General features: G+C 43.2%; 19 protein-coding genes across 22 annotated transcripts; 5 read left to right on the top strand and 14 right to left on the bottom strand.

Moving 5' to 3' along the window:
- The first annotated feature begins 18,807 nt into the window (after positions 1-18,807).
- Positions 18,808-21,998, top strand: LOC131259340 (reticulon-4-interacting protein 1, mitochondrial-like). 3 transcript variants are annotated; one of them, XM_058260808.1, is made up of 7 exons: positions 18,808-18,854; positions 18,948-19,239; positions 19,458-19,688; positions 19,768-19,921; positions 19,982-20,695; positions 21,053-21,447; positions 21,513-21,998. In XM_058260808.1, exons 3-7 carry the CDS (start codon positions 19,620-19,622, stop codon positions 21,597-21,599), a joined length of 1,419 nt encoding a protein of 472 aa, XP_058116791.1. In that variant the 5' UTR covers positions 18,808-18,854; positions 18,948-19,239; positions 19,458-19,619; the 3' UTR covers positions 21,600-21,998. The 3 variants fall into 3 exon arrangements, with proteins under 3 accessions (XP_058116791.1, XP_058116792.1, XP_058116790.1); XM_058260807.1 differs by lacking the exon at positions 18,808-18,854 and adding an exon at positions 20,787-20,795 and having other exon boundaries at positions 18,875-19,239; positions 19,608-19,688; XM_058260809.1 differs by lacking the exon at positions 18,948-19,239 and having other exon boundaries at positions 18,817-18,854; positions 19,608-19,688.
- On the bottom strand, positions 21,948-23,686 carry LOC131259341 (eukaryotic translation initiation factor 2 subunit 1). The gene is made up of 4 exons (XM_058260810.1): positions 23,619-23,686; positions 22,875-23,358; positions 22,580-22,812; positions 21,948-22,502 (listed from the first exon to the last, which is right to left on the bottom strand). The coding sequence occupies exons 2-4, from the start codon at positions 23,336-23,338 to the stop codon at positions 22,174-22,176; spliced, it is 1,026 nt and encodes a 341-aa protein (XP_058116793.1). The 5' UTR covers positions 23,339-23,358; positions 23,619-23,686; the 3' UTR covers positions 21,948-22,173.
- Positions 23,687-23,892: 206 nt separating this feature from the next.
- Positions 23,893-25,631, bottom strand: LOC131259339 (serine/threonine-protein kinase haspin homolog). The gene is made up of 2 exons (XM_058260806.1): positions 25,603-25,631; positions 23,893-25,508 (listed from the first exon to the last, which is right to left on the bottom strand). The coding sequence occupies exon 2, from the start codon at positions 25,494-25,496 to the stop codon at positions 23,979-23,981; it is 1,518 nt and encodes a 505-aa protein (XP_058116789.1). The 5' UTR covers positions 25,497-25,508; positions 25,603-25,631; the 3' UTR covers positions 23,893-23,978.
- A 2,677-nt stretch (positions 25,632-28,308) lies between these two features.
- LOC131268347 (histone-lysine N-methyltransferase 2D-like) lies at positions 28,309-61,747 on the top strand. Its single transcript, XM_058270810.1, has 20 exons — positions 28,309-28,454; positions 29,080-29,557; positions 30,957-31,617; positions 31,724-32,359; positions 32,450-32,693; positions 33,151-36,330; positions 37,046-37,815; positions 38,196-38,476; positions 38,605-38,807; positions 40,209-40,574; positions 44,005-44,143; positions 44,228-46,590; positions 46,673-46,770; positions 46,840-47,248; positions 49,041-49,145; positions 49,212-50,677; positions 50,759-55,479; positions 55,534-59,075; positions 59,720-60,439; positions 60,526-61,747. Exons 2-20 carry the CDS (start codon positions 29,446-29,448, stop codon positions 60,799-60,801), a joined length of 20,292 nt encoding a protein of 6,763 aa, XP_058126793.1. The 5' UTR covers positions 28,309-28,454; positions 29,080-29,445; the 3' UTR covers positions 60,802-61,747.
- A 132-nt stretch (positions 61,748-61,879) lies between these two features.
- LOC131259338 (tRNA dimethylallyltransferase) lies at positions 61,880-63,715 on the bottom strand. Of its 2 annotated transcripts, XM_058260805.1 has the most exons (2): positions 63,093-63,715; positions 61,880-63,047 (listed from the first exon to the last, which is right to left on the bottom strand). In XM_058260805.1, exons 1-2 carry the CDS (start codon positions 63,678-63,680, stop codon positions 62,157-62,159), a joined length of 1,479 nt encoding a protein of 492 aa, XP_058116788.1. In that variant the 5' UTR covers positions 63,681-63,715; the 3' UTR covers positions 61,880-62,156. The 2 variants fall into 2 exon arrangements, with proteins under 2 accessions (XP_058116788.1, XP_058116786.1); XM_058260803.1 differs by having other exon boundaries at positions 61,880-63,715.
- Positions 63,716-68,796: 5,081 nt separating this feature from the next.
- Positions 68,797-71,574, bottom strand: LOC131268331 (sex peptide receptor). Its single transcript, XM_058270808.1, has 6 exons — positions 71,220-71,574; positions 70,880-71,010; positions 69,844-69,905; positions 69,632-69,754; positions 69,375-69,409; positions 68,797-69,086 (listed from the first exon to the last, which is right to left on the bottom strand). The coding sequence occupies exons 1-6, from the start codon at positions 71,572-71,574 to the stop codon at positions 68,797-68,799; spliced, it is 996 nt and encodes a 331-aa protein (XP_058126791.1).
- A 6,627-nt stretch (positions 71,575-78,201) lies between these two features.
- LOC131260929 (DNA-directed RNA polymerase III subunit RPC7-like) lies at positions 78,202-79,046 on the top strand. Its single transcript, XM_058262791.1, has 3 exons — positions 78,202-78,410; positions 78,475-78,603; positions 78,669-79,046. The coding sequence occupies exons 1-3, from the start codon at positions 78,258-78,260 to the stop codon at positions 79,044-79,046; spliced, it is 660 nt and encodes a 219-aa protein (XP_058118774.1). The 5' UTR covers positions 78,202-78,257.
- Positions 79,047-79,069: 23 nt separating this feature from the next.
- Positions 79,070-82,021, bottom strand: LOC131260928 (exocyst complex component 1). The gene is made up of 3 exons (XM_058262790.1): positions 80,164-82,021; positions 79,578-80,088; positions 79,070-79,511 (listed from the first exon to the last, which is right to left on the bottom strand). The coding sequence occupies exons 1-3, from the start codon at positions 81,969-81,971 to the stop codon at positions 79,164-79,166; spliced, it is 2,667 nt and encodes an 888-aa protein (XP_058118773.1). The 5' UTR covers positions 81,972-82,021; the 3' UTR covers positions 79,070-79,163.
- A 709-nt stretch (positions 82,022-82,730) lies between these two features.
- On the bottom strand, positions 82,731-83,345 carry LOC131259004 (uncharacterized). The gene is made up of 3 exons (XM_058260411.1): positions 83,219-83,345; positions 82,940-83,109; positions 82,731-82,865 (listed from the first exon to the last, which is right to left on the bottom strand). The coding sequence occupies exons 1-3, from the start codon at positions 83,259-83,261 to the stop codon at positions 82,809-82,811; spliced, it is 270 nt and encodes an 89-aa protein (XP_058116394.1). The 5' UTR covers positions 83,262-83,345; the 3' UTR covers positions 82,731-82,808.
- Positions 83,346-84,614: 1,269 nt separating this feature from the next.
- LOC131272024 (major facilitator superfamily domain-containing protein 8-like) lies at positions 84,615-87,266 on the top strand. Its single transcript, XM_058273632.1, has 5 exons — positions 84,615-84,841; positions 85,049-85,268; positions 85,325-85,983; positions 86,058-86,780; positions 86,851-87,266. Exons 2-5 carry the CDS (start codon positions 85,086-85,088, stop codon positions 87,032-87,034), a joined length of 1,749 nt encoding a protein of 582 aa, XP_058129615.1. The 5' UTR covers positions 84,615-84,841; positions 85,049-85,085; the 3' UTR covers positions 87,035-87,266.
- A 467-nt stretch (positions 87,267-87,733) lies between these two features.
- Positions 87,734-89,611, top strand: LOC131268315 (major facilitator superfamily domain-containing protein 8-like). Its single transcript, XM_058270807.1, has 3 exons — positions 87,734-87,916; positions 87,989-88,638; positions 88,701-89,611. Exons 1-3 carry the CDS (start codon positions 87,734-87,736, stop codon positions 89,353-89,355), a joined length of 1,488 nt encoding a protein of 495 aa, XP_058126790.1. The 3' UTR covers positions 89,356-89,611.
- Positions 89,402-91,404, bottom strand: LOC131268299 (organic cation transporter protein-like). The gene is made up of 4 exons (XM_058270806.1): positions 91,369-91,404; positions 91,010-91,218; positions 89,817-90,946; positions 89,402-89,754 (listed from the first exon to the last, which is right to left on the bottom strand). Exons 2-4 carry the CDS (start codon positions 91,171-91,173, stop codon positions 89,402-89,404), a joined length of 1,647 nt encoding a protein of 548 aa, XP_058126789.1. The 5' UTR covers positions 91,174-91,218; positions 91,369-91,404.
- A 3,309-nt stretch (positions 91,405-94,713) lies between these two features.
- LOC131271329 (histone H1-like) lies at positions 94,714-95,605 on the bottom strand. The gene has a single exon (XM_058272723.1). It carries the CDS (start codon positions 95,516-95,518, stop codon positions 94,781-94,783), a length of 738 nt encoding a protein of 245 aa, XP_058128706.1. The 5' UTR covers positions 95,519-95,605; the 3' UTR covers positions 94,714-94,780.
- A 2,438-nt stretch (positions 95,606-98,043) lies between these two features.
- Positions 98,044-98,937, bottom strand: LOC131268679 (histone H1-like). The gene has a single exon (XM_058270934.1). It carries the CDS (start codon positions 98,846-98,848, stop codon positions 98,111-98,113), a length of 738 nt encoding a protein of 245 aa, XP_058126917.1. The 5' UTR covers positions 98,849-98,937; the 3' UTR covers positions 98,044-98,110.
- A 7,970-nt stretch (positions 98,938-106,907) lies between these two features.
- LOC131271374 (histone H1-like) lies at positions 106,908-107,783 on the bottom strand. The gene has a single exon (XM_058272784.1). It carries the CDS (start codon positions 107,702-107,704, stop codon positions 106,967-106,969), a length of 738 nt encoding a protein of 245 aa, XP_058128767.1. The 5' UTR covers positions 107,705-107,783; the 3' UTR covers positions 106,908-106,966.
- A 2,483-nt stretch (positions 107,784-110,266) lies between these two features.
- On the bottom strand, positions 110,267-111,117 carry LOC131271644 (histone H1-like). Its single transcript, XM_058273139.1, has one exon. It carries the CDS (start codon positions 111,032-111,034, stop codon positions 110,297-110,299), a length of 738 nt encoding a protein of 245 aa, XP_058129122.1. The 5' UTR covers positions 111,035-111,117; the 3' UTR covers positions 110,267-110,296.
- A 2,450-nt stretch (positions 111,118-113,567) lies between these two features.
- LOC131271334 (histone H1-like) lies at positions 113,568-114,476 on the bottom strand. Its single transcript, XM_058272728.1, has one exon. It carries the CDS (start codon positions 114,362-114,364, stop codon positions 113,627-113,629), a length of 738 nt encoding a protein of 245 aa, XP_058128711.1. The 5' UTR covers positions 114,365-114,476; the 3' UTR covers positions 113,568-113,626.
- Positions 114,477-116,967: 2,491 nt separating this feature from the next.
- Positions 116,968-117,886, bottom strand: LOC131271422 (histone H1-like). Its single transcript, XM_058272841.1, has one exon. The coding sequence runs from the start codon at positions 117,770-117,772 to the stop codon at positions 117,035-117,037; it is 738 nt and encodes a 245-aa protein (XP_058128824.1). The 5' UTR covers positions 117,773-117,886; the 3' UTR covers positions 116,968-117,034.
- A 2,457-nt stretch (positions 117,887-120,343) lies between these two features.
- On the bottom strand, positions 120,344-121,202 carry LOC131261160 (histone H1-like). Its single transcript, XM_058263138.1, has one exon. It carries the CDS (start codon positions 121,110-121,112, stop codon positions 120,375-120,377), a length of 738 nt encoding a protein of 245 aa, XP_058119121.1. The 5' UTR covers positions 121,113-121,202; the 3' UTR covers positions 120,344-120,374.
- Between the last annotated feature and the right edge of the window lie 13,802 nt (positions 121,203-135,004).

The following is a 135,004-nucleotide window of genomic DNA, read 5'->3' as shown; positions in this document are numbered from 1 at the left end:
TACCATCGTTGTCTGCGCGTCTTCGTTTCTTTCTGCTAACCGTCCGAACAACTCCCATGTCCCATTCATGTTTATCCTTCGCGCGAGCAAATCTTTATTATCATCACCGTCATCGCCGGTTCGCGTTTCAATCGAATCGTTTTTCTTCTTCCTGCTGTCGTCCATGATGCTTCGCTGCGCCATCACATTTGGCCAAAAAGAGGCTTTTGGATGTCTGCCTGTCTGTGTGCGTGCCGCGGCTTCGCGAGGGCTTATGAATGAATTTGTAAAGCAAATTATAGAATCAATAAAAATATTACCTCAATATGTTCTTCAACACTGGTAGCCGGCTGTTGACTGCTTCGCAGTGCGGTCATTTTTCATCGTCGTCCGCTTGCGCTCCGGCCCTGCTCCTGCCATCGAATAAACGGAGTCGTCGAAAGACAATCGACGAGCTACAACCTTTTAGAGTTCGCTCAATATCTAAGACGATTTTACAATCCTTCGCTGCGTTGTGTCCACCCTAAACAAAAAAAGCCTCACCGAAAGCCACCGTTAGCGTTGAAACGGCGTGAGGAGGATGGATTCCGTCCGCACATCGTCCGGACGGATGGTTCATTTCATAGAATCGGTTGAGCTTAACACAGTGTGTGACAAAATTATCCTCATAGTTCTTCACAGACATTTGTTAATTAGCTTATGTTTATTTATAATTTTAAAAATGGGTTTATAAGTTGTACAACTTGTACCTTTTTTTTGGTAGACTGCCTAACCGATATAATCCTTCTTCAGCATTAATGTTTGTCTTGCTCGGTTACTCAGTAACTTCCAATAACTCCGGTAACCGGTCCGTCGAGTAACATTCACTTTTACGAAAAGGAATGGTTATAGTGAAATAGGAATGGAATAGGAGGGGACACAAGGAGTGGAAAGAGGAGAGGATCAAATGGATCGATTATGAATTGCCTTGTAAAGGCAAAGATAATACAAGCAAACTTACGTATAGTACCTCCATTCCAAGTTGTCAAGGGCCCTCTTCTCTATGATTCATCTTTAGCATCTTTTTATGGTATTCGGACTTTGGTTTTCTGAACGGTATTCTGGTTAAACTTATTAAAAACATTGCACAGTTGTTGGTTTGATATGAATTTTTAGGCCGATATATTGAAAACGGCACAAAAAAACAGTATCTTGCGGTTGTTAAGAATTATAACTGTTCAACATATGATGTTTTTCATTCTACATTATTTTTGTCAATAATTGCATTCTAAAATATTCCTCAAAAAAGATCTGCTAAAATTCTCGAATTGAACCTGTCAAGATACTAAAAACCGAAAGTATCAGCTTGTTTGTTGAAATAGCCCAATTTAGATTTTTTTTTTAATTGAATAATGTTTACCAAAACTGTAAACAAAATGTATTTTGATTTCTTATGTGTCTATTAAAACTTTGAAAGGCCTTTTCTTTGTGTCTGCTTTTATGCATTTGTTCTGATTGATCTACAAACTAACTTAACATAGCAAAACTTTTTTCTTAAAAAAGGAATTTGCTATACAAATTAAAACACGATCTACTGTTCTGTCCAGCATTGTATGGACAAACGTCCCAGCAGGAATCCATTTCACACGCGTCTCTAAACCGAACACGATCGACGAAGACGAAAGAGCAACAACAACGACGACAAAAAATACACACACTAGCTGTCGTGCTCTGTCCCTTCGACTGTTTGTTTTATTGCACCCGAAGGGGGCACTTTGAACATCTTAATCCATTTCACATCTCAAATATTTGCCTCTTGTCTGAAGGTTTGCTACCGCGCACTCTGTGATCTCCCGCCGCGGACAGAACTCGAATGTCAATGCTAGCGGCCCCTGACCAGTTTTTCACCTCCCGTACTTCCACATTGTGCATGTTTCACCTTTCCACCGGTTTGAGAGAAAAAGACAGCAATAGAGAGAGAGACATCCCGCCGACATCCCGTTCGTTCCTTGTGCGCGGTGTCGATAAAATAAATCCATCAAGAACTATTAACTAAAAAGCTCATAAAAAGGTGTTAATTTTTTAATGAATTCTATTCAGTATCGGATGTCCATTCCGGGTCGTCCGAATGGAGCGGTCGGAAGAAAGGAAATGCAGACCAGTGCCCTTTTTCTTGCCCACTCCTGCGGTGATGGATTTCTCCTACGCGGTGATGGATTGGGAGTTTTAAAAAACGAGCGAAACGAGGAAGCTAGTCAACATTGTCCCTTTCTGTAAAGGTTCGCTCCGAGCGAGATTGGACCTCGTCGGAACCGAAAGGTGGGATGGGGTTTTCTTTACATTTCCGCCCGGCAAACAAAACATGGCCACAGACAGGAAAAGCCGGCGCACGTTGGGATGGTGTCGTGTTGTGCAAATGGTACCAGTTCCGGTACCCATTAGCCGGTTCTAATTACTCTCTGCCTCCGCGAGCGTTCCAAATAGCGAAAAATGTGTTTCGTTCGGCCAACTATTAGCATATCTCTTCATCCGTCTAACTTCCCCAAAGTGCGTTGAAGTACTGGTTTTCTGGTTACAAATTAGACTCCCGAGAGTAAGAATGGTTGTGTGATTTATGCGGTACACTTAATTATTCCATCACTCAAGCGTTGCCGCACTTGTCGTCGGTGGAGTGTTCCCAACCACTACTCGTAATTTAACTAATTGATTCAATTTCAACCTCCACTCCAGGTTTGCTGACGATTTGGGTTAGTTTTGTAGCACATTGATTGTTTGCCTTGTGACATTTCTCTCTCTGTCTCTTACAACATACCGAATTTAATTTTCTTGCCATTCGAAGCAGGGACTCCCCCAAAGTGCTGCAGCACCAAGGTGTCATGTCGCGAAAGACTCTCAATAGCGATCAACATTCGTTCGACATCTAAATCGCGTCAACGACCATGTATCGTCGACACTCGAAACGGGTTCAAAGGGGATTTTCCGGCATACGGATGGGTACACTTTTTCGAGCCACACGAAGGAAAAAGGGGGAAATTTATTTACATTACAATTTTCCACTCCCTTTTCCGATAACATTCCACCACGCTCTTCTGGTTCAAGATGATTTGGCGGCGTTTCGGGACATCTTCTTCTCCGTGGTACACCTTTTCATTTCCCGAATCAACGACCGCCCAGCATGAAACATCCATTCACGATCGGGTTTCGAAATTTTCCCGCCGCAGAAGGGTCCAATAAAAGCCGTCCAAAGTCGAAAGAGCACTCACGCACAGCCCTTTTTCCGGCCACTTCCGAAATGTTTACATGCCTCGGTTTTGGGCAACCAAGGAGGCCAAACGAAAAGGAAACCGAAATTGGCCGCACTATCGGAACGGAAGGGCGGAAAGGATGTGCCTCGGCTTTTCGTTTCCCTTATAGTCAGGAAATGGATCGTTCTTGTCTTTTGCTAAAAAGAATAATAAATATCACCGCACAATCGAAATAGACACGATGAGATGGCAAGGGGAAGGAACTGGCATGGAAATTGGGCTCCAGCGGATGTTGTTCCGGAGGAAAATATTGTATGTATGTGTGTGTGTGTGTGTGTGTGTGAGAGAGAGAGAGAGCTACGCTATTCGTTTCTATATCGTTTCGGCATCGGCTTCGAACGGCTTTTGTAGTTTTTCTCCGAGTCCGATTGTTGAAAGTTTCCGCAACCATGTCCATCACCAAACTCGTCGGACGGATTTTTATTGGAAGCATGATTGTTCCGTTATTTTATTACCTCTTAATGTATCGACCTATCGCGTCATAAACGTTTCTCAATCTCAATCGCATCGTGCCGGTGAAAGATCAAATTGAACGATTGTTTCGAATTCGGAAAAGAATCGGTTTTGGAACGATTGCATTCTTGGGCACAAAAAAAAGTTGCTAAACACAGCAATCTATGTTCCCGTTGGTAGGGAGATACGTTAGACATTCTTTCCGCCGCCGAAGCGATCCGCCACGCCGCACCATAAATCACCCGACACCCAGAAACCGTCGGTTCCACCGAACGATGTCGAGTAAAAATCTATTAAAATATCTTCGCTCCAATTACGACGCCTTCGATTGCCGATAATTGTGCATAATGGAGCAAATGAAGTGATTTATAAGTGTGTATTTTTCGCGCGATCGTACCGGCAAATCGTAGTCTTCCCGACTAGAAGTCCTGCTACTTCTGGCTTCCTACCATGGTATGTGCGTCCATCGTACAAGCCTAGGAGCTTGCAACTCCTTCCACTCCCATGGACGCAGTCATTTCTTGTAGTAAATAAATTCTTCCCGAACCAAGTGGCCGTTTACCGGGTGGAAATCCATTCACACGGGAAACCATCGTAGCAACCATCCCACCTTCGGCACTGTCTGGCATGACGGAGAACACGAAAAGCCCTGCTTGGTCCATGCTGCTGCACGCCGAGGCCAATTGCCAACCGGGTGGATATTGAGTAGCAATAAATAACCGTACGCTAAAATATTCATCGGCTCTAATTTAAGAGTAATTTATTGATTATTCAAAATGATTCTCATTGATTCCCCCTCAGCTACACTGCACTCTCGGGATTCCGGGTGCCGGTAGCGCGACGAATTATCTCCTGTCCCGGAACGGGAAAGCGGTGCAACGATGCAGTGGCCCCGGTAGGCGAGTTCTTGTAATAGGACAATTGTATTTTCCTTGTCGTGACGGCGTGCGGCGGGGAAAAATACACAATCTCATCTCAATACCAGATATAGTTCTTTTATCTCCAGCATAATAATCATTTTATCATCGTCTATTGCCAAATCGAAATTAAAATTAAAAACTAACATTTAATTGCTTAATCATGCTTAACGGTATGTATAGTATGCTTGGAATGTTTGAGAACGCATTTATCAATTATATGTAAGACACGGCGGAAAGAAATCTACTTCAATAATAGCCAATATGAACCCTTAAAATATTTGTTTTATTCGTTTTAACATTAAATAGAAACTGTGGCCTTTGATAGAACGAAAAACTTATATTCAGTTCCTAGAATAGTTTGATTTATTGGTTTTCCGCGGTTTTGTTTTTGTCATACTAAAAATATATTTGAAAAACAGTTGATTTCATTCAACAGTTCGACGGTGAATCGTTTTTTTTAACAAAAATAATAGAGACCTTATAGTGACGGCAGATAAATAAACAAAATTTATTTATGCGAAAAACTAAAACAAGAATAATGAACGTGTACAATGCAACTAAAATAATATTATATTTTTTATTTATATTAAAAAACTGTCACTAATTGTTTATAAGAGTGTTACACACTTGTTTGTGCCACGGTTATTTTTGATTAGTACTACGATAATGAAAATTTCCAAAGTATTCATAATTTTTTACCAATAAATAAACTGCCAAAAAGGGATAGACGAGAAAAAAAACCTCAGTGACGGCAATTCTAAACTGCTTTCTTCCTCAAAACATGATGAATCAATCCCCGGTATTTGCTTCTCGTTACACTACATAAACCAAATGACCTTGTTTTCGATGTTGCGAAATTCAATCACCCACTTCACAATTGGGATCACTAAAGCAAACCATCCACATGACACTTTTTATTCCTTTCCCGGCGGACGTCAGGTGAGCTCCGGGACGCCGGTTCATCATCATCCACGTTTTCCGCTTGTCATTCCAAACGGGGAAGCCAGCTCGAAAGCAACCCGTCAACTACGAGACAATGGTGGTAATTTGGCTAAAAGCATTTCATTAACCCTCCAGGCTCCAAAGCGGCTCCCTTTAGGGGGGAAACGTTTGACAAGATTTTCGAAGAGTTTTCAGAGTTGAGCCGAGCTGCGTTCAAAATGAACTACCGAAGCCGTGGGGGTTCATCCTTAGGGAATCGAATGGTGGTGGTGGTTGTTTTTTTTTGTTTCATTGTCTTCCTTTTTACACTTCCTTCTAACGGAAGTTCAAATCGAATGCGCGCACCGATCGTAATTGCCCGATTAATCACCATTACACCTTCAATAAGTAGTGAAATTTAATAAGTCAAGTATGCTGCTATTGTTTTTACGCATCTCTACTCTCCCTACAAACATGCCCAAATTCAGCCGGGGGTAGCGTTATTGGCTGCCGTCTGTAAAGTGAATTTGACCGGAGGAAATTATCTTTTAAGGCATCATTGTCCCGATGCAAGCAGTTTAATGCACCGTTGGATGCACAGCGGAAGCAGCGATGGACAAAATCAAAGGATATCTAATGAACTTTTTTTGCTTTAATTATTTCAAGTGGTTCACCAAACAAAAAAAAAATGAAATATATTGAAAAATATATTTATAACGCAAAATTTTACAGCCATTATGTTAAGTACAACTATTCCGTCCACACACAAATGAAAACATTTTGAAGAAATCAATTGATTTAAAGCTCACTGAATTTACACAACACAAACTCTAAATCCTCCCACTATCGGAAAAGGATTTTGTGTTCTTCGTTTGCAAAGAAACACTCAACCGTTTCTTGAAATCGCAATTTCAACCCCTTTTAAGGTGCGCCGCGGTTCCTGTCGCGATTCCTGTCGCGAAGATAAAAAAAAATGAACAAAATGTCCTGCCGTCCACTGCCCTTCTCCAGGAAGGTATCAACTTCAACACTCTTGGAAGATGGTGGTACTGGCACCCAACTGGCATTGGCTGCCCTCGACTCTCGGTGGGGCAGGTATTCAAAAACAATAAAAGTGGAGGAAAATTTTAATATTCAATTTATTCATTGCTTTTATTGTGCCAAATCGCGTACCCCGTCCGCACGTTCGGCGTGAACTGGCAACGCAACCACGGCAGGGATCCTTCCGCGTGCATTGGGTAAAGACGGAGCCGGAATCCTTCCCTGGAGCGACCAGAATTGGCCCTCGTGGTTTGGGTTGCTTTTCCACGCAACTGCAAATGGCAGGCACGCTTTCAGCCGGCACTTCACTGGATCGCTGGAGTTTGCCGGCTGTAAAAACGTCAGGACGAATCGTCCAACCGAAGGTGCAGCGATCCCCTTTGGCGAATTCCCGGTCCATTATTTCACTGTGAAGGAGTGCGAAAGATTTGCCACCGTGGCCGGAACGATTCTGAGCTATTTATTCGTGCGTTTTTTAACCATCCAAAGAATAAGTATTGAACAAGGATTGTTTGTTTGTGTTTGTTTTTTAATACTTTTATTTTATTTGATTTGTACTATTCATTCTTTTATTGAGTATTTAAATGTTTTCAATGTATTAGCAAGCAAAAAAGCCATGCCGAATTTCATGTTCCAAACTAAAATCCTAAAGGCATACAACTATAGAACTAGTTAATAAATCAATACACACACGGTACAAAAACGAAATTTTTAAACGTTTTGAATCGGAATCATGGATTAGATTAGAACAATTTCAATATTAAAAGTGCACTTGTTTCTCAATATATAAAAGTGTACAAGATACCTGCTTTACAAAAATAACTAAAAAATATAGAAAAGTCTAAAGCTAATTTGGTTACATAATTGGCAGTCACAAATTTTACTACACGTAAGAAAGTTTATTCTGTTTATTCTCTGAATTGAATTTGGTCAATGGATTTTATGTTGTTTCCTTACTTCGATAATACAATCAAACTGTTAATACTTGGGAAATTATGTTCTCGATTATGTATTGTTTTCGCTGGCGTCGTATTAGGAAAAGATCCAGTAAAAACTTCGGGTGGATTAAACAAGATAGACTTAGTGGAACACACGCGACATTATGTCTACCGGAACAGTAGCAACCCGTTTCGCTGTTGGCCAAAAGAATGACCAAACGGGGGGAAGAGTGTACGTCTTTCACACAAACCAACAACAAACTCTTGACCCCTTCCACCCCATCGATATCTGCGCGCCAGGGGTCAGTTGGAAGAAACAGAAAAAAACCCTGGTACATATGTTTTCCAACACTTTACGCGCTGTCTTGCGCAATGGCAGCATCAGATCGGGTCGGATTCGGTTCCCGGTTTAGGTTGGCCACACTCCGCCATGCCTCCTTCAGTTTCCTCAGCATCTACAGGCATCTGCAATACCCGGAAACGTTTAAAAGTTTCTTTCCTTTCGGTGCCTTTTTGCCGTTTGTTTTGCATCTGGCCGGGAATGACTCCTGTGCGCGCGGCAACTTCTCCATTCTCCGAGCGATCGGAAAAAAACATTCCACAGCCAACTCCGGTGCGGCGCGAGAGAAGTATTTCGCCAATGCAATATTTATACACGTTTCTATATTGTCGAATGAATGAATCCATTCAATGCAAATTATATTGTTACTGCAGCGATGTGCAACTGTGCATTTCTCTCCTGCACCGGCCTTCCAAGCACCCGTTCCCGGTGTTGCTGCTCCATACCGTAAGCCAAAGGTTCCCTTCTTACTTCCTGCAGCTTCCGCTTGAAGATCGCAGCCGTCTTTGCCGACATTGCTAAGGAGACAGCACAGTATAGGGTGAAGTTCCGGCACGAGACGATTGTGTGACGTTGAATGCTCGCTTTGAGTAAACATCAGTCAGTCGACAGAGGTTAATCACAACGGCACACAACATACATCTCGCACCTCCCGTGAGGTGGCACTTCATGACTTTTCCCCTTTCCCAAAACAATCTCGTCTCGCCTAGATGGTGCCACTCATTGGAAGTTCCTGGACAGAAGGTTTAAAATTCTTTGCTTAAATATATTGCTTAATTTTGCCACTCCGTGACAGTCGTCTTCAGTTTTGTTTACTTCGGAATCTTTTTTTTTTCATACCGGAGACACGCTTGACGCAGTGAGACAAGCGCTTAATTAATTTCTACCATCTTTCGGGCAGCGAGCAAACATTCCTCCTTCCAACCGGAAATGCGTGTCAATCGAATACCAACCACCTTTCCCTGCACGCGGAAAAAAACGAATACGAATTAGCGACAACAGTAAAAAAAACGAGAAGAACCAAAATCGAAAATCTGCTCCTTTTAAAATAAAAGAAAGCGCTAAATTCTTCATTTTCAACCCCCAGAATGCGGAAAATGGTTTGATCCGGTGTGCTCGGGTGCTTATTAAATTTTTTTTCCCGCCTTCTCCCGTCTGAAATCTCAAGTTTTCCTTCGTTTGTTTTTAGTACGTTTCCCTGTTGGGTTTTTTTCTGTTTCTTGTTTAGTTCGGTTGGACACTCTTCTGCTTTTTTTTAAACTAAGGATGGCATGCCTGGATTTAAACTTGTCACATAATTTAATTAAGGAACGGTTAAAACAACTTGAAATTCTTTTTCGGTGATCTTTTATTTTCACCCTCGCGTTTGTCCACTTGGAAGAAAAGGTAGCAAATTTCTTGGCGTTTTTCGTTTTTTTTTTGTTCCGTCACGGATCGTTGAAAATAAAATATTTTCTCGCCGATGAAAACATGACAAGAAATGAAGAGAAAGTAATTAAATGATAAGATTCACCTACTCATTCCTTGACACGAGGTATTTCACTTCCATTTAGAGCAACCTTTAAATTTAATCCTGTGATGTTGAATACTTTTCACAATTTTTTAAATATTATATTAATAATTGATTAGTTTATCGTTAACGGCATGGTACGTTGATTGAAAGTGTCATAGTAAAAAAATGAAATTTTAAATATTTATATCAGTGGCGTTTATTGAAAGTGTCATAATATGAATTAATTTTAATTTGATAAACGACACCGATCCACGACCTTTTTTTCCTCATTGATCAGTTTTTTGAGATCAAATAATTATTTTAAATTTACAAAGATCAAAGTATCATTTGAAACAAAAATTTAAAAAAATACAAACAAAACATAATCAAATGAAACAGTGGCTCGCAAAGAATAAGGTGTAATTTCAGTTAATTAAATCTTTCTCGCACGGTACTTTGCACCAACCAGTGTGAACCGAACAGGATAAAAGTAACACCAAGAACTCATAAAAAAAGAACGCGCAAACATTTCTGGACCAAAAAAAAAAGTTAAAATGTCGGCACCAACAGTTTGTCCTGTCCAAGTGCTAAGAGATGCTGGCCAGCGAAGAGTTGAGTAGATAGAGAGAGAGAAGAAAAAACGCCACAAAATCAGATAAAAAGAATTCATGCATCACAGATTAGCAGCCACGCTTCGTTTGACTGATCCCTGGACCGGAGCATCGGAACCGGAGACTCTTCACGTCCGGGGCCAGGACAGCCGATCTCGAAGCCCCCGGGGTGTGTCAGCTTTACCGACCTTGCCAGCACACCGGCGCGCCGTTTGTGTTCATCATTGCAAATCGTTGTCAGATGGTGACCCTTATAATTGGATTACGAGTCAACGTGGCGCGAACGAAGGCTTCGACCGAGCAAAACGGTACGAGAAATGTGAAATGAGTAATTGTCTGCCGGTTTACGTGCGATACTAAAGTAGAGCAATTGGTTAGAAGTAGCGACCATAAGTGCTCCAGAACACTCGTGAGTAGTGAAATGCGAATGTGAAGCCTACATACGTCGAGATCATCTGCCGTGGAAAGCGTAAAGCCGGATATTTTCTCAAGCAATCCATTGATATATTCAATTTTTTTAAATAAAATGGTTTCCGGGTTCGAAAATTGTCAATAAATGTTCCATTTCCGTACTCTATTAAACTAATACTTATTTGATATAATCTTTACCCGATGAGGCTAAAAAGGTTAAAATTGGTTCCATTTAATTAACTTACGATACGAAAAATGTATGAAATAAAATAGATTCATTAAACATACATAATTATGCTTTAGTATTTTAAAATAAATAAATAATTGCAATCCTGCTTTTGGATTGACGTTGCATCATGGGCTCATGACAATCTGTTTTTTTGTAAGATTTGTTTAAATGTAACCAAAGAAACAAACCACATTCAACAAATTTAGAAGTCGATCCTTTTCCTATCAAAGATCAGTTGAAGGGAAACTTAAATTGAAGCATTTGAGCACGCAATCCAAAATATTTTCATTTCCGTTACGTCAAACTCGGTCTCTTTTTCCATCGTCGATAAACTAATCGGCCATAAAATGATAATCAAATAGCACAAAATCACTCCCGTTCCGGAGGCAGTGCTTGTGACCAGTGCGTGTGCCGGTGCAATTTCCCTATTTTGTCCTTTTTTTTTGCAACATTACAACTTTCATTATGCAAATCCACTCACTCGTTCCCCCTAGGACTAAACGAGAAAAAGTAATATAAAAAGGAAAGCAGTATTCTGAGACACTGACAAGGATATTCAATATTGCGAAAAGTTTGATCCCCGTTCGGTGGCGAACGACCAACTCCGCCCCGTGCGTGTGCGCCTAGCACCCCAGGAACTGGCTAATATTAATTTTAATGTTTTAATATTCCCGCACATTTGCGAAAACCGGACAACACCGGGAACGGGGGTCGCCATTTCGTAGGGGCTGCCCCGAAGCTGAATGAAGAACAGTGGGTCAGGGAAAACGAAGGAAACCCGAGCAGCATATCAACGCAAACCCAGGCTAGCCGATGGGAAAGTCATTTCGGAGGTGATGATAAGCATCTTTCCGCCAGGCCGCAAAACGCCACAACCGGACGCGTTGGGAGGAATTTTTATTGCTGTTGCTGTGGTGCCTCCTCATACGACCCTCCCGTGTTGCATATTGACTTGGAATTGCGAATGACTTTGATGGAAACGAGGAAACATTGTTTAACCCACACCAAACACCGCACTAGGAACTTGTTGTTCCGGGCAACCGGAAACGATGAGTCGGCTCTCGACGCGGTCCTCAAGAACTTTGCAGTCGAATGTACAAACGGCTCAGAGCAGTGGCCAACGGTATCCGGATCTTACCGTGAGCTTATCCACAGCCTGAGCGTTTCCGAGGCCAAAGATGAAACGTGACGGTATGCTACAAACTCTGTTGGCTCTAATTGGCTTCTCTAGCGTCAGCTCAGGTGGATCGGAATTGGCCTAATTTCATCCACGGGTGGCGCCGTTTCTATCTTCAAGCACGTTTACAGCGCTTTGTTTTTATTTTCTAACAGCTTAAAAGAGTGTCGTCGTTGGAATCGGTAATGTGCAGCAGCAGAAAACTCCGGGAAAGCAATTGCTTATGAGAACTAAACAAAATTATTATAACTCAGTACAATGTAAGATTCAGTTTTGATACTTGAAACAGTATCACTTGTGTAGAATATTTTTCCAAAGGTTTCCCAGAATATACTCTTATAATTTCATTTTATCTTGAACTACTGAAAGCCAAATTCATCTTCTTTAAATGAAATAGAAACAACTACAAAACAAACGACGAAACTCTATTCTTGCTAAGCTTTTGATTTACTATTGTTTTATTTCAACCCGTACGCAGGGACGGATCTATTTCTAATTGCAAATGGGTTAAATTTTATTTTCCTTTTTGCAAATGGGTTAAAGGATGTAATGATTGGCGAGCGGTTTCAAACATATTGTACGACCATAAAAAAATTAAAGATCAATTTGAGTTATTTACACTTTACATAAAAACTTATCTATTTACAATGGAATAGATCTGAATTTACTAAAAGAAGAAGAAATTTATGAAATAAGAATGATGAAGGTATTAATAAGAGTAATTTTGAATCGAAAACTTTTAAGCCGTCTCGGTTTAGGATTTGGAGGCCATAATGAACAGCTAGGTTTAAATTGTAGGGAACTTGTTAAGATTGCTTAGGTGAGTATGATGAGTTGCATATACAACAACCACCAAATAGTGAAAAAAGACGTGAGAATTACCCATCACAGCGAATATAAAATAAATTGGAAATCTAATTTGAATCGAAATCCGATCAGCATCTATAAAACAAACCAAAGTGGACGTACTACAGCAATACTTTAAATTCTTCTCCTGATTTTTTCCATGTAGATCAATTAACATTCGTTATAAAACAGTGTCCAAGTTAGAAAAAATAACAGAATATTTTTTTTTATGTTGTTGCAATTGAAAAACATAACAACTATATGATAATACTGCAAAACATGTTCAATCAATTATAAAACAAACAAGTCCAACATTGATTTTTACCACAATCTTTATCACAAACCCTATAACTGTCGCTGTTTTGCTGGCTTCAGCTATTTACGCTACTTATTTTTTAATAAATGAAAATAAACTAGCATTTTTTTCATCCAATGTTTGTTGAACTGGTGTGACACTAATGAGTGGAACATTATCCTGCATGCGTGTAGCACTAAATGCCCGTTTTGAGGGACTTCGAATTGAATGAACCACGCTTCAGCTCTATGCCGTGGTTACAATTGTATCCTGATTGAAAAATAACGCACCAAACGTTGGTAGAAGAAAAATGTGACCAAAACCACACAAAAATTAACAAGCGGGCACACAAAAACTCACATCACCATAAATAAAAAAAACCTGCCTCAACCCTAGCAGCGCCGTGTAGTGGGCGCTAAAAACTTATGCCAATATTTGCCCGCCTTTCAATCGACCGACAGCGAGCAACCGGAGCCCGGTTGCGGTCTGTTCCGGTGGTGTAACTTCATTTTTACGATATTAAACTGGCGGCGTATCAGTGCATAAAAAAATATTACACATTAATTAACAATTTTTGGTAGACTGGCACCAGCCCTGGCGCGTATCCATCACGGCACAGTTCGGTCAATTTTGGTCCTGCTGCGATATTGGACCCCCGGTTCCGGTTGCGTTTATCCCGAAGTCCCGAACCACCCGAGCCACACCCATGCACACACACATGCCACCCCGTCACGGCGTGGTTCTCCTCCAGTGTCCTTTCATTCCGCTGCATGTATCCCAGACTAGCCGATAAACCTCGCACAAAACAGTATTGATTTAATGTAAATAAAGATGTCAAGCTGCGGTAATAAGATTGATGTCGAAATGATAGCCTCCCGTTTTTCGTCACTCAGACGATGACTGTCTGCATCTGTGTATGCTATGGTGTGCTATTTTGTATGTGTTCTACCCGGTCCAGTTCTCCCTTTGCCTGGACACGCTGGACACCAGACCGTAGCCAACACGGTCAACAAACGACTCTGCAACTCTGCTCACAAATCTCTTTGGCCAGCGACGAGCAGACCAATATTCCCGAAAACGAACCATCGACCGATGACACGGTGTTCGGGAAATTTGTCAGGATTCTAGCAGGAATACAGTGACGGTCGAAAAGGTTCGGTTTCGTTTCGTACCTTAAGTTTGTGCAAAAGGCTTATCAACCATTGATATTGTCCTTGTACCTGTACCGTATCTCTGATGTGGAAAATGATAAATATTTTCCAAAAATTCGGCGAAAACTAAATATATATTATTAAATTATTCTCCAAGACAAAACCAGTCCAGTTTATTTTCAATTACCGTACATTTTAATGTAATATGTATCCCAGATGAAAAACTAAACAAAACATATGAGCTTCATTGAAACACAATTTATGCTCCCTCTCCTTATATTGTTTCCAACTTCCTTTTTTCTTCTAAACTGTTTATCCTCTCAACCCTGTTTAACGCCTCCAAACATTCTCCAACACTTAAATCCTTACAGTCCCAAATTTCGCATCAAACTGATCCTGATTGACTTCCTTAATCAATTTACTTATATAAACAAAACTACCTTTGCAAGAACCTAAAATCTACATTCAACTTATATAAGATGGTATAAACTTACCTTGGTGGTCCAACTCGGATATGTACAAAACATTTGTGGATCAATCTTCGTTTCTGTAAACCTTTGAGGTACAATTAAAATTACTACGAACAAAAGAAGACGGATAATTTCCTAGATTCTCACATGTGTGTTCGTACTGCGTCTCATTTGGTTTTATTTTTGAAGCATGCTACCCTATCTAAGATAAACGAATTGACTCAAATTCATTTCAAATAATAATATAATCTTATCGTTCAAAAACATTGCTAAGAATTATGTTTTGTTTTTCCTTAACACCGAATGTTTGGAAGTACTGTCGATTGACCCTAATTACCACATTTAAAACTTTTATAATCAAACTTTTTGAATGGTACTGAAATGTTAGAGAATTTATGTGGACAAATTTAATACTTTTTGAAGGGAAGTAACTATTTAGTGAACAAACTACATTTTTTTCATTTCAATTTCTTTTTTCTTCTCAACTTTCTTAAGATAAGTGTTAAATCCAAAGGTTTTTTTAATTGTTATACTCGCATCTCACAGCTTTCAAGATGGAGCCAAAACGCGACCCTCACTGTGTGGCTGTGAGGACCGAATTTGGTGTTCTACCGAAATCGGCATTGGCTGAGCTAGTTTGGAGATGGCCGAAGTTGGCACTGAAGCTTACCCGTGCACTGTTTCATGTTGACCGTGCTGTGGAAATTATTCATTCATTCCTCAACGCCATCCCATCCATGAAAGGGCCATCCAACCCTAAGCGCTACAACCACAGTCGTCTCTATTGGGCTCGGCCGGAAGCACGGAAAGATTAACGTGCCGGTCAAGTGCACCGCTTCTTCGTTGGAGTACCGGGACGTCTATAATGTATGCATACTTGATTAGGATAAATATATTTACAAATTTTCACTTGCCAACCCGGGGTGAACTGACCAGTTTTGCTTCCTTCGCAGAGAGTTGTGCCAGCTCCTCCCGGAAGGACCCCAATGGGCGCGTGGGGGGGGGGGAGAGAGAACTGTTTGTGTGCGTGTGCGCGTGAGTAAAGCTAAAGTGTCACAGCTGGCTGGCGGCTAAAACTTGCGGCCGAGAAAAACCAACCGAAACCGAGTCTGGGCTGCCAAAAAAACACGGCCGAACGCCCAATCCTCCGTTGTGGATATTTGTCATACTTAACAATGCATTATGCCTGCACATGCTGGCAAACCTGGTGGACATGTTCTCTATATATTTAGGTCGACGCATAGACACCGTATCAAACGTGTTCGGGTTGAAAAATTAGCTAACGCCGCCTAGTGGTTGTTTGCAGGATGAAGCGGACCGTAAAGGCTGTCCATTTCTTACACCCCGTCCCGTACCCGGAAACTGACGATTTCTTGCCTCATCGGAAGGCTTAAATCCTTTCCATCGAACATTTGGCGTGACTCAGCAACAGCAACATTTCGAGCTACTCAGATCACTTCCGCGTGCCAGCGTCAACATCCAGTTGGCGAAATATGTGCTGCTCCATGGTGGATGGAAACGGTGACGGCGAGCGGAGGTCATAAACAATCGAACGCCACTAATATTCTCCGGCGACAGTTCTCCGGTTCCCCGGGAGGCCGAACCTAATGACTTTCGACGAAGATGTACTAATTAATGATGCAAAATGGGGAGCGCTTGCGTTTCTATTCCACCAGATCCGGGCATTGTGGGAGCACGATGAACAGTTTAGTAGTTTTTCTATTGTGTTCTGTTGGTTGGAGAAAAAGATGACACTTCATTAGATGTGTCACCATTGGAAGGATTTAAATCGATGCAGGAAAGTGATTCAAACCATTCAAAACGAGTATGGCTCATTTCCTCGGAGAGTTGTTTTGAAAACAGGAATCGTTACCATTTTATTAGGTAACGTTTATTTCTCCCTATTTCGGCTGATGAAACTGTTCGATGACTCTTTTACAGTTTCTCACAATGTGAGAAACAATTGTGGAATTGTGTTATTCGAACTTTCAAGCCGGTTAAGTTGTACTTTCAACAATCGCCTTCGGGTACAAATATCGAGAGCCGTATTATTTTAGCATCAATTTAAAATACTTTAGCTTACATTTTTACAGAACATTTAATGCAGACCAAACAAATGGTCATAAACCACTTTAACTAGGTGTTTGAACATGACACACATGCATTTTTTTTTATTCATCTTAAACCATATACCACCACGTACCATCCACCGATCCCTACGGATACATGGGAAATAACAGTCGGACGCTAACGTCATTGCAACGGAAAAGTAAGCATTGAAAAAATACGACAGAAAAAAATAAAGACAACCAAAAACAAAACAATACCTCCCTTCCCGACCAGCACGAATTTAACTTTAAAAAGGCGTGGCTTTTAGAAGTGGGTTTGGGAAGTACTGGCGCACGGTTTTCCTCTGTCCTTTTGCGCACCACTATACCTTCTCATTCTCGCACGAAGGGATTTCGTTTGTTTCCTCCTCCGTCCCTTTCTGTTTTGGTATATTGCTTCCTCGCGTATTCGCTGAATATTCTTTCGTTTGGGGGTCGCTCCAAACGTTCCATTTTCTTCGTGGTTCTTTTGACTGGTGGAAAGCAAGCTAAACTTTAGATTCCTATTTACCTTCCAACCAAACCGAAACGTCTCATAATGAAGATACGGTTCCGTTTCAAGCGATGCCTCTCGACTGCTCCCGTCGCGTATCTGTTATCTTCGGCTCAAACTGCTCTACAGCATCTTTGCAATAGTAATTTACCACAGCTTCTTTCTTTGCTGGGCAGTAAATCCACAGGAGGCAGTAGTTTTTTATACGCGCGCTATCGATATCTGTTCCTCGTGTCGTACATGTTAAAGCCTTGGATGACGGCATATAATTTACGAGTACGTATTTTCATACTGCTCCTTTTTACATGCCCTCACTGCCCAATCACACATACTGATTTATTTTTAAAAATATTTTAGATATTAACGACTCAAGGCCTAATTTTTGGAACAAGTTATATTTAATGGTAGTAATAATAAAGTTTTAGGCTAACAACAATAATGGATAAGATACAAGACAATATCCAATGAACGCAGAGAGCTCGAAATATGGCAGGCCTTCGCAGCCACCAGAAATAATATGTAAAATATAATGCTGCAAATGAAATAAGTTCAACATAAAAGCAAAAAAAATCGGACTCTTTTTTTGTAAAGGACAAGCGGCCAATGTCGGCCACACGGGTAACATGACTGTTAATGCATGTTTCGAGTACAATATCGCACATTTTTTTATGAACCCTTACAAACACCAACGAGCTACTCAACGAGCCTGGACACGATCGATTTCGTCTGGAAAAATAATTTATTCACACTCTGCAAACTGGTGGTCTGAATACACCGCTCTCGGTGGTTTGCTGGGTGTCAATAAATTTATAATTAATAACGCTTACAGCACCCACAAGTGTAGTGCTCGATGCAAAACTTGCAGTTGTCATCCTACATTTGTCGCGAAGCAAGGAATAAAAATTATTATGTTCTGCGTAACCATCCATCATGTTACCAGTCGGTTTGAGAAAGAGCCAAATTTTGTTGTTATTTTCACTTATTTGCTTGTATACTAGTCATGATTTCAATTATGAAGCGTGTTCCAACACATGTACATGTTATGTAATAATATAGAAGATGATTAAAATTTATTTTGAATATACATATTTATATGAATCAACCCGTGTTTTATGATTTTTTTACTATACTCCATAATGAATGTAAAAAATGTTCGAATCCTTGCAATTCATGAACTTAAGCCGAGCGACCGAGTTCAGTTTCGCCGAATGGACCGAGTAATTGGATCAGTTTCGCCATGAACCATATATTGATGTAGCATCATCAATGCTTTAAATTGCTTTTCGTTATTTTTAAGTCTCTTGCTAAGTCTATATAGTATTATGAACTTAATTCAAAAATATTTCTAGCAATACGGTTCATTAAAGAGAATGGAAGTCCCTCGTCATCGATCAATTTCATTAATGTTTACCTTCTCGCTTTAATGTCAGAACCAAATGATAAAATCATTAATTAGTTGGATAATAACTATCTTCTAACGCTTAATTTGAATTTGTATACATACTAATTTTTCTCAGCATCCGAGATATATAGACATTATATATACCTTAGTATGCATTTGAGAAACGTCAGTTTGTTCTACAGAAATCCACCTGCACTTGCCGTCATATCATGTTGTGAACTAGACTGTTTGTTTTGGTTCGTTCTCGCTTTGTAGGTTCATAATCGTTCATCAGCAGAAAGCGAAAAGTGAAAGTACGTTCTTGAATTAAAATGTCTCAGTCGTAGGTTTTCCATCCATAATATGTACGGCTGAACTTCTTGTGTGCCTTCTTCTATACCTTTTAGAGATATACAATGGATCTTTTCGAATGATGTGTGATATTAACAAAATCCCTTCCCGAGTTCTCTGGATAACAGGCAAGACTCCTTTCGATACCACCATCCCCGCAGCCGTAAAATGAATGTATTCAGTGAAGCTTCCTAAACCTGCGCATAACTAACCGAAAGGACCACCTTAGCTAGGAACCAATTCAAAAGACTGGCGGTAGGGTATATTTTCCTGCGATAATTGAAAACGAGACTTCCGCAAATGGATGCAGCCAAACAGCGAATGGGAGAAGTTGTTGGTGCCATGCAGGTAACAAAGGGACTCCACATTGTGAATCCCCCAAATCCACTGTTTGGTGTGTTTGGTTACGGGCTTTTAATGGCTTTCATTGTATCATATGACCTCACCGGCATGCTCATCACAACAGTTTTTAGATACGTATCTCTCTTATGTAATCATCGTTTCCTAATTCTTCGATCATATTCGATGTCTATATATACTGCTTTCACTGGATGGTACCCTACTAGAACGATATAGGAGTGTAAATATACGCTAATCATTCAAGTGTTATTCATAATCAACAATTACTGGACAAAATCATCACCTAATTACACCCTACAAGAACTGCTCGCAGAATCTAAAAATCCCGTTTCACTGCTATTTTCTAAAAACCAAAGAATAACCTAAGCATGGCAACCGAAAGCGGATTGCGCGTGGTCCGCCAATACTCCGACGAGGGACGCAATTTGGCAATGCGAGTAAGCATTCTTATTTTTTCCGTAAAAAAGATGTTTAATTCATTCATTTCAAATTGATGCCATTTTCCAATCTTTTCAGGCCTTGAATGAAGCAAACAGTGAAGCAGGGACCGCATTGCGTAGTGCGTGGACAAATTTCATACAGCTCGTTCAACGACTTAAGACCACCGCTCGAGAAGTACTTGATCCAACCGTGCTCTACGAAGAATTGCGGATATTTTTCCGTGATGAAAGTGAGTACCACTTCTCATCGTCTAGAAAATCCCCAATGACCGAAATATTTATCCCAACAGTTGCTCGGAACAATGCGTTTGCGATACTCATCGGACTGGGGTTTGGAACGACCGGTGGTTTTATGCTGGGCATGTGGCTTGCACGGCCACATTTACCCACGCCGATTATGAAGTCGATTGCGTCCACCTCGTTCCGCGATCCGGACAATGTAGTCGTCTGTCAAACCGCGGTACCCCAGTTTCAGTCGTCGTCTGATATACTGGTACGCGTTCGGGCCGCTTCGCTAAACCGTATCGACCGCCGAATTGCCTTCGGCTACGGACGGACATTGCGACGCATGATACGGTCGTACAACAGTACGTACGATCCTGAACTTCCACTCGTGCTAGGGAGATCTTGCGCCGGCATTGTGGAAGCGGTCGGAAACGGTTCGAAAAGTGGACTCGAAATAGGCGACGAAGTGTGGCTGGCGACGCAATGGTACGAGCCCGGTGTAGCATCGGAGTTTGTCGTCGTACCGGAGACACGCGTATCGCGGAAACCGTTTCTTATCGGGTTCGAAGGTGCGGCGAGTTTACCGTACAGTGGTTCGATTGCGCTCAATCTGCTGGACACCCACCGGTTGAACGAGCACACGAGCAAGGGTAAACGAATCTTGGTGCAGGATGCTTGCTCACCTGTCGGATGCGTCATCACACAGCTGGCCCACAAATGGGGTGCAAACGTTGCTGCCACTTGCCATACGCGATCGGTACCTGTGATCAATAACCTTGGTAAGTATAAGAGAGTGGAATGAACCGCTTGTACCATTGATATATTTGTATATTCTAATATTTTTGTCTTTAAACTTTATCGTATCGCTAGAGGAAAGAGGTAAATAATGTTTTAATCTGATTACTTGCATCGATGTTCTGATGTCGTCCAAAATAAAAAAAAAAGTTCTACAACAAAATTAAAAAAAATAGAAATTTCAACACATGGCATGTGCATGCGATTCATTAGTGTTGAATTATCACCTTGTTTTCGGATGCCATTAAAACTTTCTAAGCGTTGTACCTCCACTGTTCTATCGACGAACATTTAGTATGACCATGGTTTTCGATGTTTTCTGTTTTAAATCCCCTCCACAGGTGCTGCGGACATTATTACCTTCGCCAACGAACACTTTCGATCAAACTTCATCGATGTCAACGTCGACAAGTCGAACTTCATCAACGAGCTCACATCGCGAGAAAAGTTCAACTTCATTTTTCTCACAACCCGGCTCGGGTACGACTACAAGTTTCTAGAAAAGTTCCTCACCAAAGACGGCGTGATCGTTGACGCAGTGGAGCCCGAACTGTCGACCGACGAGTACGGAGTAGTCGGTCGCTTTTTCCTCGGCACGTACGTTCGGTGTCGCAAGGCGGTGGCGTTTCTGTTCCGCACCAACGTGGACTGGGGTGGTCCGCACCTTTGTCATCTTGTGTTGGAGCGGTTGGCCGGTTTCGTCAACGACGAATCACTTAAAACGCTAGTCGACCGGGTAAGAATGCAAAATTTTAACGGAAACGAACGTCCGGTGCAAATACGATCTTCTATTTATTGCAGGTTTACACGCCGAACGAAGTGGAACGGGCTCTGGAGCATATCTGTAGCGAAAAAAGTATCGGCAGCACCATCATCACTTTCCGATAGTGTATCAGACGACAAATGGAATCGAAGGTATATCTGAGAATAGTTTGCAAAGGAATTTTGCCCAGATATCGCTGCAACTGTGCAGTTCTCCTGTCCACACGCAACGTTTTGAACTGCGCAAGTATAACGTTGTGCAAAACGGAGCATGTGGACCGGACTTTAAACTTGCAGTGTTGCTTTGGTTGCTCATTCAGATCAGTTTATCATTAGCGAACAATTTTGTTATTTGTTTTACCTTGTGCAATGTGTTAGTCGATTTCATTACATCATGCGCATTGCATAGCTTTATACGAACATTTGGCCTACTGCTGAAAAATCTTTGATAATAATATTAAATTTTGTTTTATAACTTGAAAAGAAAAGTGGATGGATAAAAAATAAATGATCGATCTTAGAATGTTTCAATTTCCGCCATTTAATACGAATTTTTATAGTAAGGTAGGAAACTAAGCACAACTGGAGTAAGACGTGCCGTGCTTTCCGACGTGCACTTTTCCACACCAGGCGGGTTTTGAAAATCCTCCGTCTCCCGCCAATATTATCCAGCGCAACGCTCATATCGAATCTTAGGTTATTATTCCTCCTGTTTGTCATCCTCCTCGTCACCGCTGCCCTCGAACTCGATGTCCTTATCTTCTTTGTCATTGCCTTCATCCTCGTCCATCTTATACTTGATGCCAACCTCGTCGTCATCCTCCTCGTCGCCCGATACCTCGGCGTTCTCCGCCTCGGCTCGCTCCATCTTCCGCGCCAGATCGGCTTCGTCCGTCGCAGTCACGACCTTCGGGGCCATCTGCACCTTGAATACACCGCCGAGTCCTTCGATCGTCTCCTTGATCTTTTCGATGGCCGTCTCGAGAGCTTTCAGACCGTCAGCTTTTTCTGGCGTGGACGTGGTCATAACTACAAGAAAAATTATTCATTGAATTGTGAGATATTGAGGACAAATTGTGCGAATCTTGTCCATCCATTCAACATACCATACAATGGTGGGGCAATGAGGTTGATCTTGATGGGCAGCTCTTCCGTAGACAATTCGAGACCGGCGCGGAGAGCCGTTTTAACTGCATCGATACCTTCATAGCCGTAGCAGGCGCACTCAATATCCGCACGGATTTTCACCGCCTGCGACACCAGTTTCCGCTGGATATTACTGAGCAGCAACTCTTTCAGCTCCGGCGCCAAGCCACATTCATCCAATAGCGAAGGATCACTGTAAGTAAAATGGTATATACAACACTGTCCCGTCGGCGAAACGCATTCTACTTCACTTACACGGCACACTGCTTGAATACATCGTAGGCGGTCACTTTGTGATTGTGCTTTTCCTCGAAATGCCATGCTGTCTTCTCGTACAGATCTTCCAGCTGCTGGTTGTCGAACTCCATCAGTTCGGCTACGTGGCGCAAGATCGAGTTGACCGCCTTCGCCTTCGCGAACCGTTCCGTGCACTTCTCTACATCCTCAGGCGACACACGGCGCTTGGACAAATCAATGTAGCCTTTGTTTTTGTCCACACGGATGACAATTACCGGTTCCGTTTTACCGACGCGAATCAGTTTGTTGATGGAACGGATGCGCCGGCGAGACAGCTCGGAGAGCAGGATCATGCCCTCAATATTGTTATACTCCAGCAGGTATACGTACGCTCCCATCTCGGCTATCGACCGGACATTCACCATCACCACATCCTCCACCTCAGGGAACTTTTGTTTATAAAATCGGCACGATAACGTCATCTTGGCGCTCCTTTCAAGTCCTAAAATGTAAATTTATTCAATAGGTGAACACCAAAAAATGTATCATATCATTCCCATGTTTCAAAGAATGCCGGTCATAGGCTGCTTGTATTGGTTTGATGTGCAGTTTGGCTTCGGCTTTGGCCAACCCACATTGGCATGGAAAGGTAGATGGTCAAATTAGCCTTTTTTAGTCCATTGATTGCAACACTCAACTTCACAAATCATCAAACAGGAACCACTGACCATTTTGTACATTCTTTGAACTAGAAATACTCACTTTTTACCACGAAAAAATGATTTTAACGCGCTGATGCAATTTCACATGTGGCAAACTCGAAATGACAAAGACCATTGTACGTAAGTTGCGAGGTCTCGTAATGTGGAACGTTTTGACATTGCTTTTTAAAAAGAGTATAACAGTTTGACTGCTCATTTCGAAATGTTCGAATTGTCGGTTATTCTAGTGTGATCGAAAAGGAAAATTGATTTTGAAAAATAGTAGTCCATAGAATAGATGAAACCATAGCCAATAAATGTATAATAATCCAGCCAATAAGTTTATTAGTAATAATTTCCTTTTAAAATAAATGCGAAGATTGTTACGTTACCAAGAATTTGTATATTATTATGAAGTTTCTTAGTTCTCTTTGTCTGATTCATTCAAAGACGGTTTAAAGTAATGCTGCACGATTTCGCAGATACTATTGAAATCCATTAGAACCTTACTTAACTCCTTCATCGTTTCCATTGACGCCCGGTGTGCTTTGCTCTTTTTATCGCGATAGTTCTGCGACGTTGTTAGCTTATCTATCAAATAGTGCAACCAAAATATGTTCGTTTTTGGAGAATGCACGTTCCACTGATTTTGCAACGCGATTTTCATTTTGCGATAAATTTCAAATTGATAATCACCTTCCGCAGTGAAAAGTTCCTCATCCGTCGACAGATCGTTGAACAGACACAGGCCGTTTAAAATTATTCGCGATAGTGTGTAGTCAATAATGGTGGCTTTTAGGCCTTGCGTTTGGATAACGATTTCTTCACCAAGTAGATGATACTTTCGAACAGTCTCCTTAGTTGGCTTGATTAAGATATTCCCCGTATGAAGGTCTCGGTGCTCAAAATCAAATCGTTTTTCGGCAACTGCCAAAGATAACATTATTTGTGATAGTACTGCAAAAGATTGAAGGGCATTTCTGAACCGAAACCCATCCAATTCTTTGCCTCCATATGCGGTTTCAAAAGCTATATAATGTTGATCGTCTGGAAAGCTATCCGGGTTATCATTCTCCGAGCCTTGCTGGTTGTTGTATATAGCCCACAGGTCCTTCAGTACCTGAGGGTAATGGCCTCTTATGCAGCTCACGCTTTGAAGCTCGACGAAGCCGTCCGTACAGAACTGAATGCTGCGCTGACGAAGATTACTCAGTTCTGATGATATTATTATTTCCGATAAAATTTCGTCAAAAGTCTTCTGTTTTTCCCCGTTGATCAGTAGTTCTCCTTCGATCGGAACAAGTTTCAAAACTGAACAGCTTCCGTTGGGTTTAGTACACTGAAAGACTTCCCCGTACACACCTTCTCCTATTTTTCGTGCGACATCCACTTTGAGATTTGCAAACATAACATCGAAAGTTATTGGTTCTTTCTGTCGGCAGCGCTGCAAAATTTCATCTTTTGAACTTTTCAATTGTAGATAACACTGCCCCGCGACTGTTCTCATCGGCATCAGCGGAGTTGCAAACTGGTGTATTGTAATATCATGCAATACGGATTGCCTTTCTTGTAAACTATGAAGGTTATCTATAGTCGATTTTCCGGATTCGTTCAACGTTTGTGATGCCCGATAATCTTCCACACACATGGTTATGCGCCGACTTCCTCCGATCGAACATGGTCCATCACGTCGGCTAATAGATGCTCTCAGTAGAGATATCGATTTACGCCATTTACCAGGTTTAAACGCAACTTTTTCCATATTGAAGTCACTTTCGATGTTTAATACTAGCGACGATATGGACTTTCCTTTTGGTGGTTTGCTTTTTCTAGCCGATTTTGTGCCATCTCCCAGAACCTCGATAGATTTTTCTTGGAAACTATCCTCGACAACTACTGAATTCGGCCGTTTCGTTCTTGTTTTCCTTGTCGTATACATTTTTTTGTGTTTCTGAAAAGAAAATAACACACGGGTACTGTTAATGAAGTGAATAAGTGTCAATTGAATGTAAAACGAACTTAATTTCACCAGTATAATCCACTACTTGCAGAGAACCAACCTCAGCGCACTGCGTTATTTTTCGATTCGCGACGTTGTTTAGAACCGTTGAAATTTATAAATGTCAAATTGTTCTATGATACTTTGATTTATAACAAGCACTTTAAAACTCTACAATTCTTGGCGAACCGAAAAAAGTTTTTAATCTTTTCCAAACTATGTACGTGCTCATACAAAGTTTTTTTTCACATTGTTTAATAGTTGCAGAAAAAATACTCTGAACAAAATTGCGTATTTTAGAGCTTCACAATTCATTTTATTTATCACAGTAAGCTTGAAGTATTTAATGTGAAGGTATAAACTAGTAACAATTCAACAGCACTTCTATCTTGAAATGAAATCTAAGTAAAAAATTAGCATTCATGAAACCAAACATTGAGTAGTCATGGGGAAACTGAATCCCTGCAGGGATTCGAATCTTTCGATTCAAATCCATTCTGAGATCCGGATCTTCGAATCCGAATCCCAATCCGTCATATCATGCATGCTCATCTAATGCCGATTTTTCATATGATGTGTTTAATTCAATGAATGATTTACATAAGATAACAGTATAGTTGACATTATTCTACCAATTGTATTCAAACAACACGAACAATTTTGTTCTTTTTGGGAATGTGCAGACTAACTGATTTACTCGAGTTTATTCCAAGAAGATTAGCATTTATTATGTTTCAAAAACAATTATGACAGCGTTATCATTCAAATTGAATCCATCGTGAGTCACTGAAACAGTGAAGCAAGTCCTTTGTGATGTTTTTCCGCACTTTCCCGGCGGGGACGTTATCGCGGAACGAACATATTTAAGTTAAGAAACTACGCTAAAATCTACCTTCAACGCAGTTGCGCGTCTTGAAAAGACCTTTCATAAAAGGGGTCAATCGGGAAAATTGGTTGAAAGAATCAATAGTTATTAACCAATAGGCAGATTTTGCCTTTTTAGTAATCGAGGTTTATCAACCTTGTTCCCGGTAGAGTGCTGTCTCTTTTCCACACAATTAGTTTTCTCAAAAACTAGAAAATATGAATAGATGTATTGTAAAACAAAGTTATGTGTCTTGAGCAGACCTTTCATTTAAGGGGTGAAATGTACAAATCGGTTAAACGATCATAAAGTTATTAACAAATTAGTTATTTCAGCAGAAAATACCTACCAAGGTTTCTGCACCTACGCCTCAGAATTTCATAAACTAATTTGCGAATTGCGAATAATTTGCATAAACTAAGAATTGCGGAAGAGTCTTTGTTGCACAGAGTTATCAGTCTTTAAAAGACCTTTCATTTGAAGGGTCTGGCGCTAAAATTGGCCAAGCCACTAAAAAGTTATTGAGAAATTAGTTAATTTAGCCATTATTTACAGTTGTGACCAAGGTTTTTGAAGCTTGTTACATCAACAACCGTGGCGCGCAGCTTCGTTTGTAGTGGTGGGTAAACTAAATCCCCAAATCTGAATCCCAATCCAAGAAACAGTCGGAACAGTCTAAGTAGCGTATACTATAGTGCTCCAAACTGTTTTCCAATTCCTCACACACTCGTAATGCCGGTGAGCCAAGACTTCCTGGCTATCTGTCTGGGAACGCTCAAAATGCGTTGTTTTTCAAAGAAGTACAATGGTACAACAGGATGCCGAGAGAGATTAAACAAGCGTGAAATCTAAGGTAGTTCGGGCTTACCACCTCATGTAAAACAATCCCGGAGCTTTTGGCAAGAGAGAACGCAACCTGTTTTCGGCGCGCCAATGTTGCTACCAATAACGGCAAAGTTAAACTTAACAAGCCCAAAGTGCTTCCTAACGATGCCAAACAAAAGTCTTGCGCGTGCAATTGACTGCCTACTATCGGCAAAGAGCAGCTTGATACGGACGAATTGGCCCTGAAAACAGTGTATCAACCAATTGGTAATTGGCGGTGGGAACTACAAACAGAGCAGAAATACCCTCTTACACTCCAGAAAGTGGTGCCTCGTTAACCTTGGGGGATTCGGCGATTTACCTTTCGAGGTGATTGCTCGGGACCGTTGTATGGAAGTAACAAGTATTTATCCCCAATGCCCCCTCTCGTTTGATGATTTATATTTAATATCGCAAGATATTTTCGTCCCTCTCAAACCTATGTAGGGGTAAGCGGTGAGACTCATCATCATCATCATCATCATCATCATCATCATCGTGTAAACAAATCAATGTCGGTCTGGAAATTGTGTATCCTAATCTGAATCCCCAGAATCCGATTCAGAATTCGGTAAAAATGGTACGGTCCTGATGAAATGGGTTTGGTTGGGTAGAACAACTCGGGTAATGGACATTCTACTGTAATTCTTTGAAAAAATAGGTTCCATTAATTTTTCTAGAGCCTAACTTGCAAATCGCGCAAAAAACTCAATCTATGTCCATTGGACATTCTACCCAGCGTTCGATTTGAGTAAACTTAAATCAATTACATTGTCTCTAGATCGTCTAGTTATGTGACTGATTCGACTCAAATCATTGCGAGTCGATTCAAACAGTTTAGGATCAATCAAATCGAGTCCCAAACCAATCAAATCGGATTCGAATCCTAATCGAATCAAATCTTTAGAATCCGTAAAATGGGATTCGAATCTTTAGAATCCGTCTAGGGATCGAATCTTCGAATCTTCCGCATCCCGATTCTGCCAACACTAGTATCGAGAAGAGCTGCAGTCCGAAAAGTGTAATCAGCCAGCGTTGTCATCAGACATTTTCCAGCCGATTTTCGCATGGAAAAAGACTGGCAAAAGGCTGGAAATATGTAGCAACGACAACACGTCTGAAGTGCACCCACGGAATAGTGCGAGTGTAAACGATCAGCGGCAGTGCAGGTAAAGGGGATGGCAGAAAAATGCTCTCCAAAAATCGACCCGTTGGCTTTCCCAACAATGGCGACCGCAAGCGATGATGAGCTTCACAAGCACTCCCAGCAGCGACTGCTGACTCCGACGAGCGCACGCATGTTGTAAAAACAGGAATTGATAAGTCGCCGAGTGAAGTGAATCAATGAAAAAATGGTTTAGTGTTGTTTGCAATAGCGCACCTTAGATCATTTCCGTACTGAATCAACCAGCTACACCCATACCCCGGATAGCAGTAGCGTTGGCTGGATGGTCATTCGTGTGGCAAGTGGTGTGTTTGCAAATAGTTAACCCTACCCAGCATCGTGAATAGTTGGGCTTGTTTTCTATGACTTCTACAATGCTCTTGTGTTATCAGTTGTTGCAAATGCTCTGAGAAAATGCGTTTTTGTTGCCTCTAATCATCGGTACACGGGGATACAGGAACATCATTCAATTGTTATCTTACTCATAAATCAATCGTTTTTGGGCATGGCGTGCGTTCCTTTGGTGCGGCTCGCTTGCGGACCTGTCAACTGTTTATAGCGCAGTGGTACAGAGCGGTAGCGCAGCGATCAGATATTAAGCAAGTGCAAACTATTTCTCTTCTCTACAGGGTCGACATGGTCATGGAAAATGTGGTAGTTTGAAGCAACCACACCGTTGAGATATAGCGCATGTTGTTGCCGCTGCCCTCATGGAAGAGAAGCCGGAAAAAGTGACAAAAATGTTAGTCGACAGAATCGACGGTGGAAAAGTAGATCGTGTACAGTTGTGAAAAAGTTCCCATAGAAGGATTTACGTTGATGTTTTATGTGGTTTAAGTTTTTTTTTCTGATAAAGTGAGATTTATGTAAAGTGAGTTCGATGATTCATAGTTATTAGTGTGCATCGCCGACTGTACCTATGTTTCGGTGCTTACGATAGGCCGTACGAATATCGAGGTTATTTTAGAAAAGTATTGACTCAAGACGAGAGTATAATGGATCCCGAGCAAATTATTCTCGATAATAACGATTTTGACGACGGTTCGGATTATGGCGAATACGAGTTTATGCAAGATCAAGATGCTCTCTCGTTGAATGCTCCTCTAGGTAAGTCAACTATCAGTGGTTAAAATTTCATCATCCATTCTACAACGTCCCTAACCCTATTGCCGAAATAAAAATAAGTAACAATTACAGTGAGATATGTGTAGTTTCTGGCCAATCCATCATTGGAACTCACACTCTGGGCTGGGTTAGAAATTCAATGATGTATAAAAAATAATTATACGATCCAATATCTTTCTCTCGCTTATACCCTCTTTCAATCGGTTTGCTAGAATTAGAAAAATGTACCGTAATGTATGATCCTTGTTATTTGGCTATATAGACTACTAATACAATTAATTACATGGTTTTGCCTATGGAATTAGATGAATTATTTACTTATCACTGTATGTATGTGTGCTCTTTACCCTTGTCAATGTTTTCCATTTCAAAAATTGTTAATTGATTTTCCTTTAGTTTGTCCGTCTTATGTTGTAACAAAATTGTTATCGCAAGATCGATTCGCATATATAATTTGTAAATTTTAAACGATAAAATCCCAAGAGTCTGCTAAGATTGTCAGTAACAATCTAGCTGTTAACACATTTTCAAATCATCAAATAAATGAAGGTAATACCCCTACAACACTAGTCTTGCCTTGTCAATTTATCCGTATTCGACTCCTAATCACCAACCAGTCAAAACTTTTGCATTATTGCATATTAATCCCTTTTATCTGTATTCATTACTATTTCCATTAGAGTAATTTATCTTAGATATTATTTTTAAGTTCTTTATGTTTTAAAAATAATTTATTTTGCAGCCATATCTATCCGCCTGTCACTTTATAATTTCTAAAATACACGCTTTTTTGCCAAATTTTTACAGACCACCAGTAGAACACAGAGCTAGAGGTGCTACCCGCTACTGCAAACGTACTGTTTTTAGTGTTAGAGAAAAAAAAGTAATACCAACCCCTTAAGATAAACACGCACGCACACAAACTTAAAATGTCTTTTTTAAAAGTTGACGCTCGCCAGATTCTCCCGTATGCCTTGTGTAATAGCTGCTATCGCATAATTCTACAGCCAATACAGTAGATCTCGAGTTTCAGTTAACCTTATAAAACATTAAAAAAATCCATTCACAAACACCCGCCACCATCAACCAACCACGCCTTCTACCAGACGAGAATTTTGTAGACATTGATTTGACCGTTTTGTCTATTGACTGATATCGGATCGAGTAAGCATTTGTTGATCCCGTGTGAAACCCCACCTACCGCACGCTCGCTCTCTCCCTGTCGCTCTCCGCCCCCCTGTCGTACTGGTTGAAGATATCTGCAATCAAATATCATCATCACTTTTACTTCCGGCTTCCTCCACATCATTCACAATTTGCGCGCGATAACATAAACAACAACAACACCACGCCCGATCGACACTATCGCCACCGGTTGCAGATGCCATCCTTGATCCGACGACAACGCCGATCTCGTGCCAATCCTCGCCGATAGAGGACTCCCTCACGCTATCGGCCAATCTAGAGGAGCAGCCGGCAGCGTCGTCGGTCGCGATCAGAGCAGCGACAGTAGAAGCGTCGACCATCCGTACGGTAGCTTCGAGTTCGGCCAGTCAGCAGCAGCAGCAGCAGCAGCAGCAGCAGCAAAGGCCTACACAGAAGCTTACCATCAAAACGATCATCCTAGGCAGCCCGGCGGTTGCCACCACAGTGAGCGGCGGTGGCGGACACGGTTCGTCCTCGTCTTCCTCTACATCGTCATCTCCGTCCTCTTCGTCCCCATCGTCATCCGTGCCTTCGCCAGCGTCGTCGATCGGTGTACGCTACGGACTGGGCGGTGGCAAACCATCGGCAGCGGCCCTACGGCGCGGTCCGGGACGTCCGAAGAAAGATTTCATTCCATTGCTAAAGATGTCGACCGGTAGCGCGAGTTCGTCCTCGAGTTTCGCTAGCGGCGCCACGATGTCGACGACGACGACGACGGCGACGGCGATGGTGAAAGTGAGTGGAAGCTCCGCCATGACTGCTGCTCCTGGAACCACATCCACGACCGTTGGCGTCGGTGGTTCCTCACCATCGTCAGAGAGCAAGATCGTTAAAAGGTAAAGTAGATGTGGCTTATTCAACCGTTTCTCTCTCACCAAACCGTGTAGCATAGAAGGGTAAATCGGCCCGCGTACCATATTGATGACCGTACCTCCTAACTAGCCCAAGATCCCCGTTTCCACTGCTTTTTAGATATAAAAATACTAATGTTGTTCGTGGTGGTATTCCTAAAAGGAAAGCGGAGCTAGCTGCCATTTCACTAAACGATTCCACCTCCAATCCTTCGGCAACAATGGCCAACGCGCGCAGTCCTCCTTCAAGCAGCCTTGCCGCTCCGCTCTCCTCACCGCCCGGTGCGACCGGGTTCGGATCGTTACTGTCATCGCCAAACGACGACGGTGGTACCCTCGTTGGTGGTGCTCCCAGCACCGCGAACAGTTCCGTCGCGTCTACGCCCACCGCCGAGATAGACGCTGACCCGGCACTTCTCATGCCGGCACCGGACGAGATGCCGTACTTTCCGGAAAAGTACCCCGGCAAGGTGTGCATCCTGTGCAATCTAGGAGAGCGCAGCCAGCTCGGTCAGGGTGAGATGTTGCGCATCGAGATGACGCTGGCCGCCGACCAGATAGCTTCCGCGCTGTCGCAGGACGAGAAGGCAATCGCGTCCGGGTTGGGAATAACGGACCCCTCGGGAGCCCTGGGGGATATCTTTGGCGATAAGAGTCCCAAAGCATCCGGTCTAGGGCCGCCACAGTTTGGGGGCAGCAAGCGCCAGAAAGGATCGAACAAGTGCAAGTAAGTAGTACGAGGGGACACCAAAAAAGGCTCACAGCCAATCGATGCAAATTGCTCAACAAAAACGCTCGCCCTTTCGCTTTTTCCTAGGAATCCCATTGCGAACGCCGAATATACGGACGAACTAGAAAAGATCGGCCATCTGGAGGTGATCGACAGTTCCATCAGCGATGGCGGGTACTTCTACATTCATCGTTCTTGTGCGCTCTGGTCGTACGGGGTCGGCCGTGACCCGGTCAGTGGGACGCTCAGCAATCTGGAGGTGGTGGTGGTGCAGAGCCTTAGCAGAAGATGCCACTTCTGTGCACATTATGGTGCAAGTTTATCGTGCAAGGTATGTTTCACCCATGATATGGCAAATTAGCATTGCTGTCTTGGTTTGTTATGTACTCTACGTACATAATTATGTATTTGATGTCTACCGAATGCCTGAAGAGCCTATATCGTTGCTAGTGAAATTCTGCTATTCGAATTTTTATAATATCGAAAAAGTGATCATGAATGAGTTGATTCCGAGAGAACGATCATAAAGGTTCATGGGGTAATATACATCACTTAAGGAGAACTGAAGCTGGAATGAACTTTACTAGTAATTTTGGAGTGTATCTATTTTGGTTCGTTGAGGTTCAATCTAGTAAACTGTTGGGGAAATTGTACGGTTTTAGGTAAAAAATCTTGATTGAAACCACTCATAGGCCTCACGGAAAGAATTCATTTGATTCAGAAAAATATAAGGCAGTAAGTTGGAAAAAAATATTAACTAAGATTATCCATTCTCGTTGATGTTTTAGATGTCCTGCCCGAAGTGGTATCACTTTCCGTGTGTGGCCGCCTCCGGTGGGTTCCAGGTCATCCAGACGTACAACATCTTCTGCAAGGAGCATCTCGGACAAGTGCCTTTAGTGTGTGCGGAGGACATCAACTGCCGGCAGTGCTCAGCGCTCGGTGATGTCGGAAACCTGGTGATGTGTTCGATCTGCGGCGACCATTACCATGGCACGTGCGTTGGGTTGGCACAGTTGCCGGGTGTGCGCACTGGCTGGCAGTGCAATTCGTGCAAGAAGTGTCAAATCTGTCGTGTACCTGACTCGTCCGAGGGCCGCTCGGTAGCGTGTGAACTGTGTGATAAGATATACCATGCAAGCTGCCTGCGACCGATCATGACCTCGATACCGAAGCTCGGCTGGAAGTGCCGCTGCTGTCGGGTGTGCTCGGACTGTGGTGCGCGTACGCCGGGTGCCGGTGCGTCGTCCCGATGGCATTCGCACTACACGGTCTGCGATTCGTGCTATCAGCAGCGCAACAAGGGATTCTCCTGCCCGATCTGCCATCGGGCGTACCGGGCCGCCGCTCATCGGGAGATGGTTAAGTGTAGCGTGTGCTACAAGTTTGTCCATAGTACCTGCGATCCGGATGCCGACCTGTCGACGTACCACAGCCGAAAGGAAGCCAATTCGGAGTACGAGTATTTGTGCAGTCCGTGCAAAACGGTCCTGCACAACGGACGGCTGGCGGCAGCACTACGTCGCAGCAGTGGCAGTGTTGATGACGACAGCATGTCCTTGTCACAGGACAGTCTAAATGACGACGCGATGGAGGTGGACAGCTGCGGAATTGGTAGCGAAGGCGGTCGGGATAGCATTCGGGAGCGTCTCGAACGGTCCGGCACGTCCGACGTAGGTCTCGGTAAGGGAAAGCCGTATGTAGCGAGCAAGATCGCAAAAAAGCGGCTTAGCCTAACGCTCAGCGGGGTCTTGGGCAATAATCGACCTAAGGGCATCGGAAAAGGGTTTCAAAAAAAGACCCGTCTGGCGGATATCACACGCAAGCGCGGATCAAAAGCGAAGATGCGCGGGATTTTCGGTGTACCCGGGCTCGGGCTGCAACGCCCGACTGCCGACCTTGTGGCGACGACAAAATCAAACGAGGAAGAACCGGGTGGTGAGAACAGACTCGTTCTGTGTTCGGCAAAGGATAAATTTGTCCTCACACAGGACATCTGTGTGATGTGCGGTGCCATTGGAACGGACCAGGAGGGTTGCCTAATCGCATGCACTCAGTGTGGCCAGTGCTACCATCCGTACTGTACGAATGTTAAGGTAACGAAAGTGATACTACAAAAGGGCTGGCGCTGCCTTGACTGTACGATATGCGAGGGTTGCGGCCAACGGAACGACGAAGCCCGGCTGATTTTGTGCGATGACTGCGATATTTCGTACCACATCTACTGCATGGATCCACCGTTGGAGCACGTTCCGCAAGGCACGTGGAAGTGCAAATGGTGCGCCATGTGTCTGAAGTGCGGCACAAACAGTCCCGGGTACAACTGCAACTGGATGAACAGCTACACCGAGTGTGGCCCCTGCGCTAGTCAGTCCAACTGCCCATCATGCAACGAGGGTTACGCGGACGGAGAACTTATTATCCAGTGTCACCAGTGTGAACGGTGGCTGCACAGTGCCTGCGATCAGATCAAGAACGAAACCGAAGCGGAACGTTGCGCGGAGGACGGTTATAACTGTCTCCTTTGTCGGCCGGGCGATCAGCCACCACCCCATCTGGTGCCAAAGCGCAGGTTACCGTCGGTGACAATCGCAGCGATTCCAACGGTAACGACTCCTAAGTCGGCGTCGAAACTGGAGGAAAGGATTGTTCCACTCGCTCTCGAGGGTAACCACTATCTCGATGGTGTGTGCTTGAGCGAGCACGGACTGCACCAGATAAAGGCGCTCCAGGCCGAGTTTGGAAAGCGAGGGAAACGGAAGCCGAAGCTTCCGGCGGAACCGCCACCGGCACCAGGCAAAGACGCTGCCATACTGGCAGCCATCGAGTCGGTGGTAGCCGGCAGCAGCCACGATAATTCCCTAGAAGGTCTTGAACCTCTCGATCCAAAGGAGGAGGCTGAAATCTACAAGGACGGTATGGTGTGGAACGATCCTACGCCACCCGAAGGGTTCGCCTTGTTTACCACCGAAAGTGGCACGGTGGTGCTGCGCAAGAAACGGCAGCGTAACCTGCAAAAACTAGGCATCGGAGGTTTCTTCGTGCGGAACAGGGGCGTGCGGACCAAAGATGGCAAGGATGACGAAGATCTGGGCGATGGCACCTTGGACGAGGACGGCGCTGCCGGTGGGGCGACAAAACCAAAGAAGAAGCCCATTCGGCGCAAGCCGAAAAGTAAGTTGATCGAAATCTACCCCAACATCCTGCAGGATGCATTCTTCGGTCGGTCACTTTTGAGTGCCAGCATGCCAACATTCGACATCGTGGCCAGCGACGACGACGTGAAGAGTGATGTGTCGGATGACAAAACGGTTAAGCTGTCGGCGGAAGAGTTGAAACTATTCGAGGCTGTCAAGACGAAGGAGGAAGAGATCAACAACCAACTGTCTAATGAACAAAGCGCCGGTGTTCTGGCTGTTCCGAGCACCACAAGCCAGCTGGTGAGAAATCAACCAATTACAGGTCAGCCAACTAAACAGCATGCCGGCGGTAGGCGCACGCCTTCCGCTGCCGCACATCTACCGGTCACGGAAGGCGGAAACGTAACTTCATCGGCTGTGGCCACCAATATGTCTTCCAATGGGGCTGCAAATGTTGTGACCGGTTGTGCTAGTAGTGGCTCTGCTCCTCTCGGTAGCGCTACGGGTGTTCCGTCCGTCGGAGTTTCAACTAAAATGGAGGAAGACGACAACAGCGACACGGAGGCGCTGAAGGATGTGCTAGGCCTCCCGACAGACTTTAACGAGGAAGAGTTCGTAAGCCAAATAATGAACGACGACGAGCTCACGAAAAACTCCAGCGCATTCGATGATCTCACCACCGCGACGGAGCTTGGCGAAACGCTTGCGAAGGCTTCAAAGGACGAGCTGGATATATTGAGCCCGCACTTTGATCTGGCCAATTTCGGTCAGATGGACAGCAAAGTGGTGGAGGAAATCTTCAAAACGGTTCTTACCGACGAATCGCAGGTAGGTTAAACTAAATAAAATGGAAGAAAAGCAAAAAAACATATTTTAAAAATATTAAAGGTAAATTTTTTAAAAATATTTATAATAAATATTTTAAGTTTGTTGAATTTAGATTTAGTCGAACTTGACTCTTTGAAACTTGTTCAATATGCCAGAAACATTTGTTTTCAACGCAATCGATCATTCTTTTTTTTATCACGGTATAAACTGCATAATTTCAAAGCTTTTTACCAACATCATTACAAAGATAGGTCGCATCATATCATGTTTACCTTTCATAAACGGCTTAAAAAGTTTGTGTAATACCTTTGTACACGTGAAATTTTACGTGAAAGTAAAATTATCAGAAAAGAAGACAATAAAATTTCACGTCTAATAAGGGTATAAACAACAAAATGTGGTATAGTTCATCTACTGAACAAGCAATTAAGAAGTTTGGTAAATTTTCTGGGGGAATGCTGCATGTGTGGAACACCATAACACTTGATTTCGGCCTTATCATAGCGACCAACAGGAATCATTTCCCATGACTTCGAGCCGACGAGCACTTTCGACTACTCGGGATGTTATTTTATTACAATATCCGCGAGATCCTATGTCACAACTGGAACATTGTGATCCAGAAATAAAACATTGCATCGACCTATCTTTTTACGATTTTGCTTTTAATCTAAACTGCTTGTTGGTTGTTTAACGGAATCGTTTAAATTTACAGGAATCTCAGGAGTCTATGCTTGCGGGTACCATGACACCTTATACGTCCAACACATCAACGCCATCGCATAGTGCCGACGTAACAAAAAAAGCCGTGAACACACGGTACATCGCAGCAGGCGGTGTGCAACCAATGATGCAGCAACCGGCACAGCAACAGCCGATGCAAGAGCATCCTACCCACTTACATAATCCATCACAACAACCACAGCTTCAAGTGCAACAACAACCGCAGCAGCAGCGTCAGTTGCCGGCCGGTATGGTTTTGGCGCAGCCCGTTCAATCTGCCGGCATGGCTGGTCAACAGGTGATGCTGAACGAACAAGCACATGCCGCTGCAACAGGTAGCAGCATGGGAATGCAGCCAAATCCATCGCAGCAGATGACGAACGCCATGGGTGGTATGGCTCCGACACACATTCCACAATCCGTCCATGGACAGTCTAACATAATGGGCGGTCAAATGATGTTGAACCAACAACAGCAGCAACAGCAACCAGGGACAATCGGTGTCATGCCACCAGGCATGATGCAGGGTCCGAATCTTGGTCCTAATGGACCTCAGCAACAAACTCCACTGCAGCAACAGCAGCAGCAGCCGCAACAGCAACAACAGCAGCAAGGCATGCCGAATTCATACACAATGATGCCTTCCCAAGCACAACAGCAGCAAATACCTTTAACAGTCAGTGGTTCTATACCGCAGGACGTAAACCAACAGCAGCAACATATGAACCGAGGGTATTATTCTAATGACTTCCTTTCCCAGAGGTAGGAATGGAGAAGGATGGAAAGTTGTAATTTCGATTTTTGCACACCTATCACACTTGTTGCTAGTGTATGCACACAGCAGTCCTTCGAATGAAATTTAGATAATGCTAGTATCGTTGTGTGTGCCTTTAACAGGCAACAAAAATCAAGTCCACCTGCATCAGTTGCACGTTCCGAGACATACCCCCCCCCCCCCCCCCCTCCCCCTCCCTAACACTTCATCCCTCTCTTTCTCTTTCCATTCGCGACAAATCGAACTTAGCACCATCCATCGTCACTTCCATTCCTTCCAAATTATGTTCACATTGTAGTTCCAACGACAATGATTGACGTCTAACACATTTTCTTCTCTTTCATGATTTACGCATTCCGTGCTGTAGAGCCATGATGAGTGCATACCAGGATCCTTCCCAGTGTCAGTCATCGGTTACAGTTCCATCGCAGCCACCGATGCAGCAATCGGGCCAGTGGCAGAACCAAAATATTCCGCTGGTGGCGGGTGCCGGCCCGATCGATACTTCGCCGGGGACTTTAGCCAGGGCCACAACCCTCCCGCAGGGTCCCGCAGCAGCGTCTGGTGCCGGTGAAATGGTCGGTACGCTGGACGAAAGCAATATGAAGAGTGCGCAAAAGCTGTCCGAGAAGATGCGGAAGGACGAAAGTGAGTTTACAGCCCATCTGACTAGCATAGGACTACTGCTTGATGGCTGACCCCCATTTTCGTTGTATGTGTGTGTGATTGCGCATTGCTAATGCATTGGACCTGGTTTGCTTCTCTACCAATTTTAGTGCTCGGCGATATGGCCACCATTTCCTCGGTTCTGTACTGCAACATGCGCCACCCCGAGCTGAAGACGGAGTACCCGAACTGGAACGAACGCTGGAAGCAGATCAGCAAACGATGGCGGCTGCTGTCGAACGAGGACAAGCAACCCTTCCTGCAGCACGCGCGAGACAATCGTTCGGCCAGCAAGATGAAGAAAACACAACAGGTATTTACCGATCGTGCTGATCATATTCATCGGCCACACTGTTTATTTAATTTTATATTTTACAACTTACATTTTCTGTTCTTTAAATACGTTTTGTTCTAACGGAGAAAAAAAATCATATTCCATCAAATATCAACCAAACAACAATGTCCTATTACTATACATCGTTTGCAAACGTAGTTGGTCAGAGAGTTTACAGTTGAATATCAACTCCAAAAAGATCATTTGAACCACTGCAACCATGTCGTGGCGTGGCTGCTTTTCCGTCATGACCAAAGCAATGCCAACCAGATGTGTTTTAGCGCGTAGTAAAAACGAATCAACCAACCAAACAACCTTTCCAGTCGCACACTCGGGCACTATTTGTTTTTGTGTCATTTCGATACTTCGGTTTTCATACACTCACCTTTTGTCTGTTACTAAACGGTTGCACGAAAATAGCTTTAAATACATACGACTCACACTTTTTCAAATTTGATTGCATTTTCGCCAGTTTTTTCGGTTACTTTGGACTATTTCAAGCTATTTTACCGTGTGACTTTCAGTTGAAAATCATTCATTTGTTATTAAATTCAAATCCACATTCTTCATACACTGACTCATTTATAGCTAGCAACTCCATACGTGTTGTGTGACTAACATGCGATTGAACTTAGTTTTATCCCTTCGGCAACGATAGAAACTACTTTTTTAGACAATTGTACATGCTCTCTCGTCCATTTAGTATCGCGCTATCAATCACCATAGAGGGTAGAGTTACCGTTACCGTTTACTGTCACCGTTTTATTTTATGTTGTGCAATCACTCACTCCATTCGTATGATGCTACCCTCAATTAACATCCGGTTTCATGCAGGTGCAAATTCATATGGCTCCCTTCACTTTCCTTTGCATTATCCGGCGGTACAATGCATCCACCCGAATGCAATAGTTCGTCGTAGGAAAACGACGTCCAGCTCGTCTTATTTTCCGAGCAAAGATCACGTTCGTCGATACTGAAATAAGACGCTTTTGCTTGAATTTTGCCTATAAGATATGTTTATCCAGGTTCACCTAGTATATAGAGCCAAAATCGAATGTTTCGTGACCATTGTCAAGGTATCAAAGTATTGTCCGTGCCCCCGCTGGCCTAGTAAATGGGGGCTTTCATGTGAGCCACGATCCGTCAATCTCTCTGTCTTCTCGAAAGCACCATGTATTTTTATGTTTCTTTTGTTGTTTGTTTGTTTGTTTGTTTGTTCGTACGTTATTCGTGCGTTCGTGCGTCCGTTCATACGTCCATCCGTTCGTATGTATGTTTGTTCGTAACGCTCGTATACAGAAGAGAACGAAGAAGAAAAACAGTTGGTTATGGTTCATATATATTTGCAACACTTCCCCATATCCCCCCAAATCGATTCAGGTACCACAGTTATCACCCAAAGATGGCAATAGCAATAGTTCTGGTATGATGAACATTGTCGGTCCCTCGTCTGCATCTTCTCCCTCTTGCTCCTCATCATCAAACATATCGGGATCGCTAACCACGGAAACGGGTTCCATGTTAATGGGGTCGGACCAAACGGTGGCTGGCGGTTTGGTACAACATCATCTCGGAACTCATCAGCAGCAGCAGCCGCAGCAACAGTCACAGCAGCTTCAGCAGCAGCTCCAACAACCGATGGTGAGACAGCAGCAGCCATCGGTTCCACATGGACAGCAAATGCAGCACCAGCAGCCGCAACAGCACCTGCTGCACAGCACACTACAGCCGCAGCCGCTACTTGAGGTGCAAGGAAATTCTATGGACGATGGCAACAACAGCTTAGACGAGCTCGGTGCCGCCGCTTCCAATACTAATCATGTTTTTAGTGCCATTCGCGATAGTAATACCACGCCTTCTTCCTCTAACGATACTAACACGAATGCATCAATAGATTCAGTTAATGGTGACGGTAGTAAGCCACACATATCCAACACTCACACCACACCTCGTAACGAAACACTCAAAAACACTACAATCACCACGACGGCGGCAGCCCCAACCACTAGTAGTACTACTGACCGAAACACTAGCAACTCGTCCATCAGCGAGGCTAGTCAACGGCGGTCACTCCTAAATCCCCTGCTATCGATAAGCGACAATGCTACTTCGAATCTGATCGTGAGGCCCCCTAGTGCCAGCACTGTGGAGCAGCAGCCTTCGCAGGTAGAACCGCAAACATCGATTGCTGCGGGGGGTGGGACGGGGGGTACGAAAGCGAACTTGGTCGTTGCCGCCAACATTGCCAACACGTTTATCAATCTCTCCAGCTTGACCGCTATGGGACAGACGGCAAGTCCTGCTGCCACAGTGCCCCAAACCATACCAGTCACCCAAAGGCAACCGCCTTACCAGCAGCCGGGAACCGAACATCATCACCATGCGCCGGGTAGTGTAAACGTTCTCGTCAACCAATCGATTCCACCGACCCACGTTATGAAGACACTAGCGTTAGGCAATGGCAGGGCGAATATTTTCGTGCCCAACGTTATCGCATCGAACGTTACCTCGCCGCACTTTACCGTACACCATCATCATCATCATCAGTTTGGCCCACGGAACGGCCCGGCACCGAATGTGACCGTAAACCCGAACGGGAACTTCAATACCAATTCCAGTGCCGTGCTGCGGCCAGGCTTCGCACACATCAGACCGGCGTTTCTGCCACAGGGGTTCAATATCCTCGGCAATACTGTCACAGCCGCGACTGCTGCTGGTGGCGGAAGCGGGGGTGCGATTCAATCCCCTATTTTGGCCGCTTCGCTGCAAACGATCAATAAAATTGCTGCCCAACAACAAACTTTACAGACTCAACAGCAGCAGCAGCAGCAGCAACAGCAACAGCATTCACGTTCAGCGAATGTCAATAAGATCATCAACGTCGGTCCGGATGGGTCCCAAAAAATACTTATAACTACAGCGGGGCACCAGTTGCTAGGCCACCAAAGCCCGCAACAGCACGGCAGCCCGCAAAGGCCACGGACACCATCGGTGCTCAACACTGGCGTCACTTCTTCCGTAACGATGATGAACGTAAATGATCAGCAAATCCGCGTACTGACCCCCTGCGAAATCATGCGTACGCTTCCATCCCTCGATGGCGTCGGGACGTACGAGATGACCCCTACCAGCGCAAAAAGTGTCAGCGCACCACAGTCTCCGCACTTTGCGGTTCTCTCCTCAACAATGCCTGGTGGAATGGAAACAAAACACGACCCCAGTAATCCGACGACGGCTACTAAAAACACTTTTTCCCTTACGAAACCCGATGGTGGTAGCAATGACACGATGGCGATAGATGGTTCCAGCGTGGGCAGCCCAAATCCAAGCGACGATGGAAGCACTACCAATGGCTGTCTTCCCAATGTTATCCCTAGTGATCATGTTACTAGTGCCGCCGTTACATCCTCATTCTCAGATAGTGCTAACACCATCGCCACAACCACTACCTACCCTACCACCACCATAACAACCACTACTACCATCAACACCAACACCACCACCACCACTACCAACACCAATACTCCCTGTTTGCTAAGTGCTACTAGTACTGTGACCAGTATTGTTTCTACCTCCACCACCATCACTTCTACTACTACTGCTACCAACACAAGTACTACCACAACTAGTAATGCTAGTATCCATTCTGCTCCTACTACTACCACTACTACTACTACCGCACCCGAAACGGTGAGAATCTTAATCGATAGAAAACGTAAAGCGAATGTTTTGTTTTACTTCTACTACCATTCCATTTCGGTTTTGTTTGAATTTGCCAACTTGCTGCTAGAAAATGAATCGTATCGATTTTGTCTTTTGGTTTAAATATTTTTATATAACATTGTTTTTATAACACAGCTTGTTGTTGTAGTTTTCCAGTGTTTTTTTTTCTAATTTTTCTTGCAGATAGTATTTTTATTCTGCTAGATTTGATTGTATTTTGCAGTGCTCTAACAAAGCTGTTGGCCGATTGGAATTGTCTTAGATTGACATTGTTTTCTTTATTCAAAATCAGCAGTATTTTTGAAATTTTTCAACCTTATTTTCATATTTCTTTTTAATAATAGTTTGCTTTTTGCTCTAAATTTTATCGAAACCTTACTCGAATATTGATATTTTGGTGGAAAGCTGTTTTGAGTTTTGTTTCCCAAAGTTTACGAAATATCGTGGACACGCCCTTTCCTTGTTTCCATTTTTATGTTTTCGCCCATTTCGTATTACATGTTATATATTTGTGCATCAAAGGATAGGTAGAATGTTTATTCGAGGGTTTGTGGCACATCAACTATTTACGAAATTTAGCGTTTCGCTCTCTTCACGCAGATAGTATATGTCCATCTAACGCATGTTATGTGTTTTTATTGTAAACGCTTTATTTTGTGCTCTTATAATAATGTTTCATTTAAATTTAATTAGTAATGTATAAAAATTGTGGTTTTGAAGTAATTTTATGGTTCTGGCTTTTTTTTTATAAATGTAAATGACAAAAATCATTATTTCATAGTTCACTCATGTTTAACTTTTACTTTATGTGTCTTATTTAATAATTATCTGTTTCAATGTGAAACCGTTTGTTTCACATTTTAATACATTTTAAAAGTTACAGACCTGTACATATCATCAACATTGATTTCACGTCATTCTTTTTCAATTGTTTGTTTTCTACTATAGTTATCATGTAATGGATATATTTTGATTTTTGCACCTTTTGCACGTCCCCTGGATATTAATAACTACTTGGCTAGTTACTGTTAAAAGTTTTGTTAATATTTCGATATATTAATTTCTATGTGTAGCTCGTTTGAGTGCCAATTAAGTTTAATGGTGCAAACAATCAAATCAATAAGGTGTATGCAAGCTGCAAGCAAAGCTCACCATTAATGTGAACTTTCGGATAACAAACGTAAATGCTTATAACAGCAGTAGGTTCTAGCTTGAATATTATGGTCTGAGAATATACTCTATTGATGGCATTGTTTTATCATTTGTCTACTTCAGATATATCCTTTCGATGGTTACGATAGCTAGTTGTTTTCTTTATTTGCTTCCTTTCGACTGCATATATGGCACTAAAAAGCACACCGCAAAAGTAGAATGATTCAAGTAAATCCATCTTTTTTTTCTTTCTTTTGCTTTATTTTCCTATTGCGCGAATACTTTATTTTCCGTCAACCAGGATCAGGATAAAATAAATGCACAACAGAAAAGCATGCGCGAGGCGGAGCAGGAACGTCAATGGAAGCAGTTGCAGCAGCAACGAGCTCGGGAGCAGCAATCGCAGCAGCATTTGCTGTTGCCAGAGCAACGAATGCAAGGTATATCGCAAAACCTACAACTCAAGTTTAAAGATAAGCTTGTTAACATTCCTCTATTTTTATTTCTCACATTCTTGTTCACAGATCCAACAATGCAACTGCAAGTTGCGACAGATGTGGGACCGGGAATGAGTCCAATGGCAAGCCCCTCGCCCAATTCAAGAGGTCCTTTCGTTTCTCCCGTAAACAAAACCCGCATGCCTCCATCGGTCGGCGGTAGTATGGGAATGAATGCCCCCTCCAGTCCCGTATCCGGTAGCTTTCAGCATCCAATGGGTATGCCAGCTAGAGGGCTTCCCGTACCGATGCAACAACAACGCCAGCTGCCCGGTCCGGTTGGTCAGGGGAATCGAATGCCATTGAGTCCGTTTTCACCTCAGTCGCAACAGCCACAATCTCCACATGATGTTATGCCGGAATCCCCCGTGAGTCAGCACTCCGGCATGGATCCGTTCGTGCGCCCTCCTTCCGAAGGCCTTGGATCGGATGGATACGCCGTCCATCATTCACCGCAAACTCCCCGGTCCATGGGACACCAAAGCCCAGTGGCAGCTGCCAACAGAAGTCCCGCCTACACGGGGCCACAGATTGGACCCAACGTTGTCCCAGGCAGTATGCGCATGAACACGATGGATGCTAGCGGGTACGCGGGTGCACCAGGCACACCGAGGCCTCAGTTTTCGTCAGGCACTTCTAGACCGACGGTTTACGCACGTCCTGGTGACTTGTTTGGCCCGATGCAAGGCTCGCCTTTCACCTCGCCCCGCTCCGATGGATTCGCCCAGTCACCGCAGGAAGGGAATCGACAGTTGCGCGATCTTTTGCAACGGCAACAACTCCCTGCACCGAATCCACCATCCGGTGGTCAGATGAACAATGTTGCTAGCGGACCGGCGAGTGGTGTTGGTTTGATGCAACAATCGGTTGCCCAACAGTCACCTCAAGCCCAAGTGCAGTCGCCGGGAGGGTTTATGGACGAACAGCAGCAACAGCAACAACAACAGCAGCAGCAGCAACAACAATTGCACCAGCAGCAATCCCAAATGCAACAACAACAGCAGGCTGCCCAAGTACAACAACAGCAGCAGCAGCAATCTCAAATGGCGCAACAACAACAACATCAACTCGTGCAACTTCAGCAGCAGCAGCAGCAACAGGCCGGAATAATGCAAGGAGTACAGAGTCAAGGCCCAATGCCTTCCAGCCCCACCGATTTGGGAACGTTCCGACAGCCGTTGCCACCAAACATGATGGCTAGACCGCGTATGCCGGGTACGATGATAAGACCGACCGGTAATATCGTCGTAGGAGCCAACAATCAGATCCTCGTTCGACAGCAAATTGTCCGCTCTGCAGGCCCAAATCAGTTGCTTATATCTCAACAGCAGGGAATGATGCAACCGCAGCAGCAACAATCAGGGCAGGTACTGCGGCAACGAATGCAAATTATTGGTTCCACTGTCCCCGAGGGAACACAGTTTGTCTCTCCAATGGGACATTTGATGCATGTCCAGCAACAACAAATGATCACGCAACCACATCAGCAACAACAAGTACTTACCCCTTCACAAACCGACCAACACAACATTGCGCTTCTAGCCCAACGGTTGGCGGGTGAGGGTGACGCACATGTTGTTCCCTCCTCGCCGAGAACGTCACAACAAATCCAGCAGCAGCAGCAACAGCAACAACAGCATTCACAGCAACTGCAGCAGCAAGCATCGGCATCTGGTTCTGGACAATCGGATGGATCGTCAGAAATTCCGGATAGCGTTAGTGCTGAGTTGGAGAAACTGGAACAAGAGGATAACACGGGTATGGGTGAGGTAGAAGGGGTTGGCGACTTGCTTGGTGAGCTGGGCGATGATGATGCCGATCTACTCAATTCGCTGACGGCGGAAATGGGAGAGGATTTCAACATTCTCGAGTACGCAGATCCTGAGCTCGACACGACGGACGGCGAAAAGTCGAACCTCCTCGACAGTCTGGAACTCGACGACGAAAACAAAGAATCCGATGCCAAAAGCAAGCAAAAGCTGCAGTCGGACACTGCAGGTGATGGCATGGCGGAGCAACAGAACAAACAAACATCCGCTGCGAATGCTGGTAGACCGTCGTCTGGGAACGAGACTTTGATGCCGAATATGGGAAATACCGTAGTGACGGCTCAAAACACGATGCAACCTGGACAATTTATGCCAATGCAAGGACAGATGATGCAACAACCGCAGCTGCAGACGACAATGCAACCACAACAGCAACATCAGACGACAATGCAACCACAACAGCAACATCAGTTCGCCCAGCAACAGCTTATCGGTTCGAGTCCTGTTCCACAGCAGCAAATGCAGCAACTTCCGGGCGGTGCTCAAATGAAAGCAATCCGCCCGAACATGTTGGGGCAATCCCAGATACATCAAATGCATTCACAAATACCACAACAACAGGTAGGGATTGACAAAATTTGTAGAAAAAAGGTCATACTTTGAATGAAACATTTACCTCTCTTGCCTTACCCTGCATCCCTAGATGCAACAGGGTGTCTTGATTGGCGCAAATCCCATGGGACTTGGGCCTAGGATGATAAATAAGGATGGAACTGTTGGTATTGTGAATATGAAGGCTGGGTAAGTCACTATTATTCGTGTAACGAGTGTGTCAATGGTCGTTGCTGAATATTCCCTTCTTTGTTTCAGTCTCATGAACCAACAGCAACAGCGAATGCAACAATTGAAGCAAATGGGTGCAGGATTCGTGCAGAACATTATACCAGGTCAACCGCAACAGACGCGCATTGTACAGCAGATGCAAGGCAACCGTATGATACAGACGGTCACCAATATGCCTGGACAAGGGCAACCATCCCAGCAGCAGCCGCAGCAGCTTGGGGGCGGTGGAGGTGGTATACAGAACCAAACGCAAATGGCCATGCAACACCAGCAGCTGCAGAATGTCCAGCCGCAAGCTCAGGGTCAGACAACTCAGCAGCAACAGCAGGGTGGCGTACCTGTTGCAGTTGGTCAGCCACCACCGCCGCCGTATCCCGAACCTCCGCCACCGTATCCGGGCAACCAATCAAATCCAATGGGGACCGCTCCCGTTCAGGTGAGTCAGGCGTTGTTTTTTAAATTAAAAATTCATTTTACCAAATTCATACTGTGGTTATTTTTAATTTCGCAATTTTGTTTTATCATCATCGTTAAATGTGGGAAATGGTTCAATTTTAAAACTCAATCATATTTTGTATAGCTCATATTAACTTACTGTGGGCAATCGATTGCCAAATATGTTTACCTATGTGATATTGTTGACTGTTAATGAGTATCTTACAGATTACAATCCACACACAGTCCTACCGGGTCAGTTTATTAGAAAACAAAAATTATAAAAATGTTGTTTTTTTTTTAGATGCAGTCTAAGTTTGTCGATCATTATAATACAGTACAATTAAATGCGAGTTAAAAAAAAGATGTATTCCCTTGAACTTCTAGATTGTTGTGTGTTTCAGTTTAATTTCCGGGCAATAAGAGAAACATTTACTCGCATTACTTGTGGAATGAATTTGACATCATAAAATAAATCATGAGTAATATTGTAGACTTTACGCTCATCTACGCGTAATTTACACAAACCGAAAAAGACTGAACTGAAAATCTGAGCAAACAATCATTTTATTACTCATTATGAGCACCACTTTTCGACATTTTCAAACAAAACAAATCAGTATCCATATCCACTCTGGCACTCCAGACAGAGGCATGTCCCTGCTATACTCTTAATTAAACTCAAGCACTGGATTTATTATAAAACAAAACCAACCTCTACACATGAGTTAAATGTCTTCCTGCTGCCTTTTTGATCAGTCCTTACTTGCCTTCCCATTGCTCGGTTTACCCCTGTCACAAACACCCACGTTTGTTTTGAATTGTGCTGTGTTACGCCATCACGTTTTACTTATTCTTCTTTTCATCTTCGAACACTGGTCAGCATCAGATGTATGCGAAATATTATAATAACTGCTGTGTACCGAACACAACACTATCAACACCTTCTACGCGACGTTCGCTATTGCTAAAGGTGAGAGAATCGCCGGCGCACCGGTACCGCACCGGCACCTTTAAGTACACCGAAACAATAACTTACTTATAACTATTACCTGCACCTTCACCGTGCCGCATCGTGTACGGAGGCTGTCACTATTTACACACCGGTCCTATTTCTTCAAGCTCACCAATGACACATGCTCGTTCGCTAGTTTTCTTTTATTTATATACATATATAGTGTAATCAATACGAGCAGATTGATTTCTATCGTATTCATTTTCGTAGGAAGACAAGCATTTTAGCGTAGCGTAGACTATGCACGCTGCAAATCACAAAAGAAAACACTTGGCTTTTTTCTTTCCGTTCGTCATTTCGTCGTCGCATTTAACAAAACTCAAATAGAACTGTATTCTGCGCCCTTTCAATGCTAGTTCCTCTACCTGACCTGACTAGCTAGCTAACTGCTGTAAGTGCTTTTGTCTGTGCTAGCAAAACGATTGTTTTTCCAATATTGGATAAGTAAAAAGCATATATTTTCTAAACTGTAAAACACACCGTCTAAAGTACAAATGCGATGGAATGTGACTGTGTGCCAAACAGTTGCCTCGTATTTCGTGTAGTTCTTCCGTAGCTGAGTTGCAAAGATTCAGACTTTTCAGAACTACCTGGGTAAACCATCCTCTAGATTCTATTTAGTTGTTTCTCACCGGAAACACATGGAGCATCATGTGTGTGCGTGTTGGAACCGTAAAGTAGTAGAACGTGTGTCCGTAGTAGCAACGCGTTACTGGAGGGCATCCGGTTTATATTTACTAATGTCGAGTTCTGTTTTTTCTTCTTATTTTTACCCCAGGAACAACGACTATTGCTGGAGGACATGGTTGAGCAGGAAAAACGGGAGCAAGCTAATCAACTGCAGCAAGTTAGCGATATGCCAGCTAACTTGTTGGCCGATCAGGTAAGCGCCGTTGTTTGATCTTAATGTATAAAAAATAAAATGTTACTAATGCTTATTTCTTTGCAGCAGTACGATGGCATTATGAACAATCCACAAGGCATTGTACGTGGGTCACAGCAGTCCGCCGGCATGGTGGTTAATCAGCTACATCAAAACCAACAGCAGCAGCTTCAATCACCACCAGGGATGCACGGTCAGATTCAGATGCAATCACCGAATGGGACACAATTCATGCTTCAGCAACAACAGCAGCAACAGCAACAACGAATGAACACCCACTGGCGCCCACCGACACCAGTACAGACAACAGCAGCAGCAGGAGCCGGTACGGTATTGGGAGGACAAATATCTTCACAGCCCATCGCAACCAATAGTCAAATGGCGAAAACAACTACCACTTTACAAACCGGTGCTGCAACAACAACGGCGCCCTCAACTGCAACGACCACCGATCCTTCGGCCAACAAATCAATCCCACTGTTTCAGGCTAATTTGCAACCCCAACCTCCACAACCACCGGAAACTATCGCAACCGACCAGGACCGCGTGCTGCAGATCAACTACGAAAATTGGTTGAACCAACAGAATACGGTGCTGTCGAACCAACTGAAGTACTATGAAACGGAAATAGTGAAACTGCGCAAGGTGAAAAAACAGCTCAACACCAAGCAGCGCCACTTGCGCAAGCAGGGTAACGAACTGACGGACAACGACGCCAAAGAGTTGCAGAAAATAACTGCCGATCATGGTATCATCCAAAAGCAACTAGAAAATGCGCGCCGTCAGCAACGGCAGCATTCCGTTATACTGCAGGACTACAAAACGAAGCATCCGACGTCTAAACCAGCGGCGACAACTCCGACTCCGGTCGGGGCACCACCTGGCAGCTCTCCCGCTCAATCACTTATTGCCCCACCGTCTCCTCTCATGTCGCCCTCACCCAGCTCGCAGCCAGGCTCGCTCTATCAGCCTCCGGTACAGTCCCCGTTAGGCAATCCTATCCTGCAGCCGAATCAAAGTCCACTGCATTCGCCCAGCCCGCTCCTGTCACACAGTCCCGGACCAGCAAGCGTTAATTCGGTCCTGCAAAGCCCAGGCGGTAATCACACCAACTCAAACAGTGCTATGTCTCCGTACAGCACGATGCAACCTTCGCCCCGTATCGGTACTCCACACTCCCAGATTGACGAGAATCCGTTCAGTCCTGGGCCGGCAGGTGGCCCATCGCCGTCGCCATCGATACCCGGTAGACTGACATCGCCAGCGCCAAGAATGACCTCCCCGCAGCACCGTGTAGGCGGCCAGCAGCTTGTCGGTGCAACGGGCCGCATGGTACCGAGCCCCGGCCACCAGTACACACAGCAAGGCATGATGCTACAGAACACCATAATGAATCAACAGCAACAGCAGCAACAACAACAGCAGCAGCAACAACAAACGCGCTTTGTGCGCCCACAAATTATACCGAACGATCCGAACGTAAGAATGCGTGTTGCAAACAGCATTCAATTGCAACAACAACAGCAGCAACAATTGCAACAACAACAACAGCAGCAACAATTGCAACAACAACAACAGCAGCAACAATTGCAACAACAACAGCAACAACAATTGCAACAACAACAGCAGTTAATCGGACAAAACCCAAATGCCGTTCGCCAACAAATGCAACCGGTTGGTTCGAGTGGCACAGCTAGCGGGTACAATTCGCCCCTAGGCAGCCCCCAGCCCATCATGTCTCCAGGTGGGGGCAATGTTGCTCAACATCAGATGCAACAACCGCAGCAAGGCATAGATCCCCGAACTATACAGTTCATGCAGCAACAGCAACGCATTCAGCAGATTCAGCAGCAACGCCAGCAACAAATCTTGCAACAGCAACAACAGCAGCAACAACAACAACAACAACAACAACAACAACAACAACAACAACAACAATCACCTCAACACGCAGCAGCGGGTAGTGCAAGTACAATGATGCAACAGCAACCAAACCAGCAACAAATGCAAATGATGCAACAGCAGCAGCAACAAATGCAGATGCATCAAATGCAACAACAACAACAACAACAACAACAACAACAACAACAACAACAACAACAACAGCAGGCGCAACAGCAGCAGCAGCAGCAACAACAACAAATGAATTATGCAAAGCAAAGTCCAATTCACCAGCAACCACCTTCCCCATTGCTAAGCATTGGAGGCGGCGGAACCACACCTACATCATCCCCAATGCCTCAAAGTCCGATGATGTATTACGGGCAACAGCAGCAACAACAGCAGCAGCAGCAGCAGGTGCAGCAAGTTCAACAGCAGCAACAGCAGCAACAGCAACAGCAAATACAGCAGCAGCAACTTATACGACAACAGTCCCTACCGACCGGCGATGGTAGCTACACAACCAATTCTACCGTCGGGAGTGGTGGTGGTAGTGGTGGAGGAATGAATCACCCATTGAATCCACTTCCTCTGCCATTCGGAACGTTTGGTTACATAAAGTTAGGTCTACGTGGCGGATCGCCAATGTGGGGTAGTGCCAGGGGGAACAAGCGCGCCAATCCAGTGGCTCAGTTTCAGCAGCAACAGCTACAAAAGCAATTACAAAAACAGCAACAACAACAACAGCAACAACAACAACAACAGCAACAGCAGCAACAACAACAAGCGGGTGCTGCTACGAGCGCGGGCACTTCTGGACAGCGACCACAAGCAGTGACCACCAAGCAGCAAACCATTAGTGCCAATGCGACCTTCATTCAGCACCGCAATCGTATCACGATCGTGCAGAAATCACTGGCAGGTACGATGGGAGCCGTCACCTTAAAGCCGGTAAACCAAGTGAACCAACTGGGAGCGACAACTACGGTGGTCAATAACAACAGCGGCGGTAGCAGTAGCAGTAGTAGCAGCGTCGAGGAGATTGTCGTAATCGACAGCAGTCCGGATGAGAAGCAACAACGATTGCTCGATTACGATGATGATAACGATAAGACACTGGTCGATGCGGAGGTTTCCCTGAACTCGGTCGCACACCATGGCACGGATGGGGATGAAGCGATCATCGAGTCGTTTAGTACGACCCCAACCGGATACGAGATTGTTGGTAGTCCGCTCGATTCGCAAATAGTATCCGGTGGTGAATACAATCTTTTCTCCGACGATGTGGTTGAGTGTGTGGACAGCGAAGACGGTGGTGGTAGTGGTACTGGTGGTTCCGGTGGCGGTATAATTTCCAGCATTACTAAGAAAGATACCCGAACCGTTACGGTGGAATTGCTAATGGACGACAGTTCAAAGGACAAACCCTTGTTGGGCAGCTCCGAAATAGAGATTGTGGAGAGCGTCGATGACAGCAACATCACGACGACGGCAGAAGACTTCGAGGCGATGATCGATAGTCGTCCAATAGAAGGGACAACAGCAGACGGCGGCGGAGGGATGAGTGAGACCACTAGTTCCGCAAAGTCGTCAGAAACTATTAGCGTCCACCAGCATCAGCAGCAGCGCAAGGAAGAGAAAACGGTTTCACCGACGAAAGAGATGACCATCGTAACGGTGCAGCACCAGCAGCAGCAAAACAGTCCCAAACCAATTGCCTATCCCGCGGGGACCATTGCCATACAGAAAACGCTGATGCAAACCCGACCCATTGTATCCGCCGCCCACCAGCGGCTGGTGAAGGATGCAACGGAAACAACGGCCAAGCTATCGATCGGAAATACCACCATCTCGGTGCCGATACTGAAAAAAAGCTTCCCGATGGCGACCGCCTCGAAGACGGGTGGGGGTGCGCAGGACCACCAGAACGCAGTCAGCCGCGCGACGACAACGGCGACGACGACGAAGAAGATTCTCAACACGTCCGGGTTGTCGATCAGCAACATTTCGAAGAATTCCGCCGGCGGAACGGTGATAGCCGTGGCCGGGCAGAAGATCAACACAACCAGTATCGTAACGCTGTCGTCGCTGAACCTAAACCAGTCGGCTCCCTTCATCACGAAGACCTTCGCTCGCCCCGGCACGGCCGCCGTTACGATCCAGCAGCAAAAACAACTCCAAGCTCAGCAACTGGCGGTGGGTTCGCAGATAAAAATACAGCAAGCTCAGGCGCTCGCCACTCAGTTGACCGTTGCCAATGTAGCAGTGGCCAGCAGCAGTAGCTTAACTTCCACAAACACCGCAACCAGTGTGCAAGCTACAACAGTTTCTTCGCAACAGCAACAACAACAGCAACATCAGCCGCAGATTGAAAATATAATATTGAAAAGCAAACCGAAGGCACCGTCACCGAGTTTGAGCTATGCGAAGCTTTCCACACTCACCGTGACACAGGATACGTCACTTCCGACCAAAATCTTCGAAGATGATTCCATCTCACCGGACAGCTCCATCAGCCAGGAGGATGCTGATCAGTTGCCACTTGAGAAATCGGAAGCGACCGCCTCCGACTCCCTGGCGGACGCATTTGTGCAGGTGACCGAAGCGCCGGCAGATGGCAATCAGCAGCAGCCAGACGCAACGGCTGGAAATAGTAAGCAAAATGCTCCCACAACAACAGCAACAACAACTACTACCGTCGCCAGTACAATTCCGGTGCACGTAATATCGAAATCGAGGGAAAACTCACGCAGTCCCATCCTACACGGTGGGGAGCGGCAAGGCACTCCAACTGGCCAGCGAATCGTATCGTCCATACCGCAACTTTCGCCCCTGTCGCAACCGAATGAGCTGACTTTGAATGCAATGAACGTGTCGCAACAAGTGCGTTCCATCATGTCGTCGATTAATGTATCCAATGCGACCACGGTCTCAGCGAGTGGGGCGTCCTCTGGGCACCAAGCCTCGACACCCTCAGCGAACGTCTCGTCCAGCAACATATCGACGATAACGTTCGATACAATCATCGGCTCGAAGGGTGATAATATGAGCAAAACGGAAACGATTGCCAGCATCTTGAAGACGGTGTCGGGCAAGACTATCTTACCGGCGGCCGCAATCGCTTCAAACTCGTCGAACTTGATTAAGGTGTCCGAGCACCAGCAGCAGCAGCAAGGTGGTGGAGTGGCAGCAGCATCCGGACTAACGACGACCACCATCACGTCCATTCCCGGCACGAAGCTTATCACACAGCAGTTGCAGTTGAGTCGCATCCCCGGACAAGCGATCGGCGGTGGCAACAACAACATCCTGGTGGTGAAACAGGTGCGCGCTCCGAGCAAGCAGGCCGGCCAGGGTGGCCACCACCAAAAGCAACTGGTTGTGCTCACCCAGGGTGGTCAGGGTGGCCAGGGTGGTGGTGGGCAACAGATAAAACTTCAGCCTCATCAGCAGCAACAGCTGGCCAGCGGAAACAGTGTTATCATTCAGAGCCAACCAGCTGGTGGAAACAGTGGAGGAGGAGGAGCAGGCGGTGGAACCAATGTCCAGGGTGGTAGCTTCGTAAAAATTACCACCGCCACGCCGACCGTAGTGTCCGCGAGTGACTCGATGGTAAAGACGGTCGACTCGAACAGTGCCAGTACTATCGCTACCATTCTCAGCAATGCAAATCAGCAGCATCAGCAGCAAACATCGCTGCAATCATTGATTCCCCAGCAGCAAAACCAACAACAGCAGCAGCAGCAGCAGCAAATTATATGCACCAATCAAGCAACCGGGCAAACACGCATCCTCAACTTGGGTACCGTTGTCGCCACTGTCAGTGATGCCGGTCAGACCAAGTCCATAGTAATGAACAGCAGCGGCGGCGGTGGTACTCGCGCCGCTACGATAACAAGTGTAAACGTAACACCCGTGGCTGTGTCTACTGCATCACCCTCTACGAGCATTCTTAGCGCAACTCTTTCCCAGCCTCTGGTGAAGGGCAGCAATGCGTCGGCCATCAGCACGCTGCTGCAAAATCAGCTCCAGAGTTCGAACTCCTTCCGACGCTCAAAGTCCACTGATGAGGCACCGGGCCATGTGCAAGGGCGCGGCGAATCGGCCTCGCAGATCCTCTCGAAGCGGCTCAGTCTAGAAGCGGCCAACGTGGTCAAAAGTGAACCGGTGGATAGTGTTTCCGACGACACGAACGTGAGCTCCTCCTCCTCGTCGACGACAGCGGCTTCATCTGGGCCAAAGCAGCCAACACCTCCACCCTCGGCCGTTGGCTCATCATCGGCTGTATCAAAATCTGAAACGTCCACTGGAAGTGGGTGTAAGTTTTCCAGCATGTCGTCTTCCACCTCCTCGGCCTCCTCGTCAGCCGGTGTGATGTCAAAGTCTGAGGATTCGCAAAATGTATTGCTGAAGCAGCTACTGCAGAACAGTGGAGGTAGCAGCAGCAGCGGGGGTGGTGGTGGTGGTGGTAATAGTGTAGGAGTTACTGGTGGTTCCAACCCCTCAGTGTCATCGCCAGCCCCGTCACCGATCGGTCGTGCTGTGCCGAGTTTGATAACCAACCAGCGAGCTCCCAGCTTGGGAGTGGTTAGTTCGCTCGAGGCACAGCTTGCCCGACCAGTGATTCCTCCCTCGGCGAACCCGCCAGCCATACAGATCATCAGCACTCAATCGATTGCGGCTGCCATTACATCCACGGCCACGTCCGCATCAATCGCTACGCCGTCCTCCTCATTGACGTCGTCGTCATCAATGGTAACAACGCCTTCGACGCCCATCGCAGCCTCATCAGCAGGATCGTCAACTGCTATGGCTACCGTGACAGCCGTGGCCTCTTCTACTTCTGCAGTTGTTACGCCAGTTGAAACAACGAAACCGAAGCTGATATCGCGGGAAACGTCGTTCGTGTCGAAACCGGCCGGTATATCGTCGAGCCATCCGACACCGAACCTAGCTGCCAACATGCTTGCCGCAAGTATCAAGAAGGAGGAAATGTTACAAGCGGCAGCAGCAGCAGCAGCCGGATTCCCAAATGCTAGCACTACCATTGCACAAGGCGCAACGGTACAGGTTGAATCCGGCTCGATTACCGTGACCCAGATCCAAACTCCTCAGCCGGTGACGTCCAGTGGCTCCCAGCTCCCGATGGTAGCCACAAAACCCCCACAACAACAGCAACAGCTCACCATCCAGCAGCTACAACAGCAGCAACAGCAGCAGCAGGCCACAAATCCGAATGCGATTGGGCCGGTAGGCGGCACCATTGGTGAGACCAACATAACCATAATCAAGCGAGAAATCATCGCAAACCAATCACCGCAAACAACAGCTCAAGCGTCGACTGCCACAACAACCCCACTGCAAACGGCGGGTGGCATCAGTGTGACGGTAACATCGAAGAACACTGTAGGAGAACCCGATTCGAAACGATTCGCCCCAAGTCCGGTGATTGCGAATGATTCTACGACCACATCGGCTCCGGGATCACGACCCACAACACCCCAGCAGCAGTCTACCTCCAGACCTGCTTCGGTTACTCCCCGCTCGGGCACTCCGGTTGAAGGCAAAGAATCCGATCAGACACCTGGCGGGCAACAGCAGTCGCCATCGGTCGCTACGACAACCACTATGTCGAGCACGATAACGACACCCTCAACAATGGGACCTCCGACACCGTTGACGATGAAATCGTCTCCAGCAGCTCCCGGTGGCGGTGATCCAATGGCTGGCACCTCCTCCACTAGCACTGCCATTGCAACTCCTCCAAACAAGGAGGGACAGACGCAGGATGCTGCTCCTGCCGGTTCGGTTCCACCGGAAGTACCTGAGAAAACGGCAGCCGAAATTGCTCTCGAGCTAAAGAAGAAAAAGCGTCGAGAGTATCAGAAAAACAGGCGCCAAATGCAAATTCAGTCGAACAAAGACAACCAGTCACACAGTCAGGCGAAGAAGAAGCCGAAAAAGTCGGTAAAAGTGGAGGAAGACTACGACACTTGCATCGACAACCTGATGGCACAGCTGCGTCAGCTGCCACCTATGCAAATCCTCGAACCCCAATTGCCCCGAAACTACGGCGTATGCCCCGTGTTTGGCACGGGCGATCTGGCCAAGTTCACCAACCTAAAGGGCTACTCGATAGCATCCGGTGACCTGACGGGAAGCTACGGCAGTGCGCAGCTACCGTCTGTAGCAGACTTTTACAACACGAAACCGTTCGGTGTGAAAGACCCGCCACCAGAGCCGGTACCGACGTCGACACAGCGTGGCTTCTACGATCAGGAGTTTGCACCGATCAAATTCGAAACGGAGGAGCGTCATCGGTATGAGTTTGTGCGCGACCGGGATCTCGATTCGCCCGACACCATTATCAGCACCTCTAGCCCCGAGTGCATACGCTGGGAATCACCCATCTGCTTTCCCGGCTTGCGCTTGATCAAGGAAGAACCGGCCGAGGACGATCAGGTAACCGTCTATAGGCAAATGTCCCCAGTCATACCGATCCTGGCGCCCATTCCGATACGGCTGCGGAAGGGTATGACGTTGTCGGCTGAAGGTGGCCGTCCGAATGGGGTGTTCGGCTCAAACGAAAGCAACAAGGAGAACGAAGGCGGTAAGGACACTGTGATCGGCGGCATCAGGTCACGGTTCGGTCCACCGACTCCTCTGAAGGACACGAGCAATGTGACGGTCACGTTGACACTTACCTCCTCCGCTGCCGAGGACATTTTCGGCGTCTTACGTGACCTGGCAAACATACTGGACATTCCTCCACCGACGACGTACCAGATAGTGGAACGAACGATGTCTCCCACCAGCCAAAAACTGGGACTGTATCGCACCAAGGGGCGCGACGGAAAGGAAGGCACCTCGATCGACATTCAAACCATCCTGAACGGATCGGCCCGCTTCTGCCGGCATTGTGATGTGGTCATCCTGAACAGTATCATCATCGCACAGGCCTCCGAGTTTCCTTTGCTATCCAATGGATCGGCTGCTGCTAGTGGTCAGGAGTTGGAATCTGAAGAGCTGTACTTCTGCGGCGAGCAGTGCTATCGACAATTCAAGTGGCGTCCCACAAACGTCCTGGACGAGGAAGGAAACACCACACGAACCACCGAACAAACCGTGGTCCCCACAGGAAGCGGGGAAGGTCCTCCCGGTGCGAGCCGAAAGTCCACGGCTGTCAGCGGTGTAGAAATCAAGCAGGAAATTCTAGAGGACGTAGAGATGGAGGAAGTCGCCTCACAAAACTCATCCACGACGGACGCATCGCTGAGCGGAGAGCGCAAAAAGAAACACCCGGACGACGGTGCTCCAGAGCGGGACGTGCTTGTTGGAGCGCCACCTGCCAAGCAGGTGCGGGGCGTCCGGTACAAGACGTACAGTCCGAACTGCTTCCCCGTGCAGCGCTTCAAGAAGCCGACCGAGAAGGAAATCACTGAGACGTTGTTCCGCATGAGCATCACCGTGACTCCGTCGCCGAAGATGCCAGACGACACCCGGCGCTGCATCTTCTGCCACACGGTTGGAGACGGCGTGGCGGACGGTCCTTCGCGGCTGCTGAACTACGATGTCGACAAGTGGGTGCACCTCAACTGTGCCCTCTGGTCCGACGGGGTGTACGAAACGGTGAACGGCGCCTTGATGAACCTGGAGAACGCGCTCCAGCAGAGCCTAACCTCGGTGTGTGCGTTTTGCAACAATCTCGGCGCGACAATCAAGTGCTTCAAGACGCGCTGCGCCAACGTGTACCATCTGAGCTGCGCGATGAAGGATAGCTGTGTGTTTTACAAGAACAAAACCACCATGTGCCAGACACACGCACCGAAAACGGAGAAGGACTCGGAGCTGACGACACTCAGCGTGCAGCGGCGAGTGTATGTCGATCGGGACGAAAGCCGCCAGGTAGCGTCCGTGATGCATCACTCGGAGTCGAGCAACTTGCTACGGGTGGGCAGTTTGATCTTCCTAAACGTGGGTCAACTGTTGCCTCATCAGTTGCAAAACTTCCATACACCCAACTACATCTACCCGATTGGATACAAGATCGTAAGTATTATCCTTACTAGATTCGTTCTACAGGGCGCGTGATGAATTTTGGCAGTAAACTTTAACAAAACTTTACGGTAAACCACCGTAATTTTATTTCGCGCAAGTGTAAAGCAGTTAGCCGGTAAAAGTGTCGAAAAAGATTACAGTGTATTTATATGGATAAAGCAGACTTATACATATCGAATTCCTCCTTTAACTTAGAAAAAACTGACTGAAGCAGCACAGTTTAGCCCATCGTGGCATTTTTGAAAAATGATACCGATAAGCTCCGATAGGGTATTTTTGAAATCATCAGCGAACTATGAGATTGGTGATCAGTTTGTTTTGGGGTTTTATGGATTCAGATACCGTATAAAAAAGACGCCTTCGATCTGACTGATTGATGTTGGTGATTGATTTTATTCAAAATTCAGCGCGAGATAGAAAAACCGTGGCTGCTCTATTGCTCTCTTAGTTCGACATGGTTACGTTCGCTAATATGTGGTCTTCTGATACCTAACATAAAACGTTTCCCACTGCTGTCGGATTTGTCTGAACATTGGTACGCAATCTTCTTCGATATAAGAAATGTACTGCAAAACTTCGTCACGCATATATAAACTATTCAGTTCTAATTTGCATCATTACTCTGTTCCCCACAGATTCGTTTCTATTGGTCTATGCGCCATCCGAACAAACGGTGCCGATACATCTGCTCGATCGCAGATGTCAGCGGACGGCCCGAGTTTCGCGTACTTGTCCAGGAAACGGCTGAGCCAGACATAGAATTACGCGACGCCACACCGAAGGCCGTCTGGCATCGAATCCTAGAGGAGATGGCGCAGCTGCGCAAAAACTGCCACATCGTTCAGCTCTTCCCGCGCTATGTCACCGGTGAGGATCTCTTCGGGCTGACCGAACCGGCCGTGGTGCGCATCCTCGAGAGCCTGCCCGGCATCGAAACACTCACAGACTATCGCTTCAAGTACGGACGCAATCCGCTGCTCGAGCTCCCGTTGGCTATCAATCCGTCCGGGGCCGCCCGAACGGAGGCAAAGCTGAAGCACACGCTGTCGTGGAAAAAACCGCACACCCAGCGAACCGGTTCGGCCAGCCAGCGACCAACGTTCGTGCCGACCAGCTCGCCAGCCGGAGAAGTTGCCTGCCCGTACAGCAAGCAGTTTGTGCACTCGAAGAGCTCCCAGTACAAGAAGATGAAGCAGGAGTGGCGCAACAACGTATTCCTAGCCCGGTCAAAAATACAGGGCCTTGGGCTGTACGCAGCACGCGACCTGGAGAAGCATACCATGGTGATCGAGTACATTGGAGAGGTGATCCGCACCGAGGTGTCCGAATTGCGTGAAAAGCAGTACGAGGCAAAGGTAAGCACGGAAGGGAAAGCGAAGCCCGAGAGCTCTTATAACTCTTGACCCACCAATGATGTGTGTGTGATTTTTTCCCCCCACAGAACCGTGGTATCTACATGTTCCGGCTAGATGAGGAGCGTGTCGTCGACGCAACGCTCAGTGGAGGGCTGGCGCGATACATCAACCATTCGTGCAATCCAAATTGTGTCACAGAAACGGTCGAAGTCGATCGTGAGCTACGTATCATCATATTCGCGAAACGGCGCATCAATCGAGGAGAGGAGCTGTCCTACGACTACAAGTTCGACATTGAGGACGATGCCCACAAGATTTCGTGTATGTGTGGCGCACCGAATTGCAAGAAGTGGATGAACTAAGCATATATATACAATGCATACTCCTCAATCTGTAAAGATGTTTACATCCGTTTTGTCCAAACGCACACACGCACATGCTTTTTGCCCACTTTTATTCTAGTAGGATTAATTTTTGTTTCCCTCTTTCTACGGAACCTTCGTGATGCACGACTTTGACGACCATGTTGATAATTATGACGAAAGATTTTGTGTATATAAGTTCTATTTGTACATGGATATTTGGTAGCTAGTATTAATTCTATGTTGCAAATTCCGGTGTCAGCGCCATTGTGTCCACCACCATCGTTGGTGGTTTAGCAGATAGGTTTTGGCCGTACAAAAAGATGAATAAAATAATCACGAAATACAGTGCTTTTAGAAAGCAGTATGAGCTATGTAGTTAAAAACAAGTGCTGCAAACACTGCAGGTGCAGTGCACTGCAAGGGATGCTGCTCTGAACATTAAATGATACGATAAGTGAGTAGAACAATAAGTGATAGTTACAAAATGAAATAATGGACACGAAAATTTTTAATGACCATGTTACACAATAACGCATGTTAACGGATACTAAAATTGACCTTCCCCTATTGCTATTAGAATTAGGAGCAAAAAAGTATATAAAAAAATATATATACATAAATATATATTTTCGGACGATTATTTTAGCAGTCTATTTTGCTATATACAAGGTAATAGTCAACAATAGAGAACAAAAATGGCAATGGTGCAGAAGGAACAAATTATTGAAGAATAAACTTTAAAAAAGACCTATAAGAAGGACAAGTCCACGCTTTATGCCGTTGATCGTCACCGGACAGGCACCCATTTTCCGAGGGTGAAAAAGAAAATAAAGACCAGGCAAGATAAGGGTAATAGCAATGAAATAGTCTCGCCAACGGACAGGTGTACTGAGGTGAAGGTGGGATAGGATATAATTTTAAATATATATTGATAAATAAGACGACACAACTTTCACTATCAACCTCTTTTTATACCCCCTTTCACATGTTATTAGCCCGGTAAGGTAAAAAAGAACATTTTTAACGGTAGCAGGAAACTCGAGGCGCAATTGTACATGAATATATGCGAGCGATATGACGATTCAACTGAAACTATCTTGGCTTACGTTTATTTTATTCATTTAAGACAAGGTTCGAATTTATCAAATCAACGTTTTGCTTTTGCTAAAGTCAAGTCTCTCTTTGTATACCGTTTTGCCTTGGGTTTCATTGCAAACCCCTGTGCGATATTTGTTCAAACTAAAATCAAAACAATCAAAATTTTCTAATCCGTTTTCTTTGGGATAACGACCGTCTTATTAATGGTTTGTACAGGAACTTACATAATTATGTAATCATTATTAACTGCTTTACTACAACTGCTGCTCGCGAACTGATTTTGCCCTTTTCTGGTGCTTCTTCGAACGCATATGGATGCGCCATTGAAATTCGCCTATGATGACTCGCTGGCAGGATTCGCAGCGGAACGTTTTCTCTTCCTGCAAGCGATCGCGTGGATTCACAATCTTTGGTACACACGGGTACGGTGGCTCGCGTCCGGCCATAACTGCGTCTACGATGGTCCTCGCTCTGTCCAGCACTTTCGGTATCCAGAGAGATACATCGCTGGTATCAAGGGCGTAGATTGGTGGCACCTCTCGATCGGAGTCACAAAGAAACCGGTTGTTGATCCACTGCAGCTGCCGGCGAGAGTAGCGCCGCGTGACAAGCTTCAAGTAGGCGAGGCAATCGTTTAGCAGGCTCAAGCCGTCCGGATTGGGCTGTACGATATCAGTTTCCTGCCCGGTGGCGAGGTACTTCATCAGCTCTCGATCTTTGTCGGCATCGTACTGCTGCAGGTATTTCACGAACTCCTTGAAACCGATACTCTGCAGAATGCCTCGGTGGTAGTCACAGTTATCGTACGGTTGGACGTAGCTTTCATAGAAAGCCCGGATCTCAGGCAGTAGTCCTTGCGCAACCATTCCGTCCACCCGCGTATCTAACCGTTCGTTGAGTGGTTGCTGGTTGCACTGAAGCCACAATATCACAACGTTGTGGTATCGTAGAGGACCACCCAAACTGCAGGCACCCGGTGCTGTTCGCTGATCTTTCAATTTCTGGCTTATGGTGCACCGTCCTCCAGATTCAACGTACACCTCCAGCGCGCGGAGTATCTTCCGCTTGTTATTTGGATGGAGCCGATTAGCCGCCTCTGGATCAACACGCTTCAGGGCTTGGTGAAGCAGAACCGAATCGTAGCTCTCCAAAGCGTCCGCCGAGCCCTGCATGGTCGGAAGCTGGCTCACAAGCGCTTCCAATTCGCTCGGTGCTGCACCACCGCTCGGCTTTATGGTGGAAGGAGCGGAGTCCGGCGAAATGCGCCGCTTTCGAGGTCGTTCCCGCTGTACCCCGTCGCTAATTAAAACCTTCCAGAGAATGCTCTCGATGTAGTAGTTTGTGCCACCGACGACAATCGGCATCCGGTTCTCCTCTAGCAGCCGATCGATTATCGGCAGTGCCTTCTCCCTAAAGTGGGTCACCGTAAACACTTGGTCCGGTGTGACGACGTCAAGCAGGTGGTGCGTGGCTTGCTGCTGTTCCGCTTTCGTTGCTTTCGCTGTGACAATGTCCAGCCCTTTGTATACCTGCATCGAGTCGGCACTTATCACCTCCCCGCCGTACTGGGCCGCTAGCTGTAGCGATAGCTTTGTTTTGCCGGTGCCGGTAGATCCGAGAATCACAACAATCGGCGGAACCGTTCCGGTTTCCATCGGTACGCGGTGGTTCTGCTGTTGGTACAGAAAGGAAGTACTTACACGGGAAAATTTGCCGCCGGCAACGAACAATTTTCCTGACCACAACAATATACGCGGACAACGAATCATGTACCGCATTCGGAGTAAAAGCTAAACTTGTATCTTCTATGTTTACTTGCTGCATCGGAAGAGAATTTGACATTTGGTGCAAAGTAAAACATCAGTACGGCAGATGGCTCGAGCACTATCAAAACACCGGATGGCAACAAGTTGTAACCGCAATCGCGAATGTCAAATTTTATTTCATTGCAGTGAAATATTGCATCCGTCTATCCCCAGCTTAAGTGAAATAAACAGTTCCAGTTCGGCGTCGCATCAGAGCGGATGGTTAGCAGTGCACCAGATTCCTGAAAGGGTTAGCGGAAAAGTAAGGTTATCTTAGGCACGACCGCGTGGTGACGCCGAGCTGGAGCTCAGGTCAGACAAATCCTAGCTGCCGCACATCTCGTGCTGTTTGAATCAATCAAGCGGACCACGAGTTTTTGTGTCCTGACAACGGAAGGAATTATCCCTCCCGTGGACGGCGGGTGGACATATGGCTATTATAGCCGGTCCTTAAGGGAACAAATTGTGCGACTTAGCGTAGGAGGATATACCCCGACTCGCATATCGAAAGAAGAAGAAGAAGAAGTGAAATAAACAAACTAAAAATTTAAATGTTTCGCTCGCCTATTTCATTTAGAAAACTCCTACTTAAGCAACAGCTAGCTGTAATTTTACTCTCTGTCCATCCTGTGTCTTGGCCACCAAGACCGGCAATTATCATCTTCATTTTTGGGAAGAAAATAAACCTGACGTCGTGAACAAATCCGATAAAAATTGGGATGGGTTTTTAGCACTTTGCCGACCCCTGGTATAGTGCATGTGTTGCTGATGGCACCAGTTAAGTTGATATCCATAGCTCGTACAATAATGATAGGCGTGCAGTTTTGAGGAACAAAGTGCGTGCGCGTATGTGCAGGAACATCGTCTTTGGACAAATCTCAGTGTTGTGATACCAAGTTTACCAAGTGCTGACACCTGCGCAGAACATGGTGAAGCATACACCTCCAGATCTGAAGGTCCCCTCGTGAGGACACCTTGTAGGAGAGTGGATGGAGCCAAAAGGCGTAAACTACTTTCTGATTCGTCATGTGCAATAAGGACCCCAACGTCCTATCAACCTGTTCCCGCTTGGCAAAAGCCTGTCAGCTCAAGCAGGAAATGGTAAAAAATAGTTATGTATATTATAAAGATAATTTGACTAACTTAAAACTAAGACTAATCACCCAACGTTCAGACGAAACACCCGATCTGAATTAATAACCACCGAACTTTTAACCGTGTGCAAACCGTTGTGCGGAATGACGGACGACAAAGTTTTGGGGAACCTAAGGATTTAAAAACCACAGCACTTTTGATCGAGTAATTAGACGACTTACATTCGAATCAGACTCTCGTACGTACTCTTCACATGTCAGCTTTAAAACATCCACTGAACATCGTTCATCCATCCGGTATTATTCTGGCACTTTCCGTTAATTTAGTTGAAGGGTCCAATATTGAAATTTGATTATGGACTTAACGAATGCAACGTAAGCAGGTACATATATATTTTCCGATTTTACCATCGAACTCGAAGCGATAGAGGAAGTAACATCAAAACAACTCTTCATTCAATCCATAGGCAACTATATCAATCTTGTACTGGGTTTATTCGAATGAAAAATCAACAAAGTTTAAGCAAAATCGGACTTTATCTAGACACCCTTCCCCGCTGGGCCCAAGACAAAATCTGAGCCGTCTAAAAACGCGAATGGAGACCTCTTAGCAATAGCATGCTGCATAGCATACATATTATGGGCTATACATCATATGTAATCAGTTTTATAATACATATGTAATCAGTTCCATGAGGTAGTCAAACTTGTGTTAGTTCTCTTAAATCGTGCCTGTACTGTCCGATTGTCATAAACCCTGCAAAAAATAAACAGTAATAGCTCTTTTAAAGCTCATTGGTAGCCCTGCAAAGGATTATTGCTGAAGTTATACAACTAAAACCATTGTGCCACAAAGAGAAGGGACTATTTACTTATTGATCGCTGCTATCCTCAAGGCCGGTGACTGCTTCGACGGACTGTTTCGGCACTTTGGGTTTGGTAGCCATCCTTTTCGATAACTTCGTGGAGTTCTGCTTCGGAGCTACCTATTCCTGGTCCGCCTTTTTGAAACATCTGTGGTCTTACTCATTGATTTAAAACGTTCACAAATTGCCATGGGGTCTTACGCTTCGTTTACGTTTGTGCTCACTGAGACATGTTGACATTTCAGTGACTGCGTCTTCGACTGGGCTCCACTGTCGTACATAAATAAATTTCAATTTCACTCGCGGCACAGTATAGAACATCTAAAGATACTGTTTCATCTTCTTCTTCTTCTTGACGTAACGATCTTGTTGGTCATGGCTGCCCCGTTAAGGACTTACACAACATTTTACCCTATTTGTACGTGGATAGTCAGTCCTCTCGTACAGGGGAGGGTCCGGTCTCGGTTGGGATTCGAACCCACGCCGTCGAGCCGGCGCTACCGCTAGGTTGTCGCGGACCCCTTACTGCGCGGACTGTTTCATATTTCTATGACTATTTCCCTAATCGTTCTCAAAATATTAAAAATAAATACTGAATCTAAGAACTCATATCTACAGCCATCAGAAATGCATCAAAGTAATGTTTTTCATGTTTCAATCTCGAAGTTTGTTGTTGAAGAACTGCTTCGTTGTGAAATCATGGCATAATTTTGAGGTGGTGATATTACGATTATATTGTAAAATACTATGTAAATCAGTCTTAGACATATTTTGTTTCATTCAACCAATATCATTACCCCACTCGATACACTTTCAGGTAGATATACAGTGAGCCCACAAAGTATTCGTCTAGACGAAAATTTCTTGAAAACCCCATATTTTGGAGCGATGTAGGCTCAAAACATGCGTTTAAACGGCCATAGTCGGTAGAGGTTTGGTCAATTCGTATATATCAATAAAATTTGCTAGTACAACTTAACAACACTGGTGGCCATGGCGCAATATTACAAAAAAAGTATTTATAATGAACGCAAAAAGTATTCGTCTACTTCGGATTGTTGTCCTATTTTTGAGGCAACCAGCTTACTGTGTAAGGATATAATATTTTTTAGGGTATCCCTTTGCTTCAATGACACTTTTAAGTCTACGTGGCATGGAATTGACCAAATTTGTCAAGACGGTAGGCGGTATGCGGTCCCATTCTGCTTGTAAGGCGCCTTTCAACTCATCCTTGTTAGAGATTGTCCGTTTTCGAAGGTAATCATTTAAAATCTTCCATAGATGTTCTATCAGGTTCATATCTGGATTCTGTGGGAAGCGAATGGAGTTGTTTTGGGACATTATAACGAAGCCCCAACTTGGTATTTACGGCTGTGTGCTTAAGCTCGTTATCTTGTTGGAATAGGAATCTTCCATGAAATCCTAACTTCTCGGCGCTTTTTATACAACTGTTTTTCAAAATTTGAACATAGGTTTTGTGATCCATTACCCCATCAATGAAGTGCAACTGCACCACTCTTGCTGCACTCATGCACCTCCAAACCATGACGGAACTCTCACCATATTTCACCGTTGGAACAAGATTATTTGTTTGCATCTCAGTATTGCATTTTTTATGTGGTTAAAGCTCGTGGCCGACCTTTTCGTTGGTTATTACCGAATGTTTTTGAGTTGGAGAATCGATAAATTACCGATTGAGCTTCAAATCAAGAACTGGCCACAAGTTTTGCTAGCTCGTTGGTAGACTTGCATGCATTATGCAATCGAACGATTAGTTTTTCTCTTCAAAGGTTACCTCTGACGCCTTTTGACCTATGATGTGAACTAACTGGACATTCCAAATTAACACATTAAGTGCTACGTCCATTTGCACTGCATTCCGTTAAGTCGATAATTCGTCATAGGCCATCGACGGTCAGTAGTGAGCAGTGCTTGCATGTTGAACCATTCCTTGGCGATAGAAAACAATGTATAAAGAGTGGTAAAACAAAGCCTTTTGCCAAATTTTTGTTCATTTCCCGATACCTCCTAAACAAAAGATTTCAATAACGCGAACTGACCATATTATTTTAAGAAACGGGATGTACTGTCGGCCATTATAACCTGGTTTCCCTACAAAAAAAGACTCTGTCAGTTCCACAGGACTAAGAGAGCGCTTAACACGTTAATTCCAGACCGTGGTATGCTAGATTTCACTCAAATTGAAATATCACGTCACTTGCGTGATGCGCCATCAATTAGATTCAGAAAAGCCCACAGGAAGCCGGTCAATTTCCAACTAGACGAACACTTTTTGCGCTAGCAAAATATCAGCTTTTTAGTTTTTAATTTATTTTACTGTTAAGTTTTTCTATTTTTTTATTTTATCAAACAATGATAGCGCCTTGGCCATTATCACACTCAATCTGACCTTCGGAATTTTTTTTTGTGCGCCTACTAGGCTTTTAAATCGGGTCTTTCCAACAAATATTCGTCTAGACGAATACTTTTTGGGCTCACTGTAATTTTCAGAATCGAGCATGATCAAACGATAACATCAAGCGGTACACAAAACCTGCCTAAATAATGCCATAAATAATGGCAATGTTTTCCTTCATCCGTTATTCCAATCCACACTACTGTCTTAACGGAGTTTCGGTGATTCGTATAAACATTTCTGGCAGGCAATGAATTGTTTTTGCAGTAAGTAATGGCTTCCGGTTCTGGTTTGCTACGACCAACAGCAATTACATTGATTCATCTCGTAAAAAAAGGCCACGAGAACCAACAGCTGAGGCGCTAGTTGTATTCTTCTTATATAAATTCTTACATGACAACGTAACATTGGACTTAAAAACCGTATATTATGAAAAAACGTTCAAATGGCTAGAGAAATTGCATGGAAAAGAGAACACCCTTTAGTAATTACTTACTTTGTTTTATCTTTATAAGAAAATTCGGAATGGTATTTTTGTAACCACTACATATTTTGGAAAAATAGGTATTTGTAAACGAAATGAGTTTTATTCATTAACCTAAAGCTGTAGTGAAACTGCTTATGGTAAAAACAGTTATTTTGACGCCACCAATGTCATAGTAGAAGGGGTCACTTAACACGTGTTTTATTCCATATAAATTGTCGATCGACGGTTATAACACAGTCTCATTTGTAAATGTTCTTGGACCGTTAACTAATGAGTACTTTGAGGACTCGTAGTCTGTCTTCGTTCCCGGTTGTTGGCGAGATTTTATGAAGATTTCTTTAAAGGTTTCTCGAAACTGGCGCGACATACCGCAGTAGATGGCAAAGTTAATGGGGTAACTAACTATAAGAAAAAAGTTCCCGAACAAAATGAATAGATTTGCGACGTAGTAATCAAGGAACTCGTAGATCAGTGATGATATGATATGCATTGCCGTTATCACACCGAGAGGTATTTCTACTAGTAGAAAAACTGAGACAACGACAATTAACATAAGCGTAGTGCAGTTGGAATCACGTAATCGTTTGCATTCCCGTTTCTTGTTTTCCTTAAACAGCCGTTCTCGTTTTTTCTGCGCCTGTTTCATCGCACGAAAAAGTAGCACATTAAGGGCTACTAAACTGGCGCATGGTGTTAGATGTACGAAAATTATTCGAAAAGAAAAGTAGAACGTATAATAGAAGTCTTCACTAATGTACTCGTGAATCCAGTCAGCTGTTTCTATGTGGCATACGTTCGTCTGGCTTCCGTTCCACTCTATCGTAACAAGTGAGTATGATCTGAAAATATATAATATATATATATAAGATATATTATAATTATTTTGCTCAATTTAAAAAATTATTCAGTTATTTTATTTAGTAGTTATGATTATTATTATTACGATTCGACACAGCTTAAAAGTTAACACAAGTGAGCAATGGTCAATTTTTGTTACATTGTATTGTTCTATCAATAAAATGCATGTATATTTTTTTAGTAATGCCTGAAAGTTTACTCACTTGTCGAAGAATCTTGTACTTTGATGCAGCAGAGCGGCTATGCATATGTAAGCAATACATTTTTTCACTCTTGGTATAGTACACCATGTTCGCGCTGTTGGAGCATGGCATACGTAGAAATATCTGTAGGATTGGAAAAACCGAGCTTTTAGTTCAAATAAGGCTAATATAAAGTTCGAAGAAAGTTTTAGTTGTTGTTAGCAAAATATCACCTCTGTACAGCTAAGGCTAATGTTAGCCAAACTGAAGCCGTATGGCACATCGCTGGCAGGATCTGAAATGAAGGATAATATAGCTTATATTGTTTCAAAATTATGGTAAATATAACCATAAAAAGCTTACTTCCAAATTGAAATATTTTGGAAATAAGGATTTTTTTTTCGATATTTCGATCAACGAGAATTGAAAACGATATTGATTTTTCTTCAAAGTTTTAGGATACTGAACGAAAAAAAAATCCGATAGTACACGATTAATACCTCCATAAGAAAATTTATCGTTTCAATAACGCCTTTACAATTATCAATTATAAGGTCAATTCTTATAAAGTTTTCTAATTTTTTTCAATATATCAAACAAATACAATATAAAAAAATCTGTACAGCTAATAAGAGCTATAACAATCAGTTTTCAAATTTTCGACCAGATAATTAGGAATAGTTCAACAACTAATAAATGCAATGCAAATCCATGAGTCATCTACTTAAACTACAAACAAAGGACACTGAAGATAAAATACAGTAAACTCTCAAATATTCGCGATTCGTTCCGGGGTGTCTTCAATGCTCGATAAGGGTCTCGGTTATGAAGCACGGACACACAAAAAAGTTGTTTATTCAAAATTACCAACTGTTAAATTTCTTCTTGGAAGGCAATACACATAATGTGCCAGTACCACCGAGAGGTCTGGATAGATCATAACAACCAAAACTTATAACCTCTCTACGGCAGATGTTTTCATTTTGCTACAACAGTTTCCCGTCTTATTTGCAAAAATAAGACAAAAAGTGAAAAATGCTTCTATGAATTAAAGAACTCGCCTAATCATATATTGGTCAAGTTTAGATTTTTTTTCATAATTTTATGTATCAAATTTTATAAAACGATATGCCAAGTATCTCGAACCGTCATGGACCATAATAAGTATTTAAACTTCAAACTTTAGTTAAATTTGATGTGTCAAAAACAGGTGGCCTAAGTATATTTAATAGTTTTGGTATATCGTACATTGCGGAATAATACACTTACTTCGTTTAGGGCATTCCAAACGTAACATGAGATAGTCAACGAGAGAGGTTTGTAGTGGTTACCAAAAGTGTACATGTACATTAAACCTGGTGCAGGAAACAGTAAGGTAAACATATCACATAGCGCCATTGCTGAAAGGGTGAACAAAAAAACGGCGCATAAATATTTAACATTCGAGTAACACTGTTTGAGAATACAATTCCGAGTAGTCAGAATTGAAAATATTGAAATTTTAATATACATTTACCAATCGTTGAAATGTTATGGGCTAATAACACTGTTTTCTTTTTTGTAACTTTCTTTAGATAACCGTTCTGATACAAATATGCTACAAACTTACCCATAAGGACGCAATTTGTTGGAGAAACCATGCTTCGTTTACTCAAAACTATAACAATCAATGAATTAGCAGTTAGAGTGACAAGTAGCAGCGCCGGAGTGCAATAGCCATATAAGGGTATGCTATAGTTCAGGATCGTCTCGCAAGAAACATTTAAATAAGACATGTTTCCGTCGGAGGCAATGCAGTTGTAATAATCGTAGGAAGAGGCGTTCTCTGCATGAACACTGTCGTAATCTGCCGTATCGTATACCGTTGAATCTAACATTGGAAAGTTATTTGGCGTTGTCGTATCGTTGTGCAGATAATAGCTTCGGTACGTAGTTGGAACGTTGGATGGAAAACTGGACTGCATTTTTGGGTTGTGATCTGCTTCTCTAGGATCATATTGTTCATTCAGTAACATAGCTATCAAATAATAAATAAAACGTATTTAATATTAAAATTTAACAGATATTGGTTGTCAGCTGACTACACTAAACGAAAACGGTCTATCAATTTTCCGGACTAACGTCCAAATTATGGACTCTACGTATCAGGAGAATAATATCTCCAGCGTTGCTGTCTTAAAATAGATAATGATGAAATATGAATCTGGGTATCCGTAATTAAAATCTGGTAAGACGTACTTTGCCAGATTGCCCAGTCTCCCGACAAATTCATGTTTTAATGAAATTAATCATATTTTATATTTGTAGAAAAAACTATCAGCCAACTAAGTTCACTTTCTATCGTATCAGCATTAATTAAATTTAAATAGCAATTAAAAACAAGATAATATACCTTAACCGAGCAATTGTATATGTTGCCAAGTGTGGTGATTCCAAATAGCAATTAGAGATAAATCATTCCCGTGGGACAAACAAGTTTAGATGATAACCAGACAAGCGGCTATCGTTTGAGTAGAGGATACCGAAAGTCGGCTGAAAAGGGACGCAGTTTACCCCCAGCCATAGTGGTGCGAAATGTCGGTTAAAGCAACAAGTAGAAAACGGTAACCAGAAAAAAACCCTCAACATGAGGGTGGCAGGTGTTTGGGGATCAACTTTTATAATCTAACTTTTTAGTTACTTTGTTCCTAATCTCGTTACACGAAATAAGATTCAACAGGATTCAATTTAGGTAAATAATATGTCCAAAAGCATGTTCAAACTGCTCAAGGTGTATGTATAGCGTTAAGCCAATCCAATTGTCAGGTCACCTGTAATATTGACGCTAAACTTTTTACTAAATACGTATATTTATATGTACTAACTGCATTTCACTCGAGAAACAAAATAAATTTGAAGCCTTAAACAGTTTTTTTCAAAGACATAATTGTTTAAAGATGGATATTGAATCTCAACGTAAGTGACGTAAAATTGCTTTCCTAACAAAATTAACTAAGAGTAAAAATCAAATTAGTTGGAAAGTGGCTTGCAGGCCACGCAGTAGTATGTTTATGTGGGAGAAAAAACCATTCTTCGAGAAAAACATATTTCACGGAGCACTCAATTTTAACCGCTTTGTTATTGTGTTTTAGCGCACAGCAATTTGCTACTGGTAATCACAATTTCTCATCTTATTTTCACTTAACGTATCACCAACACGATTCGCTAACGATGCCACTGAAATCATTGCTCAAGTGTTTTAGTTATACTACATTCACATTAGTCCTTCGCATGATAAACTTCAGAGTAATTACCCGAAATAAATAGAGCTAGATAGCGCACGTTCGATCACGTCCGCGTTCACCGGCAAACTAACGCATTTTGGCTTGGCTGGTGATGCAAGAGCTGAGGTTTACTCAGAAATGTATTCGAAATGCTGGAAAAATGCGTGTTGGTGAGTTTGCGGGAAAATTCTCTGGATATTTTTGAGCAAGATTGTAGAGCGCAGTTGCGCAGATGAGTTCCTATTTTTATTGAGACAAGAAAAGTTTGGAACTCAAAGTGAAACCAGGAATTAAACAATCTAAATTACACTCGCACCTAAATGTTCTACAGAAAGGTCGTTGAAACAGTACACGCAAAAACAAATCGTCCAAGCTTATTTTTTTTAACTAAAGAAAAACAATAACCATGGTTAATATATACATAAATGAAAAGTATAAAACGTTAATTTTCTGTTTAAATGTACATTCAAACTTGTTACTCATATACATAAGTATCAAAGTAAAATTAATCTTTTCCGATAGGAAGATTGTTGAGCTGGCGGAAGACATCTAAATATGAGATCAAATATATGGTTGAAGCCATAATAGACATTAGTTGGCGTTATTTGACCGAACTCATAAACCATCGGGATGTGAATAACTTTCTGGAATATTTGACGGACGTTTAGGAGCCGGCGATACTAAACGTGTGCTATTTATCACATAGTCATAACTTCATTCGAAACCAGGGAAAAGGGGAAACCTCCATGGCGTTATGAGCAAGCTGGCCTTAGTTTCTCAATATTGATTGCACTATTTTGCGGGTAACTTGTGTGACAACAGATTATGATAAATTGCACCATAAAAGAAGCGCGCGTTACCCATATGGCATCGATGCAAGGTGGTGTCGATACTGATCTGGAAAAATATTCAATTGCCATAGCTAGATGTCGTGGACCTGTTGTAGTTATAGGAAAAAGTAGAAAGGAAAAATATTCTCTTATAGCCAGAGATATATATCTTTATGTTGTGTAGATATTTTAATTTGTCGTGAACCCGACCCCTTTTCGATAACAATAATGTATGCGAACACGTACATGTGGTTTTCAAAGAACCTCGATTAATAAATGGAATATGCAAAACGCAAAAAAAATGATGGAAACGATAATTGAATATGAAATACACATTCCCGTTGAAAGCTATTACTTTTGATTTATAAAGCAGTTATTAATTTTGAAATATCAGGATGCGTTGGGAAATAAACAAGCACTTTTAAACATTATTTTTCAGTATATGCATAAAACCGAAAAGCACTTGATGGTAAATTCAGCTTTTATTCATTTCTTACTAGTTCACCATTGTATTTTAAATATGTTTAAACTAAATAGTTAAGTCATAGATAGTCTCATTCGACGCATCAAGACGCACATGGTATTGCAATTTGCATACGCAGTTTACATCTCGATGTTAATTTGCTTCTAGAAATCTGAAAAAAGAAAACACATAACTGAAGCTAAAAAATAGTTTAAACAGTTCTTGGATAGCAGTTTATTTTAAAAGTTAAATGCAGCATTGAGTTTGCTTCCCTTAAAGGACAACAGTTTAAAAGCATAGTTGAAAATTGATAAAACCATCACTATCAGTATTGAGCTGCCCGTCAATATAGCGATAAGAGCAGTTTCTAATGAAAAGAAAATAAAAGCACTTAAAAGCATATGCTTCCATTTGAAGTGAAAGCTCGATAGCTTCATAGAGCAGGGACTTGCATATGACTGAATCAAGCTGCATGTGGGAAGCGTAAGAACACCGAACGCTTCTATTGATGTCTAGTGTCCTTCATCGCTGAGTTCAACGTTGTGGTTAGTCTGGCGCCAAAGTGTTTGTTTCTACACACGAAAAAAAAATCCCGTGGCCATGTAGACTTCGCATGCTGGTTTGGAATTAAATGGATTGTGACAAAAGAAATAAAATGAATTCTGTTGAACTGTTACGTATGTTGAAAGAACCTCGAATAAACATGAATGAATGTAACCCACGAGTGCGAGGCAGTAAGGTTGAAACATGTACCATTTTTTTTTATCAAGCAAGGTAATTCTTACGCAGCACCCAGCTTCAGTAGAGTATTTGCTTTCGGTTGTTACGAACTTTTTTTTTAAATCAATCATTTTTGTCATTGCCACAGATAATCTTCACACGTAGAGTAGCGCTAAGTGACCCATTTTTCAAGCTGAATTATGTTTTAGCGTGTGTTATCCGAAGAGAATAAGCAACTATTACAATCCAGTTGAGAGAAGACGAATAAATGTGATTTAAATGATTTATGGCAATTTACATGATTTAGAACATTTTTCTGCAACGCTCGTTGTTCAATAACTATGCTAACATATTGAATGTTTTAATATTAACTGTAATCTATAGTAACATGTTAAATTTTATTATAATATTAAGTTTCTTTTTTACTAACTTCAGGCAAATATATTTGTTAAAATGAAACATGTTAAAATATGTATATTCCAATTCTAATAAATAGACGCACGAACCGGCATTACGACTGTTATTCAAGGGAGAAGTCTTGTAATGTACAGCGATATTGTAGATGATCTCATGAATATTTCTGGAGAATATGTTGACTTTTGGGTGGGGAGGAACAGAATTGATAATACTGAATAAATTTGTTTCATTTACAAATTACTGGCGGACTTCTTATTTTACAACATCTTAAGACAATGACATGATTCAATAAAATATTAGTATGTAATTGTTGTACCTTGTTAATACACTAAATTAACGAACTTTAAAACTTTTCAACTTTGCAATAAACGCGGAGTTATCCGTGGCGAAAACTTCAATCTGTGTCAATGCTACCGGATTCATACCGAAAACGACTTATTATATTTTTAAGTTTAATATTGGACAAAAATAACAATACTTTACTACTACCCCTTGCTCTGTTGTATGTACAATGAGCAGAAAGAAATCTTATTTCACGCTTGAACGCTGAACCCTCTGGCTTTTGTCACTGATACACAGCTTTAAAGTATATTTTCGCATACCTTTAATACAGAAACACTAGCATGCCTCTTTTTTCACGGAATCTGAACCTATACGCTACATCCATTGCTTCGTTGTGTCTAGGTCACCAGTAGAGCATAAGAACGATACTTAAGATTGCTTAAAGTCAATCGTACATGATAACAGATATCCTGGTTCCCGCGGTAACTCTTTTTGTTTTTGCTAGGGAGCTTTTGGTCTTAGTCGTAATCAACAATTTAAGACCACTTTTGCTAGCTAACGGTCTTCTCTTTCGGTTTTTCCCGTTTCGGTGCTTCCCATGCGTCCTCTTGTTGCGTATCACTGATGCAATTTTGCAAAGAAATTCCGGCTCATTGTGATGGAACGGTTTACAAACATAATTTGCTGTTCTTAACATAATTAGGAAATATAATACATTCGCATCAGCAGCAAATTTAGTAAAACATGGCCGAGGGCTATCGACCATGAGCCAAATAGAGGCACTCAAACTTCATACAATTTAGATTACTTCAATATAAAAAGTTGAATATAGAATATGGATAGAATGATTGTGTTTGTGATTACTTTTACACATTAACACATTTTAATAACGTTTGCATTTAAAAAAATAGGCAAATTTTCATTGGCGCTAAGAAAAAAGTTAATCAAGCTAATTGAATAAAGTCAATTTCTTTTTAGTACCTTAGAAAACAATTTCGACGGCCAGTAAGCCGGCTTCACTGTCCTTGGCCGGAACTTTAGCCTTAGTCGACAAAACCAGTCATGTAAGAATGTTTTCCAGTTGTTGTGAGGCATTCATGACCAAATGCTACTCCGTTCGGAATTTATAATGTTTTAATAGGTCCTACCTTTAAGTGTTGTAAATTTTTTTTCGATTGGTTGCAGTTGAGAGTCATAAGGAAGGGTTAGCAGTGCTGGGTATATTAATTATATTTGACCCATTCAACTCCTCCGATGATATTTGGGCATGATTTACTGTGGCCAGGTATGTTCAAACCACTGAATTGTGCTCTTTATAATGTTTTCTGATAAAGTTGCTTAATTCTGGAAGGCACTGTACACTATACACTTTTCCATACACCGGAAGTCTTGACAGGAAGAACAGCGACTTTGTGCAAATCCTTCTCGCTGGTTTTTAGCCACGATATGGCGTTCTATGGGAGTTAGGGGCCACAAAACATTTTCAATATACTGTAACAAGCTTCAAAAACAACAAGAATTAGGGTTTTCCACCACTTCTCGCCGTCCGGCTTTAATTAATCTTTGGTCACGTGGTCCGCGATAAAGCTGGATGTTTTAACATGTAATCAAACGTATTTGGTTTAATGTTTTGGCCACGGCGGATTCAACTTAAATGATACAGTTGTCAAAGTTGTTCTAAATTTAAAAGAAATGCTACTCTTAATTTGGTTTCAATAGGAAGTTGCTAGTTTCCGTTTTTGTATTCTTCTTCTTCTTGACGTAACGACCTCTTGGTCATGCCTGCCCGTTAAGGGCTTACGAGACTTGTTTCCCTGTTGTACGTGGATAGTCAGTCCTCTCGTACAGGGGAGGGTCCGGTCTCGGTTGGGATTCGAACCCACGCCGTCGAGGTGGTGAGCCCCGGCGCTCATGGGCCGATTTTCTAACCGGCGCTACCGCTCGGCTGTCGCGGACCCCCTACCCCCGGACAATAAGCATTAAGTATTTCAATATGGTTTGTGCAATTCAAGCCTTGTATTACTATTACTAATATTTCTTCTTTTTGACGCGGCATTCCCAATCGGATTTTTTGTGTGACTATCTGAAGTAATTTTGGGCCAGCCGGTAGTCAACCGTTTCCGTGTTATCCCAACTTTTATTTCGACATATAAAACTATTTTTAGTGATTTTTATATTTCGTATGTGTGACTTGGAGCCTAAAATGAAAAAAGTCACGATTTGGTCTTTTTCTCGGTATTTGGTAATCTTCTCCGTTTCTATTCGCTAATGGATACCAACATTTGTTTAACAATGCTATTTTTACTAGCGACAATTATTTTAGCGTGAAACAATTTACCTTTTCATGTAAAACGATGGTTATAAAACATTGAAAAGCGAGTTTTACGTACATGAACATGAACGCTATAACGGATTAAATTCGTGTTAAGTAGAATGTCTATATTACCGATCATTATGAATTTGAATTGTTCGTCAGCCAGGCGATCGATTAGTCAAATCAATATTTCTTCTGTTGCAAAGCTAATGTTCTATTTGACATATAGGGGCGCTAATTTTCACATGTTTCAAACCGGCATGTGTGTTACATTTGTTAAATGTAAACAAAAACAAAGTTGAAGGTTTGCTTTGCGTCTGATTTGCTTCTCAAATTTAAATACCAGTGATACTTTGAAATGGCTGGACGCGGCCGTGGAAAAGCTGTTGGTACTTTAACCCAGGAACAATTACAATCACTAGGAGTAACCAGCAAAGAAATTCAAGCAGTAACATCTGCCGCTCCCCCTCCTCTTTATCCACCACTGCAGTCAAAACCAGTTCCTCTAGAGGTAGGTTTAGTTTGACCCACGATTACAGAAAAGAAAGACTCACGATTTTCGTAACTAATTTTAGTGTAATGCCGATCGAAGCTACAAGATTTTATGGAAAGAAGACTTCATTTCTTACCTCCGAGAGTCGAGTTACTACACTACCAAAAAATGTTCCAAGTTATCCATACAGCGGTACTCAGATAAAGTTATAGTAAGTTATCCGATGTACATCTTATCGTTTAGACATTGTAGCCAATCTACCTTCAATGATTTCAGAACGTTATTGAGAATGATCCGAAGGTGAAACGAGACGGGGAATTTATGTGGAAAACCATGCCAGCAGAATTGAAACCTAGTTTTAAACGGGTTAAACACACAAATAACACACAAGGAAAGGTGAAAATATCGCGAACGGTGGAAGATATCGATGCTAGATTGAATGCCCTTGAGCGTAAGGAGACATCTGGAGAACGAATGGAAATGGTCAAAAAGGAAAAAAGCGATTCAGAGGATGAAAAGGATAGAGAAGACCTGGAGGAGGAAGTACCGAATGATGAAATGGATGACGATAACGATTATGGAAATAATTACTTCGATAACGGTGAAGCATATAATGACGAGGACGACAATCTGGATGATGGGCCTGTTTATTAAAATTCATCTGAATGTATGTTAGCTAAACTTTCCATTGGTAGTTTTCATTGCATTAAATACTGGAGTACATGCTTATCCGATATAAAAGATACAATAAACATAACACTTACACTTCACTTAATGTGACTGCGCAATTTCAGAAAAGAAGTCTAATATGTCCTTAATAGTGAATTCGAGAGTTATCATAGAACCAGCGTAACATCGTTGAATCCATTGCTCCAACGAATTGTACTGTGTGATGAACTCCTGTTGCATCGCACGCCAAACGACCTGAAGAAGGTTTTCTTCTTCGCAAAGGTGTTTCTCAACTTTCTTGTACAACTGTTCGAGGCCTTTCTTCACTTCTCGGGCTGGATACAGACTTATCACTTTGCGCAATTCTTGTTTGGAATAAGCCATTTGGTAGCTTATTTCCGTGTCCTTTACTCCCTGCTGCACACGTGCTTGAACGCCTTCGAAAAATTGCTACACGAAAAAACTCAATGTCAATATGCAGATAAAATAAAATATGCGTAGCAATATTTTACTTACATTCAATTTCTCAAGCGGACGTCCAAAATATTTCGTAACATATGCCTTTTGGGCATCGTTGTAACGTGTCTTAGCTTCTTTTCTCAATGGTTCAAGCACTTGAACCTTCAACTGGGACAGGGAAGAGTGCATACGATGATAGTTTTCCATTTTAACAACCTGATGCGGTGTTTTTGGATGCTCTGCGGCGTGAAGAGGGATACGCTCGAATATTGCTTCGACCAACTTGATGTACCATTTGTCCAAATCGTTTCGCCGTTCGGTCTTCTTAAATATACTCTCGGCGGTGGCTGCAAACTCTTCGAAATTTTCAACATAAGGAAGTAATCCACATTTAGAACGTTTGGGAAGCTTAGCGTCTTCAATGGATTGAAGTTGCAATTGCATGAACTTGTCGAAACTCCGCTTCACATGGACTAACGCAGAGGCAAAAGTCATACTCAAGAAAGATTGAGCGTCTTGGGCAGACATCACATGTTGAGTTAAACGCACCAATACGTATAAGGAGTAGCTGTTAAAAAAATATTTTAAAAAAGACAGTAAATTTGTTGGGTGAACCCATAATTTAGTTTCATAAATAACTTACTAGCTATCAAGCTTTTCGAAGCTCAGAATGAAACTGTTAAGTTCTGCCTCCAAGTTGGCAAACAATTCTCCCATCATTTTGCGCACTTCTTCGTTGATTTGACGATCGATTCGGCGTTGGGGTATATTGATTGTCGTATCCAGATCGTCTCTTTGTGCAACGGGTTCGCTGGTGCTGGCATCCAAAGTGGTTTGAGTGTTTTTACCAGTTGGGCTTATCACGTCCAATTGGAAAAAAGCGATACAGAAATGTTGCTCACTCAATGCCACAGGCTCAAGTTCAGCAAGCACTTTTTCCAGAATTGAATCAAACCGTTGTCGTTCGGCTGGTTCTGCGCCCGGTGCCCATTGCTCTCTGTTAATGCCGAGAATACCGTACGGTTGGGTCGGTTGTTTGTTCGATTGAGGTCCAATTTTCAACTTGTTACTCATTGCGTTACTGGGAATGTCTTCCCGCGATCCCAAACGTTTGAATGCCAATGTCTGCCTAGCGTTTTCAAAAAACAAACGTATGTCACGATCGTACACTTTGCTCAACGAAGCGTTGTATACTTTGATCAACGCATCGTATGCCTTGCGATCCATCGTTTTCATCCAGTGCATTAGTTCCAAAAAGGCTAACAGTTCCTTATGTACGTTTTGGTGCTTGGGAAGTGAAAGATCATTTGTATGCAGGGCTTGAGCATCCCCTAAGTTTCCGAGATGTATAAATAGATTATTCAAGTGCCGACTGATTGTTTGTGAAAATTTAGCCTTCCATTTTTCGAACCGTTTTCTTTGATCTTGAACAGCAGTTAGCTGCAGCAGGGTCGGATCGATGTCGCTATTCATAGCCATTTGCAAGGCTTTTCCCGCGGCAATTGCAGCGGACAATCCTTTTGGTGTCAAGTCGGTATCGGTGAGTGCTAGCTGATGAGTATGCGGCAAGTCCAACTGCATAACGACCTTTTCTAGTTCCTGGAGCAGCCGTACATTGTTGGTGTTTGCAATCTCTATCATTTGATTTTTTTCACCCATCTTTTCCATGGTATCCCGAACATGGCAGAGGATTTCATCGTAAGCATCTAGCCTCTTTTCGACTTTCTCTGCCTCGTTGATCGCTTCCTCTATGCGGACCATTAACATGTTAACCTGCTTCTCCGAGGCAAGAACACTTTGTATGTTGGCTCCATCGAGCTGCAGCAGATTGTGACTCAAGTCGTCCATAAATAGTTCCGCATTACTGATAGCGTAGTCACATTCAGATATCAATTTTATCAGATTAACCTCTTCCTTCTCGGTAAGTGCATGAAATTCTTCATTCTCGAATTCTTCCAGGTCTTCTTCGCCGTGACCATCACGGTCGCTAGTATCAAACTTCCCATCCGCCTTTTTCTCGGGAGAATTTTCCGTAAGCCACTGCTTGGGAAGATTTTTAAATTCAGCCCTTACGCCCACAGCGCAGTACCTATTGATTTGTTTCCACAGGACCGAAATAAAGTTCTGACGTTCATGCAAATTTGCTGCAAACCATCGATAGGGCTTATCCACAATCATATCAAAGTCGTGCGTGTCAGTAGCTTCGTTTCGTCCATCGATGCATTTTATCTCCTCGAGGGTCCAACTTCGCTTTTTCTTATAAACACCCTTTTCATATTGTTTTATCTGACAAACACTGACGACAACACTTGGCTTCGTGGTGGATACAATACACAAATAAGAACTCTTTTTTCTCTTCAGCAATTTGCTAACATTGCACACCGACAGGATCCGTTCATCTAGTGCATCGAAGACTTCTTTTTGGAAAATGTATTTAATTCCTGCAGCCATTATTACTGATTTTCAATTGTTTTAACTAGAAAAACGTAGAATAAGTGGAAAGAACGTTAACCAAAACAGAGTGAGGTGTCAGTGTCACAACTTGAACCATGAACTTTTTAGACTGTGGTGAAGTAACCACCAGCATGTTGACAGTCGGATAAGGTTTACGTTTGAGCGACTGCAATAATCAAATCCATCACGACAAAATACAGAGAGGCAAATTAACATGCATGTTTTGCTAAATGACGAAACAAACGGGCTTGCTATCTTTGGCAAGTTTTCATCTAAGAGATTGCGATAACACTTAGAGAGGCAAAAACGTACTGGTGCTATTAAAAATGATTCACGTTTTTTAATTATTCCACTTCAGGTGCTTTGCAGCGTAGAGAGGATTGTCTGTAGTTCTTTGTTTATATCCATCACAACCATTTAAGAGCCACACAAATTATAGCTTTATGCAGAACAAACCAGATCTTTAACATGTTCCACCATCAACACAAATATTTGGAAAAGAGTAATAATCTAAATGCTTTGAGGAACGTAAACAATACTCAACCATATAGCAAATCTTTCCACGAGCGACAGGAAACCTCCTCGGCAGTGTCGTTTTGAATCCCCATTCTCTTATCTTCATCTGTACGAGACCCTTTCTATAATCCAGTACTCCTTTTACTAGAATTATTGCTAGATTCGGAACATTTTTCAAACACCTTAAACTTCACCCTTCGGACATTATGCTGCAGATGATATCAAATCATACGCTTCCTTGAAATGCTTCAACCCGTTTTATTCTGATTCACATGGATCATCATATGTTTGCGATCTTACAACCCAGTGACATGTTTTTTAATCCAAGCTTTTTGGCGGGTTATAATTCAAGAAGAGCAATCCACTTTCCTTCACCTGCAAAAGAGTTCAATGAAGTGATCAAATTACTCTACATCGATGGTATTTTACATGGTTAAAGTTGGACTTACCACCGTAAGAGTGATTCCAAAGACGACTATGCCAGCGGCTAAAACCGTGTTATAGACACGGTTTTTGCGGCGGTGTTCCTCGAAGAAATCCCCTTCCGGAACGGGCATGTCGTTCATTGTGTACACACGGAAATTGCTCGGTCCGTGGTAGCCACGGCTCAGGAAGGCGGCTGAAAAACATTCCACCCAAGATAAGTTATGTAACGGATAAGAGTCACCATAATTAAGCCAATGACTATTTTTTCCCAGCTTGTACTTAATAACAGCTGATATAATTACCATTCCGGATGGCCAAATTTGCAATTGGACGAACAGACTGCATTTTATTTCGGTCACAAGGTTATGCAAAAACTACTTCAACTGAGCCTCGTAATTTGACAAGCAATCACGATACCGGAGGAACTTTTGACCAAAATGATTATATAGTGAGGTCTGTTCATCCCGAACCAGATCCGTTTATTAACCCATTTTGCTTTTGCCCGTGCCATGATTTGTTTAGCCGATAGTGTTTATCCATGGGGGACTAAGAGAGTAGTAAATTTAATGGGTTTTTACAGCAGCAGATAACAGCAAATAAATTATTTTATTATTTTTCCACCACCGTACGGTAAAATCGTGCGACAGCTTGCAGCATAAATCCCATACATTTTCGCCTATCAAAAGCTGACACTGTAAAGAAATGACACCAACCTAAGTCCCCAGGCCGATTCCTTGTCGAATAAATCTCAAATCTCATTCATTTCCGCATCGAATAAATATGAAAATCCCAACCACCGAAAAAACTTTGGTAAAAATATCAATTAAAACTGAGTTTCATAACTGAATGACATTTTTCAAGGCTAGAAATAAGTAGTACAACGAAAAATCCTATGTTTCGTGGAGAATATTGCTCGTTTTGTCCAAGGTGTATAAATTAGAAGGTGAAGTCGTCCAGTGTAAAATGACATTTCATGACTTGACATGACACTTCTGCGGTATTCATATGGGTTTTGAGGGGGGGTATCGGAAAAGGATTGGGCTTTTGACATAACTCTTCTCAAATATGGCACCCCTTCCAAAGCGACATAAAGTCACCTTCTATATTTATACACCTTGCGTTTTGTCCGCGTTTGTGTTTCGGTTTGTTTACGTTTTGTCCAGCTGTCGGCTTGTTTTCGTTTCGAATTGACAATTGACAAGAGCTAGCGCGACGCTGCGTTTTTCGCTGTTTCTACACTAGCGCGATTTGTGCGACATTTTTTTGTATGGAGTTCTGCCGCCTGTAATTTCAAATGTAGAAGCGCCAAACTCACTCAGGGTGCATAAAATACGTAGCTAAACAAATATCATGCATTACTTCCTCAAAATTCAACAAAAAATTTTCGCCGAGTTTGCGCCCCATTTCGATACATATTTCCACATACTCCCCTACCTCTGTCGCGCTTGGCTTGCGCGATTGTTCTGCCGAAACTGGGCTACTTTTGAAACGGAACGTCGCGCTGCAGTGTGGACCCCGAGTAAGAATCGGACTAACAGACCTACCAATCCAGTTCCGGCGTTGCATCTCTAGTGAGTAGTGCCGCGCGTTGCTTTGAGCGAACTCTTGCGCATCAATCGTCGTATTTGTCAAACACAGCTTATGAACTAGATTTTGTTTGTAGTTTTTAGTGTTGTTTATAAATAAAAGTTATGAATGGATTATTAACCTGTTTTAGGCCCTCATCTGTTCTTATCGTCTGTTCTTATCATTGATGATAACACCATCATACACGTCGATGTAACTTTGGTTAAATAATGTTCTTCGAAATCGTGTAGCTTTGTTATCATGTATGATCGTGTGCAGTTTACATAATTTTATTTCGCGTTGTTTGAACTCGATTTGTCTTCGGTCGTTTGCCCATAAAAGTTCAATTGCTAAGAAAAGTTAGTTTTCCTACACAGAGTCGTATTTTCCGATAAATTGCAAAAAATGTGTGATTGCTTGCAGTTTTTATTTGAACAAACGTTTTGCAATGATTGCATTATTTGTTACCAAGACTTTGGTCGATTTCACAAGGAGCAATGATGCAAGCATTGCATGATTTAGTACAAAAATCATTACATTTAACTTCCATTATTTTTTTCTTCCAGAAAAGTCACGTTGTTCATACACATTAGGAACTTAATTATGGACCAGCTGAGGAAATATCTTCTAAAAAAACCGAAAGCCAATGATATGCTCGATGGCCTGGAAACAGAGATCGAATATACCGAAAGGTGGACGTCCGTGCGCATTATATACTATACAATGTTTCTGATGTCGCTTGGATTCAGCATCATACTGACTGGAGTGTGGCCTTATTTGGACAAGGTATGCTACTGCATGATTTTCTATTTATCAACATACTGATGATTTCTCAAACTTAGTTGGACCCACACGCTGGCAAGGAGTTCCTAGGATGGATTGTTGCAGCAAATCCAGTTGGTCAAATGATCTTCAGTCCTCTTATAGGATGGTGGGGCAACAGATTAGGCTCAATTAGATTACCGTTACTCTGCTCTCTAGCCATGTTTTCTATCGCAAGCGGTATCTACTCGTGCTTGGAGCTTTTTTCAAGCCACCAAAAATATTGGATGCTTTATTCGCGCTTTCTCATCGGCGTTAGCTCGTCAAGTGTGGCTGTCTGTCGATCATACCTTTCAGCCGCCACGAAAATGAAGGAACGTACTGGTGCAGTGTCAATGGTATCCCTTGCGCAAACATTGGGATTCATCGTTGGGCCTGTGCTTCAGGGGGCTGTGACACTCTTTGGAGAGGATGGATATCCTCTGCTCAGAAATAAACTACATCTTAATATGTACACTGCCACCGGATGGATCAACGTGTTGATGGGAATTCTCAACTTTTGCCTGTTCCTTCCATTTGTTTTCAAAGAAAAACGCATCGCTGCTCGCGAAGCAATGCTGCAACAAGGCAAGCAATCGGAAAAAGAAACCTGGAAATCAATGAAACCTGATTATTTGTCGGCCTGGACATTAATATTTGCTTTTTTCATACTGGTTTTTAACTTTGTATTTCTCGAAACGTAAGTGCTTTCAATTTATAATGCTATAAAATGATGTTGCTAAAAAATAATTTATGCTTTTATATTTCCCACAGACTTGCCACACCCTTGACAATGGATATGTTTGCATGGACGAAAGCTGAGGCGCTCTATTACATGGCGTGGGTAATGGGAGTGGGTGCCATTCTTGCAAGTGCCATGTTTCTTATGATAGGTCCGTTGTGTAAAAGAATACCGGAGCAACACGTGTTAATTTGGGGGGGCTTTTTCCTAATGGTACTGGGACGAGCGGTTTATATACCGATGAGCGACAGTCCTCCAAAACTAGCCATTCCCGATAACCAAACTCTTTTATTGGCGGAACAAGAATATTCATCACCCTACGTGTACGGTTCCAATTTTACGAATGTTTATTCGAACCTAACAAGAGTTGATTTTGACTCTGCTGATCCACTCTCCACAAAGGCACCAGCTTCAGCTTCAACGACAACATCACAGGATTTGTTGGGCTGTCCTCCGGCGCAAGAGTGGTGTAAAACTACTCGCGGTATGACAATTTTCCAGTTCCTATTAGGTTACGCCTTTACGGCGATTGGTTATCCGATTGGTGTCACATTGATCACAACTATTTTCTCAAAAGTCCTTGGACCACGTCCGCAAGGAACGTGGATGGGAATAATGACTGGCTCTGGATGCCTCTCGAGAGCACTAGGTCCGGTATTTTTATCTACCATCTACACGAAGTATGGTCTTTATTGGACCTTCGGTACCACGGCAGTAATGATGGCGTTTACCATGCTATGGTTATGGCAAATGAGGTACTAATTTAAATGAATGAATGTTCGAAGCCTTGGTTTTGTTACTAATGAATATTTTCTATTTTCGTAGACGAAGATTGACTCCAATGCAATATGACACAACCTATGCAGACGAAGAACTCACAGTTATGTCTACGAGGAAAGAACAGAGAACTGGAACCGGCGAAGAAGGCGTGGAAATGGATAATGTACCTAACAAAAGCCATAGGGCTGAAAATTGTTTGCGAAATGTTAACGACATCAATCAGAAGTGATATTTTACTGTCCTAATCAAAGAAATTAGTTGCTCAATCTTAAATCATTTCATTTTGCTGTTATGTATTGGCAAAATATGTAGAGAATTGAATGAACGTGACCGGTTGAAATGAAACCAAAAAATCGTTATCGGCATTATTTACAAATAATGTCTAATCCTGTTTCGCAGCAGCGATAACTAGTAGAATTTTTTTACGCAACAATGGAAATAAAAAGTCTGAATTGATAAGAGCTAATGGGATAGAAGCGATTAATCAGCAGCTGATATTGCAAGCGATGAAACGAGGGTGTCCGTGCTGGAGTGAGGCAGAGGTGTTTGCAATCACGAGTGGGAACGTGCCAGCCCTTAGCAAAACAGGTTTGGCGCTTAGTGATGATGCAGTTTACGATGAGTTAGCCTGCTGTGCGGTTCAAATGTGGAGGAAGTGCAAACGATCTATAATTTATGTTCAACCATCGAGGTTTCCGATGCACTGGCGTATACATGCAGTTGTGTTACAAGCCTATAAATCAAAGCTTTCTGTGCTTTCTCCAGGGATAATTGGAAAATATAACCCAATGATCTTGCTTGCCCTTGAGTTATCAAGATCTTGTTTGGGCGGCAATACCTCGCTAAACTAAACTGGCCAATTCCAACTTCGACCAGCAACATAGGCAAAGATTGTGCGCATTCAGCTTTTGCATTTTGACCACGCACGATGGGCTCCATAAAAAGCAGTTTAAGTTTGAAACAACAGGATAAAGATCGCTCAAGTGGCTTGGAGTCCGACGAAGAGTATCGCGACCGATGGATTACAATAAGAGTAGTGTATTTCAGTGGCTTTCTGATGTTCCTTTCGTTTGGCGTGGTCGCAACCGGGCTGTGGCCGTATCTGGAAAACGTGAGATTTATATGCTTAACATTTGGCAAAATCATGGTATTATCATTTCAATGTTTCATTGTTTTCGCTCAGATGGATCCAACGGCAAGGAAAACATTCTTGAGTGCTTTATTTGCTGCTCCACCTGCGGGCCAGTTACTTTTTAGCCCACTGATTGGATGGTGTTCGACTAGGTTGTCGTCGATAAGGATTCCGTTCGTGCTGTTGACTGTTTTGTTTATACTCGCCAACGGCCTGTACAGTGTGATAGAGCTATTTCCCGTGCCGTATCGAAAGTTTGTGATGTTATTTTCCCGATTCATGTTTGGCATTGCAACGTCCATCAATACGCTAAGTCGAGCTTACCTTTCAACGGCCACTAAAATGTGCGAACGTACTCAGGCCATATCGATGAGTTCGTTTGCCCAAACACTTGGTCTAGCTGTTGGGCCTATCATCCCAGCATCGGTATCAGCTGTTGGTGAGGTTGGGTTCACAATATGTGGTGTTCGGTTCAACATGTACACATTGGGTGGATGGATTTGTGCTGCGGTCGGTGCGGTTTACATTATTTTTTTAAATCCATCCTACTTCAAACACTGCAACATCGCTGCAAAAGAGGCTTTGCGGAAATGTGGTGGTACAGTTGAGAAGGATACCCGGCAACCGTTGAACTTCTTTTCTATCTGGATGATCATGTTAAGCTATGGAGTTTTAATGTTCTTCTATGTGTTATTTCAAGCGTAAGTATCATAAATAATCTTGCGTTATGTAGTAACAATCACCTAATATAATTTCTTTTCAGGGTAATTTCGCCAATTTCGCTCGATCAATTCGCCTGGAGCCACGAGCAGTCGCTGTTTTACTTAGGAATTTTACTCCCCAGCGGAACTGCATGCTCTTGCGTAGTGTTTTTACTTCTACCTCAGCTGTGCCAACGGTTTAGTGAGCACAACGTGTTTGTATATTTCGCCATGCTGCCTCTATTCCTTAGTCAAATTGTAATGATCCCGATAGGCTCCAACAAAATTCAAATAGCAGTGCCACAAAATGGAAGTGATACAGGACCAACAAACGGATGTTCGATTTCACAGGAATGGTGCAACAGTGTACCATCCATAAACCACTATCAGCTCGTTGTTTCCTATGCCCTGCTTTGTATTTCATTTTCGGTAGGAATTGCGATTAGTCAAACGATACTTTCGAAACATCTTGGTACTAGACCCCAGGGAAATTGGATGGCCCTTTACACGAGCATTGGTGGTATTATGCGTATCATTGGACCTGGGGGCGTTATGATATATGTTAGTCTTGGCACGTACTGGTTGTTCGGACTAGGCTCAGCTGTGTCAGGACTTGTACTCATGTGGGTATGGATGTGTAAAGGACATTTGCGATATTCAAAGAAGTCGATTGTAGCAGCAGAGGTGCAGTTGATGTTGATCCAACCAAAACAATGAGATTCACATAGATTGTAGAACACATACACAACTATTTTATTCAAAATCATTTACTCGTCGCTTGATGTGAGTCATTTTTGTTTTCCATAGCCATGGCCTCATCGAGTGTGTCAGGAAGATCAGTATTAAGCGTTTCAGGAAATTGGAGAATTGCAATACCGGAAGTAATGCCGAGGCAGCCGAAAAGTATCATTGGAAGGGGCTCCCAGAATTTTGATAACAGTGGCGTTTGCGGTGCTACCATCGATCCAATACGGCCAAACATAGAGCATGTCGATAGAAGACTTTGGCGTAGGTTAGTTGGAAAAATCTCCACTGTATAAATGTATAGTGTTCCGAAAGACATGGTGATGCATAGTTTACTGAGTAGGAATAGCGCCAGATTAAGCTGTGGAACATCTGAAAATAAGTCATATTTTTTTAATTAACAAAAAAAGAACAAAATGTTCAAAAAATCTTACCTGCACCAGCAATGAACACCGAAACAATGCAAAACAGTCCACTACCTATAAGTGTGGTGAAAAGAGTTTTTTTTCGTCCAAACCGATCCAGGATTAGCTGCATGAGAAAGAATCCAGGCAATTCAACAAGTGATACGAGGATGAAGTTGAGGTACTTATTGCCGGATAGAGATACTGAGTTGAGGCTCAGCCCGAAATAAACCATTGTGTTAGTGAGCCAACAAAAAGAACAATTTACGACACGCAGCACAAGTCCACGAGTGGCGAAGGCTTCACGCACCAATTGTGTAAAGGGTTTACTGTTCTCCATTTCTGCACTGCACTCGTCATCGCTTTTGTTGCAGAAGCTTTCCACTACCGACGGTGAAAGTTTCTTCCCGTTCAAGTCAGCCGCACGTAATAGGATAGTTAATGCATCCTTTTTTCTGTTTTTTGATAACAACCAGCGTACACTCTCCGCTGTGGTATAAAGCAGGGGTAATGCAATCAACCCGGATATGTACAAAATTCGTAGTAATACTCGCCAGTCACGGAAGTACATAGCCAACAGGCCGAGCAGGGCCTCACCAAAGGAAAAGGCACACGATATAATGTTATTCCCAGTCACACGCATTTTCGGACCAACAAGCTCCAGCGCTAGTATGAACGCCGTCGTATACATGGTTGAACCGATAGCTGGATCAAGGAACTCCATTACGACGAACATTGCATAGCTGGTGGAAAAAGAACGAATCAAACCGAAAATCGCACTTCCAGCGACACTGATCAGCAAAACCCATCGTCTACCAAATCGATCCGAAAAATACCCGGCTATAGGAAGTGCTACAAATTGACCGATATTGTTCACGGTTCCCACCAAGGTAAGTTTCCAGTCATTTTGAGCACATGTAAGGTTGAAATCACGCACAATAGTATTTTCATTTGTTTCAAAAACGAAACGATCACACTGGAGCAAAGTGGAAGAATTTTGTTCATCTTGGGCTATTGTACATTTTTCTGGTAGTGCCGTTTCATTCCAAACAAATTTGTACCGCCAACAATGATCATCATTCTGGGGGACTTGCGTACCATTTAACCATGGAACATCGTAAACTTCCGTTGCGGGATCTTCACACTCCGGAGTCAAGCATCTGTGAAAGAAAATCACGATGAAATAGATTTCTATGCAACTATACTGTTGTGCATGTACAGACCTGTAGTTGAGGTTTCCGGCAGTGAATACGTAGCTCAGCGTGAAGAATGCGTTGAATATTATCGGTAGTATCATCAGCCCATATTGGCGCACTTGGAACAATCCGAACTGACCAATCTCGTGCAACAATCCATCCAGGTCAATGGCATCCTCAGATTGTGTCATAGTTAGTTGTAATACACCGGTTACCACTAATTCTATCTCCCGTTTCTGCGATTTTTTTGATAATGAAAAAGCGTAGTAAGCTTAGTTGTTGGTTTCAACCTAAAAATTGCTTGTTTAAGAGCTAGCGTTGAGGAACGACTGAACGGATCGCGACACATTACGGTAAGAGAACTGGTTAGCTATTTTGGTGTTTACCTTACAAACGTGTTTTTATTTTCTTCTCTAAACAATCGAAACCAAGTGCGCATGCTTGTACGCTGGCGATCGTTCCATTCAACTAACTGACTGATTGTTCAAGTGATTTGATTGAACAAATACTCTGTTTGTGTTAATTGATTTCCATTGATGCAAAAGTGCAAAGGTTGCGTGATGAAGAGAAGGAGATAGTTTGAATCAGTCGCCAGATAATAGCAAAAGCTGCTCTATGCGTGTTAGCGAAAATGAAATAACTAGACAATCATGAAGCATTAAAGATAACGGTTATAGAAATGATAATGCGAAAAGATACTCAACCTCGACATGGTTTCCACAGTGGTATAGCGGAGGAAGTAAATCAGATATGCAATAATTCGAATTAAAGCTCAACATTTCTGGTAAGATCGCAAATGAGGCTTCCTCCAAAATAATTTTTGCCATTTTTTTTTTCATATTTGCACCTGATGGTATGCAATGGATGACGCATAAATACTTTTTCCCCACGCCCTCCACATACCACACCGTTAGGATGAATGTGGGGTCGAATCCGTGTAAAAACATGGTAATATGACCCATTACATACCTACAGGTACATCGTATCACAACATCGTTGGGTACTTTTTTTTTTACATTTGTGTTGCGAAAAAAATGAACTAGTTTGAGGGCGCTACGTTACAAAGCTGCAGCGATTGGAAGCTTTGAGAATTTGAGCTTATTAATCCTATGACAGAAAGTTGTATCTCTATTTTAATATTACAGTTGAAAGAACACAAAACTTTCCTTAAAAAACACTTTATACTAAGGCTAATTACACTAAGTGCATTTATATATCGGGTTGAGGTTAGCATGGGAGTTCCAGTTCGGCAGTGCATCAGACCGGATCGTTAGCAGTGCACGGAGTTCCAGAGGTTATCTTACGTCATGGCCGCATGGTGACGCCGAGCTGGAGCCCAATTCAGATAAATCCTAGCTGCCGCATATCTCGTGCTGTTTTAGTCAACGTGTCCTGACAAACGGAAGGAATTATCCCTCCAGTGGACGGCGGGTGGGCATATGGCTATTATAGCCGGTCCTGAAGGACGAGCCCCTTCATAGGAGTTCGGACAGAGTCGGTACCCCTCTGATTACGAGTAAAGGATCAAATTGTTCGACCTAGCGTACGAGGATATCCCCCGACTCATATAACGAAAGAAGAAAATGGTTAGGATGTAAAACGAAGCCTACTCGAAGGACAGGTACCAAACGTGTTTGCCAAACAAACATATTGACTAGCATCAACAGGCATTCGAGGAGTGTGACAACAGTGTACCCTTATGGGCATTGTTTCAACAATTCTTCAGATTACCAAATCTAGTTGGTCAAAGTCATGTTAGTTCTCGTCAATTATGTTCGTACTTGTCCGATTCTCCCAAACCCCAGCATAGAATGATATGTAATAGCTCTTTTGGAACTTTTTGGTAGCCCTGAAAAGGACTGTTGCTTAAGTTGTACAATCTGGGGCAGCGTCCCACGGCGACGGGAGACCCATTTACTTCTTGGCTGCGGCTTTCTTTGGGGCAGCTGCCTTCTTGGCGGGCGCGGCGGCCTTCTTCGGTTTCGGTGCCTTAGGCTTGGCAGCTGGGGTCTTCGAAAGCTTCTTTCGAAGCTGTTTCGGCACCCATCCGGCAGAAACTTTGTGATACTGCAAGTTGTTCACAAGGATATGACGGATTGTTTCGCTGCTACACACTCCTCCAAGCTTCTCTTCCAAGTCCCTAATTGTCGCACAGCGGTTTTTGAGCATTTCTGCCTCCACTGCTTGAACAATCGCATCCGAGACCGACGGTCGGCCACTTCTCTCCTCGTCGTGAACATTAGTGCGCCCGGAATTGAACTCGCGGCTCCACTTACGCACGTTTTTTATGTCCATACATTTTTCCCCGTAAACTTCAACTAGTTGACGATGGATTTCAATAGGTGCCACCTTTTTCGCACTCAAAAAACGTATTACACAACGCAATTCGCACTTGGACGCTGACGCGAGGGGTAGCTCCATCGTTGACGGCTGCTCAGCCAAGACAGCTGCTCAGCGTGATCCGGCGAAGCTGCAGCTTTGGAGACCTTACTTTATTGTCAGCCCTCGTACTTTCGCTTTGTTTACTTCGTACTTTGCTTGCAAACGGTACGAATGAACTCGCCACCGAACATCGGAGGTGACTCGATTTCGAACTGTCGGAAATACACTCGTGCTGTGCCAAATGTCAAATTCGTTCCTGATGCTGCAAACAAACTCCAAAAATACTGTTTCACTTTTTCACTATTATTTCTCTTACCGTGCTCGCGATATCGAAACTAAATGCTCAGCCCGGTAGTTCATATGTAAAGCTATCGGGAAATATCTATTACAACATGGTGGTAAAGCATCAAAGAAGAGTTTTTCATGTTTCAATCCCCAAATTTGGTGGTGATGAACAGCCAACAAAGATTACTTTCAATTTGATTTTTGTGAGCATATACTGCGTAAAACATACTATGCAGGTACAAACGGATGTCATATTTGTGCTTTGTTTGCTCAATGCTCCTTTTACTACAAGGACTCTGCATTTTGAAGAACTTATTTCACAAAACAGTACCGAACATGGAAATACTTTTCTCGTGTATTGTACTACACATTTTGGTTGGACGTCTGTTATGTGTGAAATTGAAGTTTGTCGTTTCGGGGATCAAGATGCATTAAAATCCCCACAAATCTCGATTACTTTTCTTAGGCTCAACTTTAGAATTCCTTTCATCTATTTTGAACTCTTTTTTGGGGATGTACAGAACCGCATCCACGCAGACCGGAATAGTTCTCAAACAACTCAGTTGAAACTGCCAGTTCAAACTCAAGCTTGCATCGTTTTCAAATACTCCGCCAGAGGACGCTACGCATGCGCTTTGTGCAACATTGAAAGCTTTCAACATGAATCATGCACCCGTGATCCTGTGATCCTCAGAATATCCGATGATATTCGCGAGGAAACGTAGTGTGATCGTCTTGTAGGGATTGAAATCGTATTCTGGTGCCATAGTCCTATTCTATTCATCAGGATAAGGTTAGCATGTAAAACGAAGCCTACTCGAAGGACAGGTACCAAACGTGCTTGCCAAGGGTAGCCAAACAAACATATTGACTAGCATCAACAGGCATTCGAGGGGTGTGACAACAGTGTACCCTTATGGGCAATGTTTCAACAATTCTTCAGATTACCAAATCTAGTTGGTCAAAGTCATGTTAGTTCTCGTCAATTATGTTCGTACTTGTCCGATTCTCCCAAACCCCAGCATAGAATGATATGTAATAGCTCTTTTGGAACTTTTTGGTAGCCCTGAAAAGGACTGTTGCTTAAGTTGTACAATCTGGGGCAGCGTCCCACGGCGACGGGAGACCCATTTACTTCTTGGCTGCAGCTTTCTTTGGGGCAGCTGCCTTCTTGGCGGGCGCGGCAGCCTTCTTCGGTTTCGGTGCCTTGGGCTTGGCAGCTGGGGTCTTCGAAGGCTTCGTGGACTTCTGCTTCGGAGCTGCTGGCTTCTTGGCCGCCTTCTTGGCAGCATCGGCAGCCTTTGGTTTCTTGGCGGCGGTGGCCGCTTTTGGCTTTTTGGCGGCGGTTGCTGCGGCCTTTGGCTTCTTGGCCGCGGCTCCCTCGGCCTTCTTCGTCACCTTCTTTACCTTCTTCTCTCCGGCTGGCTTCTTGGCAGCGACCTTCTTCTTCTTGTCCGCCGCCGATGCCGACTTCTTCTTGGGAGCGACAGCCTTCTTTTTCTTCTCTACTGGTGGCTTCTTGGCCGCAGCCGACAGCTTGAACGAACCCGACGCTCCGGTTCCCTTGGTCTGCACCAGCTTACCGCTGGCCACTCCGCTCTTCAGGGCCTTCTTGAAGAAGGTCGCCAGCTTGGTCACGTCGGCCTTGTAGTTGGCTGCCACGTACTTCTTGATCGCTTGCAGCGACGATCCGTTGCGCTCGTTCAACGCCTTCACCGCTGCCAGCACCATCTCGTTGACCGGAGGATGGGCAGCTGGCGCCTTTGGCTTCTTGGGTCCGGCGGCCGCTTTGGGCTTCTTCGGCGACTTGGCCACGGCTGCTGGTGCGGTTGCTGCGGCGGCGGGAACTTCCGTTGCTGTATCTGCCATTGTTTTTTCGTTCAAACTTTTGCTTCACTTGATGGTACTTTCGCTTTGTTTACGCTTGTGTTCACTCACACACACTAACGGGATTGCTTTCAAACGGTACGAATGAACTCGCCACCGAACATCGGAGGTGACTCGATTTCGAACTGTCGGAAATACACTCGTGCTGCGCCAAATGTCAAATTCGTTCCTGATGCTGCAAACAAACTCCAAAAATACTGTTTTACTTTTTCATTATTATTTCTCTTACCGTGCTCGCGATATCGAAACTAAATGCTCAGCCCGGTAGCTCATATGTAAAGCTATCGGAATATATCTATTACAATATGGTGGTAAAGCATCAAAGAAGAGTTTTTCATGTATCAATCCCGAAATTTGGTGACGATGACCTGCTCTGTTACGAAATTATTGCAATATTTCTGAGTTACGACAATAGGATGGATGTAAAATACTATTTTTATCATTATTCAGTATATCTTGTTTCATTCAACGAATAAAACAACCTTCTTTGAGGCATTTTAAATAGTAAAATATCGAATCAAAAACTTTCATTCCAGATACAATTTTGGCCGAAACGTCAATTGACCTTTCTCGGGTGCTACAACGTAATGATCTTTTGATATTTGTTTTATTATGATTTAACTCATTGAATGTTCTTATTCGGTACTTATAAGACTATAAAAGACATAAGTTTTTGTTTTGTATATTTATTTTTGGTATGATAAGCATTTTTTACTCATATTCCATAGGGCATGTTTCTGTGGGTTGCATGACGTTTACGATCCGTTCCCAGTGTCGTCATTGGCGTTCAGAAGAAACGTCAAACTTTCTGACGCCAGTTTTGTATAGCATGCATATTATTTATCGAACGCTAAATATGAAGGAATTTTACCAAAATGGATACCAATTGCAGCTTTCAGTGTATTTTGAGGTGTTCTCATTACGAATCGATGGATCAACGAGTCTGTTCTTCCAAAGGGTACATGCATACTTCGCAATGTATGCATGGCTTGGCGAACTTGCCTTAACATGGAATTTTACAATAAATTAATACAATTCTTTGAAACATAAGCTAGTTGGAGTACAATTAGTTTGGCTCGGGCAATCGTAAAATTTAAATTATCACAGACTGAAATGATTATTGTATGATTGTACCGATGTATGATAATATTACTCTGATCAACATGGCCATTAGGTGATGCGCAGTAATCATTGATGATTGTATCTACTCGGGAACAAATGTTGTATGTTTTCATGTTGAGCAAATGCTCCCAGCTATTGGGTGAATATCGTTGTATATAAGGAATTTAAGATGGAAAATAAAGTTGAAGAAAGCCAAACCGCTCGTAAGGGTCGAGCAAAAACGTGCGAGCATAATTATGTTGAGAAGGTCAGCATGGTACATATTATGAATTTAGCGAAACTTAACCTAGTGTTATAGTTTCTAACATTACGAGGTCATGTTTCGCGCATAAAGATGAATTAATCGTATGGGACGGTAATGCTAAAAGTGTAACTACTGGGAACCATTTACAGATCATACTGTGAAGGTACCCCTCAGCGGTTACTATAAACCTGCTCATACAAATAAAAATTAAAGAAAAAAATAGATACACAACGACGAAGACGCAAGTAACCAACAAAGATTACTTTCAATTTGATTTTTGTGAGCATATACTGCATAAAACGTACTATGCAGGTACAAACGGATGTCATATTCGTGCTATGTTTGCTCAGTGCTCCTTATACTACAAGGACTCTGCATTTTGAAGAACTTATTTCACAAAACAGTACCGAACATGGAAATACTTTTCTCGTGTATTGTACTACATATTTTGGTTGGACGTCTGTTATATGTGAAGTTGAAGTTTGTCGTTTCGGGGATCAAGATGCATTAAAATCCCCACAAATCTCGATTATTTTTCTTATGCTCAACTTTAGAATTCCTTTCATCTATTTTGAACTCTTTTTTTTTGGATATACAGAACCGCATCCACGCAGACCCGAATAGTTCTGAAACAACTCAGTTGAAACTGCCAGTTCAAACTCAAGCTTGCATCGTTTTTAAATACTCCGCCAGAGGGCGCTACGCATGCGCTTTGTGTAACATTGAAAGCTTTCAACATGAATCATGCACCCGTGATCCTGTGATCCTCCGAATATCCGATTATATTCGCGAGGAAACGTAGTGTGATCGTCTTGTAGGGATTGAAATCGTATTCTGGTGCCATAGTCCTATTCTATTCATCAGGATAAGGTTAGCTTGTAAAACGAAGCCTACTCGAAGGACAGGTACCAAACGTGCTTGCCAAGGGTAGCCAAACAAACATATTGACTAGCATCAACAGGCATTCGAGGGGTGTGACAACAGTGTACCCTTATGGGCAATGTTTCAACAATTCTTCAGATTCCCAAATCTAGTTGGTCAAAGTCATGTTAGTTCTCGTCAATTATGTTCGTACTTGTCCGATTGTCCCAAAACCCAGCATAGAATGATATGTAATAGCTCTTTTGGAACTTTTTGGTAGCCCTGAAAAGGACTGTTGCTTAAGTTGTACAATCTGGGGCAGCGTCCCACGGCGACGGGAGACCCATTTACTTCTTGGCTGCAGCTTTCTTTGGGGCAGCTGCCTTCTTGGCGGGCGCGGCAGCCTTCTTCGGTTTCGGTGCCTTGGGCTTGGCAGCCGGGGTCTTCGAAGGCTTCGTGGACTTCTGCTTCGGAGCTGCTGGCTTCTTGGCCGCCTTCTTGGCAGCATCGGCAGCCTTTGGTTTCTTGGCGGCGGTGGCCGCTTTTGGCTTTTTGGCGGCGGTTGCTGCGGCCTTTGGCTTCTTGGCCGCGGCTCCCTCGGCCTTCTTCGTCACCTTCTTTACCTTCTTCTCTCCGGCTGGCTTCTTGGCAGCGACCTTCTTCTTCTTGTCCGCCGCCGATGCCGACTTCTTCTTGGGAGCGACAGCCTTCTTTTTCTTCTCTACTGGTGGCTTCTTGGCCGCAGCCGACAGCTTGAACGAACCCGACGCTCCGGTTCCCTTGGTCTGCACCAGCTTACCGCTGGCCACTCCGCTCTTCAGGGCCTTCTTGAAGAAGGTCGCCAGCTTGGTCACGTCGGCCTTGTAGTTGGCTGCCACGTACTTCTTGATCGCTTGCAGCGACGATCCGTTGCGCTCGTTCAACGCCTTCACCGCTGCCAGCACCATCTCGTTGACCGGAGGATGGGCAGCTGGCGCCTTTGGCTTCTTGGGTCCGGCGGCCGCCTTGGGCTTCTTCGGCGATTTGGCCACGGCTGCTGGTGCGGCTGCTGCGGCGGCGGGAACTTCCGTTGCTGTATCTGCCATTGTTTTTTCGTTCAAACTTTTGCTTCACTTGATGGTACTTTCGCTTTGTTTACGCTTGTGTTCACTCACACACACTGACGGGATTGCTTTCAAACGGTACGAATGAACTTGCCACCGAACATCGGAGGTGACTCGATTTCGAACTGTCGGAAATACACTCGTGCTGCGCCAAATGTCAAATTCGTTCCTGATGCTGCAAACAAACTCCAAAAATACTGTTTTACTTTTTCTCTATTATTACTCTAACCGTGCTCGCGATATCGAAACTAAATGCTCAGCCCGGTAGCTCATATGTAAAGCTATCGGAATATATCTATTACAATATGGTGGTAAAGCATCAAAGAAGAGTTTTTCATGTTTCAATCCCGAAATTTGGTGACGATGACCTGCTCTGTTACGAAATTATTGCAATATTTCTGAGTTGCGACAATAGGATGGATGTAAAATACTATTTTTATCATTATTCAGTATATCTTGTTTCATTCAACGAATAAAACAACCTTCTTTGAGGCATTTTAAATAGTAAAATATCGAATCAAAAACTTTCATTCCAGATACAATTTTGGCCGAAACGTCAATTGACCTTTCTCGGGTGCTACAACGTAATGATCTTTTGATATTTGTTTTATTATGATTTAACTCATTGAATGTTCTTATTCGGTACTTATAAGACTATAAAAGACATAAGTTTTTGTTTTGTATATTTATTTTTGGTATGATAAGCATTTTTTACTCATATTCCATAGGGCATGTTTCTGTGGGTTGCATGACGTTTACGATCCGTTCCCAGTGTCGTCATTGGTGTTCAGATGATGATGATTTAATAATTTATAGAGGTTTTGAGCCGGGAGGCTTCTTTCACCTCTTTTCTGTAAAAAAACAAAACTATATCTCTTGCATCAAATTAGACATTTTTAGGAATTGGATTAGTTTTACTTCATTTTGCGTTGTAGGAGATAAAATGGTATCGATATTGTTTGAAAGGTTGCAGGCAATTCTCTGTGTAGAGTAGCCGTGGCAGTCGGTAAGAAGATGTTTAGTGGTGATTGTGACTCCGCAGAACTGACAGAGAGGAGGAGGAGATTTTTCTATTTTATGTAAGTGGGTAAGCCTAGTATGGCCGATTCTCAGCCGGGTAAGGATCCTTTGCACTTTACTGCATTGGTTGTCCCTCCACGGTGAGATATCGGTTTTAATGTATCGTAGAAAAGTGGTTTGCTGCTGAGTCCATGTTCTTTGCCATGAATTTTTAATCAAATCGGTAAGCCGGGTATTGAAGTCTCTTTTTGAGAGTAGATCGTTATTAGATGGCGGTGATCGTCTGCCTATGTTTGCCAGCTCATCAGCCAACTCGTTACCGCGGATACCTACGTGTCCTGGGATCCAGCAGAGGGTGACCTGGATGTTATTTGTTCTATGAGAGGAGGCTATTTCTGTAATGGATTGGATGATTGGATCTCTACAAGTACCATTTTCAAGTGCTTGTAGGACGCTGGCACTGTCGGAAAAGATGATGTTGGGGATGTCGGGGCGGATACTTTCCTCTAGCGCTATATTCAGGGCTATAGCTTCGGCTGTAAATATGGATGTGTAATCAGGGAGTTTGATCGAACAGTTATCTATGGATGAGTGGATACCACAGCCGGCTGCCTCACTGAGGACAGATCCGTCGGTGAAAATATGGTGATGATTACTGTATTTGGTATTGATTAAGTTGAGGAAGGTAGCGGAGGCAATGGAGCTATTGCAGCCAGCTTTTAGCTGATCTTTTATGGACCAGTCAATTTTTGGAGGAAGTTGGTACCAAGCACGGGAGTTTAGATGAATTAGATTTGAAATATTTGGAATTGAATTACCAGAAAGAGAAATTAATTCGTTATTTGCTCTAGCTGTAAAAGCGGTTGCATTAATACCTTTTTCTAGGATCCGGGCAGCTGCTGAAACTATTTTGTGGGTGATAATGTGTTTTAGAGGGAGAGTTCCGCTTTCGCAAAGAAGAGAATTGGTAGGGCTGGTTCTAAACGCACCAGAGGAGGCTCTGATGGCGTCGTGATAGAGAGGAGAGATTTTTTTAATGAAAAATTCTGATTCTACCGAGACAATTTCGATACCATATAAGAGTTTGGGCAACAGCCAGTTATTAATGATTTTAGTTAGGGTAGCACGGGAAGCTCTATGGGTTCCCGAGCCTAGCATCCTGAAAAGATTAATTTTAGGTTTAGCATTTTTTGCTAAACTATTAATGTGAGGTTTAAATGTTAGTTTTTTATCAAAAATAACTCCAAGTATCTTAGCTTGAGGGACGTCCGGGATAGCATTGGTTCCAAAGTGAATGGGTAATTTGCGATGGAAGAAACTATTGCAGATGTGCAGGATTTTGCATTTCTCGTGCGATACCTCAAAACCTGTCCATCTGGCCCATTGTTTCACCTTGTCCATTCCCGCTTGGAGGTTTTTTCTGCATATGGATGGAGAGGAGTGGTTGGAAATGAGTATGACGTCGTCTGCATAGACTAGTGGAGTGATGTTCGTAGGGATGGATGAGAAGAGGGATTCTAGACTAATGAGGAAAAGAGTAGGAGATAAGATGGCTCCCTGCGGGACCCCGTTTTCGAGAGAGTGAATTTCCGAGGAGTTGGACCCAATAACAACCTGGAAAGTTCGTTCCGAAAGGAAGGATTGGAGATAATTTGTTAGGTTACCACCAAAACTCCATCTCTGTAGTTGTTCTAAGATAGAGTATCTCCAGGTTCGGTCGAAAGCTTTTGCAAGGTCTATGATGGCGAGATCAATATGTTGTCCATTTTTAACTTCCGATAGATGTTCCTCGAGTGTGGCAAAGTATGTTTCCGTACCAAGGCCACTTCGGAAAGCATGCTGTCCGGGGTCCAAGAGTCCACGGTCTTCCAACTCCTGGGTCAACCTACGGTTAACCATCCTCTCCATAATCTTTCCTATGCAGTTTAATAGTGATATGGGTCTGTAGCTGTCTATGGAATGGGGTGGTTTATCGGGCTTTGGGATCGGTACAATAAAACTGTTTTTCCAGTGGGGAGGGATAGTTCCAGATGACCATATGTTGTTGTATATGGAGAGCAGGGAGTACTTACCAATAGGAGGTAGATTTTTAAGAAGGGGGTATCCAATATTATCAGGGCCGGCCGACTTACCTTTGCACTTGTTAAGTGCCCAGTGGAGTTCAGATAGGGTGAAAGGCTTATTGTACGGAAGGTTTGGGTCACTGTTGAAATGTAGGGGAATAAGTTCGGTGTTGGCTTTATGTTTTAGGAAATTTGTGGGGAAGTTTTCAGAAGCGGAAATTTCGGCAAAATGGGTGGCGAAAGCTTCCGGGGTATCTTCCGCCGGGAGGAAGGAATCATTGGATTTAATGTGAATGGTATGCGGATTTTTATACTTACCTGATAGGATACTAACTCTTCTCCACAGCTCGGCACTTGACATGGTAGGGTTAATATCTTCCACAAAGCTTGCCCAACACTTGTCTTTTTCGGCTTTTACTAAGTCTTTGGCTATTGTGTTTAGGATTTTGTATCTTTCACTTAGCTCATCCACGGGTAAGTTTCTTTGACTGGCTCTGCGGAGCATTCTGAGAGCCTTGCGACGGTTTTTAATAGCAAGCGCTACCTCTTGGTTCCACCATGGCACATTTCGGCGGCCTGGGGTTCCCTTGGTGAGTTTTATGGACCGCTTTGCTGCCTCCAGAATAGCCTCACAGAGCTGTTTTTCGTTAACCGGATTATTTCGGGGAAGTAATTTTTGAAATTCGGATTGGAATTTTTCCCAATTGGCGGTGTCATATTTCCACCTCGCCCTGAGGCGCGGTGGTGGAGGTATAGAGTGGGAGGAGATGAGAAGAGGGTAGTGGTCACTGCCATGTGAGTCGGAGTCTATTGTGAGTTGGAAATTTTGATATGAGTCGGTGGGGAGAACGAAATGGTCTAGCGTGGAGCCAGAACCAGTCCGGGAGCAGAATCTTGCAGCAGTTGCGTTTTGGAAGGTTGAGTAACTGGCTGTATTAAAGATATCATTAATGATTCTTCCACGGGAGTTGGTGTTTCTATTGCCCCAATCCACGTGGGAGGCATTTAGGTCCCCGGTAAGGAAGGTTGGGGTAGGGAGTTGAGAGAGAAGGTTTGGAAGGTGTTCATGGACGTCTGCATTAGAAAGGGAATTTGGAGGAAGGTAGATGGAGACGAAGGTGGCAGGAAAAGGGGTGCTAATTTTGGCTGCGGAGAAGGGAAGTGGGGATTGAAATTGGCAAGGAGAGGACGGTATGGTTTTTGAAATTCCGATCGCTGTGCTTTGGTGTGAATTTAAGGAGGAAAAGGAGGTGTACCAGTTATATTTGTTCAGTGGAAAAGATTGAGGGATAGAAGGAGAGAGCGTTTCTTGGAGGGAGATGACAGTAGGGTTGTGCTTGTTGATCAGGATTTTAAGGTTGTCAATATTGCTTTTCAAGCTACGGATATTCCAGGAGAGTAGAAAGGTAGCGGTTGCGTTTGGTAAGGTCGTATTTGGATCCATTTGGGGAAAAAAGGTTTGATAAGATAGTGGTGTTTTTCCGAGATGTCAGTGGGGGTTTATTTGGAGTTTTTCTTATTTTTTTTCTTTGGAGCTTTGGTTTTCGGGGGCGATGTGGCGGTCGGATTTTTCAGGTAAATCGAGGGGTTGGTCTTGTTCATAGCGGTGAGGTCTTCTTCGGAGGAGGGGCTGCTAATCGTTCTCTTCCGGGAGTTTGCGGAAGCGACCGTGGACATAGAGGCGTCCGAGCCATGTTGGGAAGCGGAGTCGGAATCATTTTCAGTGTCTGGGTCAGAGCTGTAGGTATTTATTGAGGTTTCATGGCCTTGAGTTACGGAGTTATTTGTTGGGGTTGTGGTTGTGGCTTTTTGTTCCTCTTTGTTTGTAATTAGTTTTTTGAGAAGTTGGTGTTGCTTCTCTACTTTTGCACTCATCTCCTTTAATTGGGAGGTTAGGATTGTGATAGTTTTATTAGCTTCTGCTAGTGCAGCTTCCAATGCGGATGTATTGTTTACCATTACTTGATTGGATGTAGCTTGCGCGTAGGTAATCCGGGATTGCACTGTGCTTTTGTGCAGATTGCTTTTAACAGCTATTCTTGCTTCCCCGAACGAGACATTGTGATCTACTTTGTATTTAATAACTTCAGTTTCATTTTGGTATATGGGGCAAATCCGTGAGTAGCTACTGTGGTTACCCTTACAGTTTTTGCACAAAAATTCCTCGGTGCAGGTTCCGTGTGCAGGGGAGCCGCAGGTGTAGCAAGTGTGTCCGTTTTTGCATCTCAGTCTGGTGTGGCCAAAACTGGAGCAATTGAAGCATTGCATCGGCTTAGGGTAGTACGGTCGGGTAGCGATTTGAATCGGGCCGACGCGGATGTGGCTCGGGACACGGGTAGCAGTGATCCGAAGTAGTATGGAGTTTGTGGGAACGTAATTTTCATTTACCTTACGGGTAAATCTTTTGACAAAGGTTACGTTCTGCTCTTTTAAGTTCGAAAGGATGGTCTCGTCGTTAAGCTCTTTGAGCTCAGGGGCGAAAATTACACACTGTATACTGTTGAGCGTTTTGTGGTGTGCTATTTGCACGGAGGTTCCATCGATAAGCTTTCTCAGGGATAGAAGCTTTGCGCATTGATTCTTGTTCCGGATTTTCAGGAGATACTGCTCTCCTCCATTGAGGCACTTACCTGCTTCCGTTAACTTACCTGCACAATTCTCCAGAGACTTGCCGATAATGAATGGATTTTTAGGTAGGGAAGCGCCTTCGGCTGCTTCTAGAACTAAAAACGTGAAGTCATCCGATAGGGATCCGAACCAATCCGGAGGAGTATTATCCCTACCCGAAGGGGTAGAGGGGTCCCCCCTGTTAGTAGGAGGGTCCGGCATGTTGCCGGGTTAGCCTAAACTAACACTAACCTAAATAACAAAATTACAATAGGGCACTACGATAGAATAATTCGGTACTTAAGTAATAATATTAAAAAACACTACAATTCTAACGAAAGCGGGAGAAACACGGGTAAATTCGATCGAGGTGAACTTTTCAACACTGGTTGGGTCAAAACCCTTTGTTTTCACATCCAGCGAAAGCGCAAAGCGCAAAACGCAAAAAGCCGGATTGCTCCGACCGAGCGTTTCTTGTTTGAGCCTGTTCGCACTGTCGCTTGGTTATACACTTGAACTCACTCACACTTGTATGAAATGGGAAAGATTGTATTCAATACTCTTCAGCTCGCTTGCTGGAACGACCACTAGGTAGGTGTTGCTTCGTCAAAAGTTCGACCGAGACTGCATTGGTGTTCAGAAGAAACGTCAAACTTTCTGACTCCAGTTTTGTATAGCATGCATATTATTTATCGAACGCTAAATATGAAGGAATTTTACCAAAATGGATACCAATTGCAGCTTTCAGTGTATTTTGAGGTGTTCTCATTACGAATCGATGGATCAACGAGTCTGTTCTTCCAAAGGGTACATGCATACTTCGCAATGTATGCATGGCTTGGCGAACTTGCCTCAACATGGAATTTTACAATAAATTAATACAATTCTTTGAAACATAAGCTAGTTGGAGTACAATTAGTTTGGCTCGGGCAATCGTAAAATTTAAATTATCACAGACTGAAATGATTATTGTATGATTGTACCGATGTATGATAATATTACTCTGATCAACATGGCCATTAGGTGATGCGCAGTAATCATTGATGATTGTATCTACTCAGGAACAAATGTTGTATGTTTTCATATTGAGCAAATGCACCCAGCTATTGGGTGAAAATAGAATTTAAGATGGAAAATAAAGTTGAAGAAAGCCAAACCGCTCGTAAGGGTCGCGCAAAAACGTGCGAGCATAATTATGTTGGGAAGTTCAGCATGGCACATATTATGAATTTAGCGAAACTTAACCTAGTGTTATATTTTCTAACATTACGAGATCATGTTTCAGGCATAAAGATGAATTAATCGTACGGGACGGTAATGCTAAAAGTGTAACTACTGGGAACCATTTACAGATCATACTGTGAAGGTACCCCTCAGCGGCTACTATTAACATTCTCATACAAATAAAAATTAAAGAAAAACATAGTTACACAACGACGAAGACGCAAGGAACCAACAAAGATTACTTTCAATTTGATTTTTGTGAGCATATACTGCATAAAACGTACTATGCAGGTACAAACGGATGTCATATTTGTGCTTTGTTTGCTCAATGCTCCTTATACTACAAGGACTCTGCATTTTGAAGAACTTATTGTACAAAACAGTACCGAACATGGAAATACTTTTCTCGTGTATTGTACTACACATTTTGGTTGGACGTCTGTTATGTGTAAAATTGAAGTTTGTCGTTTCGGGGATCAAGATGCATTAAAATCCCCACAAACCTCGATTATTTTTCTCATGTTCAACTTTAGAATTCCTCTCATCTATTTTGAACTCTATTTTTTGGATATACAGAACCGCATCCACGCAGACCGGAATAGTTCTGAAACAACTCAGTTGGAACTGCCAGTTCAAACTCAAGCTTGCATCGTTTTCAAATACTCCGCCAGAGGGCGCTACGCATGCGCTTTGTGCAACATTGAAAGCTTTCAACATGAATTATGCACCCGTGATCCTGTGATCCTCAGAATATCCGATGATATTCGCGACGAAACGTAGTGTGATCGTCTTGTAGGGATTGAAATCGTATTCTGGTGCCATAGTCCTATTCTATTCATCAGGATAAGGTTAGCATGTAAAACGAAGCCTACTCGAAGGACAGGTACCAAACGTGCTTGCCAAGGGTAGCCAAACAAACATATTGACTAGCATCAACAGGCATTCGAGGGGTATGACAACAGTGTACCCTTATGGGCAATGTTTCAACAATTCTTCAGATTCCCAAATCTAGTTGGTCAAAGTCATGTTAGTTCTCGTCAATTATGTTCGTACTTGTCCGATTCTCCCAAACCCCACCATAGAATGATATGTAATAGCTCTTTTGGAACTTTTTGGTAGCCCTGAAAAGGACTGTTGCTTAAGTTGTACAATCTGGGGCAGCGTCCCACGGCGACGGGAGACCCATTTACTTCTTGGCTGCGGCTTTCTTTGGGGCAGCTGCCTTCTTGGCGGGCGCGGCAGCCTTCTTCGGTTTCGGTGCCTTGGGCTTGGCAGCTGGGGTCTTCGAAGGCTTCGTGGACTTCTGCTTCGGAGCTGCTGGCTTCTTGGCCGCCTTCTTGGCAGCATCGGCAGCCTTTGGTTTCTTGGCGGCGGTGGCCGCTTTTGGCTTTTTGGCGGCGGTTGCTGCGGCCTTTGGCTTCTTGGCCGCGGCTCCCTCGGCCTTCTTCGTCACCTTCTTTACCTTCTTCTCTCCGGCTGGCTTCTTGGCAGCGACCTTCTTCTTCTTGTCCGCCGCCGATGCCGACTTCTTCTTGGGAGCGACAGCCTTCTTTTTCTTCTCTACTGGTGGCTTCTTGGCCGCAGCCGACAGCTTGAACGAACCCGACGCTCCGGTTCCCTTGGTCTGCACCAGCTTACCGCTGGCCACTCCGCTCTTCAGGGCCTTCTTGAAGAAGGTCGCCAGCTTGGTCACGTCGGCCTTGTAGTTGGCTGCCACGTACTTCTTGATCGCTTGCAGCGACGATCCGTTGCGCTCGTTCAACGCCTTCACCGCTGCCAGCACCATCTCGTTGACCGGAGGATGGGCAGCTGGCGCCTTTGGCTTCTTGGGTCCGGCGGCCGCTTTGGGCTTCTTCGGCGATTTGGCCACGGCTGCTGGTGCGGCTGCTGCGGCGGCGGGAACTTCCGTTGCTGTATCTGCCATTGTTTTTTCGTTCAAACTTTTGCTTCACTTGATGGTACTTTCGCTTTGTTTACGCTTGTGTTCACTCACACACACTAAATGGGATTGCTTTCAAACGGTACGAATGAACTCGCCACCGAACATCGGAGGTGACTCGATTTCGAACTGTCGGAAATACACTCGTGCTGCGCCAAATGTCAAATTCGTTCCTGATGCTGCAAACAAACTCCAAAAATACTGTTTTACTTTTTCACTATTATTTCTCTAACCGTGCTCGCGATATCGAAACTAAATGCTCAGCCCGGTAGTTCATATGTAAAGCTATCGGAATATATCTATTACAACATGGTGGTAAAGCATCAAAGAAGAGTTTTTCATGTTTCAATCCCGAAACTTGGTGATGATGAACTGCTCTGTTACGAAATTATTCCAATATTTCGGAGTTACGACAATAGGATGGATGTAAAATACTATTTTTATCATTATTCAGTATATCTTGTTTCATTCAACGAATAAAACAACCTTCTTTGAGGCATTTTAAGTAGTAAAATATCGAATCAAAAACTTTCATTCCAGATACAACTTTGGCCGAAACGTCAATTGACCTTTCTCGGGTGCTACAACGTAATGATCTTTTGATATTTGTTTTATTATGATTTAACTTATTGAATGTTCTTATTCGGTACTTATAAGACCATATAAGACATAAGTTTTAGTTTCGTATATTTATTTTTGGTATGATAAGCATTTTTTACTCATATTCCATAGGGCATGTTTCTGTGGGTTGCATGACGTTTACGATCCATTCCCAGTGTCGTCATTGGGGTTCAGAAGAAACGTCAAACTTTCTGACGCCAGTTTTGTATAGCATGCATATTATTTATCGAACGCTAAATATGAAGGAATTTTACCAAAATGGATACCAATTGCAGCTTTCAGTGTATTTTGAGGTGTTCTCATTACGAATCGATGGATCAACGAGTCTGTTCTTCCAAAGGGTACATGCATACTTCGCAATGTATGCATGGCTTGGCGAACTTGCCTTAACATGGAATTTTACAACAAATTAATACAATTCTTTGAAACATAAGCTAGTTGGAGTACAATTAGTTTGGCTCGGGCAATCGTAAAATTTAAATTATCACAGACTGAAATGATTATTGTATGATTGTACCGATGTATGATAATATTACTCTGATCAACATGGCCATTAGGTGATGCGCAATAATCATTGATGATTGTATCTACTCAGGAACAAATGTTGTATGTTTTCATATTGAGCAAATGCTCCCAGCTATTGGGTGAATATCGTTGTATATAAGGAATTTAAGATGGAAAATAAAGTTGAAGAAAGCCAAACCGCTCGTAAGGGTCGCGCAAAAACGTGCGAGCATAATTATGTTGGGAAGCTCAGCATGGCACATATTATAAATTTAGCGAAACTTAACCTAGTGTTATAGTTTCTAACATTACGAGGTCATGTTTCAGTCATAACGATGAGTTAATCGTATGAGAATGTAATGCTAAAAGTGTAACTACTGGGAACCATTAACAGATCACACTGTGAAGGTACCCTTCAGCGGCTACTATAAACCTGCTCATACAAATAAAAATTAAAGAAAAAAATAGTTACACAACGACGAAGACGCAAGGAACCAACAAAGATTACTTTCAATTTGATTTTTGTGAGCATATACTGCGTAAAACGTACTATGCAGGTACAAACGGATGTTATATTTGTGCTATGTTTGCTCAATGCTCCTTATACTACAAGGACTCTGCATTTTGAAGAACTTATTTCACAAAACAGTACCGAACATGGAAATACTTTTCTCGTGTATTGTACTACACATTTTGGTTGGACGTCTGTTATATGTGAAATTGAAGTTTGTCGTTTCGGGGATCAAGATGCATTAAAATCCCCACAAACCTCGATTATTTTTCTCATGTTCAACTTTAGAATTCCTCTCATCTATTTTGAACTCTATTTTTTGGATATACAGAACCGCATCCACGCAGACCGGAATAGTTCTGAAACAACTCAGTTGGAACTGCCAGTTCAAACTCAAGCTTGCATCGTTTTCAAATACTCCGCCAGAGGGCGCTACGCATGCGCTTTGTGCAACATTGAAAGCTTTCAACATGAATTATGCACCCGTGATCCTGTGATCCTCAGAATATCCGATGATATTCGCGACGAAACGTAGTGTGATCGTCTTGTAGGGATTGAAATCGTATTCTGGTGCCATAGTCCTATTCTATTCATCAGGATAAGGTTAGCATGTAAAACGAAGCCTACTCGAAGGACAGGTACCAAACGTGCTTGCCAAGGGTAGCCAAACAAACATATTGACTAGCATCAACAGGCATTCGAGGGGTGTGACAACAGTGTACCCTTATGGGCAATGTTTCAACAATTCTTCAGATTCCCAAATCTAGTTGGTCAAAGTCATGTTAGTTCTCGTCAATTATGTTCGTACTTGTCCGATTGTCCCAAAACCCAGCATAGAATGATATGTAATAGCTCTTTTGGAACTTTTTGGTAGCCCTGAAAAGGACTGTTGCTTAAGTTGTACAATCTGGGGCAGCGTCCCACGGCGACGGGAGACCCATTTACTTCTTGGCTGCGGCTTTCTTTGGGGCAGCTGCCTTCTTGGCGGGCGCGGCAGCCTTCTTCGGTTTCGGTGCCTTGGGTTTGGCAGCTGGGGTCTTCGAAGGCTTCGTGGACTTCTGCTTCGGAGCTGCTGGCTTCTTGGCCGCCTTCTTGGCAGCATCGGCAGCCTTTGGTTTCTTGGCGGCGGTGGCCGCTTTTGGCTTTTTGGCGGCGGTTGCTGCGGCCTTTGGCTTCTTGGCCGCGGCTCCCTCGGCCTTCTTCGTCACCTTCTTTACCTTCTTCTCTCCGGCTGGCTTCTTGGCAGCGACCTTCTTCTTCTTGTCCGCCGCCGATGCCGACTTCTTCTTGGGAGCGACAGCCTTCTTTTTCTTCTCTACTGGTGGCTTCTTGGCCGCAGCCGACAGCTTGAACGAACCCGACGCTCCGGTTCCCTTGGTCTGCACCAGCTTACCGCTGGCCACTCCGCTCTTCAGGGCCTTCTTGAAGAAGGTCGCCAGCTTGGTCACGTCGGCCTTGTAGTTGGCTGCCACGTACTTCTTGATCGCTTGCAGCGACGATCCGTTGCGCTCGTTCAACGCCTTCACCGCTGCCAGCACCATCTCGTTGACCGGAGGATGGGCAGCTGGCGCCTTTGGCTTCTTGGGTCCGGCGGCCGCTTTGGGCTTCTTCGGCGATTTGGCCACGGCTGCTGGTGCGGCTGCTGCGGCGGCGGGAACTTCCGTTGCTGTATCTGCCATTGTTTTTTCGTTCAAACTTTTGCTTCACTTGATGGTACTTTCGCTTTGTTTACGCTTGTGTTCACTCACACACACTAAATGGGATTGCTTTCAAACGGTACGAATGAACTCGCCACCGAACATCGGAGGTGACTCGATTTCGAACTGTCGGAAATACACTCGTGCTGCGCCAAATGTCAAATTCGTTCCTGATGCTGCAAACAAACTCCAAAAATACTGTTTTACTTTTTCACTATTATTTCTCTAACCGTGCTCGCGATATCGAAACTAAATGCTCAGCCCGGTAGTTCATATGTAAAGCTATCGGAATATATCTATTACAACATGGTGGTAAAGCATCAAAGAAGAGTTTTTCATGTTTCAATCCCGAAACTTGGTGATGATGAACTGCTCTGTTACGAAATTATTCCAATATTTCGGAGTTACGACAATAGGATGGATGTAAAATACTATTTTTATCATTATTCAGTATATCTTGTTTCATTCAACGAATAAAACAACCTTCTTTGAGGCATTTTAAGTAGTAAAATATCGAATCAAAAACTTTCATTCCAGATACAACTTTGGCCGAAACGTCAATTGACCTTTCTCGGGTGCTACAACGTAATGATCTTTTGATATTTGTTTTATTATGATTTAACTTATTGAATGTTCTTATTCGGTACTTATAAGACCATATAAGACATAAGTTTTAGTTTCGTATATTTATTTTTGGTATGATAAGCATTTTTTACTCATATTCCATAGGGCATGTTTCTGTGGGTTGCATGACGTTTACGATCCATTCCCAGTGTCGTCATTGGGGTTCAGAAGAAACGTCAAACTTTCTGACGCCAGTTTTGTATAGCATGCATATTATTCATCGAACGCTAAATATGAAGGAATTTTACCAAAATGGATACCAATTGCAGCTTTCAGTGTATTTTGAGGTGTTCTCATTACGAATCGATGGATCAACGAGTCTGTTCTTCCAAAGGGTACATGCATACTTCGCAATGTATGCATGGCTTGGCGAACTTGCCTTAACATGGAATTTTACAACAAATTAATACAATTCTTTGAAACATAAGCTAGTTGGAGTACAATTAGTTTGGCTCGGGCAATCGTAAAATTTAAATTATCACAGACTGAAATGATTATTGTATGATTGTACCGATGTATGATAATATTACTCTGATCAACATGGCCATTAGGTGATGCGCAATAATCATTGATGATTGTATCTACTCAGGAACAAATGTTGTATGTTTTCATATTGAGCAAATGCTCCCAGCTATTGGGTGAATATCGTTGTATATAAGGAATTTAAGATGGAAAATAAAGTTGAAGAAAGCCAAACCGCTCGTAAGGGTCGCGCAAAAACGTGCGAGCATAATTATGTTGGGAAGCTCAGCATGGCACATATTATGAATTTAGCGAAACTTAACCTAGTGTTATAGTTTCTAACATTACGAGGTCATGTTTCAGTCATAACGATGAGTTAATCGTATGAGAATGTAATGCTAAAAGTGTAACTACTGGGAACCATTAACAGATCACACTGTGAAGGTACCCTTCAGCGGCTACTATAAACCTGCTCATACAAATAAAAATTAAAGAAAAAAATAGTTACACAACGACGAAGACGCAAGGAACCAACAAAGATTACTTTCAATTTGATTTTTGTGAGCATATACTGCGTAAAACGTACTATGCAGGTACAAACGGATGTTATATTTGTGCTATGTTTGCTCAATGCTCCTTATACTACAAGGACTCTGCATTTTGAAGAACTTATTTCACAAAACAGTACCGAACATGGAAATACTTTTCTCGTGTATTGTACTACACATTTTGGTTGGACGTCTGTTATATGTGAAATTGAAGTTTGTCGTTTCGGGGATCAAGATGCATTAAAATCCCCACAAACCTCGATTATTTTTCTCATGTTCAACTTTAGAATTCCTCTCATCTATTTTGAACTCTATTTTTTGGATATACAGAACCGCATCCACGCAGACCGGAATAGTTCTGAAACAACTCAGTTGAAACTGCCAGTTCAAACTCAAGCTTGCATCGTTTTCAAATACTCCGCCAGAGGACGCTACGCATGCGCTTTGTGCAACATTGAAAGCTTTCAACATGAATCATGCACCCGTGATCCTGTGATCCTCAGAAAATCCGATGATATTCGCGAGGTAACGTAGTGTGATCGTCTTGTAGGGATTGAAATCGTATTCTGGTGCCATAGTCCTATTCTATTCATCAGGATAAGGTTAGCATGTAAAACGAAGCCTACTCGAAGGACAGGTACCAAACGTGCTTGCCAAGGGTAGCCAAACAAACATATTGACTAGCATCAACAGGCATTCGAGGGGTGTGACAACAGTGTACCCTTATGGGCAATGTTTCAACAATTCTTCAGATTACCAAATCTAGTTGGTCAAAGTCATGTTAGTTCTCGTCAATTATGTTCGTACTTGTCTGATTCTCCCAAACCCCAGCATAGAATGATATGTAATAGCTCTTTTGGAACTTTTTGGTAGCCCTGAAAAGGACTGTTGCTTAAGTTGTACAATCTGGGGCAGCGTCCCACGGCGACGGGAGACCCATTTACTTCTTGGCTGCGGCTTTCTTTGGGGCAGCTGCCTTCTTGGCGGGCGCGGCAGCCTTCTTCGGTTTCGGTGCCTTGGGCTTGGCAGCTGGGGTCTTCGAAGGCTTCGTGGACTTCTGCTTCGGAGCTGCTGGCTTCTTGGCCGCCTTCTTGGCAGCATCGGCAGCCTTTGGTTTCTTGGCGGCGGTGGCCGCTTTTGGCTTTTTGGCGGCGGTTGCTGCGGCCTTTGGCTTCTTGGCCGCGGCTCCCTCGGCCTTCTTCGTCACCTTCTTTACCTTCTTCTCTCCGGCTGGCTTCTTGGCAGCGACCTTCTTCTTCTTGTCCGCCGCCGATGCCGACTTCTTCTTGGGAGCGACAGCCTTCTTTTTCTTCTCTACTGGTGGCTTCTTGGCCGCAGCCGACAGCTTGAACGAACCCGACGCTCCGGTTCCCTTGGTCTGCACCAGCTTACCGCTGGCCACTCCGCTCTTCAGGGCCTTCTTGAAGAAGGTCGCCAGCTTGGTCACGTCGGCCTTGTAGTTGGCTGCCACGTACTTCTTGATCGCTTGCAGCGACGATCCGTTGCGCTCGTTCAACGCCTTCACCGCTGCCAGCACCATCTCGTTGACCGGAGGATGGGCAGCTGGCGCCTTTGGCTTCTTGGGTCCGGCGGCCGCCTTGGGCTTCTTCGGCGATTTGGCCACGGCTGCTGGTGCGGCTGCTGCGGCGGCGGGAACTTCCGTTGCTGTATCTGCCATTGTTTTTTCGTTCAAACTTTTGCTTCACTTGATGGTACTTTCGCTTTGTTTACGCTTGTGTTCACTCACACACACTAACGGGATTGCTTTCAAACGGTACGAATGAACTCGCCACCGAACATCGGAGGTGACTCGATTTCGAACTGTCGGAAATACACTCGTGCTGCGCCAAATGTCAAATTCGTTCCTGATGCTGCAAACAAACTCCAAAAATACTGTTTTACTTTTTCATTATTATTTCTCTTACCGTGCTCGCGATATCGAAACTAAATGCTCAGCCCGGTAGCTCATATGTAAAGCTATCGGAATATATCTATTACAATATGGTGGTAAAGCATCAAAGAAGAGTTTTTCATGTTTCAATCCCGAAATTTGGTGACGATGACCTGCTCTGTTACGAAATTATTGCAATATTTCTGAGTTACGACAATAGGATGGATGTAAAATACTATTTTTATCATTATTCAGTATATCTTGTTTCATTCAACGAATAAAACAACCTTCTTTGAGGCATTTTAAATAGTAAAATATCGAATCAAAAACTTTCATTCCAGATACAATTTTGGCCGAAACGTCAATTGACCTTTCTCGGGTGCTACAACGTAATGATCTTTTGATATTTGTTTTATTATGATTTAACTCATTGAATGTTCTTATTCGGTACTTATAAGACTATAAAAGACATAAGTTTTTGTTTTGTATATTTATTTTTGGTATGATAAGCATTTTTTACTCATATTCCATAGGGCATGTTTCTGTGGGTTGCATGACGTTTACGATCCGTTCCCAGTGTCGTCATTGGTGTTCAGAAGAAACGTCAAACTTTCTGACGCCAGTTTTGTATAGCATGCATATTATTTATCGAACGCTAAATATGAAGGAATTTTACCAAAATGGATACCAATTGCAGCTTTCAGTGTATTTTGAGGTGTTCTCATTACGAATCGATGGATCAACGAGTCTGTTCTTCCAAAGGGAACATGCATACTTCGCAATGTATGCATGGCTTGGCGAACTTGCCTTAACATGGAATTTTACAATAAATTAATACAATTCTTTGAAACATAAGCTAGTTGGAGTACAATTAGTTTGGCTCGGGCAATCGTAAAATTTAAATTATCACAGACTGAAATGATTATTGTATGATTGTACCGATGTATGATAATATTACTCTGATCAACATGGCCATTAGGTGATGCGCAGTAATCATTGATGATTGTATCTACTCAGGAACAAATGTTGTATGTTTTCATATTGAGCAAATGCTCCCAGCTATTGGGTGAATATCGTTGTATATAAGGAATTTAAGATGGAAAATAAAGTTGAAGAAAGCCAAACCGCTCGTAAGGGTCGCGCAAAAACGTGCGAGCATAATTATGTTGGGAAGCTCAGCATGGCACATATTATGAATTTAGCGAAACTTAACCTAGTGTTATAGTTTCTAACATTACGAGGTCATGTTACAGGCATAACGATGAGTTAATCGTATGAGAATGTAATGCTAAAAGTGTAACTACTGGGAACCATTAACAGATCACACTGTGAAGGTACCCTTCAGCGGCTACTATAAACCTGCTCATACAAATAAAAATTAAAGAAAAAAATAGTTACACAACGACGAAGACGCAAGGAACCAACAAAGATTACTTTCAATTTGATTTTTGTGAGCATATACTGCATAAAACGTACTATGTAGGTACAAACGGATGTCATATTCGTGCTATGTTTGCTCAGTGCTCCTTATACTACAAGGACTCTGCATTTTGAAGAACTTATTTTACAAAACAGTACCGAACATGGAAATACTTTTCTCGTGTATTGTAGTACATATTTTGGTTGGACGCCTGTTATATGTGAAATTGAAGTTTGTCGTTTCGGGGATCAAGATGCATTAAAATCCCCACAAACCTCGATTATTTTTCTCATGATCAACTTTAGAATTCCTCTCATCTATTTTGAACTCTATTTTTTGGATATACAGAACCGCATCCACGCAGACCGGAATAGTTCTGAAACAACTCAGTTGAAACTGCCAGTTCAAACTCAAGCTTGCATCGTTTTCAAATACTCCGCCAGAGGACGCTACGCATGCGCTTTGTGCAACATTGAAAGCTTTCAACATGAATCATGCACCCGTGATCCTGTGATCCTCCGAATATCCGATGATATTCGCGAGGAAACGTAGTGTGATCGTCTTGTAGGGATTGAAATCGTATTCTGATGCCAAAGTCCTATTCTATTCATCAGTGACGTAGTAAACGTAGTGTGATCGTCTTGTAGGGATTGAAATCGTATTCTGGTGCCATAGTCCTGTTCTATTCATCAGGATAAGGTTAGCATGTAAAACGAAGCCTACTCGAAGGACAGGTACCAAACGTGCTTGCCAAGGGTAGCCAAACAAACATATTGACTAGCATCAACAGGCATTCGAGGGGTGTGACAACAGTGTACCCTTATGGGCAATGTTTCAACAATTCTTCAGATTCCCAAATCTAGTTGGTCAAAGTCATGTTAGTTCTCGTCAATTATGTTCGTACTTGTTCGATTCTCCCAAACCCCAGCATAGAATGATATGTAATAGCTCTTTTGGAACTTTTTGGTAGCCCTGAAAAGGACTGTTGCTTAAGTTGTACAATCTGGGGCAGCGTCCCACGGCGACGGGAGACCCATTTACTTCTTGGCTGCAGCTTTCTTTGGGGCAGCTGCCTTCTTGGCGGGCGCGGCAGCCTTCTTCGGTTTCGGTGCCTTGGGCTTGGCAGCTGGGGTCTTCGAAGGCTTCGTGGACTTCTGCTTCGGAGCTGCTGGCTTCTTGGCCGCCTTCTTGGCAGCATCGGCAGCCTTTGGTTTCTTGGCGGCGGTGGCCGCTTTTGGCTTTTTGGCGGCGGTTGCTGCGGCCTTTGGCTTCTTGGCCGCGGCTCCCTCGGCCTTCTTCGTCACCTTCTTTACCTTCTTCTCTCCGGCTGGCTTCTTGGCAGCGACCTTCTTCTTCTTGTCCGCCGCCGATGCCGACTTCTTCTTGGGAGCGACAGCCTTCTTTTTCTTCTCTACTGGTGGCTTCTTGGCCGCAGCCGACAGCTTGAACGAACCCGACGCTCCGGTTCCCTTGGTCTGCACCAGCTTACCGCTGGCCACTCCGCTCTTCAGGGCCTTCTTGAAGAAGGTCGCCAGCTTGGTCACGTCGGCCTTGTAGTTGGCTGCCACGTACTTCTTGATAGCTTGCAGCGACGATCCGTTGCGCTCGTTCAACGCCTTCACCGCTGCCAGCACCATCTCGTTGACCGGAGGATGGGCAGCTGGCGCCTTTGGCTTCTTGGGTCCGGCGGCCGCTTTGGGCTTCTTCGGCGACTTGGCCACGGCTGCTGGTGCGGCTGCTGCGGCGGCGGGAACTTCCGTTGCTGTATCTGCCATTGTTTTTTCGTTCAAACTTTTGCTTCACTTGATGGTACTTTCGCTTTGTTTACGCTTGTGTTCACTCACACACACTAACGGGATTGCTTTCAAACGGTACGAATGAACTCGCCACCGAACATCGGAGGTGACTCGATTTCGAACTGTCGGAAATACACTCGTGCTGCGCCAAATGTCAAATTCGTTCCTGATGCTGCAAACAAACTCCAAAAATACTGTTTTACTTTTTCTCTATTATTTCTCTAACCGTGCTCGCGATATCGAAACTAAATGCTCAGCCCGGTAGTTCATATGTAAAGCTATCGGGAAATATCTATTACAACATGGTGGTAAAGCATTAAAGCAGAGTTTTTCATGTTTCAATCCCGAAATTTGGTGACGATGACCTGCTCTGTTACGAAATTATTGCAATATTTCGGAGTTACGACAATAGGATGGATGTAAAATACTATTTTTATCATTATTCAGTATATCTTGTTTCATTCAACGAATAAAACAACCTTCTTTGAGGCATTTTAAGTAGTAAAATATCGAATCAAAAACTTTCATTCCAGATACAATTTTGGCCGAAACGTCAATTGACCTTTCTCGGGTGCTACAACGTAATGGTCTTTTGATATTTGTTTTATTATGATTTAACTCATTGAATGTTCTTATTCGGTACTTATAAAACTATAAAAGACATAAGTTTTTGTTTTGTATATTTATTTTTGGTATGATAAGCATTTTTTACTCATATTCCATAGGGCATGTTTCTGTGGGTTGCATGACGTTTACGATCCATTCCCAGTGTCGTCATTGGGGTTCAGAAGAAACGTCAAACTTTCTGACGCCAGTTTTGTATAGCATGCCTATTATTTATCGAACGCTAAATATGAGGGAATTTTACTAATAATACATCAAAATGGATACCAATTGCAGCTTTCAGTGAATTTTGAGGTGTTCCCATTACCAATCGATGGATCATCGAGTCTGTTCTTCCAAAGGGAACATGCGTCCTTCGCAATGTATGCATGGCTTGGCGAACTTGCCTCAACATAGAATTTTACAATAAATTAATACAATTCTTTGAAACATAAGCTAGTTAGAGTACAATAAGTTAGGTTAGGGCAATCGTAAAATTTAAATTATCACAGACCCAAATGATTATTGTATGATTGTACCGATGTATGATAATATTACTCTGATCAACATGGCCATCAGGTGATGCGCAGTAATCATTGATGATTGTATCTACTCGGGAAAAAATGTTGTATGTTTTCATGTTGAGCAAATGCTCCCAGCTAATGGGTGAATATCGTTGTATATAAGGAATTTAAGATGGAAAATAAAGTTGAAGAAAGCCAAACCGCTCGTAAGGGTCGCGCAAAAACGTGCGAGCATAATTATGTTGGGAAGCTCAGCATGGTACATATTATGAATTTAGCGAAACTTAACCTAGTGTTATAGTTTCTAACATTATGAGGTCATGTTTCGCGCATAAAGATGAGTTAATCGTATGGGAATGTAATGCTAAAAGTGTAACTACTGTGAACCATTAACAGATCATACTGTGAAGGTACCCCTCAGTGGCTACGATAAACCTGCTCATACAAATAAAAATTAAAGAAAAAAATAGTTACACAACGACGAAGACGCAAGGAACCAACAAAGATTACTTTCAATTTGATTTTTGTGAGCATATACTGCGTAAAACGTACTATGCAGGTACAAACGGATGTCATATTTGTGCTTTGTTTGCTCAATGCTCCTTATACTACAAGGACTCTGCATTTTGAAGAACTTATTTCACAAAACAGTACCGAACATGGAAATACTTTTCTCGTGTATTGTACTACACATTTTGGTTGGACGTCTGTTATGTGTAAAATTGAAGTTTATCGTTTCGGGGATCAACATGCATTAAAATCCCCCCAAGCCTCGATTACTTTTCTCTGGTTCAACTTTAGAATTCCTTTCATCTATTTTGAACTCTATTTTGGGGATTTACAGAACCGCATTCACGCAGACCAGAATAGTTCTCAAACAACTCAGTTGAAACTGCCAGTTCAAACTCAAGCTTGCATCGTTTTCAAATACTCCGCCAGAGGGCGCTACGCATGCGCTTTGTGCAACATTGAAAGCTTTCAACATGAATTATGCACCCGTGATCCTGTGATCCTCAGAATATCCGATGATATTCGCGACGAAACGTAGTGTGATCGTCTTGTAGGGATTGAAATCGTATTCTGGTGCCATAGTCCTATTCTATTCATCAGGATAAGGTTAGCATGTAAAACGAAGCCTACTCGAAGGACAGGTACCAAACGTGCTTGCCAAGGGTAGCCAAACAAACATATTGACTAGCATCAACAGGCATTCGAGGGGTATGACAACAGTGTACCCTTATGGGCAATGTTTCAACAATTCTTCAGATTCCCAAATCTAGTTGGTCAAAGTCATGTTAGTTCTCGTCAATTATGTTCGTACTTGTCCGACTCTCCCAAACCCCAGCATAGAATGATATGTAATAGCTCTTTTGGAACTTTTTGGTAGCCCTGAAAAGGACTGTTGCTTAAGTTGTACAATCTGGGGCAGCGTCCCACGGCGACGGGAGACCCATTTACTTCTTGGCTGCGGCTTTCTTTGGGGCAGCTGCCTTCTTGGCGGGCGCGGCAGCCTTCTTCGGTTTCGGTGCCTTGGGCTTGGTAGCTGGGGTCTTCGAAGGCTTCGTAGACTTCTGCTTCGGAGCTGCTGGCTTCTTGACCGCCTTCTTGGCAGCATCGGCAGCCTTTGGTTTCTTGGCGGCGGTGGCCGCTTTTGGCTTTTTGGCGGCGGTTGCTGCGGCCTTTGGCTTCTTGGCCGCGGCTCCCTCGGCCTTCTTCGTCACCTTCTTTACCTTCTTCTCTCCGGCTGGCTTCTTGGCAGCGACCTTCTTCTTCTTGTCCGCCGCCGATGCCGACTTCTTCTTGGGAGCGACAGCCTTCTTTTTCTTCTCTACTGGTGGCTTCTTGGCCGCAGCCGACAGCTTGAACGAACCCGACGCTCCGGTTCCCTTGGTCTGCACCAGCTTACCGCTGGCCACTCCGCTCTTCAGGGCCTTCTTGAAGAAGGTCGCCAGCTTGGTCACGTCGGCCTTGTAGTTGGCTGCCACGTACTTCTTGATCGCTTGCAGCGACGATCCGTTGCGCTCGTTCAACGCCTTCACCGCTGCCAGCACCATCTCGTTGACCGGAGGATGGGCAGCTGGCGCCTTTGGCTTCTTGGGTCCGGCGGCCGCTTTGGGCTTCTTCGGCGACTTGGCCACGGCTGCTGGTGCGGCTGCTGCGGCGGCGGGAACTTCCGTTGCTGTATCTGCCATTGTTTTTTCGTTCAAACTTTTGCTTCACTTGATGGTACTTTCGCTTTGTTTACGCTTGTGTTCACTCACACACACTAACGGGATTGCTTGCAAACGGTACGAATGAACTCGCCACCGAACATCGGAGGTGACTCGATTTCGAACTGTCGGAAATACACTCGTGCTGCGCCAAATGTCAAATTCGTTCCTGATGCTGCAAACAAACTCCAAAAATACTGTTTTACTTTTTCACTATTATTACTCTAACCGTGCTCGCGATATCGAAACTAAATGCTCAGCCCGGTAGCTCATATGTAAAGCTATCGGAATATATCTATTACAACATGGTGGTAAAGCATCAAAGAAGAGTTTTTCATGTTTCAATCCCGAAACTTGGTGATGATGAACTGCTCTGTTACGAAATTATTGCAATATTTCGGAGTTACGACAATAGGATGGATGTAAAATACTATTTTTATCATTATTCAGTATATCTTGTTTCATTCAACGAATAAAACAACCTTCTTTGAGGCATTTTAAATAGTAAAATATCGAATCAAAAACTTTCATTTCAGATACAACTTTGGCCGAAACGTCAATTGACCTTTCTCGGGTGCTACAACGTAATGATCTTTTGATATTTGTTTTATTATGATTTAACTTATTGAATGTTCTTATTCGGTACTTATAAGACCATAAAAGACATAAGTTTTAGTTTTGTATATTTATTTTTGGTATGATAAGCATTTTTTACTTATATTTCATAGGGCATGTTTCTGTGGGTTGCATGACGTTTACGATCCATTCCCAGTGTCGTCATTGGTGTTCAGAAGAAACGTCAAACTTTCTGACGCCAGTTTTGTATAGCATGCCTATTATTTATCGAACGCTAAATATGAGGGAATTTTACTAATAATACATCAAAATGGATACCAATTGCAGCTTTCAGTGAATTTTGAGGTGTTCCCATTACCAATCGATGGATCATCGAGTCTGTTCTTCCAAAGGGAACATGCATCCTTCGCAATGTATGCATAGCTTGGCGAACTTGCCTCAACATAGAATTTTACAATAAATTAATACAATTCTTTGAAACATAAGCTAGTTAGAGTACAATAAGTTAGGTTAGGGCAATCGTAAAATTTAAATTATCACAGACCCAAATGATTATTGTATGATTGTACCGATGTATGATAATATTACTCTGATCAACATGGCCATCAGGTGATGCGCAGTAATCATTGATGATTGTATCTACTCGGGAAAAAATGTTGTATGTTTTCATGTTGAGCAAGTGCTCCCAGCTAATGGGTGAATATCGTTGTATATAAGGAATTTAAGATGGAAAATAAAGTTGAAGAAAGCCAAACCGATCATAAGGGTTGTGCAAAAACGTGCGAGCATAATTATGTTGGGAAGCTCAGCATGGTACATATTATGAATTTAGCGAAACTTAATCTAGTGTTATAGTTTCTAACATTATGAGGTCATGTTTCGCGCATAAAGATGAGTTAATCGTATGGGAATGTAATGCTAAAAGTGTAACTACTGTGAACCATTAACAGATCACACTGTGAAGGTACCCCTCAGTGGCTACGATAAACCTGCTCATACAAATAAAAATTAAAGAAAAAAATAGTTACACAACGACGAAGACGCAAGGAACCAACAAAGATTACTTTCAATTTGATTTTTGTGAGCATATACTGCGTAAAACGTACTATGCAGGTACAAACGGATGTCATATTCGTGCTATGTTTGCTCAGTGCTCCTTATACTACAAGGACTCTGCATTTTGAAGAACTTATTTTACAAAACAGTACCGAACATGGAAATACTTTTCTCGTGTATTGTACTACATATTTTGGTTGGACGTCTGTTATATGTGAAATTGAAGTTTGTCGTTTCGGGGATCAAGATGCATTAAAATCCCCACAAACCTCGATTGGTAAAAGATTAAATGAGGCCCCGGCCGCCATGTTTTCGATCGTGGCTACACCTCTTGTGGACGTTTAAACTGAATGTATGCAATTGGTGATACATTAATTCGTTAAATTCAACCTACGAGTATTTGAACCGTAGTGTGTACCGTTAATTTCGGCTACGCAATCAACCTAATGGTGCGGTATGAGGGGGGCCCACGGGCCCCCCTTATTTCTCAAAACTATAACAAACTCTCTTTTTCGGTAGACCTAGCGCAGTCCGCTCGCTTCGCTCGCTGCGGGCGCGCCGCCGTTTCCAAATCATTTCTTCGGCTAAACTCATTGTTCCATGCTGGCCATCATGTGTGGTATAGTTTAGTTACTAGTAACTTACAGTAACTTAACATGTAAAAGTATATTAACCCGCATTCACCCTCCACTGCGTGATTAGTTTAAACCGTTATGTTCTTTTAAGCGAACCGTTAGCGATCAAATATTTGAAAAGTATGCATGCGTCGCGCTTTGCATAGCTTCAGGCGCTTAATGTGAACAAGTAGGAAGAGGAGAATCTAGCCCGGGGCCTCATTTACTCTTTTACCCCTCGATTATTTTTCTCATGTTCAACTTTAGAATTCCTCTCATCTATTTTGAACTCTATTTTGGGGATGTACAGAACCGCATTCACGCAGACCGGAATAGTTCTCAAACAACTCAGTTGAAACTGCCAGTTCAAACTCAAGCTTGCATCGTTTTCAAATACTCCGCCAGAGGGCGCTACGCATGCGCTTTGTGCAACATTGAAAGCTTTCAACATGAATCATGCACCCGTGATCCTGTGATCCTCCGAATATCCGATGATATTCGCGAGGAAACGTAGTGTGATCGTCTTGTAGTGATTGAAATCGTATTCTGGTGCCATAGTCCTATTCTATTCATCAGGATAAGGTTAGCATGTAAAACGAAGCCTACTCGAAGGACAGGTACCAAACGTGCTGGCCAAGGGTAGCCAAACAAACATATTGACTAGCATCAACAGGCATTCGAGGGGTGTGACAACAGTGTACCCTTATGGGCAATGTTTCAACAATTCTTCAGATTCCCAAATCTAGTTGGTCAAAGTCATGTTAGTTCTCGTCAATTATGTTCGTACTTGTCCGATTCTCCCAAAACCCAGCATAGAATGATATGTAATAGCTCTTTTGGAACTTTTTGGTAGCCCTGAAAAGGACTGTTGCTTAAGTTGTACAATCTGGGGCAGCGTCCCACGGCGACGGGAGACTCATTTACTTCTTGGCTGCAGTTTTCTTTGGGGCAGCTGCCTTCTTGGCGGGCGCGGCAGCCTTCTTCGGTTTCGGTGCCTTGGGCTTGGCAGCTGGGGTCTTCGAAGGCTTCGTAGACTTCTGCTTCGGAGCTGCTGGCTTCTTGACCGCCTTCTTGGCAGCATCGGCAGCCTTTGGTTTCTTGGCGGCGGTGGCCGCATTAGGCTTTTTGGCGGCGGTTGCTGCGGCCTTTGGCTTCTTGGCCGCGGCTCCCTCGGCCTTCTTCGTCACCTTCTTTACCTTCTTCTCTCCGGCTGGCTTCTTGGCAGCGACCTTCTTCTTCTTGTCCGCCGCCGATGCCGACTTCTTCTTGGGAGCGGCAGCCTTCTTTTTCTCCTTAGAATAAGGAGATAGAGTTCACTTCTGGTGTGCAGATATCGAGATATCGAACCAACTTAAGGCTTATTGAGGGAAGGATAGCAGGAATGTAATGAAATTCCCACTGGTGTTGGTATGCTAGGGTAGGGAAAGAATTTTTCACTTCCCATTGATACAGTCTGACAAGAAAGTATCCGTACAGTCATCAATTTCAACTTTAAGCCTAGTTATCTCAGCGACTAAGTGACCTAGGACAATTATTTAAACGACATCTCGTAGATAAACTTCTATTCTATCCAATGAGGTCTTAACATTTCAAAAAAGTTACTTGTAGGTCACTTTGCTCTAACGAAACCCCAACAAAGGCTCAAAATCGATGACAAAAAAGTATTCGTACACCCGGCTTTCTTGACCAAAAACACCGGTTTGGTGAGGTTCTAGTAGTCAAAGTATCAACCTAGCTATTATTTCGAGTTATTAAGGGTCTAAAAGAATGGCGGCATCAATTTTATATCATCATTTAACGAGAAATGGCCAGTGAAACTTGGCATACAGCTGCAACCGATAGAGAGCTATCTTTTTCATGTGATGTCAAGGGAACCTAACATGGCAAGTTGATGAACTCTGTGGCAAATCTCATGCTAAGTCTCAGGAACTTATAATTTGTCGAATTAACCAGGGTACAACTAGACTAAACCCTGCAAACAGACATCTTTCGTGGTTAGGCAATCGCTATGAGGTGGTGATTGCTCGAAAAACTATGAAGTCCTCCATACTTAGAGTTCTGAAACATGACGAACGAAGTGTCTAGATCACCAATCATATGATTTGGATTACAACTCTTAAGAAGGTTTTTTGGAAATAACAATAACATTGCATAATTGTACGTTGCAAAGTTTTCGTTTCTAAGAAAAGAATAAGGAAGACTGGGGATTTGCAAATCGCTGTATTTTGATGCCATTGGCGTGTCAGCACAGTGTTTTATACACTATATACAGACTTCATACATACAAAATTAAGCAATTTTGGCCAAAAAAACGACCAACAATAGAGACTTAACGTCGAACTCAATCATCAATATGAGCAACGTTGTTCCAACTATAAAACACAGTAGTTGAAAGTATGTGTTATGGCGTTCGGAGGCCATTACTCAAACTGGAAACATTGAACTAATTATAAATCATCTGTAGGACATGGTCTACTTCGCCCATTTTATTCTTTGGACAAGCCAACCCTTGGTAAAAGTTTAGATGTTCTACAATGTTCTCTCTGAGTAAAATAACGATCCTAAGAATAGGTCATGTATTGTCCAAGAGTGACCACTTTATGAGACCATACAAGTGTTGACGATACTCGAAAAGTGTCCGGAATCGATCTCTATACAACATTTGTCGAAAGATGCCTAGATCTACCATCAACGGAACATTATCCTGATCTTAGTAGACATCTTTAGAACTATTATGGAATCGGGTCAAATTTCCAGCATATTTCGAAAAGAAAACTGGTAGAAATTATTTCTTGGCACTTACAGGCTATTATTGAGGCAAGTGGCATTGATTGCACCATATTGGCACATCATGTACGGATGGCACATCATCAATACTCATCATGTACGGATACTTTTTTGTCATCGATTTTGAGCCTTTGTTGGGGTTTCGTTAGAGCAAAGTGACCTACAAGTAACTTTTTTGAAATGTTAAGACCTCGTTGGATAGAATAGAAGTTTATCTACGAGATGTCGTTTAAATAATTGTCCTAGGTCACGTAGTCGCTGAGATAACTAGGCTTAAAGTTGAAATTGATGACTGTACGGATACTTTCTTGATAGACTGTATATCTTACACTCTTTATGATGATGAATGAATCCATCTCTATACGTCCCAGATGGTTTCCGGTGGAGCGTTTGGGGTATCCAAAGTTTCAACGGATCTGAACTTCTTCGTAGGAAACCCTGGTAGTATGCGGTGCTCAGAGAATATTTTATTGGTTGGTCTGATAACTAATCAGAGGAAGATGAAATACCTTACCGACAGTGTGTAAGAATCAGGGTAAATAGGAAGTATGCTAATATGTAAAATATACTAAAATCTCAGTCCAATTATGAATTTACCATGTTACCATTAATTTGCATTTTAGACTACTGGTTAGTTTGTTAACTTGAATAAAATGTTGATAACCAAATGCAAATCTGATGCGTGATGAATTAACTGCAAATAAATTAAGTCTTGATTTCAAATATAACGTACAAATAACACCAAAATAGCCGCAGAAGATTTTTTTTACAATAATTGGCAAAGTATATTCGAAACACACGAACCCCAATCACAGGTTCGTATCCTGTTGTTATCGACAAATAGTTGAAAAACTTTGCCATCTGCTTGGTTCTCGAAATTATATGTTTCAGATGATTAATCTGAAACGTTGAAAACCTTTTTCAACTAACACGAGGCACGGGCAGAACGTTTCAATTGTTCTGTGAAATTGTAACGGGGTTGAAACTGGTGGCCGTTTTCTGCCAACATCAAGTATACTTGGCTTGTGTTCGAATGGTGAGGTGGACCATCGCCATCATTTCCGTTCCGGCGGTGGAGTGTATAATCTAAATTTGAGAAAAAGCAATATCTTGGTCTGCGCAGCGGACACCGAATTGGTCCGGTCGTTGTGGCGAGCATTTGATCCATGTTTTGTGGAAGGAATATATGATATAACAAAAAATAATGAAGGAAAGGACGAATACACAGTCTGTCGTGGGAACGCAGTTGAATGCAGACCATTTTGTTTCAAAATTGCTCGCAGCTATCGATCCGTTGGTGGTAGGGAAAGTTTGCTTATCATTCTAATCGAAAGTTGATCCTTACCGGACTACACTGTCGCGGGTGTAGAGTTCGTGAGAGCGGGAGGGACGTGGGGGAGAAACGATACCAGGAGGACGTTGTAGGGCCATAACGGAATTCCGAGATGGATCATGATCCGGTAGTTTCCTTGTTGCCGGGAGGGCAGGAGAACTTTCCACCGGAAATACATTAGTGCATAAAGGAAACACTATATGAAAAATACGTTGGAAAATCTCACCGAAGCGTTGGGTAGAGGGAAATCCTTCGGATTTCGTGGAACGGCAAATCCAGGGACAGTTTTCTGGAGTGGAAACTTTTTCCCTCAAAATTAAATTGATGGTCAAAAGCATGGTACCACACTTAATTCGGGGACGGGAAGTAGACCATATGAAGACACTTATTCAATGGGATTTCAAGGCTCTCCAAGGGTTCATTTGCTACATACACAAAACCTGTTTAAAAACATCCTCATAGCGATCGTTGGGTTGAGTTGGCGATTTCAAACATCATAAAGACACCTGCCAGAATAAGATGAAACTTATTTACATCCCCCTAGAACATGTCTGGCGGTGGACCGAACCGCCATTAAAGCGTACTGTTGTACGTTATACTTTACCATTGTGCAGCAGTTTTTATAACTGTAGTGAGTTAACATTTTGTCATTAGACATTCAGCTTCAACCCCTGTGAGACATTCTTTTCTAAGCTTCAATCCCTTGATAGTCTTGTTATTTTGAGATAATGGTTCAAAAAGTTGTAACAACGATTTATTTTTGTTCCATATAATTTATGGTAAAAAATTTAAGAAACATATGTCTGTTCAAAAATATTACCTCATTATTTGAATAAAATGTTAATTTAATTTTTGTACGAGAGCAAATAACCCCCAAAATATGTACTAATATCGACAGGCAGTTGTTGTAAGTGAGAAATACTATGGTTCAATAGTAAGATTCAATTGCATCGATTAGTATCATATAAATGCATGAATAAAAATGTCATAGCGATAACGACATAGCGATAACAGAAACCAAACAGACGGCCTAAGAACGTCCATATAATTTATTAGTAAAGTCATTAATAAAGGCCCAAAGTCTCATTATCAACGAAAGATGAAGGCAGTGTGTTTTTTAAACAGATAATTTATTTTATTTTAAAAGCTTAGTTGCTTAAAGCTGCAGCTTCAAGCGTGCAAGAGTTCAATGTGACAATCGTTTGTTTCGAATCGAATCCCATTTATCTTCTCTGTTTTTATTCGAACCGACCCATAGTGGATCCAACAATGAAATTCATGCAATTGGTTGTAACGAATCGTAATTCCCGTAACGGATTCGGAAGTCCAGGATGGTGTCCCTGCTAGGCTACTGATCCTGTTGTTGGTCTTTGTCGTGGATTTGTTGTTGAATACTGGCCTTTCGGGGGCAGTTCGTACTTGGAAGTTGGAAAAAATGAAAACATAAAAGTACCGGTACCAACGAGGAGAGGGTTTCGTTATCCAGTATCAGCCTTTGTCGGTCAGCCCGAGTGTCCGTCTTCCGTAAAGGCGACCACGCTGCTCGTTACATCTATCTGTTTGTGTGTGGTATTGAATTGCAAATTTTTTTCAACGCCCAAGCTCCCGAGATCCTCTAAGCTCTACCACATCCCGTTCGAGGAACGTTGAAATCTGGTTGAAACATTTAGTTACCAGGAACGAGGGTTCCTGAATCTCGCCGCCCATCGGGAGGAGTTGAAAATGCGCATTTTTTATGCCCGACGAGGAGGTCAGTTTCGCGGACCGTTCTCTAGTCACTCCGGTCGGGAATGTCCGATGGGGACTCCAAGCTCTGAAACCACTGGGATGCCAAGGAGACTTCCGGTGTTTCTTCATCGAGCAGAATTTATTACCAACCGGTTCTCGAAGGCCCTTCCTTCCGGGTGTCATCGAAGCGCTCAGGGAAACGGTGCCGCGTAAATCTTGCATTCAACGGGTTCTGAATTGACGGTGGGGATAATGTTTTTTCCGGATTGTTTAGATGAAACGACGATTGCCTGGTAGCCGATAGGTGATAGCCATCGAATGGGTGTTACCCAGTGTTCTATTGTTCTCCCCAAAGCCCCCATGCAGCATTCGTTGCAGAAGAATTTTACGTTGGTTTATTTGATTTAATTAAAGTACATGAAAAATAGAACTGTTCGACGCCATGGAATGCTAACAATTGCCAACTTGTGTCAACACGGTTGTCCATTGGGTTGATGTTGGAAGCAAGTTGACAATACAATAAAGTGGGTAAATTACAAAGAGGTATGGAGAATAACATTGGTCACTAAAACCTGTGTTGACGGGGAATTTAAATCACTTTAAAAATATCTTCATTATCACCATGATAAAAATACACAAAGAGATATAAAACTTTTATGGACCAACATTGAAACGTAAAACAAACAATCCATTGTGATTGCTGACACTAATTTCCGTTGAAATTTGCCATATTAAAAATTTTAACTTAAACAATTTTAACCTATTTATAATTTATTCCTAGAATTCAGAGTACTTCGAATGAATATTTCCTGAATGAATGAATAGGTCTGTTGAGTATAACAATGAATGTACGCAAAATGTTGTAAACCTAAATGTGAGTCTCTATTTAATAAAAACGAAAGAAGCAATGACAAATTTATGCAATATTTTCGAACAAGAGGCGCGATACGAGTTTTGCTCAGGATTTCTATAACAACTCCGTAATGTTTGTTTGTACCATAGTAGTATCATACATGTGAGTATCATACATGCATCAATCAATGCTAATACAGCTCCGACAGATCATTTATCCGCGAGCTGCGATGGCGTGCAACTGTCAACAGAATCGAATGTGGCACAACTTTTATCTGAGCATTCCATATTGTTTCGAGGCACTGAAAATGCAGATGACGGGTTATAAAATTGAAAACACTGTCTGATTCCTGTTTCCCTTTTCCGTTTAGCCAGCAGCGGCATTCAAATAATTGCAAAAGGAAACAAAATTGAAAATAAACTGTTGTCAAAGAAAGCTTCCTTTTTGGAGTATATCTCCCTCGGAAGGGGGAATCTGCTATCGAGCGGCGATGGACCGATGCTAATGCAACATTGAGTTTATGTGCATTACGTGATCGAAATAGCTCGGACGCGCAGTAATATGTCTCTACCATGACTGACTTGAGGCTACAAAAAAAAATTGTACATATTTTATCATTTATACATTCTCTGTATAAATGATGGGGGAGTATCAACCTAACCGATCACGATTTTACAACCGAATGCAAATACCGCATAAGCAAAAATATACGTTGTGCAAAATAAAAAAAGAATACTCGTACACGATACCCTGCAATACGCCGTTTTTCGTTATCATGGGTGTGGGGGGCAACTGAGAGGTGGGGCATTTGCTTTCGCCTGGAAAATTAACGTTTTTCTCTTACGGGTTGGAACCAGGCCGCCAATATCCTGGTCACGATTTTCACAACCAGGCTCCACGTGCATTCTCAATCATCATTCGGTGGTTTTTCCCATGCGAGGAAACACGCGACCACTCTCCAAAACTGGACCATCATCCCTTTACGCTACAAGGAAGCAATAAGAAGATAAATCGCGGTATCCTACCAATAAGAAAACTCATTTGGCGGCGAAACAAAGACGATGCAATTCGACTGTACAATGATACCTTGGAAAAGGTGGGTTCTTCGCGTGCCAGGAGGAAAAAGGGTCGCACGAGGGTAGATGAAGCTACATCAAATATTGATCTATTGCGAGCTACCCGGCCGGATGTGGCGTTCCATGATGTGCGAAATTATCTAGCAAGGCATGAACATTACGCGAAAACAATAAAACTTCACTTTTACCTTTATTCACCATAAAACCGTACAAACTGGACGGTGGCTAAAGGAAGGCTGGGTATTTTATTCCTTTCCCTCTACCCTTCTCCGTTTACCCATGCTCCATCGTGGATTCCCCGCTTCTGACTGCAAGTTGTTTTTCTAACCCCATGCGTGAAAATGACTCTGCGCGAAGGCGAAGAAAAGAAATTTTTATGCAGCATGATAAATTTTATTGGGAAAACCGCAACGGCCACATTCAAACTTTGACGAAAAGTAGCGGCGCGCTTCAAGGAGTCAAGCCGTTTAGCTCCATTTGAAGAGATAAGAACAAACGACATCATCTCGATTCTCATGAAGGAAAAAGGTTTTACCATTCTTTTTATTCACTATCAAAGGGGAAAAACACAATCAAGTCACCGGTACGGAACTTATGAAGATATGTTTCCAGCAGTCGCATCCAGCGAACGTCAAATGATTCATAAGATCCGGATATTTTTGTGCACCTCGAGGACATGATTCAATTTCTTGTGGTAAGTGGCCAGTTTTGCAATCAGATCCATTCGGGTGTCTGGTGGTTTTTGTAGACGGTCTGCAAAGGTTATTTATAAATACTACATCAAGTCTTGGTGCTTGGTAAGGACATACAAATAATTTAAAATTGAGTGTTATTAATAAAATTTTATGTTTCATTCTCCAAGTTATCACTGTAGTATGTTAAAAGATTCAGTTTCATTAGTTTACCCATTAAATGCAGAGATATGCAATATAGAAAAGAACTAAAATATAGCATTTGTGTTGCGAAATAAATTGATTACAATTTTGAAGTTTATTTTCATCTGTAACAGATGTTTTAGGAAATCACGACATTCTTAGGAAATATTTTAGCAAATTACCTTTGAATTTAATGATGTTCAGTTTGTAGTCTAGTTTGGTTTCTTATTTTGTTCAATCTCATTTTTACGTTTGTTTCGCCAAACGTGTTCCTATATTGAACACATTCTAACACAGTGTGAAATGGAATATCTCTATTGCCATACTATTTACAATAGTGCGGTTTGCCCCTGGTGTAGTAGCATCATTATTTCTGTGTTCACTATCATCTCCCCACAATCCCTAACAACACCACTTGGAACAACACAGCGCTTGTAAGAAGGTAGAAGGTTTTGCGGGATTCAGATGGCCGGAATCCTTTAAGGCGTTCTAAAACCCAGACCCGAGAATATCGGCATGTCCTTTAATCCGCACGGAACTCCACACAGTTCATGGCAGCGCTGCTGCTGCTACTATCGTACCGGACCATATGCGCAGCCAGCCAGGGGTTTTTCTTCTGATTTGAAGATATTTACAACTGCACTTTGTCTTTTTCGGTAGCGTAGAGCAGTATTTTCCAGCAACTGCTATTTTAGAGACAAAAAAGTAAACGGGCGACGCCATCGTCATGGCGCTGGTGACAAACACTTGCCAGGCAACAGACGACACCTCTTGCAAGGGAGACCAGTTTCTTTGGGCGTCTTTTAACGCGAACCTAAACGCCTTATTCTCTGGAGGTAGTTGGAGACCGGAAGATTATTCAATTCCACATCTAAGCCCATTTATTGTGCATGCTGCATTTGTATTTCATCCCTGTTCAGCATGTGGAAGACAGGTTGAATGTTGCTGCAGGGAAGAAATTGTGCTCGACATTTTCGATACGTAGCAGTTCGTTTTGTGACGCGTTCTTTCACTTCCGTTCGCAAAGTTCAATCGTCGACATGCTTTTCCGGAGATCGGTTCAACAATGGTGCGATATGTAAATTGAATGTTTTTATTTCATTGTACACACGAAACACGTTTCACCAATATCAAATGTGCCGGTAAAATCATTAAAACAACTTTTGCAACTTTTACACCTTTAAATCGAAGAACACCTCGAATGCAACTGTTTTTGAATGGGTCATCAATAGTAATCTTTCTTTAATACTAAGAACTAGTGGATATAACCGAGAAAGCCCGGGATAAGGCCTAACCGTAGGGAGGAAATGCCCTAAGAACAAAAAAGTCTGTTAGAGCATGTTGGCTCTAACAATACGGCAGCGTCCGTCATACCCCAATAAATAATAATAAATAATAATAAGAACTAGTGGATATAACAGTTAGGCAACTATGTTTGATGGGTTGTTTTCGCACTTTTAGTTTTACAGCGGAGCAATGTGTGTGAGTCACTGAGTGTTCGCTACGGAACGGCATAGGAAAAGTGGCCGAGACGGCATACAAAAGAAAAGATACCATTAACATTCCGTTGTTTGGGTCAGAAGTACGCTTCAACGGGGAGATTGCTAAGACAAACTTGATCAAATTCGCTCCCCAGAAAAGTATCGTCTCATTTCTGTCTATCAAGTCTTGCGATGTGTGGAATGGACATACCTGACCGCAGCAGTTGTCGGTGGTGGCCATAAAAGAACGGTAAAATGCTAACAAGCATACAAGGCTCTAGCTAAAGCGCCGGACAGATGAGACCACCCGCTGGCCGTCGGAATATTATTTTTTTAAATACTAAATTGAAGTAACTATGCATAAGCATTTTTTGTGTAGTTTTCTCATTATCGCCGATGAAATTTCATCTTTTAAATGTCTTTTCTAGGTTCGTAGAATGCCTTCCCATAAACAGGTAAGGTGCCATTTATTGTGTGCACATAAAACACTTCATTAAATTTTTGTCACTGGGATTGATTTTTTATACTCCTAGTTTGAAGTTGAACCCACCGATGTTGAACGTAATAGAACAAAAACAAAAAAAAAATTCCCCATAGTTGGTGTGTGTTCATCGTTGTTCATCCACGTCAGTTACCAAAAACGAAAGTATCCCAAAAGGACTCGTTTTCGGTAGCATTTTTTTTTTTTTTTTGGACGAGGGTTCACATTGGCCTTGGCCCCGCCGTGGGACCACGACCAACATTACTCCCTCCTCTGAGCCTTTCACCTTCCGTCACGCTATGCACCTACACGGTAGAAGCAATGACGAAAGAGGCATCTGTCCCTAGGTTAAAATCTCAGTTTACGGACGCTGTGGCACGCAACTAACTCCTGAAGGGTGAAAGCGCATGTCTCCAAAGGTCTAACAGGTACTACCCTGACTACCAGGGGCTATTTCCCAAGCCTAAGGCGACGGACTCGGCGCAATGCAACTTAAGCGGCTCAGAAGATCGATCCGACAGCTGACTTACATGACACCACTACCTCCTAAAAACCCGTAAATGGGACTTGCACTCAGGTTCTCCTCTGACACCTCTGATCTGCGATCTTATGGCCCGCAAAATCGAGCTCCTGCCCGATCTACGTGCCGTCCCCGTACTGCACCCGCTGGTGCTTCCTTGGTCTGGCTGGTCAGGCCAGACCCTTGGCGGGTCTAGTTTCTGGTTTGACCTGGTCGTAGTTAGCAACCTGCATGGGTGCCACCTTGGTGCGCCAGTTCACCGGTGTGTCCCTTACCAACAATTAACAGGTCGCCCCATAGACAAGACCCACCGCCTTCCTCCTTCTGCACCGATTGGTGCTCTCTTTGGCCCGGCTGCTGTTCTGCCGGGCCCCTTCTTGCAAATCTGGTTTCTAGATTGACCTGGTCGTAGTCAGACGGGTACCACCTTGGTGTCGACGTCACCGGTGCATCCCTAACCAACAATTAACAGGTCGCCCCATAGCCAGACCTGC

The sequence above is a fragment of the Anopheles coustani genome, chromosome 3 (assembly GCF_943734705.1).
Source record: "Anopheles coustani chromosome 3, idAnoCousDA_361_x.2, whole genome shotgun sequence".
NCBI lineage: Eukaryota > Metazoa > Arthropoda > Insecta > Diptera > Culicidae > Anopheles > Anopheles coustani.
This window is presented reverse-complemented; position numbering and strand designations above follow the sequence as displayed.

Coding starts and splice junctions, on each gene's coding strand:
- LOC131268331 (XM_058270808.1), bottom strand. CDS start 71,574: ATGCAGTCCAGTTTTCCATCCAACGTTCCAACTACGTACCGAAGCTAT. Junction 69,755..69,843: donor TTAGCCTTAGCTGTACAGAG/GTGATATTTTGC, acceptor CCAATCCTACAG/ATATTTCTACGTATGCCATG. Junction 69,087..69,374: donor TACGATAGAGTGGAACGGAA/GCCAGACGAACG, acceptor TTCTACTAGTAG/AAATACCTCTCGGTGTGATA.
- LOC131268315 (XM_058270807.1), top strand. CDS start 87,734: ATGGGCTCCATAAAAAGCAGTTTAAGTTTGAAACAACAGGATAAAGAT. Junction 87,917..87,988: donor TGTGGCCGTATCTGGAAAAC/GTGAGATTTATA, acceptor GTTTTCGCTCAG/ATGGATCCAACGGCAAGGAA. Junction 88,639..88,700: donor TTCTATGTGTTATTTCAAGC/GTAAGTATCATA, acceptor ATTTCTTTTCAG/GGTAATTTCGCCAATTTCGC.
- LOC131260929 (XM_058262791.1), top strand. CDS start 78,258: ATGGCTGGACGCGGCCGTGGAAAAGCTGTTGGTACTTTAACCCAGGAA. Junction 78,411..78,474: donor CAAAACCAGTTCCTCTAGAG/GTAGGTTTAGTT, acceptor AACTAATTTTAG/TGTAATGCCGATCGAAGCTA. Junction 78,604..78,668: donor GGTACTCAGATAAAGTTATA/GTAAGTTATCCG, acceptor CAATGATTTCAG/AACGTTATTGAGAATGATCC.
- LOC131271329 (XM_058272723.1), bottom strand. CDS start 95,518: ATGGCAGATACAGCAACGGAAGTTCCCGCCGCCGCAGCAACCGCACCA.
- LOC131261160 (XM_058263138.1), bottom strand. CDS start 121,112: ATGGCAGATACAGCAACGGAAGTTCCCGCCGCCGCAGCAGCCGCACCA.
- LOC131268347 (XM_058270810.1), top strand. CDS start 29,446: ATGGATCCCGAGCAAATTATTCTCGATAATAACGATTTTGACGACGGT. Junction 31,618..31,723: donor GAGAGCAAGATCGTTAAAAG/GTAAAGTAGATG, acceptor CCTCCTAACTAG/CCCAAGATCCCCGTTTCCAC. Junction 46,591..46,672: donor CACAAATACCACAACAACAG/GTAGGGATTGAC, acceptor CTGCATCCCTAG/ATGCAACAGGGTGTCTTGAT.
- LOC131259338 (XM_058260803.1), bottom strand. CDS start 63,680: ATGCGGTACATGATTCGTTGTCCGCGTATATTGTTGTGGTCAGGAAAA.
- LOC131271334 (XM_058272728.1), bottom strand. CDS start 114,364: ATGGCAGATACAGCAACGGAAGTTCCCGCCGCCGCAGCAGCCGCACCA.
- LOC131271644 (XM_058273139.1), bottom strand. CDS start 111,034: ATGGCAGATACAGCAACGGAAGTTCCCGCCGCCGCAGCAGCCGCACCA.
- LOC131272024 (XM_058273632.1), top strand. CDS start 85,086: ATGGACCAGCTGAGGAAATATCTTCTAAAAAAACCGAAAGCCAATGAT. Junction 85,269..85,324: donor TGTGGCCTTATTTGGACAAG/GTATGCTACTGC, acceptor TCTCAAACTTAG/TTGGACCCACACGCTGGCAA. Junction 85,984..86,057: donor AACTTTGTATTTCTCGAAAC/GTAAGTGCTTTC, acceptor TATTTCCCACAG/ACTTGCCACACCCTTGACAA.
- LOC131260928 (XM_058262790.1), bottom strand. CDS start 81,971: ATGGCTGCAGGAATTAAATACATTTTCCAAAAAGAAGTCTTCGATGCA. Junction 80,089..80,163: donor TTCGAAAAGCTTGATAGCTA/GTAAGTTATTTA, acceptor TTTTTTTAACAG/CTACTCCTTATACGTATTGG. Junction 79,512..79,577: donor GTCCGCTTGAGAAATTGAAT/GTAAGTAAAATA, acceptor TTTTTCGTGTAG/CAATTTTTCGAAGGCGTTCA.
- LOC131259340 (XM_058260807.1), top strand. CDS start 19,192: ATGGATGCAGCCAAACAGCGAATGGGAGAAGTTGTTGGTGCCATGCAG. Junction 19,240..19,607: donor AAGTTGTTGGTGCCATGCAG/GTAACAAAGGGA, acceptor TAAAAACCAAAG/AATAACCTAAGCATGGCAAC. Junction 21,448..21,512: donor TTAAAACGCTAGTCGACCGG/GTAAGAATGCAA, acceptor TATTTATTGCAG/GTTTACACGCCGAACGAAGT.
- LOC131259004 (XM_058260411.1), bottom strand. CDS start 83,261: ATGCAGTCTGTTCGTCCAATTGCAAATTTGGCCATCCGGAATG. Junction 83,110..83,218: donor AAATTTGGCCATCCGGAATG/GTAATTATATCA, acceptor AATGTTTTTCAG/CCGCCTTCCTGAGCCGTGGC. Junction 82,866..82,939: donor TTGGAATCACTCTTACGGTG/GTAAGTCCAACT, acceptor ACTCTTTTGCAG/GTGAAGGAAAGTGGATTGCT.
- LOC131259339 (XM_058260806.1), bottom strand. CDS start 25,496: ATGTATACGACAAGGAAAACAAGAACGAAACGGCCGAATTCAGTAGTT.
- LOC131268679 (XM_058270934.1), bottom strand. CDS start 98,848: ATGGCAGATACAGCAACGGAAGTTCCCGCCGCCGCAGCAGCCGCACCA.
- LOC131271374 (XM_058272784.1), bottom strand. CDS start 107,704: ATGGCAGATACAGCAACGGAAGTTCCCGCCGCCGCAGCAGCCGCACCA.
- LOC131271422 (XM_058272841.1), bottom strand. CDS start 117,772: ATGGCAGATACAGCAACGGAAGTTCCCGCCGCCGCAGCAGCCGCACCA.
- LOC131268299 (XM_058270806.1), bottom strand. CDS start 91,173: ATGACACAATCTGAGGATGCCATTGACCTGGATGGATTGTTGCACGAG. Junction 90,947..91,009: donor GCCGGAAACCTCAACTACAG/GTCTGTACATGC, acceptor TTTCTTTCACAG/ATGCTTGACTCCGGAGTGTG. Junction 89,755..89,816: donor GGTGTTCATTGCTGGTGCAG/GTAAGATTTTTT, acceptor ACTTATTTTCAG/ATGTTCCACAGCTTAATCTG.
- LOC131259341 (XM_058260810.1), bottom strand. CDS start 23,338: ATGACGTTATCGTGCCGATTTTATAAACAAAAGTTCCCTGAGGTGGAG. Junction 22,813..22,874: donor GTATTCAAGCAGTGTGCCGT/GTAAGTGAAGTA, acceptor TTTTACTTACAG/TGATCCTTCGCTATTGGATG. Junction 22,503..22,579: donor CATTGCCCCACCATTGTATG/GTATGTTGAATG, acceptor TTTTTCTTGTAG/TTATGACCACGTCCACGCCA.